This window comes from Oryx dammah, unplaced genomic scaffold, assembly GCF_014754425.2.
Source record: "Oryx dammah isolate SB20612 unplaced genomic scaffold, SCBI_Odam_1.1 HiC_scaffold_3, whole genome shotgun sequence".
Classification (NCBI taxonomy): Eukaryota; Metazoa; Chordata; class Mammalia; order Artiodactyla; family Bovidae; genus Oryx; species Oryx dammah.
The window spans coordinates 22030004-22174182 of NW_024070187.1; the positions used below are offsets into that span (position 1 = coordinate 22030004).

At 39.8% G+C, this 144179-nt stretch overlaps 1 protein-coding gene across 2 annotated transcripts; it reads left to right on the top strand.

Moving 5' to 3' along the window:
- Positions 1-30707: 30707 nt before the first annotated feature.
- On the top strand, positions 30708-108940 carry SLC39A8 (solute carrier family 39 member 8). 2 transcript variants are annotated; one of them, XM_040237764.1, is made up of 9 exons: positions 30708-30939; positions 31375-31847; positions 61660-61822; positions 68263-68432; positions 70620-70742; positions 71223-71390; positions 104827-105034; positions 105966-106150; positions 107488-108940. In XM_040237764.1, the coding sequence occupies exons 2-9, from the start codon at positions 31629-31631 to the stop codon at positions 107635-107637; spliced, it is 1386 nt and encodes a 461-aa protein (XP_040093698.1). In that variant the 5' UTR covers positions 30708-30939; positions 31375-31628; the 3' UTR covers positions 107638-108940. The 2 variants fall into 2 exon arrangements, with proteins under 2 accessions (XP_040093698.1, XP_040093699.1); XM_040237765.1 differs by having other exon boundaries at positions 30785-30954.
- Positions 108941-144179: the final 35239 nt, after the last annotated feature.

Sequence of the window (144179 nt, forward strand, 5' to 3'; positions counted from 1 at the left end):
GAATGTAACAGTGTAATTTTATGTGTGTTAATATCATTCTGCTAGTTATTTCTTTTTATTGTATTTTTTTTTAACTGTTGGTCTGAGCCTGGAAAAATGTTGGTTTTATGCAACTGATATTTTCAGAAGCACCTGTTAAAGGTGTAAGCCAGACATGCTCCATTTTTTGGTGATGAACACCATAAAAATGCCTTTATACTTTTTATATATAATTATATACACATACAACACGACTGAGTGACTTCACTTTGACTTTTCACTTTCATGCATTGGAGAAGGAAATGGCAACCCACTCCATATTCTTGCCTGGAGAATCCCAGGGACGGGGGAGCCTGGTGGGCTGCCGTCTCTGGGGTCACACAGAGTTGGACACGACTGAAGCGACTTAGCAGCAGCAGCATATACACAAACATGTTATACATACATATGTATAACAGGAATGAAAATTCTAAGAAACATTATTTACCTTTACTGTAAATGATTCTGACCTGGATATTTTTATTTACTTCTCTTTTATCTGATTAAAAAAAACTAATATTAACTCATGAAGTAGGATGTTATGGCCAATATGAATACTCTGTCCTAAAGGGTATGATTTAAAGGTATCTTTCCCCAAAACCTCTTACAGATGTTGTATTTCTAGAGCTGGAAATTGAGATTTTGGTTCTCTGTTAAAGCGAACATCTTTGGAGAGGGGATAAGTTTTGCCAATCCTATATCATAGAGTGAATGCTTTATTTTCTGGAAGTTAATTATATTAGAGGGAAGAATAAAGAAAACATGGAAGTCTGAAGTGTGCACCTGGGACCAAAGTTGAGAGAGGTTCTGAGAAAGAAAACTTACTTTACCATTTTACCTAGAGGTTACTACAATAAGTACAAAGTAAAATTAATGTTTACTGCTACGATAAGACCTGAGCAGCACATTCTCTGAAAGAAGAAGAAAGAATTTGGAAAGGAGGTTAACCTGGGATTGGCAAACAGGACAGTAACACATCATTCTTAGCAATGTAGATAAGATATTAACTAGTATATCTGGAAGGCAGAAGACCAGAAAGGGGGAGGTTTGGGATTATCAGAATAGGAAAGGTGGGAGAGTATGGGGTTTACCTTTTTTTAAAGCAAGATGTGTCAATGCTATAATAAAAGTGGCTCTGGTCCTCGGGTTTAGGCAAGATGCCTAGTCTGGGTCCTCTGTCTTTTTTTGCCAAAACTCAGTCCCACTAGAATTATCTGTTGGAACAAATCAATGCAGAGGGAATTAAGAAAGCCAGCTCAAAGATCATCAGTGATTTTGTTAGGAGTACAGAGGAGTCAAGCAACTGGTGTTTTCCTGGTGGTTCTGAAGACTGAAAAAAAAAAAATCATATCAGGAAAGTGACTTAGGGCATAAGCCTACATTAGTGGGTATGGAGAAGGAAGGACTTGTTCTAGTTTGCTGTGAGAGTCCCAGATTGCCAGCTGGAATTTTGCTGTGTTGGTATGTTCTGTACTTCCGTGAGTTGTCTGGGCTGAGGCTCATTTATTAACACTGCAGGGTTATTATGTACCAGGTCAGTTTGTCAGTATGTAGAATATGGCCATTTTACCCTCAAATCTGAGATGTTAACTAAGCAGAGACAGTAGTCAGTGAGTGAAGTCAAATAATTTAAATAGAACACAATGGGTGCATTAGACTATATCATAGCCCATCTGATCTCTTTTATCAGTTGCATGACGCTCCCTGTCTTTGAAAGGATGCCTAAAGCAAAGATCAGTTTTCTCTTGCTTCATAGAGGCATTAAGTATTACCTGCAACTTGATCCTCACAATTTGTAACTGAACGTTCTCTTTAATCTGGAGTAAATTCTGTGGAACTGGAATGACCAGATGAGGTCATCCATTTTCTTTTTGTCAATCTACAGAGAAGGAGTCAGATGAATGGATATGGCCACACTGCTGTCTTCCCAGAATAACAATCAAGTGCTGAGGAGAAGCCCAACTCCGTGACTGTTGTGAGTGTGAGAGGAAGAATGTGGATTTGTCCTCACTGCCTTGAGATTGAAGAAGAGGGGAAGGCTGTGTGTGAGTTTGCCATTAAAGCCTCGCATAATTCCAGAAGTCCACACTTGCCTTGGGTGGCACCAGTGGTAAAGAATCTGCCTGCTAGTGCAGGAAACACAAGAGATGCAGGTTCAATCCCTAGGTTGGGCTGATCCTCTGGCGTGGAAATGGCAACCCATTCCAGTATTCTTGCCTGGTAAGTATCATGGACAGAGGAGCCTGGCTCTATAGCCCATGGATATGGGCTATAGTCCATGTAGTCGCCAAAGAGTCGGACACAACTGAGCACGTGTGCATACTCGCCACTTGCCTGACTCTAGTAGCAAAAGAATTTAGCTGGATGGTGGGATCAGAAATATCCCTGCACGTTGTGCCCTGAAGAAAACTTTGTCATTTCCTATAATTGTATAAAATGACTCATAACTAACAGGTGGGTGTGACTCCTGTCCCTCAATGCAGATGCTGCTCACGCACTACTCCCTGTCTGAGATAGAGGTAAATTCTAGCTAAATCACACCTTGTGATGCGCTGGCCTGGGCCGGAGCTGAGAGCTTGTGGAAGAAGTAGTGGACCATAGGGCTGGATCTGAAAGTTCTGAGCCTCTTCTTGTCGAGGAGCAGTGAGTACATACTTGAGGTCGCTGGTGAGTAAAACACCTGCCTCCTCTGGCACTGTGTGATCATCACTTCATTGATTCTGCAGTGAACCATAGTCTAAAGGTTTTATCAGAAGATTTCTTCTGTGAAGATACACTTTTTGTTCTGTTTCACAGGCAAAGATGTGAGAACTTTGAGGACAAGAACAAATCAAATGACCACTAATTCACTGTCTGTAAGACATTAGCATTTGAACATTTTGCATGATTTCACAATCATGATGAATGAGAAAGAAGAGTGGAAAACATGCAACCAGCCAACTGCTCAATAATAACTGACTTCAGGAGATGGAGTCTCCATCCCGAGCAAGTCCAGACTGAAGAGTCTTGATTTTTGCACCATATTCCTCTCCATTCCTGGATTGTAGTTGGATAAAATGTTGGGTCATATACCAAGGATTCCCAACCCATGTGGGTCAGGTGTTCACAAGGGCACAGTGAAATTAGAGAAGTCACAAAATGGAGTGGGTTTTTCATAAGGCCAAATTTATTGCATTTAATGGAATTTTTCTTAGTTTAAGAAAAATTGCATTCTGAGTGATAAAACATCCTTCCCTTGTAAGGGATATTATGGAAAGAGTGAGTATGTGTGTATTTCATATACACATGTAGATTTAATGTGTTTATTTGGCGAAGGAAAGTGGAAAACAGTTTGTCTCTTCCTGACTCTTTTCGGGGAATTTTACAGGTCTCTGAAGTTCCAAGATCTGGGAACCATTATTTTATATAGGGTTTTGTACACTGGAAGGTCAAAATGAAGTTCATTATAGACTATATCTTTAAAAAATAGCTTACAGAAAAATTAGAGATTTCCATAATTCCCCTCCCATTCCCCCAGTTTTCTCTATCCTTAAAGTGGGGTGCATTTGTTACAATGATAAGTCAATATTGGTTCCTTAGTATTAACTAAAATCCACAGGTTGCATAAAGGTTAACTACTTGTGTTGCAAATTCTATGGGTTTTGACAGCATGTAATGACGTGTTTGGGCTTCCCTGGTGGCTCAGACAGTAAAGCAGTAAAGCGTCTGTCTGCAATGCAGGAGATCCGGGTTCGATCCTTGGGTTGGGGAGATCCTCTGGAGAAGGAGGGGACCCACTCCAGTACTCTTGCCTGGAAAACTCCATGGATGGAGGAGACTGGTTGGCTACAGTCCATGGGGTCAAAGAGTTGGACATGATTAAGCAACTTCACTTTCACTTTTCAATGACATGTATCCACCCTTAGAGGTATCATACAATACAATTTCATTGCCCTAAAAATCCTCTGTGTTCTGCCTATTCATCTTTCCTTCTACCTGAGTCACTGGTAACCACTGATCTTTTTACTGTCTCTAGACTATTTTACCCTTTCCAGAATATCATATAATTGGAATCATAAAATATGTAGCCTTTTCAGATTAGGGCCTCTTTCATATATCAGTATGTATTTAAGTTTCATCTATGACTTCTATTGCTTGATAGATCATTCCTTTTTATTACTGAATAGTATTCCATTGTATAGATCGACCACAGTTTGTTTATACACTCATGTACTGAAGGGCATCTTGGTTGCCTCCAACTTTTAACAATTACGAATTAAGTTTCATCTTGATCTATATTTTTGCATTTAAAAATATTTATTATATTCATTTGCTACTATTAAAAGAGTATTCATTATGAGATTTTAGAAAATATCAGAAATATAAAAAATAAATATTATTAGTAATTTCATGCCAAAGATAACACTAGTAACTGTTAGTGTATATTTATACTTTATAAAAACCTAATCTGTATCTAGCTACATCTAGAAGCTATATCTATGTCTATATATGCCTATATTAATTATTTAAAAACTTTGGTATTTATATATATATATATAGTGTATACAGTTTTGTATCTTAGTTTTTTCTCCACTTACCATTATGTCTATATATTTTCAAATCTGTAAAATTTTATTTTTGGGGAAGATGATATTTAATAACTATACCATGACTCATTAATGAGTGTTTTTAAAAATGAATTCTATGTGTTATTTCATTCTTCTTCTAGTAAAATATGAACTCTGAGAAAGTAAGGATTTTGGTCTTTTTTTTTTTAAACAGGCAGTCCTTCAGTACATAGAAAAGTGCCTGGCAGGCACAAAAAAGGCACTCTTAAAAAACTTCTGTTGAATAAATGAAAGAATTGTATTTTTGAAATTTGTATGATATCATTAACTACCCCTTAGAATCAACTCTGCACTTAGTTTTGGTGACTAAATTATTGCCTGCTAAATTGAGGATCAAAATAATTGAGCAGTCTCAAATATAGTGTTTTTAAGAAATGGATTACTATAGCAGTTTTTTCAAATAGTGATGGCAGTATATGTACAACTGAGGGTTTTTCAGTGGTACCCTGTCTCTCTCTTGAGAGAAACTAAGCATTTTTGTTAAGAGGCTGACGAGAAATAAAGCTTTGTCTCTGGCAGAGAACTTTAGCTGGATTATGTGGCTGCAATGATGCCCTGATAATAGGGTACCTGCTAGGAAGGGCTTTTTGATCCTTCTGGATGGGAACCACTTACCCAGAGTGACTGGTAGTTGCCAAGAAAACTGCCTCTCCATTTTAGCTGACTGGAAATTCCTACTCATGGTTTCAAGTGCTGGCATTTTTTTTTGTCCAGCAAGGCCAAGAGACGGGGAGTGGTGATGATTATATCATGTTTAGAAGGTTGATAGCTGGAAAGGGCAGTTCACCAGGACATCCTGCCAAGATTCTTACATTCACCAAGGGACAGAGTAGTGGACAGACACAGAAGGCTACTGATTTTAGAGCAAGGACTTGAGGTGGAAGCATCAAGAGAATAAGTCATGGAGTCCAAGGCCTGAAACAGATTTTACTTCTTTCTCAGCTTTACTGTGGAGAAGGCAATGGCAACCCACTCCAGTACTCTTGCCTGGAAAATCCCATGGACAGAGGAGCCTGGTAGGTTGCAGTCCATGGGGTCGCTAAGAGTTGAGGACAACTAAGTGACTTCACTTTCACATTTCACTTTCACTCATTGGAGAAGGAAATGACAATCCACTCCAGTATTCTTGCCTGGAGAATCCCAGGGACAGAGGAGCCTAGTTGGCTGCCGTCTCTGGGGTCACACAGAGTCGGACACGACTGAAGTGACTTAGCAGCAGCAGCAGCTTTACTGAAAGGCTAGTCCTGTTCAGCACCTTATTGTTTCATTGGGTGAGGTCATAAATTAAAGCCGTGTCATTTAAAGTTATTTAAAGATTCACTAATCTGGGGGTTTGATTTAAATTTTCATTTGAAAATGCCTGCTTTGTATTACAAATTTTTCTTTTTTTTTTAATTAGCAAGGAATAAGCCCGACATAGCTGAAAATTATGTGTTAGATTTTTTAGAATAGTTAAAGTGAAAGTGAAGTCATTCAGTCGTGTTCCACTCTTTGCGACCCCATGGACTGTAGCCTACCAGGCTCCATGATCCATGGGATTTTCCAGGCAAGAATACTGGAGTGGGCTGCCATTTCCTTCTCCTACAAACTTTTCAAATTGCTTTCTAAGTAATAGATTAAAAGAATCTGAGTAGGCATGTATCCACAGTTACAGCAATAATGGTGTCAAAGATTTCTGAAGATAGAACTTTTGTCCTAGATTTTTATAGAGTTTCTATTTATTAATCTTCCTTCTGGTTTGCTTCAACCCTTTCTGTATGATCTGAAAACTTGTTTGCCATTTTTTTTAAAATTTAAAATATTTTATAACATTATTTAACAATGTTACTTGTGTTTATTAATTAATTTATTTTACCAGTATTTATTGAATACCTAAAATATGTGATGTACTTCATACCCAGGGGGAAAAAAGCCCTCAAATAGTGTAACTGAGTGTATGATCTGAATATATAAACAGGCAATGAAAATATAGCATAACATATTTTAAAAACACATAAGAGAGGCAACTCACCAAAAAAAATAAACATCAGCTGTTTTCAAGAGTAAATACTGACTAAACTAGGAAGGGTAAAGATGAGTGATAGTGGTATGAGGAGTGGAGAAGGACATTTCAAGAGGCAGGAGCAGAGTATGCAAAGGCCCTGAGGTGACAGATCACATGGCTAGTTAGAGATCTAACAATAGCTTAATCAGACTAACTTAAGTGAGAAATGAGAGATGAGACTAGGGATGAAAACTAAGTCTAAAAGATCTTGCAAATCATGTTAAGTACATTATGTTAGAGATTATGGGAAATGTTTGAAGGTTTTTATGAGTAAGTAGGAACAGATAGTCCATTTAGAAATCACACACTGACTTTCCCCTGGAGAACCATTTGGTGAGGGGTGATTCACAAGGCAAGGAGGTTAGTTAGAAGACTGTAGCATTGTCCAGGTCATAGCTGATGATGGCCCGAACCCAGAATAAAGACAATGGGCTTTTATTCTGAGAGAGTAGATGGACCTGAAAGCCATGGTAGAATCACCAGAATTTAATAATTGGTGGCCAGATAAAATGGATAAAGGAGAGATCTAAGAAAATGACATTGACAATCTTAGTGTCAGTTCCTCTACACACAAGTCTGAGACAAGGACTGGGGTTCAGGAAGTTTAATTTAGAGGAGATCCTAGAAAGTAAGAGTGAGGAAATGGAGAGACTGAGTCAGGAAAGGAGAAAAGCTGATTCTAGGAAGGAGGAAAATCAATCAAGTGTGCACCACTGAGCTCTTCATTGCTGCAGAAACTGGAGCACAGTCTTGTAGGTGGATCCTCTGAGGAACCATACTGAAATCTCGCAGCAGAGTCTCTCTGGAAAACTGGAGACTGGGCCTTTAGTCCCCAACTCTCCTATCTCTTTAGTTTGTTGACTCCAGGGACATTAACTCATAGCTGCTGAACAAGTTCTTAGAACTTTGGATAAAACCCTGAGGCAGAAAATCTGAGAGAACTGCTTGAGGTGAAACTGGAGTTAGAGGTGGGATCAGCAGATTTGACTTGGCGCTCAAGTAGAGTCTACTACAGTGAAGATGTTTCATGTTCAGGCAACTAGATGCAACAGCATATAGTTCTTGAAATATTTTTGAGACATCTGTGTGGCGAGACTCAGTAGGCAGTAGGATATAATTTGGTGGTTAGACCTGATACCACAGTAATGGGAATCTTCCTGTGCCAGGGATCAAAGCCGGGTCTCCTGCATTGCAGGCAGATTCTTTACCATCTGAGTCACCAAGAAAGCCCAGTGAATTTAGGAGCTGTAGGCCAATTCACAGGTCTTGTATTAGTTTGCTAAGCTGCCAAAGCCAGATTCTAAAGACTGAGGGGCTGAAACAACAGAATTCTCATAGGTCTGGAAATTAGAAGTCCAAGACCACAGTGTCAACAGAGATGATTTCTTGTGTGGCTTCTCTCTTTGACCATCCTCTCCCTGCATCTTCACATGGTCTTTCCTTTGTGTCTATCTGTGCCAGAGTCTCCTCTTCTTATAAGAACATCAGTTATGTTGGTTTCTGTCCACCCCTGTGATCTCATTTGAATTACCTTTTTCTTTTTGTAAATTAATTTATTTTATTGGAGGCTAATTACTTTACAATGTTGTATGGTTTTTGCCATACACTGACATGAATCAGCCATGGGTGTACCTGTGTCCCCCATCCTGAACTCCCTTCTCACCTCCCTCCCCATCCCATCCCTCAGGGTCATCCCAGTGCACCAGCCCTGAGTGCACTGTCTCATGCATTGAACCTGGACTGGTGATCTGCTTCACATATGATAATATACATGATTCAATGCTATTCTCTCAAATTATCCCACCCTCACTTTCTCCCACAGAGTTTGAGTTTCATTCTTTTACAAGTGGTTGACCAGTTTCCCCAGGACCACTTATTAAAGAGATTGTCTTTTCTCCATTGTATATTCTTGCCTCTTTTGTCGAAAATAAGGTGCCCATAGGTGTGTGGATTTATCTCTGGGCTTTCTCTTTTATTCCATTAATCTATATTTCTGTCTTTGTGCCAGTACCATACTGTCTTGATGACTGTAGCTTTATAGTATAGTCTGAAGTCAGGCAGGTTGATTCCTCCAGTTCCATTCCTCTTTCTCAAGATTACTTTGGCTACTTGAGGTTTTTTTGTATTTCTATACAAATTGTGAAATTATTTGTTCTAGTTCTCTGAAAAATACCATCTTTTCAGAGGTAGGTTGATACAGATTGCATTGAATCTATAGATTGCTTTGGGTAGTATACTCATTTTCAGTATATTGATTCTTCCAATCCGTGAACATGGCGTATTTCTCCATCTATTTGTGTCATCTTTGAATTCTTTTATCAGTGTTTTATTTATTTATTTATTTATTTATTTATTTAATCAGTTTTCTATATATAGGTCTTTAGTTTCTTTAGGTAGATATATTCCTAAGTATTTTATTCTTTTTGTTGCAATGGTGAATGGAATTGTTTCCTTAATTTCTCTTTCTGTTTCCTGAATTATGTTTTTAAAGACCCTATGTATTCGCCACATGTAGTCTTATTCTGAGGTACTGGGGTTAGGACTTCAGCATATGAATTTTGACAGGACACAATTCATCCCATACAATAGGTAGTAATAGACAGGAAGGGAACAGATAAGCTTGTTTAAGAAGCAGGAATAAGAAGGAAAGGTTCTTGAACAGGATTTGAAGGGATACTATCATTTAACAGGATTAACACAAGCACAAACAGGACTAACCTTTAATACTAACAAAACAGACTGATAAGGAGTTTAGAAAAGTAGGAGGAGACCAGGAGAGTGTGGCTTCATGCAAGAAGGGGGTTGGATTGTTTCCAGAAAAGAGTAAGCAGCCAGTGCTAAAGGCTGCTCAGAGACACAGCAAAAGAGAGAAGCTATGAGGTCCCTGAGCCCATGAGTTGATCATTGAAGAGAAGTTGCAAAACTATGGCTGAGAGAAGAGTGAAATAGTGCAGTAGCTCCAGTGGAGCATGGCATAAATGGATGGGTTTCAGTGCTACTGTGAAGAACCAACAAGGAAGACGAGCTGGGGGTAGAGGAGAGAGAGGAGGTGATAGGTGAGCAATGACTGAGGTGGAGGAAGAGGAAAGGATTCATAATTCATGTACAGGACTGGCCTTAGATAAGTGCAGAGACAGCGCTTCCATTTGTCCAGGATGTGGGGAAGAAGTGGTGGGAAAAATGATTGGAAAGTAAGGAGGAGTGTTGGGAAAGCAGAGTTTGGGGGGAGAGAAGATAGTTTGGGGGGAGAGAAGATAGTTTGAGTTAAACAAAGGGTTGAAATAAGATTCCATAAAACAGCAGGTAGATGTATTTTTATAAATATTTTTATGTTCAATCTAGTATCATTTTTGGTCTTGAAATTTCTGGAATCCATTTTCTTCTTGAAATCAGAACACTGACATATTTGTCAAGGAGTTTATTTCATAGATAAAACAGTTTTCATATAATTTTTGTTATTGTGTCCATTCACGGATGATTAAATAATATTGTTATGTTACTCTATTCCTAAAAATAGCTTGAGTAAAATACATAGTGCTCTTCTTCTATGGAGGACTTGACAAGAAGTGAAACAATGTAGGCCCAATATCAGCAGTTAGCAAAGTTTCAATGTGTTTAATATGCTGCCTTATCTGGCTGTTGAGCTACTGTTTACTGATAAGGAGAGCAATGGAAAAATGGAAAGACAAGATTATGTGGCTATAGATGGTTTATTACTGTGTACTGTCACATCATGGACCAATGTGATCATAGTCTTGTTCATGTTTAGATAATGCATTCTATAAGCACATTTAATAGTGCTGCCTAATTTTCTCTTTTAACTCAATTCATTGTGTAAAACTTCTGCTGCTCCTCAGAGTCTTGAACTAAGCAAGGAATATTCATTCATTGTATTATTTGCATAATATCTCTGATTTAATATTCCTCATCTGTAAATTGCCTTTATATCCAGCAGGAAGTTATTTTTTCATTGAATATATTAAGATAATAATCATAAATGTCAATAAAATTATAAGATAGAGTTGGTGATACAAGAATTAAACTTATGCGATAGTGAAAAGCTTTTACCAAGGTTTGCATTTTATCATTTACCCACTTAGATATCACAGGAAGGACTTTTGGTTTTCAGATCATTTAGTTTCTAAAGGTGCAAGATAAAAGTAAAAAAAAAAAAACAAAACCCTTTCCTTAATACATAGGCTGAATATGAAGATTATTATCTTCTGATAGCTTTGGAAAGTATAAAATAAAATAAAGACATAATAGTTTACCTTGGGATAAACATTAGGATAAAACATTAAAAATTATGTTTTGTATGCTTACAAAACATAAAAGACTTTTTTACTGATAATCTTTAAATACTTGAAAAGTTTTAACAAAATACTTGTAAAATTTATAGCATCCATAAATAGAGTGCTTATATCCAAACAGAAATTTTATGTATCACATGTAATTAATAATCTAAAAGCAAGTGAACTGCATGGTTCCACAAAATTTCATTAAGAACCTGTCAAGTGACAGGACTTGCACTGTAGTGAAAAATACACTGTAGTGAAAAAGCACTGTAGTGAAAAAAATACATCAATTCTTTGTCTTTTTGGAACTTAGATTTCAGTGAGGAAGATGGGAAGTAGCAAAATTAAGAAATAAACATTATTTGTTTCGAAGAAAAATAAGGTACAATAAGTTACTTTGAAAAAAGTGGTTTTGGGGACTGGTGGTAGGGGTGAGGGTCCTGACCAGAATATGACCATTAGAGAAAGGGGGAGTGGGGTAAGTGATGACAACAATTAAAAGTAACTCTTAAAAGATATTTGCTATAAAAATGAAGCAAAGGAATAGAGTGCTAGCTTTAGGGTCAAGGCAATTGTTAAGTGATAAGAGATAATATTTTCTGCTCATTAGGAATAACTTAGTGCAATGTGCAAATGATGTATTAGTTTCTAAGGCTGCCGTAATGAAGTACCACAAATTGGGTGGCTGAGACAACAAACATTTATTGTCTCACATGCAGTTCTGGAAGCTAGAAGTCTGAAAACAAGTCATTGGTGGGCTACACTCCCTCTGAAACCTTGAGGGGGAACTGTCCTTTCATCTTCCCAGCTTCTGGTGGTTTGCTGATAATCTTTGACATTCTTCGGGTTGCTGCTGCATGTCTCCACTATCAGCCTTCATTGTCCCATGATGTTTTTCTCTGTGTCTTCACATGTCCATCTTCAAGGAAGGAGGCCAATCATATCAGATTGGGACCCACCCGTCTCCAGCTAAATTACATCTGCAATGACCTTATTTTCAAACAAGATCACATCCTGAGTTACTGAGAATAAAGAGGACTTCAACATACCTTTTTCTGAGGAATATGATACAACCTATACAAAATATACTGATTTCCTGAGAAATACATAGTAGGAAAGGATCTTTTCAGACATTAGAAATAATGTTTTCTGTTCTTGGGAATGCTGTAGCACAGAGAAAAACTGATGGCATTGTAGGAGAGAGAAGGTATAATTGTGTGAACAAAGACCTTGAGTAAGCAAGAGAGGATGGGAACCATTGTACCAGTGGAGGCTGGTCTTGGAAAAAAAGGATGAAAAGTTCATTTGCTCTAACAGGAGAGAAGAGTTTAGGAATTCAGGTGAGGGTGGACTACAGATTTGATGGCAGGAAAAGAAATTTCTTTTGAGTATTTGTATTTTCTCAGTGAAAAAAGAAACAAATGTTTCTGACTTGAACTTCGAATCAATATAATAATCACAATTAGTGTTGTTTTAGGGAATTGTAGTCCATGTGAGAAGGCAATGGCAACCCACTCCATACTTTTGCCTGGAAAATCCCATGGACAGAGGAGCCTGGTAGGCTGCAGTTCACGGGGTCGCTAGGAGTCAGACACGACTGAGCGACTTCCCTTTCACTCTTCACTTTCCTGCATTGGAGAAGGAAATGGCAACCCACTCCAGTGTTCTTGCCTGGAGAATCCCAGGGATGGGGGAGCCTGGTGGGCTGCCATCTCTGGGGTCGCACAGACTCGGACACTACTGAAGCGACTTAGCAGCAGCAGTCCATGTGAAAGTAATGTGGTGCTTGAAACACACACGTGCACCCAAACATATTCCTATGTCTTTATGCTAGGTACTTTACATATATCATTTATTTTAATCTTCATAACATTTGACAAAGAAATTTTCTGGCAAAAGAATTTCTTTTTCTACATACCATAAAGGTTTAAAGTATTAAAGGACCACATTGTCAATAGGTCCTTTGAATGCTGCAATGCAATCAGTACAAAGCTGAGAAGAATAGTTTAAAAAATTTTAATAGATTAAGATATAGATTTTTGAATAGATTAAAATATAGAGTATAGATTAAAGATCAATTAGTGAATATTTACCTAAACTAAGTGATTTAAGTAATACCACTGTTTATCAATAATCAGTTTTGTGTTAGCAATAACAGGACAAAGAGATCTAAGACCAAACCAAACAAAATCTTTTTATTGTCATTTAAAACTTTTAGGGCACTCCATACTGCTTCTTTGTCATATATATATATATATATATATTTAATAATAATTAGCTATTAAGAAGAATCTAGGATGATAAAAGGAATGCCAACCCTCCCAAATAGGTAACAAATAAATAAATCAAACCCATGTTAACAGCTATAAGAGTTGTAAGTAGAAATGCGCTGTGAACAAGCACACTTGGGTTCCTCATAACTGACTTTATGTGCTGATCAAACACTGCAGTTTCTTGACCAGAAGCCCAGTCCAGGAGGCATTGTCTTTATGTTTTAGTTTCTCAAATATAAATCAATTTGTTAGTAGGTAGTAGTCTTTACCATCCTTGTAAGTATTTATATCAAAAGAAGATTACAAATTTAAAATGTATAATATTTTTTATTTTAATGTTACTTTTGTTACAAATGAGTCAATATTAAAATAACTGGTTTACTTTTCTGTATTTAACCTACCTTTGATTTATCTTCACTTCTATAATATTTAAGAATATAAACTGTATGTAAAACTTTCTTGTCTGATTAAGGCAATGAGTTAATGTTCCAAATGTTCACCTGCTAGAATTAAAATGTCAGATAGTAAAGGTTATATGAAGAAAATAACATCTGTAAGAAAATGATGGCATTTAGACAACTACATATTAATCTAGATGATAAAGCAAGAATGCTGTTATCTTTGTTGTAGGCTTTCCCCAGACCTACCCTATAGACCAAATTGTTCCCAGAGAGATCCTGTTTTTATAGTCAGTGTGGAATAGAGAGAGTAATTGCACATATTATTTTTGTCAATGGCACTGGACGTTCAGTTATAAATATTGAATCCAATAGTGTCAGCAGAGTGTTAGATTTAAAAAAATGACAGTAATATAAATGTTCTCTAACTTAACTTTTATGGTGAGTACATCATGAGAAACGCTGGACTGGAGGAAGCACAAGCTGGAATCAAGATTGCCAGGAGAAATATCAATAACCTCAGATATGCAGATGACACCACCCTTATGGCAGAAAGTGAAGAAGAACTAAACAGCCTCTTGATGAAAGTGAAAGAAGAGAGTGAAAAATCTGGCTTAAAGCTTAACATTCAGAAAACTAAGATCATGGCATCTGTTCCCATAACTTCTTGGCAAATAGATGGGGAAACAGTGTCAGACTTTATTTTTCTGGGCTCCAAAATCACTGCAGATAGTGATTGCAGCCATGAAATTAAAAGTCGCTTGCTCCTTGGAAGGAAAGTTATGACCAACCTAGACAACCTATTAAAAAGCAAAGACATTACTTTGCCAACAAAGGTCCGTCTAGTCAAGGCTACGGTTTTTCCAGTGGTCATGTATGGATGTGAGAGTTGGACTGTGAAGAAGGCTGAGTGCGGAAGAATTGATGCTTTTGAACTGTGGTGTTGGAGAAGACTCTTGAGAGTCCCTAGGACTGCAAGGAGATCCAACCAGTCCATCCTAAAGGAGATCAGTCCTTGGTGCTCATTGGAGGGACTGATGTTGAAGCTGAAACTCCAATACTTTGGCCACCTGATGTGGAGAGCTGACTCATTTGAAAAGACCCTGATGCTGGGAAAGATGGAGAGCAGGAGGAGAAGGGGACGACAGAGGATGAGATGGTTGGATGGCATCACCAACACAATGGACATGGGTTTGGGTGGACTCTGGGAGATGGTGATGGACAGGGAGGCCTGGCATACTGTGGTTCATGGGGTTGCAAAGAGTTGGACATGACTGAGTGACTGAACTGAATTGAACAGAATAATCTTGAAAGCCAGGTATCTTTGAACCTACTCTAGAAGCAGTTTTGATTTGATCTGATCTTTGATGACCCCCTACCCCATTCTTTATTTCTTAAATCTGTGGCACAACCAGGTGCAGGGCATGAGGATGGTAACGTTACACACACACCTTCTTTTCTAATCCCAGTCATTTTGCTAATCAAACTCTCCAGCGTTGGCCAGTACAGAGCATTAAGAACCTCTCTCAAGATAAAGGAGTAGAAAGGACACTAGAGTTTATATGAGCTACAACTTTCTGTCTGAATTGTCTGGGTGATAAATTTATCTTGGCTCCAAGTTTGTCCTAAGAGTTTTCCAAGCCTTCTTTAAAATTTCATTTCCTAGAATCAAAAAATGTTGACGAATAAAATAGGCAGGAACCTAATAGAAATAATTCTAAATTGAAAGATTAAAAACTTACACATAATATTGACCAAAACTTGCATTGTATTAACTTTCAATGGATTAACTAGGGAGAAATAACTGAGAGAAGTTACTTGTTCCTATTTTGGGTATCTTAGATAATTTTCTTTTAGCTTAAATTTTTAGTTTTATTTAGGTGCTTTAGTAATAAGTAATATTTTAGATTCAGTTCAGTTCAGTTCAGTTGCTCAGTCGTGTCTGACTCTTTGTGACTCCATGAATTGCAGCACGCCAGTCCTCCCTGTCCATCACCACTCCCGGAGTTTACCCAAACTCATGTCCATCGAGTCGGTGATGCCATCCAGCCATCTCATCCTCTGTAGTCCTGTCTTCTTCTCCTCCTGTCCCCAGTCCTTCCCAGCATCAGAGTCTTTTCCAATGAGTCAACTCTTCACATGAGGTGGCCAAAGTACTGGAGTTTCAGCTTTAGCATCAGTCCTTCCAATGAACACCCAGGGCTGATCTCCTTTAGGATGGACCGGTTGGATCTCCTTGCAGTCCAAGGGACTCTCAAGAGTCTTCTCCAACACCACAGTTCAAAAGCATCAATTCTTCAGCTCTCAGCTTTCTTCACAGTCCAACTCTCACATCCATACATGACTACTGGAAAAACCATAGCCTTGACTAGACAGACCTTTGTTGGCAAGGTAATGTCTCTACTTTTTAATATGCTATCTAGGTTGATTATAACGTTCCTTCCAAGGAGTAAGCGTCTTTTAATTTCATGGCTGAAATCACCATCTGCAGTGATTTTGAAGCCCCCAAACATAAAGTCTGACACTGTTTCCTCTGTTTCCCCATCTATTTCCCATAAAGTGATGGGACCAGATGCCATGATCTTCGTTTTCTGAATGTTGAGCTTTAAGCCAACTTTTTCACTCTCCTCTTTCACTTTCATCAAGAGGCTTTTTAGTTCCTCTTCACTTTCTGCCATAAGGGTGGTGTCATCTGCATATCTGAGGTGATTGATATTTATCCCAGCAATCTTGATTCCAGCTTGTGTTTCTTCCAGTCCAGCGTTTCTCATGATGTACCCTGCATATAAGTTAAATAAGCAGGGTGACAATATGCAGCCTTGATGTACTCCTTTTCCTGTTTGGAACCAGTCTGTTGTTCCATGTCCAGTTCTAACTGTTGCTTCCTGACCTGCATATAGGTTTCTCAAGAGGCAGGTCAGATGGTCTGGTATTCCCATCTCTTTCAGAATTTTCCACAGTTTATTGTAATCCACACAGTCAAAGGCTTTGGTATAGTCAATAAAGCAGAAATAGATGTTTTTCTGGAACTCTCTTGCTTTTTCCATGTTGGATGTTGGCAATTTGATCTCTGGTTCCTCTGCCTTTTCTAAAACCAGCTTGAACATCTGGAAGTTCACAGGTCACGTATTGCTGAAGCCTGGCTTGGAGAATTTTGAGCATTACTTTACTAGCGTGTGAGATGAGTGCAATTGTGCAGTAGTTTGAGCATTCTTTGGCATTGTCTTTCTTTGGGATTGGAATGAAAACTGACCTTTTCCATTCCTGTGGCCACTGCTGAGTTTTCCAAATTTGCTGGCATATCTAATATTTTAAATTAAAATCTTCTAAAATAATTATTAATCCTATGCAATGTTTTAGATAAAAACTTGCAAAGTGGTTGCTACCCAGCATGTTTTTCACTATTTACTGTATTTTAATCATTTGTATTTTAAGATTTTAAGCTGCCTTTTATGTAGGAGGGTATAATTGCACTTGGAAAGTTTCATGGAGCATAAAAATTCTGGCCTTGGGGGACTTTTTTTCCCCTACTAGATACTGAGCTTGCTGACTTAATTCTTGTTCTTACTGTTACTCTGTAATTAACCATAGAGACTAGGAAAAAGCAAGGTTCTGTCTTCAAATTAAAGAAAATCCCACAAGCATGAAATTGAGAGCAAGAAAGTCTCACCACACTTTACCACTGGTTTTCAATGAAAAGCTGTTTGTATCTTCATTCTACTTAGCGTTCTAACTTAATTTTGTTGTCATTGTTGTTTTAAAATTAATAGTAAAAACTTGATTGTGAAATCATTTTTCAGAAGATTTAGAAAATATAAAACATTATAAAAATTTCACTTTTCAATCATCCAGAGATTATCAAGCTGATTTTGTCCATTAACTCTTTTCTTTATGCATTATCATTATTATTTAGTTTCTTACAAAAATGAATTTAACCTCATTTAAAAAAATTATGATGTTATCAGCAACATTTTTTTCATGACATTTAAACCAATGAAAACTGTATTTAAGGAAAAACTACAGTAAGAGGGTGAGAGCTCAGATATATAATAAATCCTCAAGTTAGTTTGGAAATTACAGTTTGGAGTTGGAATTTCATTTTAAAGGATAAAACTAATGGGAAATGTCAAAGAAAATATGAACTTATTCCAGTATGCTGCTGCTGCTCAGTGAAGTCTGACTCTTTGTGACCCCATTACCTGCCAACTCCTGTGTCCATGGAATTTTCCAGGCAAGAATCCTGGAGTGGGTTGCCATTTCCTCCTCCAGGGGATCTTCCTGACCCAGGGATTGAACCTGTGTCTCCTGCATTGCAGGCAGATTCTTTACCACTGAGCCACTGCTGCTGCTAAGTCACTTCAGTCGTGTCTGACTCTGTGCGACCCCAGAGACAGCAGCCCACCAAGCTCCCCCATCCCTAGGATTCTCCAGGCAAGAACATTGGAGTGGGTTGCCATTTCCTTCTCCAATGCATGAAAGTGAAAAGTGAAAGTGAAGTTGTTCAGTCGTGTCCGACTCCTAGCAACTCCATGGACTGCATTCTACCAGGCTCCTCCATCCATGGGACCCTCCAGGCAAGAGTACTGGAGTGGGGTGCCATTGCCTTCTCCAACCACTGAGCCACAAGGAAGCCTAATTTAGTATGTGACACATCAAATTCATACCACTATAGAGCATTTCCTTCTATCCTTCTTCTCTCTTTTTACTTCCCTCAAGTTTGGAAATGACAGATAATAAAAAAAATAAATTAAAGAAAATTCGTCTGAATGCTGTATTTTCCTGGAATTAACTCCATTATAGCAATTCTTTCTCTTTTTTTTTAGATGACAGAAACCTAGGCAATCATCCTGGAACTTTGGAATAAAGCACCTACTTATTCCTGCTTATATCAACTGTAAAAAGACTCATAGTGTTTTTGCCTGGGTAAATACTTAAGCTTCTTTTAATGTGAATTTTTTTCATATCTAATTTAGTTCCCAAACTGCAGTGGAAAGTACATTTTTCACTTGTAAGAAAGTACCAACATGTTTTGGGTAACTTGGATTAAGAAGTAGGTTGGGTTCCTAGAAGACACCCAAGGTTTATTACACCAAGGTTGTCCATAGACTTTAAGAAATACACAGGTACCAGATGAGGCATTTCTAGAGCTTGTGCATGGAACGTAAAAAAACATGGACATTAGTAAATCCATCATTTTCTCAGTGGCATCAGACTTTATGTCTGAGGAATATTTCTTCCTTCACAAATATTGATGTTATGGCAGATGTTACAGAAAAACTCGAATATTTTGGCCAACCCAAATCAAGTTGAACAGTTCTCTACAATTTCCAGGGTATTAGAATATGTTGTTTTCAAATCAGTATCTTTACTTGTAACATCTATCCTGCTTTTACTTTATATTTGTGTCCATTTTTATTCCAAGTACTTTTTTGTACTTTAAGACTTTCCCATAAGAATGGATCATATTAAGTATAAAGCCACAGATACCAAAGCTTGATTTTTCATTGAGTGCCAAGAGTAATTTTCCTCCTTCTGAAACATACCAAGAAAAGCATCTGAATAAGAAATCACACTGAAAAAATTAAAGTTTCTATGATTAAATGACAAATTCCATCCAAGTTTTTAAAAATGGGCTCTCTGGACCATGTCCTACAGACAAGTAATTTTCCAGTCTATAGAAGATGAGCTACCTGGCCTGTCTGATACTGTCACCTGTGTCAGACAAACAAGTGGTTGTCATAGTGCCGTCAACTGTGCTCAAAATGACGTCTCAGTCTGGTTTGGCTGGTTTGAAATTTTAGTTTTCCTTGGCTTTGTTGATTATAAACTGCTTTAATGTTTATCTCGGTGAACTATCAAAACACCCCAGTAAAGTACCAGAAGAACTAAGGGACTTAAGCTACCCAGATGACAAAGTTGTTCCCATGGTTTCAATTAAAATGAGAACTCAAGTTTTCTGATTCTTATTTCATTGTTCATCGCTCAGTACTGAGCTGCCAAGAGACCCTGGGTGAGTTAGCTTATGATGCACCCCTAAGAGACCATACAACTCTGATAGGGACAGAGTAAAGAGACAAAGTAAGTGACTAAACAGTTAATTCCACTGGTCGGGGAGGGGGGCTTCCCAGATGGCACTAGTGGTGAAGAATCTACCTGCCATTGCAGGAGGTATAAGAGAGGCAGTTTTGATTCCTGGGCAGGGACGATCCCCTGGAGGAGGGCATGGCAACCCATTCCAGTATTCTTGCCTGGAAAATCCCATGGACAGAGGAGCCTGGTGGGCTATGGTTCATAGGGTCTGAAATAGTCAGATACAACCGAAGTGACTTAGCATACCAACTAGGGGATTGTAAGTAGGAACCACATGGGAGACCCCTGTAAGTTAATGATTACTTAAGAGAGCAGGTTTGTTTAACCACAAAACCAAGCAGGTTGCTTAGCAACAAAAACTTGCAACAGAAGCATGAGACATGCCCCTAAACCATAAAACAATGGAGGAATGCGACCCACATACTGCCCAGTGAGCTGAGTAAGTCAGTGATCCCAGGACATGCTTCTGCACACATAAAAAACAAAAGACAATGATTTGTAGATCTAGCCTGACCTTATAAAGACAAGAAAACCCCCCTTCTCAACTTGGAGGAGGAACTGATAATGGAGACATAATATCTACTCAAGAAAGACAAAGAAGGTCTTCTTCACCTTCCCACTTTTCCTTTGATTGTTGGCAAACCACTCCAGTATTCTTGCCTGGAGAATCCGCATGGACAGAGGAGCTCCTCATAGATGAATGCTTCCTATAGTGAGAGTACTTCTGCAGCAAGAATGTGGTCTGAATGAGCCTTGGGGAAAAGACTAGAAGTGAAACTGGTCAACAGGATTCTTAGGTAGATTTAAACTCCTCATAATGCACACATTGGGCTTCCATGTGGTGCTACTACTACTACTACTACTAAGTCGCTTCAGTCGTGTCCGACTCTGTGCGACCCCATAGACGGCAGCCCACCAGGCTCCCCCGTCCCTGGGATTCTCCAGGCAAGAACACTGGAGTGGGTTGTCATTTCCTTCTCCAATGCATGAAAGTAAAGAGTGAAACTGAAGTCGCTCAGTCGTGTCTGACTCTCAGCGACCCCATGGACTGCAGCCTACCAGGCCCCTCCGTCCATGGGATTTCCCAGGCAAGAGTACTGGAGTGGGCTGCCATTGCAGGTGGTGCTAGTGGGAAAGAACCTGCCTGCCACTATAGGAGACAAAAAGACATGGGTTCAGTCCCTGGATCAGAAAGATTCTCTGTAGGAGGGCATGGCAACCCACTCCAGTATTCTTGCCTGGAGAATCCCATGGACAGATGAGCCTGGCAGGCTACATTCCATAGGACTGCAAAGAGTCGGATATGATTGAAGCGGCTTAGCACAGTGCCCACATACACTGAAGAGAGAACACTTGCTCTGTTTCCTTTTTAACTTCCAATAGTCTCTTCTGAACTCTTAAGTTAAAAATGCTTTGTGAACCAGGTAAGCCAGTGATACCATTGGCATACAAAATTTTGCAAATAATACTTGGGTCAGCTATCACTTTTTAATTCTTAATCTTTGATGTTTTAATTTGAACAGAGATATTTAATGTGAGTGGAAAACAGAATATCTGAAGGAAGGGAGGGCAAGGGAAGAGGATGGGAGTCCAGTTATTAAGAGATTGGGAACTCAGAGGTCCTTTTCAAAGTTTCATTCCAAAAATTTGCCTGAGGCTAGACTTTGTACTAAGATCTTATCTTGAAAACAAAATTCATAACTGTTTTCACATGATTCTACTTCTTACAGCTCCATTTCACTCCAGCATTGGGCCTCTGACCCTCAAGTGTTGGGAGAATTAAGATATGGGAAGCTCTGGGTCCAAGGAGAATTATTCGTGCCTGATGTTCAGCTGACTCCATTACCCATCAAATACCCCGATGGATGCCTTTCAGGGCTATTGTTATAAACCCACGCTATTTTTGTTAGCTTTCTGTGATGATGAAGCATGCCAACCCCACAGCAGGACATCTGCACGTCTGCCACTCAGGATTCTCCTCCCTGGGCTCACAGAGGCATATTGGTTCTAACTTCCCAAGTCCCTACATTAGAGGCTGCCTAAAGTTCTACCACCATCTACATGTTGACAGTTTTTATTCTTTTAATTATAAGAGTGAAGCACAACTTTTGAAAAATTCAAACTCTATAGAAGTGTACAGAGAAAAAGATAAACACTGTATATTAACACAGGCACATGGAATCTAGAAAAACGGTACAGATGAATGCATCTACAGGGCAAGACTAGAGAGGCAGACATAGAAAAATGGATGGGTGGACATGGGCAGGGACAGGGGAAGAAATGAACGGGGAGACTGGGACTGAGGTACGTACACTGCCGTGTGTGAAACAGGTAGCTAGGAGGAAGCTGCTGTCGAGTGCAGGAAGCTCAGCTTGGTGCTCTGGTGACCTGAATGAGAGGGGGTGGGGGGCAAGGGGGAGGGAGGTCCAGAAAGGAAGGTATGTATGTATACATGGAGCAGATTCATTTTGTTGGACAGCAGAAACCAACATAACACTGTAAGGCAATTTTAATTCAATAAAAAAAGAGGTAAAAACTAGAGCAAACCCAATAATACTGCAAAAAAGAAAAGAAAAATAAAAAGATACATTTCTCTTGTTCTTCCCTCCAGAGAAAGGTGTTACTCTTCCTTCAGAATCCCCTGCTTCTCAAACCTACTCTTGAAGAGGAAGACGTTGTAAACAGCTTGGTGCATAAACCTGCAGATGTTTGATGTTGTAAGTGCAAACACACACACCTGCACACATAAACACACACACACTATTGTTCATATTGTTTTATAGCGCATTCTGCTCTTAACTTTTTTTTATTAATTTACTCAGCATCTTTCTGTGAGTGTGCATACACATTTTCCAAAAAGTCTAGGAATATCTTAAAAAAATTGTATGGAATTAATTATAAAGCACACAAACCATGGTGAGGTCACGGTAAATGCACTAAGCTAAATGGGAGCAAAAGGCCCAGGGATATTGGTCCATTAGAAGGAAGCAGAGCTGGGAAGAACATAGGCCGATATAATTTCCAGTTTCATTTGCTTATTCAAATTAAAGTCACATGGGTAACGCTCTCCAAACATTGCCTGGTGTTTGCTTTTGGTGGTAAAATGAAAATAGGCAGGCTTAGGCTGATTGTTATAATACTTAACCATGTCCCTCAACTCTCCTGAGGTTTTCTTTCTCCACTCGAAAATGACTAGATTAGAGTCAACGATACCTATGATTCTTTCCATTTCTGATTAGCACTTTACTTTCCTTGGGGGAAAAAAAAAACCTTAAGAATTTAGTTAGGTATAATGTAGTCTTTGTTTCAAGGCTCACAGTTGTTTTTGTCCATTTCCCAAAAGCAGTTCACTAGGCTGGTTACACAGGTCATATTACCTTACCATTTTAAAAAGCTTATAATAACACCAACATTCTAAGTATATAAAGGGTTTTCACACACCTTACCATATCTGATTTTCACATTCACTGACATAGATTGAGTAGATATTAATTCTCATTTTATAGACTAAGATTTAAGTTCAGAGAAAACTTGCAGAAACCTGACTACTGCCTACATTTCCTGTGGCATTGATGGTTGAATAGTCAATCTGGACGGAGTCATTATCTTGCTCCCATTTGAGAATTTTATGTGTGGCATGTTTGTAATAATAAGGAAGGAATAATATTTGATGCTCATAATACAGGAAATAGGTTTAAATTCACTGAGGAGGACTCTCACCATGGATGACCATAAGGAATCTTTAGGAGCATCACTAAAGACATCTCTGATCCCCTGGAACTCTGAGTTCCTACTCTAGACTCTTCAGGTCCAAAGGCCCTCTTTCAGTTCTCCTTGCTCTTCAGGTTTCTTGGAGCTTTTTACTTTGCATTTCTTCATCCTGGAATGTGCTTCCACTCCCTGTCTGTCAAACCTCTACTGATCTTTCAAGCTCAAGTGTTCCTTGCTCTGTGAATTATTTGCTCAGTATCAGTCCTCCAATCTCTCTGCTCTGCAACCTTTAACATCTCCATAACACTAACCATCTCCTTTCTGTCTAACCTTAACTACAGGCTTCTTCTTCTTTTTTTTTTTTTTAAGCACAGCATAGCACAGAAAAGTGAAAGTGAAGTCCCTCAGTCATGTCGGACTCTTTGCAACTCCATGGACTGTAGCCTATCAGACTCCTCTGTCCATGGACTTTTCTGGGCAAGAGAACTGAAATGGGCTGCCATTTCCTTCTCCAGGGGATCTTCTCATTCCAGGGATCAAAGCTGGGTCTTCTGCATTGCAGACAGACGCTTTACCATCTGAGCCACCAGGGAAGCCTCAGGCTTCTTAAAAATAAAACAAAATGCATGTTTTCACTTTTCTTTTCCCAGATATTAGGGACTGTGATGCAGAGGCTAGAAATATGTATTGAGTAAATTTGTTAATTTTATGGGATATTACCAAGTTGGGATTTTATCAAATTTTACTATTAATTTCTGTGTAATTTGTTGCAGGAATGTTCTCCTTTCCTTACTCATACTTATTATTTTATCATTATTATTTTTAACAATTTGATACAATAACAAGCTTAAAGAAAAGTTGCAAGTACAGTACAGAGATTCCTCTCCTCCACCCATCCATTTGAGTGTGTGTTGCTGCGCCCATGTTCCATTCTTTTGGAGTATTTCCTACATTTTGGGACCATTTTCTTGTTCTCAGGCATAGCAAAAGATTCTAGGTTTATCTTGGTCTTGGCCTGCTCAGTCCTGAAACCAACTCCTTTTCCTAAGGAGCTCTGATTCCTACTGGTGGGCATAGTTTTTAGAAGCGAAGCTCAGGGCCTTGGGTCTGCTTATTGTTATTAGGGCATCACCATTTCCAGCCCCTCCTGATGGACAGAGCTAGGGATTATTTACAACAATATCTGTTTTGATTTGTTTATATACTGAAAACCACAAATTAACGCTGACATCTCCAACACCTCATCATGGGCTCATCCTAGTTTTCTCCATCTTGATGTTTGCAAGTTCCTTCTCTGATAGTGAGAAAACTGGTTGCTATTATCTTTAATATATTTATTTAATGGATTTCTTTTTACATAACTAATCTATTTGAGATGCTATCTCTTTCTCCCCTGAATCCCTCCTTCTTGGATTCTCCTTCCACAATTCTGAAATTCCAAATTTCAAAATGGGAGGTGGGTTTCCACATGTACCCAGTTCATTCTCAGACACCACTGTGTCCTCCAATTCAATTCCATGCTAACACTATCTACCTAGAGAGAGTGTCAGAACCCACAGTTTAAGGCTCAGTCTTACAAGACAAGACAGTCACCCCACCCATGTCAATCACAAAGTTCAGGTTGTCACCTGTACTTCTGATAAACTGGTTATAGATCAGAGGTTCTAATGAGTCATAGAACTCAAGAGAACATTTTGCCTACCTCATCCCCAGTTTCTGGAGAAGGAAATGGTAACCCACTCCAGTATTCTTGCCTGGAAAATTCCATGGACAGAGGAGGCTGGCAGGCTACAGTCCATGGGGTTGCAAAAGGTTGGCTAACAACTGACACTTAACACATCCCCCATTTATTACAAAAAGTAACTCAGGAACAGCCTGATGGAAGAGATGCATGGGATAAGGTCTGTGGAAAGTGGGTGGAGCTTCTTCCCTCTCTGAATGCACCACTCTTCGTCAATCTTCTCGTGTTTAACAACCTGCAGTCTCTCTCAATCCAATCCTTTGGATTTTTACAAAGGCTTCTTTACATAGGCATGATTGATTTAACCACTTATTATTAGTGACTGAGTCAACCTCCAGCTGCTCTCCTCTCCCAAGAAGTTAAGTGGGTGAAATTGAAATTTCAAACCCTCTCATCACATGGCTGGTTTTCCTCATCCTTAGGTGGGGTCCAAAAGTCACCTTTTTAACATTTGCATCACCTAGGAAATTCCAAGGGTTTTAGGAGCTTGGTGCCAAAAACAGAAATGAAGACAAATATGTTTTTCTTATTATACATCATGTCAAGGCTGTATATTATCACCTTGCTTATTTACTTATATGCAGAGTACATCATGCAAAATGCCAGGCTGGAAGAAGCACAAGCTGGAATCTAGATTGCAGGGAGAAATATTAATAACCTCAGACAGATGTGCAGATGACACCACCCTTATGGCAGAAAGCAAAGAGGAACTAAAGAGCCTCTTGATGAAAGTGAAAGAGGAGAGTGAAAAAGCTGGCTTAAAACTCAACATTCAAAAATCTAAGATCATGGCATCTGGTCCCATCACTTCATGGCAAATAGATGGGGAAACAATGGAAACAGTGATAGACTTTCTTTTCTTGGGCTCCAAAATCACTGCAGATGTTGATTGCAGCCATGAAATTAAAAGACGCTTGGTCCTTGGAAGAAAAGCTATAACCAGCCTAGACAGCATATTAAAAAGCATAGACATTACTTTACCAACAAAAGTCTGTCTAGTCAAAGCTATGGCTTTTCCAGTGATCATGTATTGATGTGAGAGTTGGACTATAAAGAAAGCTGAGCACCAAAGAATTGATGCTTTTGAATGGTGGTGCTGGAGAAGACTCTTGTGAGTCCCTTGGACTGCAAAGAGATCAAACCAGTCAATCGTAAAGGAAATCAGTCCTGAGTATTCAATGGATGGTCTGATGCTGAAGCTGAAGCTCCAACACTTTGGCCACCTGATGCGAAGAACTGACTCACTGGAAAAGACCAATGAGGAAAGATAGAAGGCAGGAGGAGAAGGGGACAACAGAGTATAAGATGGTTGGATGGCATCACCAACTCAATGGACATGAGTTTGGGCAAGCTCTGGGAGTTGGTGATGGACAGGGAAGCCTGGTGTGCTGCAGTCCATGGTGTCTTAAAGAGTTGCACATGACTGAGTGACTGAACTGAGTATAATCACACTATCACGTCTCCCACGTCAGGCTGCCCTCTTCACTGCACAGACCCTGGTACCCTGGTGCGGCTGCTTGGCAGGTCTCCCTCCTCACCCTTGTCCACCTCAGCCATTCTGTGCAGGAATGCCCTCCTCACGCACCCAGGCTCTGACTCTACACTCGGCAGCTTCTCTTTCTCTGACTCTGACCAAGGGTGCTGTCTAACTCTTGCTCTGATCTTGATACCTCACACCATGCCACTGCGTTTTGTCAAAGCCCTCCTTTCCAGCTTGGACTCTGATGAGTCATACTGGAAAGGATGCTGCACTCATCATATTTGGGTGCTGACATACTGTGTGGGGGTACTTGAATGTGCTCTTACCACCTTAGGAAGGCATCCTCTGATTTCGAGTTTCCTTCCCCAATCCTGACACCTTGTCACCCTGCTTGGGCTCTGAATGCACACGCTGAATTTCCCTCCCACTTGGTTGCCCTTCTTCCCTTGTTTGAGTTCCAACACTCTTCTTTGGGCCACTGTGACTCCCCTCCATACAGATATTATTTATTGTGCTATGCTCCTGAGGATGACTTCTTTAGGACTGGAAGAGAGAAGAAGAGAAAGTGAAAGTGAAGTTGCTCAGTCCGTGTCCGACTCTTTGCGACCCTCCGTCCATGAGATTTCCCAGGCAGAAGTACTTGAGTGGGTTGCCAATTCCTTCTCCAGAAGAACAGAAAGGAGGGGAAAGAAAGAAAAGGACATACCATTTCCCAGGTTTGCTCATTAGTCCTTCTAGAGGGAAATGAATGCATGGAAAAGTTTAAAAGTGGTCAATGTGCTTCTTCGGCAATAGTCACAAAAGATTTGGACTAAGAAAAATTTAGTAAGATTTTAAGTTAGATGCCCTTTTCATTGGAGAATGGAACTTTTATTTCTCTTCTAGGTGTTTCATGTCCCCTCTGATAGATGACTTCTAAATTAGACATTTAGAAATGAAAAAGCTGGAGTGAGTATTTGTGCTTCTAGCCCAATTTTAGTGTTTCATAGATGAGGGAACTGAGACCCGGTGAGGTCAAATGGGGCTTCCCTGGTCGCTCAGATGGTAAAAAATCTGCCTACAATGCCAGAGACTTGGGTTTGATCCCTGGGTTAGGAAGATCCTCTGGAGCAGGAAATGGCAACCGACTCTTGTATTCTTGCCTGGAGAATTCCATGGACTGAAGAGCGTCAAATGACTCTCCCAGGTTTCGCAGACAATTTTCTACATCCTGGCCAGTGTTCTTGGCACTCTCTCTTCATTATTATCATTTAAAATTATTTGAGCTTTACAGCACATTTCTGAGAAAAATTAGTTTTTACATTATACTTTATATTTTAAGGAAGTTTTTTTCTTCAATAATGATATTGTTGATATAATGCTATATTTTAGGCCCTAAAACATTAAGTAGTATTTTGGTGACTTTATTTCATTAGATCTAGAAATTAGCCTCACCAATTTGATTGTTAGTAACATTTTTTGAATACTCTCTTTTATAGCATGCTTACATTATGTTAACTGTTTTTGATAAAGATGCCAAGCAGGTTGATTATTTATTTTACTATTTATCATCATGTAAGACTGATGGTCTAGCAAAATGTATATCAGTTCAGTTCAGTTCAGTTGCTCAGTTGTGTCCAACTCTTTGTGACCCCATGGACCACAGCATGCCAGACTTCTCTGTCCATCACCAACTCCTGGAGTTTACTCAAACTTGGTGATGCCATCCAACCATCTCATCCTCTGTTGTCCCCTTCTCCTCCCACCTTCAATCTTTCCCAGCATCAGAGTCTTTTCCAATGAGTCAGTTCTTCGCATCAGGTGGCCAGAGTATTGGAGTTCCAGCTTCAACGTCAGTTCTTCCAATGTATATTCAGGACTGATTTCTTTTAGGATGGACTGGTTGGATCTTCTTGCAGTCCAAGGGACTCTTAAGAGTCTTCTCCAACATCACAGTTCAAAAGCATCAATTCTTCCGCGCTCAGCTTTCTTCACAGTCCAGCTCTCACATCCATACATGACTACTGGAAAAACCATAGCCTTGACCAGACAGACCTTTGTTGGCAAAGTAATGTCTCTGCTTTTTAATGTTGTCTCGGTTGGTCATAACTTTTCTTCCAAGGAGCAAGCGTCTTTTAATTTCATGGCTGCAGTCACCATATGCAGCGATTTTGGAGCCCCCCAAAATAAAGTCTGCCACTGTTTCCATTGTTTCCCCATCTATTTGCCATGAAATGATGGGAGCAGATGCCATGATCTTAGTTTTCTGGACATTGAGTTTTAAGCCAACTTTTTCACTCTCCTCTTTCACTTCCATCAAGAGGCTCTTTAGTTCTTCTTTGCTTTCTGCTATAAGGTGGTGTCATCTGCATAGGTGGGGTTATTGATATTTCTCCCGGCAATCTTGATTCTAGATTGTGCGTCATCCAGCCCCATCCAAGCAAAATGTATATATATATATATATATATATATATATATAGAGAGAGAGAGAGAGAGAGAGAGAGCCAAATAGCTGATGAATAAAAATTTATTTTAAAAATTCACAATATAAAATTTGTATTACTTGAAACCCATTCACATTTGTGGAAAGTTCAACATCTTATCAATGTTGCAGTTCGAGTAGGAATGAACAACTTGCTGGGTTTAGGTGAATCATTTAGAACATTCACTGATTTCCAAGAATCACCTTGAGTTATTGGGGTCAAAAGGAAAAACGGGCAACAAACTATATGTAAGGATCCAAGAAAAATCTTGAAGTGTCCCCATCAGTTGTGTAATTTAAGAACTTAAGTGTAATATGAACCTACTTCAGGCCTTGGTGAAATATTTGGCCTTTGGCACCAATGTAATTCTGTAAATTAGTAACAGCAAACACACAGGTTTCACAATTGGAAGGGACACACCATAAAGATCATTTGGTTGCTATTCCTCCAAGGAAGGAATCCTACTACATACCCATGAGTTTGAATCACTTTCAATCATGCGGAAATCACTACCTCCCAAAGCAGTTGTGCCTTATTTTCTGCAGAAATCTTCCTCTTGGTAACTTTTTCCTCTTACTGCTGCCTTCCCGTGCTCTGTGGTTAGAACACAGGCAGACCTTCTTCGTGGGCTTCCCTGGTGGCTCAGTGGTAAAGAATATGCTTGCAAAGCAGGAGATGCAGTTCTGGTCCCTGGGGAAGATCCCCTGGAACAGGCAATGGCAACCTATTCAGTACTCTTGCCTGGGAAGCCCAGGGATAGAGGAGCCTGGTGGGCTACAGTCCATGGGGTCACAAAAGAGTTGGACACAACTTTAGTGACTAAACAACAACAAAATTTTCTCCATAGGGACAGTCCTGCAGATATGTCCCCCTAGATCCTCATCCTTCTGGAATTTTCTCTCCATGTCTCTTTCTTCCACCATCTAAGTTCCTCGTGGGAAATGAGATTGCCTGCCCCTTGTCTGGATTTAGTGCCTCTTTTAAAATGTGCAGTTTTAGGAAGCCGTGCACTCTCCCCCGTGAAATACAAGAACAGCACTCTGAATTCCTCTTTCCGTCTTTCTGTCACAGTGAATCGTGGTTTCAGTTTATTTCTGGACAGTGGTAGCTACCAGAAACAACCTTTGCCCTCAAACATCGCGTTCACTTTGCACAAACTTGTTGACCTTACACCTAAGTCGGGTTTTCTTGAACTCTCATCTGAACAAACAAACAATTCACTCTGATCTGCGGATATCCCGTGCGGCGTCAGGAAGGGCCGGGTAGAGCAGTGCCGGCTCTGAGCTCGCCACCGCCGCTCCAGATTGGGTTTCCTTTTTCTCTTGACTTTAAGAAGTAAGACAAAAAAGCAATTCCGGCTAATCTCTTAGAAAATGCTGAGGGTTCCAGGCTCCATTTCAGGAAGCTGGTTTCAACAAGGTAACAAAGAGACCACCAAGGTCAGAAAGGAGGCGAGAGAGATCGACCAGGAGGTGGCATTCAGGTAACTCCCCGAGGGTGAGGGTGGGGAGCCGGCGCCGCTGCGGGTAGGAGCGCGCCCCGCCCGCCAAGAGGCGAGGGCAGCCGCTGTGCGCCCCAGCGTGGACGCGCGCGGGAGTCCAGGCCGGCGACCGTGTCACCACGTGCTGCGGGGAGGCGGGGACAGGGCCCTCCTCCTCCGGTTATTTGTAAAGAGCGCGGGGCCGGAGCTCAGAGTTTTTACATCGGACTCGCCTGGGATAGTCTTGAGAGAGGGGGAGGGAGGGTGTGGAGGAAAGAAAGGAGAGAGAGAGAGACTGACTTACGTGGACAAAAACAGACGCCGAAATACGCAGGCGAGGTGAGAGGTTAGCAGGTCAGCTCACCTACTTCTCTGCTTGCCAAGGAAGATCTGGGAGATCTGGGAGAGGGAGGGTCCCGTTTAGACGGTCAAACCCCAGGACTCCGAAGGGGCCATTTCCTGCAGCTGCCTGGGGACTGCACGCCTCACCCCTTCTAAGTTTGCAGATGGAATTAATCAGAAAGAAAGGAAGGGAAGGTGGGGTTCTGTCGCCACAGTAGTTTTCTTCCTAAAAAGTGACGGGCTTTAGATCCGGAAGGAGCATGTGTCATCACACTGCAAGCTAATCCTGACGTCTGCAAACTCCGCTCCGGAGCAGTTGGCCCCAAGCCCGGCGGGGCGTCCGAGGGCTCCGGCCTCGCAGTGCTCCCGAGGCCGACCGGCGGGTAGCCAGGTGGCCTTTATCTCTGTCCCCCTTTGTCCTTTTTATCTCAGGCTCTCCAGGAGGCCCGGGGGCCCGTCTGTCTATCGCTCCCACCCCCCGGGCTGCACCGCCACTTCAATGCCCGGCAGGTCGCGGGCTGCTGCTATTTCGAAGGCGCCGGAGGACCAGGTGCGCCCCGCGCCGCCGCTGACCCGGACCGGCGCCGACGCCTGACTGGCGTCCTTGGGCACCGACGCGGCTGCGCCCGGCACGTCCCTGTGCGCTCCAGTCCGTTTTGGGCCCTTGAGGGGCAACCGCGGCCAGGATGGCCCCGGGTCGAGCGGTGGCTGGGCTCCTGCTGTTGGCGGCCGCTGGCCTCGGAGGGGAGGCGGAGGTGCCCGGGCTCGCCTTCAGCGAGGATGTGCTGAGCTTGTTCGGCGCCAACCGGAGCCTGTCGGCGGCGCAGCTCGGGCGCCTGTTGGAGCGTCTGGGAACCGCCCCCGTGGAGGGCGCCCCCGAGCCGGGACAGCTGCACTTCAACCAGGTAGGGCCGGGCCGGGCCGCCCTTCCCCAAACGCCGGGGTGTCCGGAGACGTCCACTGGTACTTGAACGTTGATTAAAGGGGACAAGCGCAGGAGAAAGAACTTGGTTTTGTCTCTCAAGTGTGAGGCGGGTCCTGTTTTTTAACTGGATCTGACTTTCTCGCCGAGGTTAAAGGGCTGGCGGTGACAAGGCAACCAGAAACTGCAGTTTTATGCCCGATGAGTTGAGCCGTCGGATGCTTGTGGTTATAAGATTTTATGCAAAAGTTTATTAAGTAGTTGAGTGCGGGAAGCACCTTGAGAGATGCGTTTGAGATAGGAATGGAGTACTGAAGTCTTCCTGGCAGAGATAGTGGCTTACAGGCACCCCCGTTAACAGCTGCTTGGTGGGTAACTGCTGCTAGCAAGGTATAATGTAGTTCTGTCTTTCTCCTGTAAGTTACAGGAGGTACTTAGGGCTGAAGGGCTTATTTGTATAGAGACCAGGAAGCTGAGGGGGCCCTGAGACCAAGATCACACATCAACTGGTGATGAAACTGGGTTTAAAGCCATAGTTTTTATTCATCTATCAGGTCAAAGGTTTGGTTCTAATATTCATTCATTCATTCATTCATTCATTCAAACAAAAAGAAAAAAACCAAAACCTATCTTAGTACAGATACACAGCATTATTTAGGCGTTTGGTAATTCCTAAGATTTAAGGATCACCCTAAGTTACCTAGGCGCAGTTAAGACCATACCTTGTCAGTAAACTTCAAAAAGGGTATTAGAGATTCTTCGTTATTTCCATAATAAATAGCTTATGATTATTTCTTAAAATTGTGAAATAAGCAAAGTGTGCTTTTAGCATCATTCCCAAAAATCCCCTCTCCTTTTTAAAACCCTGTTAACTCAGTGCTTTGATTGTCCACCCCCCACCCCCCGCCACCCTTCTGCTGTGGTTCCAGTGATAACTGATGATGAATGGCAGTATTCAGTACTTTCCGTATTGTTTGTCACTTCTGGGTGATGTTAGTTTGTGTTACAAAAAGTTTTGTGGTCCAAAATGTTTGGGAATGTTAAAAAATGTTTGGGAATGTTATACTGTTACTCTACTCTTGATAATCTAGTTTCCCAATGTATCTGGCCTTCGATTACAATTAGGGAAATTTTAATCAGATAGTGAAGTGAAAGTCGCTCAGTCGTGTCTTTGTGACCCCATGGACTATACAGTTCATGGAATTCTCCAGGCCAGAATACTGGAGTGGGTGGTGGTGGTGGTTTAGTTGCTAAGTCGTGTCCGACTCTTGTGACCCTATGGACTGTAGCCCAGCAGGCTTCTCTGTCCATGGGATTCTCCAGGCAAGAATAAATACAGGAGTGGGTAGCCCTTCCCTTCTCCAGGGGATCTTCCCACTCAGGGATCGAACCTAGGTCTCCCACATTGCTGGCAGATTCTTTACCACCAGGGAGGCCCCTTTAACCAGATACATTTTTTGTTGATAACCTTATAGTTTGGCATTCATTTTGTTAGAAATATCTTACCTCAATTAAAACGTGCAGTACATAAGAAGTATAAGATTCTAATGCCATGAGGTAACAGAGTGCGAGGGTTTTATGGTCCTTTTATACAAGTTCTTTAGTAAACTGTCTTTCCGATTCTTGCATGGCATTACATGCCAGAATGTAATGGCTAAGAAATGATACATTGGAAAAGCTGAAATGACTTCATATTATATTGATGTTTTAGGAAATAAGGCAAACAATTAACTTCATAAGTATTTTCCATCTAGTTGCAGCCTCTTCAATCAAGGGAAACAGCTGAGCTGACTAAAGCATTTCTAGATAGGAGCTGGAGTGGTCGGTCATCTGCTTGGAAAGACGCCTGGGGACTTGACTTGCAGCTGCATATCTGTAGGCTACACATTGTTTTGACTTAAATTATCTCCTTATCTTGCAGTGTTTGAAGGTGCTGATGAATTATAAAGGTACAAAAGACCCCTGAGCCACACCCTGGCAAAGACAGTGGAAAATATACCTAAATAATTTAGGAAGTTGCTTAAGTTTGTTAGCAATATGATTCCCAGTTTATGAGTAAGTAGGTACCTCAATAGGTAAATTATAATATAGGTAAATTATACAACAACATTATGTATGTTGACACCTTGTATTTCATTCTTCTGTTTGCATATTTAACTACCCTCATTATGGCTTCTGTGGACATCAAAAAGAGATGAGAAATAGCCCCTAATTACTTTGGAAACAAAGGGAAGCCAAGGAAAATTTATCACTTGATCAGACCTAGCAAACATCTGTTTGATGTTCTAAAAAAGTTCTACTGATAACAACCATCATCAGTTAATGATCAGTTAAATGAAATGCCATTCCAGAAGAATCTGTTAATTTGCTGTCATTTACATCTGCTCCAGCAGGAGAATATCCAGTTTGGAGCAAAATTTAGGGCTGTTAATATCTCCATACCGTAAAGAAGGTAACTTCAGTTTCCTCACCTGCAACAAAGTAGAATAATAATATATGTGGAAAACATGATTTTCTGACTTTGAAGACAGTTGAAAAGATATAATTTATTTCTTTGGACCAGGGATTTATTGAATCTTGTATGAGATCTATTTACAAATGACATTGTTTCTTTGGATGAGAGCTTAAGCCAGTTTTTCCGCAGAGTGCTAAATATTTAAACAGTTCTGGAAGGTTTTCTAATATTTTTTCAGTATCCCTAAATACTATTAGGAGGAGAAAATGGCACCCTACTCCAGTACTCTTGCCTGGAAAATCCCATGGATGGAGGAGAGTGGTAGGCTACAGTCCACAGGGTCTCGAAGTCAGACACGACTGAGCGACTTCACTTTCACGTTTCACTTTCATGCATTGGAGAAGGAACTGGTAACCCCACTCCATTGTTTTTGCCTGGAGAATCCCAAGGACATCGGAGCCTGGCGGGCTGCCGTCTATGGGGTTGCACAGAGTCGGACACAACTAAAGTGACTTAGCAGCAGCAGCAGCAAGTACTATTAAATTAGCTTGTCGCTTTGGGAGATCAAAGTGACCTGAGTTCAAACTGGAGACAATAGAATGATTGAGTTTACTGTTTTGCTTCTTATGGTTTCTGAGGGTACAAAGAGCAGGTAGAAGAAGTAGGCCAAACTATTGAGAGGAAGGAGCTCTTTTATCTAAATGGGTCTCTGGGGCCTAAGACAAAGTGTAGGTCTGCTCTATCTGAGGGAGTTTCTAGAATACAAAGGGATCGCTTCTTGGCCTTTTGGTTAAGAAGTGTAGAATACAAAGGGAAGCCCCAACTGAGTGAATACCCTGGGTGATTAATTGAGGGGATTTAAGAATGGGCTCAGTGCCACCTTTTGTTTGTTCTGATAGTCCTTTCTCATTCTCCAAGTGGTCTTTCTCTTCATTTCTCCTTCAAAACCCCTCATTTCTAAATTATCACACTCAGCTGCAGGAAATGTTTCTATTTAAATCAGTCTCCTGGGAAGGGTTAGTGGGGGTGATGGGGGTGTGGGTGTGGGTGTGGCAGGTTGGCCTTTGAGGCAGCCTTTGTTTCCCACCATCTCTCAGCCTTTGACTTTTGCTTCTCTCTCCTAACCAGTTTTTCATTTGATACAAATCTTGCAGCATAGCTCCTGCATCCTTTTTTTTTTCATTCACAGGTTGTTTTAAAACATCTTTCAATTCATAGTCAATCTTCATAAAGCAATACCTGGAGTATGCCTCTCTTCTTTCAGTTCTCCTCCATGAATTCTCTTGGCTGGTGAAGTCTAAATCTGGAGTCTGGCATTTGAGGCTCTGCACAGCAAGGTTAACCCTGAGATACCAACCTAACCTGCCCAGACCTAGCACTCACTACATTAAACTAGTTACTCTTCTACAACTTCACCGTATATTTTTATTCAAGCACTTTTTACCTCATTATCTTCCTTGCACCCTTTCCTGTTCCCAGCTGGGTTGTCCTTCATTTCCTTGAATTACCCTCTCAAAATCTTACACTTTTAAAAACCCAGCTACACTCTTCCATAAAATATTTCTAGGACTTCACAGCCACTGCTGATTTGCCGATTTCTCTTTTTGTGAATTCTTGAAATTTTTTCATGATGCTGATGAGACAGCTATTCATGTGTTCTGGAAATATTTTGAATAACTACTATACTCTAATTAGAGTGGTCTTTTAAAAGTACAGACCTAACCCTACTGCTCAGTTAAATACCTTCAAGACAAACTTTGAACACTTAAAAGTGGCTTAAGTCTTTTTATGATCTGGTTCCTGTATATTTCCCAAGTCTTATCCTTTGCTACCTCTCCAGTCTTCATAGACTGCTAGTAGTTCCTGGTTCTGCATTCACATTTGCTTATGCTTTAGGTATCAGTTTAGATATCACTTCTTCCAAGAAGCCTTTCGTAGCCTGTTCAGGGGTTTAGTAGAAGCCCCTATATTAACTGGTGCCTCTGCAATCATAACATATATTGAAATTGTAGTATAATATGTAAATAATTTTTATATATTTTAATTTTCTGTTCACATGGTTGAATGTCCTCCCCTCCTCTGATATGATTTTGAATAAATTAAAGGGAATGATCTGACTCATCTCTTCAGGGGCTGGTGTAATGCCTGGTACACAATACATATTCATTATATGTGTATGTATATATATATATAATATATATATGTATATTATATATATATACACATTTCTTTTTTAGCTGAGCCAGGTGGGGTCTTAGTTCCCTGACCAGGGATTGAACCTGGGCCCTCAGCAGTGAAAGTTCCATGTCCTAAACACTGGACCGCCATGGAATTTCCTGTTATATATATTTTTGAATGAATGAGTGAAGGTTGCTTAATATGAGTAAGGCAGTTTGAGCCCGCCAGAGAAGGCAATGGCACCCCACTCGTACTCTTGCCTGGGGAAAATCCCATGGACGGAGGAGCCTGGTGGGCTGCAGTCCATGGGGTCGCTAAGAGTCGGGCACGATTGAGCGACTTCCCTTTCACTTTTCACTTTCATGCACTGGAGAAGGAAATGGCAACCCACTCCAGTGTTCTTGCCTGGAGAATCCCAGGGACGGGGGAGCCTGGTGAGCTGCCGTCTATGGGGTCGCACAGAGTTGGACACTACTGAAGCGACTTAGCAGCAGCAGCAGCAGCAGCAGTTTGAGCCCGCACATGACTTTAGTTTCTAGATAGATGTATGACATAATGCACGTATGACTATAATGTATAATAGAATGATATATTTGATTAAAGAATTTTAAACAAAAGTGGAATGGGATCGGACTTGTGTTTTTAGAAAATTCTTCTGCATGAATATGTGGAATGTGTCAGAGTGGGTCAAGACAGGAGCTAAGGAGGAAATTGCAGTGGTTTGTAGGAGCTGTAATGATCGCTTGAACCTGGAGAGGCCGTCAGGAGGTAGCATAAAGGCTCTGCCTTCTCTTAGGAGAGCAACCATAACTGAGGAGTAGGAAAAAAGTCCCAAAGACAGGTATTTTCTACTGCAGCCTTTTGTCTGTACTGGTCATGCAACTGTTATTAGACCTTTCCTTTCATTAATTTATGGCCCAAGGATGCCAGAGGAAGAGACAGGGAGGTAACTGTTGGCTTATTTCAGTGGGGTCAGGCTGGTGGTTTGTAGCAAACACAGGAGTGTGTGTGTGTGGTTATTACATGCAATTTGTATGCATGGCTTGTTGTCGTTTATTGTACTTTTTCCTGGTATGCGAGCGGGTAACAGTGCATTAGATGAAGGACATGCTGAGAAGCACCGATTGTAGATGGATGAGAGAAAGCATCTGTTGTTGCCCTCTTTGTTTTTTGTTTGTTTGTTTTGTTTATGTTCTGAAAAATGATGGGATCAATGTCCTAGGAATGACTTTCAGGTGAAAAACTGTCTGGAATGGCAAGATGGAAGGGTGTGGTTGTGCTTACGTCTTTGGTGTCTTTTCCTTCAAGACAATGGGCTTACTCTGATTTATTATATCATTCTATTTAACTTGACTGTGTACAGTGTGATCATTGTTTCCAAAAGGTTTTGAGAAAGTGAGAGACATTCATAGCTCACTTGACCATGATGTCAAGAGCTTTAGTTTGCTCCCTTGCCAGGGATGATGGTAATCTATATGAGGAAATATCCTTCATTCTTTCCATATCTAACTCCCAAATTTGCATGTTCACCCACTACCCTAGGAGTCACATAGACCCTTGTGTATATAACATAAATAATTATATCTAAGGATTTATTGTTTTTTTTCTTTTTCTGTATGACATACTCTTAACCAATTTATTTGTATTAACACATTTCAAAATCACAACAATCCTATGATAATGATACCATTATTAACTTTACACAGGAGAAATATGTGGTTCCGAGAGATTATGTAACTCAACGAAAATCAAACAGTAAGTGGTAGAACCGCAGACAATCCTAAATCCTTTCGACTAAAAAAGATGTACAACTTGAGAGCTGCGAGTTAAGTTTTATTTGGAGCAAAATGAGGACTGCAACCGAGAAGACAACACCTCAGTTAGTTCTGGGAGACTGCTCCAAAGAGGCAGTGTGGGAAGGTCATTAGATAATATTTTGGTGAAGGAGGAGTTCAATGCAATTAAGCACTCGTTTTACAAAAGGTTTTCTGCTAGTTATTAGGAGCCGATGTCATCATGAAGGGATTTAGTACTTTTCTAGATAGGAGGTGATGCAAAGATTGGCTTATGAAATCAGTTCCTGAAAATATCTGACTATATTCCAGCAGAGTACCTGGAGCACAGAGTGCCTCATTCCAGCCTGAGCTTCCTCAGGGGGTGCTGAAGGTCAGCAGCTGCAGCAGCACAGAGTTCAACCTCTGCAGATGCAGACGGCAAATGTCCTCGTTGTTCAGCCGCTGGCAGTGCTCTTGGCAAGTGCCAGTTTGTAGTTGACAATACATAAAATAGTGACTTTTTTGAATTTTACTTTAGAAAATCATACTGTCTCTAGCCAGGGCAACTGTTACCTCAGATTTTGGTCTAACCATCAATTACTTATCTAGCTACATTGCTTAGTCACTTTAAGGGCAAAAAAATGATAATGATGATCGGTCCTTGTCCTCAGAGAGCTTTTAATCTAAGAAATAGATGGGAAGTTGTGGGAAATATGTAAGGCAAAAGTGCAGTAGTTAAATAATCACTGAAAGAAATATTACCAGACATATCACAAGACTGTGTGTGATTAATTGCCAAATGAACACTTTTGGTAGCATGCTGTAATTGTTGAAAAGAGTCAGGGAGCCTTTTGGGAAACACCTCATGAAGGAGTTACTAGTCAGTCAGTTCTCTTTTTTTTTTTTTTGGAGAATTTTGCTTGTTTGGTTTGGCTTTTAAAATACTTATTTGATGAACATCCGCTAGTACAAAAAGTCTGTGCTATTAATCACAAGATGGATTTTCCAGTGGGTTCCATGAATTCTCTAATAGAAGGAAAATTTATTTTATTTCTTTCTTATATGTTGAATTTTTCTTGGAGAAAATATTTTGGCAATAATAGTTCTCCTACTTCTGAGTCTCAAAGTTTTCCCGGAGAACAGCATATTAATCAACTTCTTTCTTCTGTGCATAGACTGTGGGTATGTCTAGTGTTAAATTTTTCAGTCTTGTTCTCACTTTTACTCCAGAAGAATTCTACCAATGAATTTACTCTCTCTTCTGGCAGTTTAGAGTATACGTCCTTCTTTTTTTAAAAAAATTGTGCCATATTCTCTCTGGCAGATAGTTCTTTTTTATGCTTATTAATTAATCATCTTTTTTCTTTTTTTATTGATGTACAGTGCTATATGTTACTGGTGTTCAATATAGTGATTCACAGCTTTTAAAAATTATACTTCATTTATAGTTATAAAATATCGGTTATGTTCCATACATTGTACAATACATCCTTATAACATATTATACATTGCAGTTTGCTCCTCTTAATCCTGGAAGTCCTCCTTTTTCGTGCCTGTGAAGCAGCTGCATTGCTGACTGCATAATACTGGAGAAAGAGGATTGTGTGTCAGTGCTAGGGAATGCGTTGAAGCAATGAGGGAAGAGCAGAATATTTTAACAGAATTCCTAACTCTTGGACTCTCGTTGCCACTAAGATGAGAGTTTGAACTCTAACAGTTATGAAGAGAGGGCGTAGTAAACTTTCCCCCTTAATTGAGGTAGATCTTCATCTCCCTTTAGAGATGTTCAAAGTGGAGTAGCTGGGTGGGAGATTTTGAGTTTTTGTGCTTTCCATGGTTCACACCATATTTCTGTTTCTTGAGGATGCCCACCTTGGGAGATGTTGAGGGGCAAAGTCTTCATTTTCCCATCATAAAAACCCATGGCTTTTCAACTATGACTGCAGCTTAAGAATTTTTTCTTTACATTCAGTATACATTTGAATCCTCGAGATTCTATTTCTTTTGCTGGTAGTAGGGGCTTGAGGAAGAAGACTCTTAAAAGAGTCCCTTGGACAACAAGGAGATCAAACCAGTCAATACTAAAGGAAATCAACCCTGAATATTCATTGGAAGGACTGATGCTGAAGCTGAAACTCCAATACTTTGGCCACCTGATGCGAAGAGCTGACTCATTGGAAAAGACCCTGCTGCCAGAAAAGATTGAGGGCAGGAGAAGGGGACAACAGAGGATGAGATGGTTGGATGGCATCACTGACTCAATGGATATGAATTTGAGCAAACTCCAGAAGATTGTGAAGAACAGGAAAGGCTGGCATGCTGTAATCCATGGGGTCGCAAAGAGTCAGACACGAGTAAGCGACTGAACAACAGCAACCAGTGGGGTTGGGGGAGAAAATAGGAATATAAATAGGCATGGGAAATAGGCCTGAAGTTGAGAAGGATTGACATTTCTCAGGGAAAAGCAAAGCAACTTGCAGTGAGGGTTAGTCTAATGCAGTTGGTAATAAGAGTTTGCCAGTTACTTGGATTCAGAGTGGCATTTCCTCAAGGGACTGTCCATATTACTAAGTGCGCACGGTTAATATTAAGATCATTTACAATGCAATTTGTTAAAAAAAAAGATTGTTACTAAACTCTGTAAAACCTAAGAAACTTGTAGGTTTCAGAGACTGTTCCCATTTCCAGCTCCAGGTGATGGTAGATTCTTGTTTGTAATTGAATATTGAAACTAATTTATTCTCCATCTGTTCCAGTGTCTGTCTCAGGAGCCAAATGGATTTGCCGAGTCTTGAGATTTATTTTATAAAGACATGAAACTATCACTGAATTACCTTTGTGATGATGGAATTTCGGAACATAGAAAATCTTCAGAATGGAGCCTTGTTTAATTTGGTTTCCATATCCTTCCAAAGATCCTCTGTTGTTTTTCTTGGCCTGAGGTTTAAGGAGAACAAAAACAAAAATCTGTGAATTCTAGATCAAAGGTGTTAACCTGAAAAGTAGTAGTATGCTTTCCAAGTCCAAATATTTAGTACCTTACTTTATTTATACTTAACTGAATAGAGTAAAAAAACTCAGGCAAGCCTTGATAAGGCCTCTAAGGCTTTATTTCTGTGAACCTAGTTCAAAAATAATACACTTGTCATTGATACGTTCAGTGGGTTTCTTAGGTCTCTAACTGTAGAAGAGAGTACGACAACATGGTTAACAATTTAGTCTTGGTGGTTAAGCCAGGCCTGGGCTGAAATTCTAATTCTGTCACTTATTAGCTGGGGACTCACAGCCAAGTGACTTAACCTCCTTAATCCTCAGTTTTCACATCCGTGAACTGAAAGAATGAAACTTATCATAGGGTAGTTGTGAACTATGACATACGAACAATAATAATAATTACTGAGCATTCATTACATTTTAGGCACTTCTGTAGTTAGTGAATTATGTGTACTAAATCAAATAACGAAGCTGTATTTTCCCGTATTACTTCAAATAGCAAGTAAAAAGACAACGCATGTGAAATACTTAGCCTGGCTCAAATTATGTGCTCAATGTATAGTTATTTTCATTATAATATTACGTTAGTTGATATACTATGTTACTCTGTTAGGCTTTTTAATAGCTTAATGATGATGCTGTGAAAGTGCTGCACTCAATATGCCAGAAAACTTGGAAAACTCAGCAGTGGCCACAGGACTGGAAAAGGTCAGTTTTCATTCCAACCCCAAAGAAAGGCAATGCCAAAGAATGCTCAAATGACTGCACAATTGCACTCATCTCACACACTAGTAAAGTAATGCTCAAACTTCTCCAAACTAGGCTTCAGCAATATGTGACCTGTGAACTTCCAGATGTTCAAGCTGGTTTTAGAAAAGGCAGAGGAACCAGAGATCTAATTGCCAACATCCGCTGGATCATGGAAAAAGCAACAGAGTTCCAGAAAAACATCTATTTCTGCTTTATTGACTATGCCAAAGCCTTTGACTATGTGGATCACAATAAACTGTGGAAAATTCTGAAAGAGATGGGAATACCAGACCATCTGACCTGCCTCTTGAGAAACCTATATGCAGGTCAGGAAGCAACAGTTAGAACTGGACATGGAACAAGACTGGTTGCAAGTAGGAGAAAGAGTACGTCAAGGCTGTATATTGTCACCCTGCTTATTTAACTTCTATGCAGAGCACATCATGAGAAACACTAGGCTGGAAGAAGCACAAGCTGGAATCAAGATTGCTGGGAGAAATATCAATCACCTCAGATATGCAGATGACACCACCCTTATGGCAGAAAGTGAAGAGGAACTAAAAAGCCTCTTGATGAAAGTGAAAGAGGAGAGTGAAAAGGTTGGCTTAAAGCTCAACATTCAGAAAATGAAGATCATGGCATCTGGTCCCATCACTTCATGGGAAATAGATGGGGAAATAGTAGAAACAGTGTCAGAGTTTATTTTTGGGGGCTCCAAAATCACTGCAGATGGTGACTGCAGCCATGAAATTAAAAGATGCTTACTCCTTGGAAGGAAAGTTATGACCAACCTAGACAGCATATTAAAAAGCAGAGATATTACTTTGCCAACAAAGGTCCATCTAGTCAAGGCTATGGTTTTTCTAGTGGTCATGTATGGATGTGAGAGTTGGACTGTGAAGAAAGCTGAGCACCGAAGAATTGATGCTTTTGAACTGTGGTGTTGGAGAAGACTCTTGAGAGTCCCTTGGACTGCAAGGAGATCCAACCAGTCCATTCTGAAGGAGATTAGTCCTGGGTGTTCTTTGGAAGGAAAGATGCTAAAGCTGAAACTCCAATACTTTGGCCACTTCATGTGAAGAGTTGACTCATTGGAAAAGACTCTGATGCTGGGAAGGATTGGGGGCAGGAGGAGAAGGGGATGACAGAGGATGAGATGGCTGGATGGCATCACGGACTCGATGGACGTGAGTCTGAGTGAACTCCGGGAGATGGTGATGGACAGGGAGGCCTGGCGTGCTGTGATTCATGGGGTTGCAAAGAGTCAGACACGACTGAGCGACTGAACTGAACTGAACTGAACTGACTATCTTTAACAAAATTGTCTTTCACTGGAGGCCAGGGCACCTTAGGGTCAGTCAAGTTAGAAGAAAGCACTGCTATAAAAAGAGGGCAGGGATTAATGAAGTAAAAAGTTCAGTGAGAACTACATCAGTCCAGTGAATTTGGTGTTAGTTTCCATGGTGATTCTCCTCTTGAGAAAGACTTTACTATTTGCCTCTTCTTCCTTTTCATCAAACAGTGGTAATAAACTCCTGAAAATTTAAACATTAGAGACTAATGAAATAATTTGAGTGTTTCAATAGACATTGAAATTGTAAACATTCCCTTTTTTCCAGAGGGCTTCAGAGGCTTTATTTAGGGGTTTTATAATTTATTTTTGTAATTTTTGTTTTATAATTTTTGTCCAAAGTTTACATCAATACTGAAATGTGAATGATTGGAAGTCCACATTATACTTGTAGAAATGGATCTAATTGTGTTTTTAAGTTCAAGACTTCTATATGGGTTTTGCAAGCCAGAAGTATCCGGGGTTCTCCAGACTCAGTGGACCTTTTCAGCTGGAAAGTAGGGAAGAGAACAGGAGCCACTGTGGTCTCACAGTGATAAGTGAGGGGCATTTCTCTTCAGGGATAGGGAAAGAGAAGTTAGGCCAAACTTCAAAGGAGAGGTAAAATTAGGAGTGTGATTCTGATTTGGGTCACACACCCTGCTGTAAATGACTATTGAACATATATGCTAGAAAACACATGGACCCTTCTAGTAAGGGAGGCATCCTATTGATGGTATCAGGTACTTGAGTCTGAGTAGCGAATCATGATGCTGTGCAGTTTTCTTTAGGAACAGGGATCTCAGAATTCAGGTATATCCTTTGGTTACTTTTCTTATACATATTAGTGAGAAAGGCTAGACACTGAATTAGAAAGTCTCTAATCTTGGGATGAATGCCATTTAAGTAAATGTTCAGTTAGGACCTTCAGTCTAGCAGAGGAAGCAAGTCCTGGTAGTAGAGGTAGTTAACACTTACGGAGTACTTGGCATGTGCCAGGCATTATACCTTCTTATGTACTGTCCCAATAAGCCTCTTAATCTCACCAGGTAAGTACTGTAGGTATTCCATAAAGAAACCCAGTCTCGCTGAGACTTCCCTCAGCCTCATAGTTCAGAAATGGCAGAGTGAGGATTCCACTCCAGAGTGACTCGACTTCAAAACCCATGCTCTCTCCACTGTTGCTTCTCATACGGAAGAATATAATCCTGGTTTGTTTTCCAAAATCCTTAGTGCCTCATATATTATCCAAGTACCTAGGTGTCAAGGTAGAACTGATGCCGGTTTTTTGAAGCCACTGGAAACAGTGCGATTTTTTTTTTTCAGTAAAGCAAGAAAAATATTGTTATTATTGTTTTCCCCTGCTGAACTGCTTGCAGTAGTCAGGTCTAGTGCTAAAACATGACTGTTAATTCCTTCACAAGCTATTTTTCAACCTGACAATATTATTTCGTGATCATTGACATTTGATATTCCAAGCCGTATTGTCAAAGAATTAGAACATAGCAGTTTCCCCAGAAATTGAGGCACAAATAAGTCATCTGGCAGACATTGCCACGTGCCCAGATTTGTCTGGGAGAACAGAGGTACCAATTTTGAATCCTCAGTTCTTCTCCACTGTTCTGGTTTTAGGCAGGTGTTGCTTTAGTGTGGCTCTTGTGCTATAAATCCCCTGAATATCCCATGGTCCTCATGCCTTAGTTTCTATATATAACTTGGGCAGTGGTAATATATGGAGCCTACTCCATTTTCTTACCTTCCAGACACTCCTCAGCACATTGTAGGCTGCTTCCCCAACACTTGCTTAAAATTGCTTTAAAGGGTGTCACCCAGAATGTCTTATTACTAAATACAATGGGAGGGTCTCAGGCTTTACCTCTATTAATTTTGATGATGTTGAACACTTCCTCCTTGAAACCCACACTCTCCTTGCCCGCAGCTGTGCCTGCCTTGGTTTGAATTTTTTTACCTTTTTGGCTGTTTCTTTTCAATTTATGTCATTTGCTCATCCTTTAAATATTGATGTTCCTCAGGGCTCTGTCTCAAGGCCTCTTCCTTTTGATTTTGCACACTCCTCTGGGCAACCTCAGTCACTCCTCTGGCTGCAGTTATCACCTCTCTGTGGATGCTTTTTGCATAGGTTGGCTTGGTCCACATTTCTCTCTTGATGTTCAGCTTGCACATCCTGTTGCCAATTAATGGCTAACTCTCTCCCCTCCCCAACTCAGCAGGTCTAAACCTGTCCCAGATGGAACTCATCAACTCCACCCTTTTTCCACCCACACCTTCTGGTAATCCGTCTCAGTGATCAGCATCACCGTCCACTCCACTGACTAAGATGAAAAACTGGATGTTATTTTTGATGCCTCTCTCTCCCTACTTCCCATGTCAAATGCACATAAGTCCTGTCACAGTAACTTAAACATTGCTTTAATATCTCTAAATTCCAGTGTTCTCTTTTGTGTAAGGAGAAGAGTTTTACCTGCTTTATGGGATTGTCATGAGATTAAATTAGATACTGTATCTTGCATTGTGTTTGTGCCTGGCAGGCTGCTGCCCACTGCATTCCGTGCTGCGCCATGTCCTATCTTTCACATTGCTGCCGGATTTATATCTCAAGTATGCAGATTGGATCATTTCACCATCCTCAGATGGCTTACAATTACTGTAAGAATAAATCTAAGCTCCTTGCCTGATATTTAAGGCCCTATAGTACCTACACTTACCTCTTGTATGTCTCCAACCTTATTTCTTCTTTTTTCTTCACATCTCATCTTAAATGTTGTTTTCTCCAGGAAGACTTGGACAGTCCTGTTACTTTAGGGGAGGTTAGTTATTCTGTCTCCTTCTCATAAATAGATCTACCTTAACACTTATCAGGCCATACTGTAATAACTTATTATTATTTTTTAAAATCTGAACCTGTACTAGTTTTTGAGATCTATTGTGAGGCTGGGGACTGGGTTTATCTCAGTCATTTTCTTTTTTTAAAAGATTTTTTTGTTGTTGTTGATGTGGACCAATTTTAAAGTCTTTATCGAATTCGTTGCAACACTGCTTCTTCTTTATGTCTTTTTTTTTTTTTTTTTTTGGCTGCAAGGCATGTGGGGTCTTAGCTCCTCCCATTGACTGGCCCTGCACCCCCTGCATTGGAAGGTGAAGTCTTAACCATTTGTCTGCCAGGGAAGTCCTTCAGTTACTTTCTGTATTCCTGTAATTAGCATCAGTTCAGTTCAGTTCAGTCACTCATTCATGTCCAACTCTTTGCGACCCCCCGGACTGTAACATGCCAGGCTTCCCTGCCCATCACCGACTCCCAGAGCTTGCTCAAACTCATGTCCATAGTCGGTGATGCCATCCAACCACCTCATCCTCTGTCGTCCCCTTCTGGGACCCTTCAATCTTTCCCAGCATCAGGGTCTTTTCCAGTGAGTCAGTTCTTTGCATCAGGTGGTCAAAGCATTGGAGCTTCAGCTTCAGCATCAGTCCTTCCAATGAATATTCAGGACTGATTTCCTTTAGGATGGACCGGTTTGATCTTCTTGCAGCCCAAGGGACTCTCAAGAGTCTTTTCCAGTACCACAGTTCAAAAGCATCAGTTCTTCAGCGCTCAGCTTTCTTCACAGTCCAACTCTCACATCCATACATGACCACTGGAAAAACCATAGCCTTGACTAGACAGACCTTTGTTGGCAAGTAATGTCTCTGCTTTTTAATATGCTGTCTAGGTTGGCCATAACTTTTCTTCCAAGGAGCAAGCTTCTTTTAATTTCATGGCTGCAGTCACCATCTGCAGTGAGTTTGGAGCCCAGGAAAATACAGTCTATCACTGTTTCCATTGTTTCCCCATCTATTTGCCAAGAAGTGATGGGACCGGATGCCATGATTTTAGTTTTTGAAGGTTGAGTTTTAAGCTAGCTTTTTCACTGTCTTTCACTTTCATCAAGAGGCTCTTCAGTTCCTCTTCACTTTCTGCCATATGGGTAGTGTCATCTGTGTATATGAGGTTATTGATATCTAACCTAGTTACTAGCATAACCTGGAACTACCATAATGTCTAGCATATAGTTGGTATTCAGGTAATATTTATTAAATGAATGAATAACTTCAGCTTTTTACAATAAATTTTCTGCCAATATAGTTTTTAAAATTATTTCAGTCAACCTAGATGTCTCATTTAGTTAAACATAAACCAGCAATCCATTTATTTGATGCAGACAAATTGATAAAAAATAGTAGAAAAGAAACTAGGTTAAAATTCACTCAAGTGCCATATCAGTAGAAGGCAATAATAAAGTCTTTATTCCTTCCAATTTTCAAAATTTCTAGAGTTTTTTGGTCATAATTTAGACTCAGATTTTCTCCATAGCCCATAGCTGTAATTTAGGACAACCTGTAAACTCTGGTGTCAATATTAGTTTACTTGTGGTTATCAAGTCCCTACTGAGATGATGCTGGGAAAGTTTCAAAGAATGAGCAAAGCAACTTATGTCTAGAAAAATCTAAATCTTCAGAATTCCTGGTAAATGTCTCAGGTTATCACTTTGTATTTCTCAGAATTAATATTCAGACACTATGTATTAGTCTCTGATCTTTCATTCACTTCACTTCCTTAATCTATCATGTCAGTGATTGTTACAAGTTGAGTGTCTTCTGTGTCTGAAGCTTTGCTAGAAGTTGAGGAAGATAAGAAATAACACATCCTTCCTCTCTAGATGTTCATGATCTTATTAAAGAGATACTCATTTTCATGAACAGATGGTAATACAAGGAAGCACACAATAAGCACTGAATGTGTAAATTCTATGAGTGGAGGAGTCTGGAGAGCATAGAGATATTAAGCAGAGGCAGTGGGGCCCGAATGTAGGACAGATAGAAGCTGGATACTTTGAGAGGAGGTATCTCAGAATTCTAAGTAGGGATCTTAGGGCAGGCAAAATCACAGTGAAAGTAAGACACATGACATTAGAACTGCTTGGTTAAAATAGAGAGTTTAAGTATGCTTTTGGAGGAGGGCAAAGGGAGCAAGGAAGGTTGGAGACAGACAGTTCTTCAGTCTTAGGTCTTTAGACTCTTGGCAGAAGGAAAAGTGTTTGCTTGGTTGGTTTTGGTGTGTATGAAGGGGCTTAGTTTGAGCAGAAGAGTGATAATGCCAACATTTCAGTAGAGATAGTCTTGTGTGTGGGAGAGGGGTAAAGATAAACAGGATAAGAGATTGATAGAATAAGATTGGTTTGAAATTCCCGACTTGTCAGTTAAGTGGCATGTAAAGGCCTGTCTGTTGTTCTTATGCCCAAGACCAAAACGTTTGGTCTCAGGATCCTTTATGGTCTTAAAAATTCATGAAGACACCAATATACTAAAGTATGTGTAGTTTATAGCTATTGATATTTGCCATCATAGAAGTTAATGTTAAGAAAAATTAAATATTTATTTAATATATCAAGATTGAGGGGAGAAATATCAATAACCTCACATATGCAGATTACACCACCCTTATAGCAGAAAGTGAAGGAGAACTAAAGAGCCTCTTGATGAAAGTCAAAGAAGAGAGTGAAAAAGTTGGCTTAAAGCTCAGCATTCAGAAAACTAAGATGATGGTATCTGGTCCCATCACTTCATGGCAAATAGATGGGGAAACAGTGGCTGACTTTATTTTGGGGGGCTCCAAAATCACTGCAGATGGTGACTGCAGCCATGAAATTAAAAGATGCTTGCTCTTTGGAAGAAAAGTTATGACCAACCTAGACAGCATATTAAAAAGCAGAGACATTAATTACTTTGCCAACAAAGCTCCGTCTAGTCAAAGCTATGGTTTTTCCAGTGGTCATGTATGGATGTGAGAGTTGAGTGCTGAAGAATTGATCCTTTTGAACTGTGGTGTTGGAGAAGACTCTTGAGAGTCCCTTGGGCTGCAAGAAGATCAAACCAGTTCATCCTAAAGGAAATCAGTTCTGAATATTCATTGGAAGGACTGATGCTGAAGCTGAAACTCTAATACTTTGGCCACTTCATGCAAAGAGAAGAGTCACTGGAAAAGACCCTGATGCAGGGAAAGATTGAAGGTGGGAGGAGAAGGGGATGACAGAGGATGAGATGGTTGGATGGCATCACTGACTCAGTGGACATGAGTTTGAGTAAACTCCGGGAGTTGGTGATGGACAGGGAGGCCTGGCATGCAATAGTCCAGGGGGTCGCAAAGAGTTGGACATGACTCAGCAACTGAACTGAACTGAAAAGACCTTTTGTTCCTAACAACAAACAGGAGGAGGCCTAGGGAACCACCTCCTTACCCCTGGAGGCAGGTCAGGATCAGGAAGTCAAGAATCCAGGTTATCTGTGCTCTGACACTACACTGGGCTTTTAGGTGAGAGAACCTTGAGAAACTCCATGGAGAGTGGGGCATGGCTGAGAAACTTTTAGGTAGCCGTGGTCAAGTCAGAAAATTTTGTAAGCCTCTTTTAAAGAGTGTATCAAAGCTTTTAAAATTTCTTTTGCTTTAGTAAAAATTAAAAGAAAAAAAGGAAAAAATATCAGCATGTCTTAACTGTATTTGGAGGAATCTGGAAAAAGATTAAAAAACCCCAATGATTTGACTTTATTTTCCTCATTGAAATTGGAATATGTGCATGTTGTCTAAAACGTTGGCAAACATAGAGAAGCAGAAAGGAAAAACAAAAAAATTGCCCATAATTTCAGCACCCAGAGATAAAAAATGTTAACATTTTGAGGCATGTATTTCTGGATTTTATTTAACTTGGTTTATAGCGGTGGTATTACTATTATTATTATTATTTTTTTTGCAGTGGTATCATTTTATACACATTGTTTCTTAGTAATCTGTTTTTTCCCCTTAAAGTGAAACGTGAAAGTGTTAGTCACTCAATCGTGTCTGACTCTTTGCTACTCCATGGACTGTAGCCCGCCAGGCTGCTCTGTCCATGGGGTTCTCCAGGCAAGAGTGCTGGAATGGATTGCCATTTCATTCTCCAGGGGATCTTCCCCAGGGATTGAACCTGCATTGAACCATCCCCAGGGTATCCTGCATTGAAGGCAGATTCTTTACTGCCTCTTTCTCCTTTAAATAATATATCCAGGAAAGGGTCTTTTTGTCTTAAGGAAGAGCTTTAGAGTGCCGCTGAGCATGCTCCCACGTGTGTACATCATGGGAGGGAGTGCTCCAGTACCATCATGGCTTCAGTAGGGAAACCAACAGGGAAAACAGAAGAGCAAATTTCGGGGAAACAGAGTTGGGATCGCTTGATTAGCCACTTCTTAGCACCTTAGAAGATCATCCTTCTAGAACGTTCTCTTCTCAAACTGGACAACTCTTTTATCATGGTGAAATAATCATGACTCAACTTTAAAGAGGAAATTAAGAGGGGGAAAAAGTTCAAGAGAAGATTGGTGGAGGGTGACTGAGCACATACACACGTTGGGCAATAGCACGGCGGCTTGGAAGTGATACGGAGCTCCTTGTAGCCGCGGTTGGGCAGATCGAGGGCTGCGTCATAAGCAAGCCTGGAAGTGACGCTGGCAGCTGCTCCCACTTTAAGGCTTCCCCTACCAGCAGGGAGCATTTGAATCAACGGTTCCCGGCTCTTGTGCGGTCACCTCTGAAGCGGAAAGTTACTTGAACCGTACACTGTTTTCAAGGTCAGAAATGGCCTCCCAATTGTTAAACTCAAATCACCTTTTTAAACTTTACATATTTACATTGTCCTCTTGGGATCTTTGGCCAGTTGCCATAATATTCGAAGCATTCTTGTGTGTACTTCATCTTCTACACTTCTTTTGCTTTTTGTATAATTTTGTTTAAGTAACTATGAAAAACCAGTTTGGCAATTGGTTTTAAAAACTGCTGTGGAGACAGGTGAGGGGTTAATTCATTCATTTACTACATTTAATCAACAAGTATTTGCTGATCCTTGCTGTGTGTCAGTCACACAGTATTAATATTGTTGGTAATAGCAATAGTTAATACAGTACTAAGATAGATATGTGCTCAAGGATTCTAGAGGTTTCTTTCCCATTAAATATTTATTTTAGACCTTCATCTTTTCTTCTTCCTGATACATTCCTAACAGTCTGAGACCAGTGTTCCTGGTCTTGCCATCTTATGTTCATACGATGGTAGCTTAGGTGGGTGAATCAATAAGCTGGCTTCTCTGCTTGAACTGTAAGAATACTGGGTTTAAAGCAGTGATAGGGAAGCAAAGCAAAGAATATCCACTTCTGGATATTCTAGGTTTGATGATCGTGTTGCAGGGGTGTGTCATGGCTGCATGAGCAGCCGCGGGCATGTGGTGGAGGGTGCTGTGCCCTGGCAGGGCTGTCTGCCTCTTCAGTGTGGCTGCTGCACCTGCCCAGCCACACTGGGTGTTTGGGGTGATGAGCTTCTTGGAGGCTGATGGACAATAAGGAAGGCTTATTGGAAGGGCAAAAGTCATGACCCGCTCCCATTTCCCTCTTAATTCTCATCATGGTAAGAAAACTTGACTAATGTTTGAATTTGGCTGATGTTTATTTTTGAGGTCTCTCTTTGGATAGGATGCTAAATATGGTCTAAGAGTAATTTAGCTTGATGATTCAAGTCACTATAAGTCACATTTATACACTATTGATAAGTGTATAAATACATTCCTTGATGCGTCTAAATAGTTCTTTCTTTCATTGTTTGTGTTTTTATTCTCAGTGTTCAGCCCACCTAAACATAAGAGACACAGGAAAGCGTTGGCTTGAATTTTAATTTGTTTAATCTTGGACAGTTTACCTTTCTAAGACATGATTTCTGTATCCCAGATTTCTCTTAAAATCTACTTTAGTGTGGTAGTTGATGTGGGGATTAAAATAGATTATACATTTATCTTAAGCATATAGCTTTTATGTACTGGCCAAAATTCCTATAATAACTATTCTTTATAAAATTTATTTGTCAAGTAATCACATAGTTACTTACATTACTGAGTTCTGCTTTAGGTGAATATTTTTTGGCCCAGGTCTTATCTTCCAGCCATCAGAAGCATTGAACTAACATTTCAGATACAGCACATGTATCTCCTCCTTCAAGAAGTCTTCCCTGACCTCTTCCCTCACAAGACTTTGCATGTGTCTTTATTATTATATCAATTTAGAGCAATTAATTGTTATAGTTATCTGTGAAAGTGAAAGTGTTAGTCACTCAGTCGTCTCCGACTTTTTGCGATCCCATGGACTGTAGCCTGTCAGGCTCCTCTGTCTATGGAATTCTCCAGGCAAGAATATTGGAGTGGGTTGCCATTCCCTTCTCCAGGGGATCTTCCCAACCTAAGGATCGAACACAGCTCTCCTACACTGCAGGCATATTCTTTACTGTCTGAACCACCAGGGAAGCCCATAGTTATCCATATCTATGTTTTGTTTACTGAATGGTGAGCTTATTGAAGATGGAACCATGTCTTATTCTCAGCACCTACCAGAATGCTTGGCCCAGAGGAGTTTGATCAACCTGTGACTGATGAATGAATATATGAAAGTGAGGGAGAAGTGGAAGTGGCTTTTATGATAGCAGAATAGATTCAGAGTTTGCATGGATTCTTATTCAGCCTCTTACCTGTGGCATCTCTTCAAAGGACAAGAGACCTGTCATTCATCTGGGGAATGGGGAGAGAGATTACATGACTTTCCTTTCAGCTGTATACATGGCAAATTCCAGAAGGCTAGCTGTAGTTCTTACTGAAAAACAACAGCTGTCGCAGAGCAGGGCAAAGTGGAAAAGTTGCTAAGAGAAAAGAAGGTGGATAGGGCTCTTTTAGACTTGAATTCTAACCCCAGTTCTACCTCTCGGTCCCTTTGGGACTTTGTAATGAAATTTAAAGTTTGTGTGGCTCAGTTACTTGACAGCCTGGAATAACTGACTGAACTTGATGCTGCATTCAAGTTTTGATCATCACTGAGTCTAAATGTGTTAGGAGGCCCTTACTCTCCTTGATTAGAGAGCTCAGCTGCGCCTATAGCAGGGTTCTTGTTCAGAATGTGAGCTGCTCAGCTTCCACAGAATCACAGTCTGTGCAAAAACAGAATCTGAACCACCTCTGGGGTGACTCCTGAATGGGATGATGTTTCATTTTTGGTGTAGTGTGAAAGCCTAGGCTTAATGTGTGTAGGATCAGATGACCCTGTTGCTTTGTATTATTTAGTGGATGCCGTTTGACTAAACAGCCAAGTAGAGAAGAGAACCCATGTGTTGGGAAAAGGAAGAAGGATGGAGAAGCTTGTTATTATTATTATTTGCTTTCAGTCAGGTTCTGATATACCAGGAGTTTTCCTTTGCTAGCTTTAAAAGTATCTTTTTTTTTAATTTTTTTTTTTGTTCCTCATGGATTTTTTTTTGCATTGATTTTTATCTATTTTTTTTTGGCCACATCCTGAAGTACATGGGATCTTAGTTCCCCAATCAGGGATCAAACCTGTGCCCCCTGCAGTGGAAGTTCAGAGTCTTAACAGCTGGACCGCCAGGGAAGTCCCCAAAGTGTCTTTTAAATAATTACTTTGAGTATCAATTAGGAGTCTTTCATTTGTAAGTAAAAGAAACTTAAGTGAAATTAGCTTAAGTCAAAAAAGAAATTCTTTGACTTAGGTAACCAAGGAGTCAAGGGGGGCAGAACCAGCTTTAGGCGCAGATGTATCCAGGAGACTAGTGCTCATATTGGATACCTATCTTTCTCTGTGATTGGAAAGTGGCCAAAGGGACCCATAGGCAGTCTGTGGGTCCCTTTGGCCACTTTGCCACCATAGCAATCCTAGTGGAAGAAAATTTCTTCAGTGGCTCCACCAGAGAGTGGACAAGTCTGGGTCCTATGTTTCCTGGTCAGTCACAGCTACATCACGTAGAGGGAGGCTCCCATCCCAGGCAGGTGAGCTGTTCCTGGATAATGGAGAAGGGATCTCAGACAGGCAGAAGCAATTCACTGGCCTTAATTATTTCTTGTGTTTTGGGCTTATCTTGCTCTGTTTTCCACTTCCACTGTTTCCACTGTGGGAACAGTGAAAAAACAGTGACAGGCTTTACTGTTTTGGGCTCCAAAATCACTGCAGATGGTGACTGCAGCCATGAAATTAAAAGATGCTTGCTCCTTGGAAGAAAAGTTATGACCAACCTAGACAGCATATTAAAAAGCAGAGACATTACTTTGCCAACAAAGGTCCAGCTAGTCAAAACTATGGTTTTTCCTGTGGTCATGTATGGATGTGAGAGTTGGACTATAAAGAAAGATGAGCACCAAAGAATTGATGCTTTTGAACTGTGGTGTTGGAGAAGACTCTTGAGAGTCCCTTGGACTGCAAGGAGATCCAACCAGTCCATCCTAAAGAAATCAGTCCTGAATAATCATTAGAAGGACTGATGCTGAAGCTGAAACTCCAATACTTTGGCCACCCGATGTGAAGAACAGACTCATTTGAAAAGACCCTGATGCGGGGAAAGATTGAAGGCAGGAGAAGAAGGGGACTACAGAGAATGGATGGTTGGATGGCATCACTTACTCAGAGGACATGAGTTTGAGTAAACTCCAGGAGTCGGTGATGAACAGGGAGGCCTGGTATGCTGCAGTCCCTGGGGTTGCAAAGAGTTGGACACGACTGAGTAAGTGAACTGAACTGAACTGCTCTATCTTATTCACGGACTTCCTTTCCTGCTTTTGCACAAATCATATATGTATTCTCAAAGCTTTTCTCTCCTTTCTGTACTCTCTCTGTGATGATCTCTAGTCCCACTTAGCTGTTACCTCTTTACAGAAGACAGTCACATCTTGACCTCTGGCCTCTACCTTTCCCAGAGAGAGCTCATTCATCATGTCCATGTGGTGTCCCACAAACAGGCATTGCAACTTTAAATGTCTAAAACGAAACTTGCCACCACCCTTCTGATACCTTTCTTTTCCTAGGTTCTCTAATCCCACAAGTAGCAACATTCTATTTTTACTTCCTGGAGTTCTGACCTCAGAGTTGTTTTTGACTATTTCCTCTGCATATTATTTCTGCTTTGTATGAACTCTCATAGTTCTTTATCATTAATCATTTTCTCTCTGGTTTTAGAGATACTGGTGTATCTGAATTATTGCTGCTGAAATTATTTAGGTTTCCTGATGGAAAGTATGATGACTTATTTTTCTTTGTACCATTTCTTTCTTGTCACCCTCCAGTGTCGCTCCACCTTCAGCTTCTCCCATCACTGTAATACCCAGAATTTATGAAGCAATAAATGCTTGTTGGTTGAAGGAAAGAATTTCTGTGATATGTAGTACAGTTATTATACATAGTTTGGTATTGTTAAAAAAAAAAGTCTGATAGTAAGGTAATAAAAACACATTTTATTCAAGAACTATTGCAGTAGGGGAAAAGTACCTTGGTATAGAATAGTATTCTTCTCAGTTCTGAATACATCATAGACAAGTGGGGATTTATAGCCAAGGAGCAGCATGGGGATCAATGGATGGGAAACTACTGAGAGGAAACATCAGAGGCAGAGAGGGATTTTGACTAGACAGACCCAATAGGGTCTCTGCTGAAGCCAGGTTAATCAGATATTAGGGTGAGGAAGGAGGAATTTCACCAGATATTGAGGATATTCAGATAATGTCACATGGTAAGGACAGGGGCTTCTCTGTAAACATATTTAGCAGCATTTTTGCTAAAACTGGGCAGTGCCAGCCATACAAGGATGAATGCAAAGCTGCAGCCTAGAGGACTTAGACTGGGCGGACTGTGTGAGTCGCTCAGTCGTGTCCAACTCTCTGCCATCCCACAGATTGTAGCCCGCCTGGCTTCTCTGTCCATGGAATTTTCTAGGCAAGAATACTGGAGTAGATTGCCATTCCCTTCTCCAGAGGAACTTCCCAATGCTGGTCTCCTGCCTCACAGGCAGATTCTTTACCATTTGAGCTACAGGGAAGTCCAGAGAACTTAGAAGAACCTGACGAAGTTTAGTCAAGGAGGAGTCTGTTTATTTATCTGAGCTGTGTAATCTCAAGTCTTGCCTAACTCCTTGGCACCTTCGTATAAGCAGATTTCCACTGTGTGAAATGTTGAGAGAGGAACTTGCCCTAATCATTCAACCTTCTCCTGTCCTGTCTTTGGACCGGTCCCCAGAATCCCTACAAAGATAGGTCTGGAAGAGAAACAAAACAACTTCTCACTAGTCAGCACTGGTGGAAGATGGAGTGGAGGAAGCAGAAGAAGAAATGTATGGAACTATCTGCTAAAATGATTTTGAATATAATTTGGGGTCTCATTAAGGAGATGCATCTGAGTCCCTTGACCTCTACCATGTATTTTGTGCTTTGTGTGTATAAGACCTCTTTGAGATCATCTGAACGCAGGTAGGAGTTTAACTCCACATGTAGAAAACGCCTTTAGGGAAAAGTCAGCTCAGCCCACTGTGCCTTAGCATGGCTGCTGGTTGCAGTCTGCAGCTTTTTTTGCACAAAGCTCAAAGGGCCACAGCAGACCCCAGAGTGGCAGTCTTGAGAATAAGCAGTGTTGTAAGAGCAAATGGGTGGAAAGAACAGCCAGTACGGAAATGTGAAGGAGCCGTGAAAGCACACGGAAGCAGATACTCTTCAGGTTAATCACCCTGAGCTGTTTTCTGAGGAGCCCCTGTTGGTCACACCAGTTTTATAGTTCATTCATTGTTTGTTTTGGAGGAGAAGGGGTGTGTTTGAGAGGATGTTTGAACTTCCTCAGTGGTTCTGCCGGTTCTGTTGTCACTCTGTTCTGCCCAGGCCCTGGGCGCTCATCCTGTTTATCTCTCCTCTGGAAAGCACTGCCTTTCTTAGACAACTGCTTTCTTTGTGTCAGGTTCAACTTTGTTATTTCAAAGCACCATAAAAATCAGTATTGTTTAAAACCAAATAAGGTGCAGTATAAAGCGGTTTGCATTCCACTTGCTGGTAGCTATTAGGTTGGTGCAAACATAATTGTGGTTTTGGACTGTGAATTTTAAATCGCTGTAACGAGTCTCAAACACATCTTTATTAATCAAAATAAGAATCATTCAACCAACACATTTTTGCCAATGAGAAATAAGTTTGTTTATTCCTGTATCATAAAAATCCATGCTCTGGGATTTGACCGACTATGGGAAAACATATTCTGCCTCTTGCTGTTTGTGGAAGCATTTTCTCTGCAAAAAGTTGTAGAGATGCTGGAAGAAGTGGTAGTCGGTTGGCCAGAGGTCAGGTGAATACGGTAGATGAGGCAAAACTTCGTAGCCCAATTCGTTCAACTTTTGAAGCGTTGGTTGCACAATGTACAGTCAGATGTTGTCATGGAGAAGAATTGGGCCCTTTCTGTTGATCAGTGCTGGCTGCATGCATTACATTTTTTGGTGCATCTCATTTATTTGCTGAGCATACTTCGCAGATGTAATGGTTTCACCAGCATTCAGAAAGCTGTGGTAGATCAGATGGGTAGCAGACCACCACAGTGACCGTGACCTTCTTTTGGTGCAAGTTTGGCTTTGGGAAGCGCTTTGGAACTTCTTCCTGTCCAGCCACTGAGCTGGTGGTCACTGGTTATCACACACAATCCACTTTTCATTGCATGTCACAGTCTGATCGAGAAATGGTTTGCTGTTGTTGCATAGAATATGAGAAGATGACACTTCAAAATGATGATTTTTTTGATTTTCAGACAGCTTGTGAGGCATCCACTTATCGAGCTTTTTCATCTTTCCAGTTTGCTTCAAATGTCAAACGACTATAGAATGGTCAACATTGAGTTCTTTGGCAGCTTCTTGTATAGTTGTGAGAGGATCAGCTTTAATGATTGCTTTCAGTTGGTGGTTGTCAACTTCTGACGACCAGCTGCTGTGGTCCTCATCTTCCAGGCTCTCATCTCGTTTGCAAAACTTTTGAACCACCACTGCACTGTCTGTTCATTAGCAGTCCTTGGGCCAAATGCTTTGGTAATGTTGTGAGTTGTCTCTGCTGCTTTATTACCCATTTCTGAACTCGAATAAGAAAATGACCTGAATTTGTTTTTTGTCTAACATCATTTCCATAGTCTAAAATAAATACAAAATAAACAGCAAGCCATAAGTCATTGGCAAAAAAACATAAAGTGAGAAATGTGCATTAAAATGTTATATAACGTAACCATATTTATTTAAGAATGTATTCCAGTATCAAATGTCAAATTTCAACAGTGCAAAAACTGCAATTACTTTTGCACCAACCTAATAAACTAAATCAATTAATTTTCACTCATAACTCCTTTATTTTTATTTTTAAAATTAAAATATAGTCAACATACAATATTATGTTAGTTTTAGTTGATTATATTATGTTAGATTATATTAGATTATGTTAGTTTTGGTGATTAGAAATTTGCAGGCATTATGAAGTGCTAAGTAGTAACCATCTATCCCCACATAAAATTATGACAATATTATTGACCACATTCCTTATGCTGTATATTACAACTCTATGGCTTATTTATTTTATAACTGGAGGTTTGTATCTCTTAATCCCTTACACCTACTCCCCGCCCCCCGCTTTTCTGACAGTCACTGTTTTCTGAAATAGATAGCCCTTTAAATGAAGCAGGCCTGCCATTAATTCAGTTTTGTCACACTGTTAGTAGTCCTCATTCTAAAATCATAAAGCAAAGCTTGAGTTTTGTTGTCACAATACCTTTTTGTTCTTTTAGCACAGATCATCAAGACTCTCAGCTGTCTTACAATATTGATTTATATTCTTGACTGCATTTTTTAAAAAAACTGTATGTAGGAGAGTGTCTTTAATGATTTACAATGGACAGTCTGGCATCCATAACGATAGTGACTTTAAAACTCTTGACTGCCATTTATAGTAAGAAATGAACTTTATATTGTGGTCCAGTATCCATGTGTCTGGTATGTAGAAAGTGTAACTGAAGCGAAAGTTTGACTAAGCAATACTTATTCTTGTTTTATGTGATACACTCCACAGTTTCTATGATATTGTTTTTTCTTACTTACAAAATGCTGACTCTGATGTTGTAAGTGGATTTCCTGATCCATGAATGCATCACAGTTGAGTCTAAAAGGAACTGTTTAGCAGTCATCAAGTTTTAGGAAGTCTTAGATTGTGAATTCTGAGAAGACTTTGCACATTATCTATGCACAACTTCCCCCTTTCCTCCTATTTTGGAGGCATTTCCTTGCAGGGAAACAATGCAGCTTTGTGTTTCTACTTCTACACCTATTTATTTCTGGAATCATGCAATGGGGCAACTGAGCCACATGGACTCTGTATTTTTTTTTTTGGCCACGCCTTGTAGCTTGCCAAATCTTAGTTCCCTAAAGAGGGATTGAAACCAGGCCCTAGGAAATTAAAAGTGTGGAATCCTAACCACAGGCCTGCCAGGGAGTTCCCTGGACTCTGTAATGTTTGAGCCTTGCAATTATACTGCTAGTTGTCTTCATGGTAATGAATAAACTATACCCGCTTTCTCTCCCCCGGTTGGTCACCAAGCTATTTTTCTCCCTCCATTAGTTCATTATCCCCTATTCTTGACCTTAGGAAAGACTATTAACAGAGCATTGAGTGTTTTGTCACCTCTTCTAGGGATGGCACACCTTTCTCACTATTATGAACCCAAAGGAGAGTTTGGCTTGAATAAAGAACAACTTTAGGCACATATTTCAGCATTAAAAGTTGTCTGAATGTGCATTTTCTTTAAGGCAATTGGAGTCTTAGTGTTTGGCAACCTCATACATTTTGTAGAGGGTTAGGACTTCAGCAGGGCTTCCCCAGCGGCTCAGTGGTGATGAATTCACCTGCATTGCAGGAGACCCTGAGAGACTGGTTTGATCCTTGGGTCGGGAAGAACCCCACTCCAGTAATTTTGCCTGGAAAATCCCATGGATAGAGGAGCCTGGTGGGTTGCAGTCCATAGGGTTGCAAAAAGTCGGACACAGCTAAGCGACTAAACAACAACGAAGGGCTTCAATGTATATATTTGGGGAGGACACAATCCAGTCCAGAGAACTAAGCTAAAATCTTAGTGGGGCTTAAATATTGGCAGAAGTATGTGAAGAAATTTTCTTTGCACTTATTAGAGATACAATGTTTTATCTGAGTTAATGGTTATTTTTAGTGCTCTGTAATTCTTACAACATTTATTACCAGTAGTAACACATTTAATTTCTTTCATATTCATCTTAATAATGCAAGTATATAGAAGAAAGTTTAGAGTTAAAATATACCTGAGTAAACTGATTCTTTAAAAAGTGATTTCTGAAAAGAATTTTTTTCTAAGGCAGATTTTGTTCCTTATTAATAGTTAAATGAATTTCCTCACACCATTTTCAAAACTTTCTATGATATAGAAAAGCTATCCACAGCACTGAGAATAATAGATATTTTAGCAAACAATGATTTGTTCTAAAGACATGTTTTAAAACAACTTTTACATACTAAGATTCTTATTATTTTAGTCTAGGATGGATGAATTTCTTAATCATGAAATTATAAGGGAACCAGGTATGTTTGTCTATAAGAAATGCTATACTGAGCCACTTCAGTAGCCTCCATGAAATATCTATTTGAACTAAAGAAAAACAGAGATGGAAGACTGAGGATATAAAGTTGTTTCAGAGCTCTTTGTGTGAATTGGTTCACTGTTAATATTTTTTAAATCCTGGAAATCCCCAAACTTCTTATATTTTGGCTGCTATAGATAGACTGTTGACCAAGAAAAAAATTTTTGGCCATTTTTCTAGTTTCTAGCATTAAAGAGGTGTGATTTGTTTCACAATTATAGAGGTCTATACATTTTTACAGTAGGCTTGTTTTGAACTGTGGTGTTGGAGAAGACTCTTGAGAGTCCCTTGGACTGCAAGGAGATCCAATCAGTCCATTCTAAAGGAGATCAGCCCTGGGATTTCTTTGGAAGGAATGATGCTAAAGCTGAAACTCCAGTACTTTGGCCACCTCATGTGAAGAGTTGACTCATTGGAAAAGACTTTGGTGCTGGGAGGGATTCGGGGCAGGAGGAGAAGGGGACAACAGAGGATGAGATGGCTGGATGGCACCACTGACTGAATGGACGTGAGTCTGGGTGAACTCCGGGAGTTGGTGATGGACAGGGAGGCCTGGCATGCTGCGATTCATGGGGTCGCAAAGAGTCGGACATGGGGACACGACTGAGCGGCTGAACTGAACTGAACTGAACTGTGTATAGAAAGTAATGTTGAGTGTGGAGAAGATACTTTGTGTCTCTTTACGGTGTTTTTGCTTGCAGACTTGGCTGTGTTGACACGTATATGTGTACTTTGTTTCTTCTGTTTCAGTGTTTATCTGCTGAAGAGATCTTTACCCTTCATGGCTTTTCAAATGCTACACAGATCACCAGCTCAAACTTCTCTGTCATCTGTCCAGCAGTCTTACAGCAACTGAACTTTCACCCTTGCAAGGAAAGGCTCAAACACAAAACAAAACCAAGTCTTTCAGAGGGTATGTTGGAAGTTTTTTTTTTTTCTCATTTGTTGGAAAAATCTGTAGGCTGGTCTGAAATGAAATCAAGATACTTCTGCTTTATTGCTCTGAATCAATCTGCACAGAATCCCTTGGTTAAAAAAAAAAAAAACCAACAAACAAAAACCAATTTATATTCTGGAAATCTTTCAGAGTAAGCATAGCTAGAACTCATTTATGCCTCAAAAGTTATGCTCTTCTATTTATGGAGTCAAAGTTTTACTTGGTACCAGTTGAAAATTTTATAAAATTTGGTCTAGTTTTAAACAATGGACGTTTTATTCTGTGTACATTGGATGGCACGTTACACTATTTGCATTCACTGTTTGGGTCGTAACTGGTCCTTTTCCATTACCTTGTGCTTATCATATTATTTTAAAACCTGTCAATTTATCTATCACTGTCAGTAAAGGGAAAAGGGAGCTAGTATGATTCTAAATTAAATCTTAAGGTACTGAGTTATTGCTGCTTTGATTTTCAAAAATGAAAGAAAATGCCACTGACTATTTTAAGTGCCTGTAGTAGTGTTGCCATAGATTATTGCATTAAAAAACAATTGTAAAGAAAATTTAAAATATAAGCGAGTATATTCTTACTATATAGTTCACATACTTAATTAAATGTGTGGAAGAATTCTTTCATGAGTGAGATAAACCAACTGTTGAGGGGCTGTTTGCCAACTCTACAATTTCATGGTATTCTCCGATTGTTACCTGCCCCACGTGAGTATTTTAATTCTCTTTTGTTTTGTTCCTTTATTTTCTGTTTATTAAGGATTACTGAGGGGAGGGAGAGGGCCATGGCTAGATCTTCTCTGTGGGGCAGAATTCTTGGTCCAGGGAATACCAGCATAAGCTTGGGGATGATCTTGGCATGTGCTTATACATCAGTGAGAAATCAAGCATGTCTGGGCACAGTGAGTGGGAAGCGGAGTAGAAGGAGATGGTAGCCAGGGGCCAGATAGGGAGGGCTTGTAGGGTGTGGTAAACTGAATTTTGTTCTGAATGTAGTATGAAGACACTGTAGGGTTCTAAACAAGGGGGTGATATGATTTTATTTGGATTTGTAAAAGATTATTCTACTTGCAGTTTGAAGAATAAGCTGTTATAGGGCAAGAGTAGAAGCAAGGAAATGGATCAGGGGTGGGGGGCTTAGCCTGATGAGGGCTCGGTCTAAGGTGGGAGAGGAGAAGTGAGGAGATATGGTCAGATTCAGGATGGATTTCAGTGAGGCTTCCCCAATGCCTCGATGGCTCGGCAGTAAAGAATTGGCCTGCAATGCAGGGATGCAGGAGACGTGGGTTCGATCCCTAGGTCGTCAAGCTCCCCTGGAGGAGGAAATGGCAGCCCACTCCAGTATTCTCACCAGGAAAACATCCCAGTCCCTGAGGTCACAAAGAGTCAGATGACTGGTCGTCAAATATATGGGCACTCGGGGTGGACTTTGGAGACGGTTCTAATGTGGTTTGCCCTCTGTACTGGATGTGTGAGAGGGAAAGATGAATGAAATTTGAGCCAGAGAAACTGTATAAATGGTTGCACCTGTATCCTGGGGTGGACAAGACTGGGGAGGAGCATTTTGTTGTGGAGGAAGCGAGTGGCGAGTGTATTTTTGATGTGATAGTGTGGGCTGTTGATGTAGACCCACAAGGAACGATGTCCAGTAGACAGTGGATACACACATCCAGAGACTAGGTTGAGGCTGGAGATGTCATCCTAGTGGTCTTTGGAGCCACTGGTCTGAGTGAGCACATCTAATGTGGATATAGGTAGAGAACACAAAGAAATAGGGAACATAGAGTAAAAATGGAGAAGAAAAGGGAAGCCTCAACAAAGGAAGTGCCTATTTTTACCAACTTTTGGATTCCTTTGTGTATATATGAGTAACAGGGATAACAATGAAGGCAAAAATAATGGTCATAGCCAACTTTTATGTAGTGCTTACCATAACAGCTACTTTTCCAAATTCTTTTATATGTTAACTCAATTCATCTTTGGACAACTAAATGATGAAGGAACAGCTATTCCCATTCTACAGCCTAGGAAACGGAGACACAGTTCAGAATCATTTGCTCAAGATTACACAGCCTGTCTCTGTGCTTCATCTGTAAAATGGAGATAGTAATAGCACTTTCCTTGTAGAATTGTTAGAAATAGTGAATGAGTTAACATATGCAAGTACCCAGAACAGTGCCTGGCCGAAAGCAGGAAGAATGTGCCTTCGCTCTTCTTACACACGTGCTCAGAGGTTGACTCCATTCCTTGGCCCCCATGTAAGACTATTCTTTTCTAACAAAGAAATGACTTTTTAAATATTGAAATGCCCTAACAGTTAACTTAATACAGAGACAATTTTGAGCTCATTCAAGGGAATGAAAAACCAAAATAAAAGCAAGCCAAAGAGTCATGACTCATTTTTAAAGACCCTGATGCTGGGAAAGATTGAAGGTGGGAGGAGAAGGGGACGCAAGAGGATGAGAAGGTTGGATGGCATCACTGACTCTATGGACATGAGTTTGAGTGAACTCCAGGAGTTGGTGATGGACAGAGAAGCCTGATGTGTTGCAGTCCATGGGTTTTCAGAGAGTTGGACACGACTGAGCGACTGAACTGAACTGAACTGAACTGAAAGAGTCATGATACCAGGATTTTATGAGTACATTTACTCTGATATTTCAGTAAGCAGATAAAAGAGTTTCATGTAATCTGAGACCTCATATTTTGTGATTTTGCAGTTGCCTTTCATGTGCTTTATAAACTCATATTGATGAGTGCAATAAACTGATGGTGAATTAAATTCTCTAGATTAATTACATTTTAGCAGTAAGTTAATGGTCCAAAGTTGCCTCATTTTTTCTTTTTTTAGTTACAGAATGCCATTCAATTCAAATAACAGATAAGAATAATAGTATTTTACCCTTAATAGTATCCCTGAAAATCACATTGTCCAACTCTGTAATACAATTGATGACATAAGTCTGTGCTCCAGTGGGGTTAAATGACTTTCTTCAGGTACAATACCTAAGGTGGGATGAGAGCCCAGGGCTCCTGACTCCTGTTTTGTTGTATAACAGTGAGCCAGATGAACTAAAATTTATATAATGTCTACTTACTAAATTAAAAAAAAAAAACTACATTTATTTAAGACATTAGGGACTGGGTTAAATGGTTTAATTTTATCCTTTTAAAAACTCTATGAAATACAAGAATTAAATGAGTTTGAAAAGGTGACTGTCTTAGAATAGTCTTAACACATCGTGGGCATTCATTAAATGTTAGCTGTTGTTACTAATATTCCTTGAAAATGTATTAATAATCCTTCAGAGCTCACTGAGAAGCAGAGAGAAAGGATTTTCTCTGAAATAGATCATTAAAGGGAGTCCCATGTGTAGATGGCGAGGTTCAAGGAATATTTTGATATTAATTCTTTCTTTGGTGCTCAAGTTGGGTGGATGAACGGATCTTTTTTCCCCTTGAGTAATGCCCTAACAACGTGAAGGGAAAGCTATGCTGTGTGCCTGGAGTGTAATGGTTCACACTCTCACCGTTCCCCAGGTGGTTCCAATAAATGTGCACAGTGATAGTGAGGAAGGTTAGAAACACTGGACCAGCAAATGAACTGGTATTTTTTTGACAGAGTTCTAGGCTGTGCCTTGAAAATATGGCATTGATTAATTCATCAAGGTATGTGTGCTATCTGCTGGGCAACATTCTAGGCTCTGAGGATGAATAAAACATAGCCCCTGTCCTTGAAAATCTTATAATTGGTAGACAAATATGCGTACATGTATGCTAAGTTGCTTCAGTCGTGTCTGACTGTTTGTGACCCCATGGACTGTAGTCCTCCACGCTTCTCTGTCCGTGGGATTCTCCAGGCAAGGATACTGGAGTGGGTTGCCATGCCCTCCTCCAGGGGCTCTTCCTGACCCAGGGATCGATCCTGTGTCTCTTAGGTCTCCTGCATTGGCAGGTGGGTTCTTTACCACTAGTGCCACCTGGGAAGCAGACAAATATATAAGTGATAAAATGATAGTGGCACGCAAGAAATGGCAAGTGACCCAGATATCTTCAAAGAGCTATGGGAAACTTGATGAGCAAGAGATTGCTGCCCAGAGGAGCCAGAAAGGCTTCATGGAGGAGAGGAGGTCTTGTCATTGGTTTGGAGAGCCGTGTGTGAGTTTGTCAGGCAATGAAGACAGAAAGGTGTTTCTAGGTAAAGAACCGCAGTGCAAAGATATTCTGTATATGGAAAACATTGTGTCTGCATGAAAGCCATGTTGATAAAGGGGAAATAAACAAGACTGTCGAGGTTGTGTGGCAGTTTATATGAAGGGCAGTTGCAAATAGGAACACAAGGTGATCAGAATCTGTTTTCAGATAATGAGTTTGGTGGCTGTGTCAAGTAGGGAGAGGAAGACCAGACGGAAGGTTCTCATAAGGCAGCCCATGAAGACTGGGAGATGACAAGAGCCGGAACTCAAGGCACAGGCGATGCGATGGAGAAATGAGTGAAATATCTCAAGCAGAACTGATTGAGTTTGGCTGCTGATTGTGTTTGGAATTGACTGAAGGGGTTAGAAATTGAAATTGATCCTGATGCTTCTGCTGTTTATAGAAACAGTGGACAAGGGTAGTGAAATAGGATCTCTCAGGGGGAAGCTGATGAGTTTAATACGTGTAGTGGCTTTGCCTCTAATTGATACTCAAAAAATTCTTTGCATTTTGATTTTTTGATTTTAGTTTCAATGTGTATATATCTTGTCTACCTGATTAGATTATAAATATTTATTGAAAGAATGAACACATGTAGGTGAGTGATGGGATAGAAGGATGTTTGTGCTAAGGGCTACCCACACAGATTATACTCTGGAGGAAGAGGTGGGGTTGAGAACTTTCTCTAAGTGGAAGTGCTGAGGGGCGTGGGTAGTATTGCATTAGGCGATAAGGTAACAAACGGGAACAAGGTGGATCTTTGGAGTCTGGTGAGATAACTCTGCAGGGATGGTCAGGAGTCTGGGACTGATAGGAAAGTATCTGTAGAAGATAAAGGCATGGTGGGTGCTGTGATGATCTTTGGGGTAACATTGTAGCATTTATTATCTGTCCTTTTCATATGGTGCTCAGCACAAGCTACCTTGTTTTGCTTTGTGTGTATGTGTTCCTGCTAGCCTCCCCAAGCCAATGGTTCAAGCCCCTTGTTGGCAGAAACCACAGTTTGGTCTACATTCTAGGCTCTGTTTGCTAGGACTGTTTATTTGTAGTTAGAGTCATTAGAATAATGGTGAGCAATCCTGTATGCAGGAAGCACAATATAAAATGTTCACTGTTTTGTTGAGTCTCTTGAGCTTTTTAAAAATTAGATCACCTCCAAGGAGTAATAAAGCATATTGCTAAGGAATGTGGGTCCTGGGACTGGACTGGGTTTGAAATCTCATTCTATTCACATGACTCAGGCAATTTAAATAAATTCAAATGAACTCCACGTGCCTTGGTTTTTTCAACTGCATGAAGGAGGTAATAGGACTAACCTCACAGGGATTTGTGAGGATAAAATGATTTAATACAGGTTAGTCAGCACGGTACATGGCGCATGACAAGCACTTGCCAACATGTACCCCAACGATAGTGTCAACAAAAAAAACACCCCAACATTTAAAAATGTTTTCTGGACATTTTAAAGAAGTGACAATTCAGAGGCAGCTTTCTAATCTTTCACACTGTCCTTTGCATGCCAGGAGTGAGGCCATGGGCAAAGCCAGTGTCAGACACTTCCAGGGGCTAACTTCTATCTCAGCTTGTCCTACCCTGGCACCTGCACAGTTCACAAGGCTGTTCCTCACATTCCCATTTTGTCTTCCATCTCCTCTAAGATAACCGAGAAGATATTGAGGCCCAAATGTCATGCATACCATTGGCTAAAGGCCTTAGGATGCCATCCAATCATTTCATTCTAAGTAATATTTATTAAGCATCACTAGGGTGTCTTGCCCTGGGGATGGAGATATGAAGAATGCACCCCCATCTACGTGTATAGCACATTTTCACCTTTGTCTGAGCCCAGTAGGGTGAGTTATGCAAGGTATCCACTCTCCCCCGCTGCCATATGCTCCCTTCCTGAGTGCTCACTACATTGGGGCTCCCTGGAGGCCCGGGCGGGGGGCTGAGGTGCCACCTCCCCCGAGGAGGTGCTGTCCACAGGCGCCTGCAGACCAGTGATTATGACCAGCTCAGTGTCAGCGACCATGGTCATCTTGAAGCTAACTACTCCCACCCATCTCCACCCCTATCTTGTACTCATCCCCCCATATCTTCTCCTTGAAAAGCCTTTAAAGAAGAAACACATTTCAGGCTTCATGTACAGTAAGATGTCATTTGCTCCTTTGCACTGATTATTTTCCACTCTTTCCTTCTCACCCACAGTTTGGGGATATGGATTCCTGTCAGTGACAATTATTAATCTGGCATCTCTCCTCGGATTGGTTTTGACTCCGTTGATAAAGAAATCTTATTTCCCTAAGATTCTGACCTATTTTGTGGGGCTGGCCATCGGGACTCTATTTTCAAATGCAATTTTCCAACTTATACCAGAGGTAAGGAGGTTGGGCTGTTTGTTTCTGTGAATAATTGTTGCTTTTAAATGTTTCAGCACTTTGTACATTTTAAGCCTCCATAATTCTTGCAGCAGTTTATGGTCTGGTTTATAGTGTTTTGGATAAGAAAAAGCTGAATCACAGCAAATGGAAAAGCTTGTCCGAAACTCTGGGGAAGTCAGTGTCAGGGAGAAAATTGATCTTCTGAGTGGCTAGCCACCAGGATGTGCTCAGACAGCCCTGGGACACCTTGGAGGGCCTTCACAACTCCATTGTGTCGCACATTCAGCAAATTTGATTTTCTGTGCTTATTATTTATTTATTTCTGGAGGGCACACAGTATCTGATTTACTAAACATATACAACAAAATTCCTTCATATGTTTACGACCGCTGTAGATCAGAGGACATAGAAAAAGGTTGACAAACCTTTTCATCTCTTTTTTTTTTTTGGACTGTGGAAAAAAAATCAATTGAGGGCCGATAAATAAATGGCAGCTTATTTTTTAATGAAAGGTGTTACAGATGCCATTGCCCAGAGGTGACCACGTGGCATATGCGTTTCACTTCAACTCTATAATGTGGTCATACCGGGGGGAGAGGCAGAGGGAGGGGAATGAGTCGAGGAAGAGATATGGGAAGGCGAGAAAGACAGGAATGGGAAGGAGCCACAGAGGAGACTAGAGAATCCATACCCACGTGGATGGTATCACTCCAGCCCATGTGCACACAGAGGTAGAGCTCCCAACAGAGAGAAAATGGCACCACCTTGAGCTCATATCTTGTAGAAAATTACAACTCTATGAAGGTGGGGATGTAACTTCTTAAAGTCATATTATTATTATTATATCTAGAAGGGACCTAGGAGAACATGTACTTCAAACCCTCAATTGCAAAAATTAAAATCCAAAGTTGCAAAAATTAAAGTCCAAGGAGATTAAATCACTTATAATCAGTAACAAAGCCAGGATTAGAGTTCAGACTTTCTGAATAAAAACATTACATGTAATATTATTCATGGGCCATATTTAATGTAACATATATAGTAACTTATCTGATTTGTGGGTCAAATTAAATTAAACTGATATTGTTTGTGAACTGAGGATTGTACCTTTATGATTTTGAAGTTTTCTCTTTTATTGAAAATGTAATAATACATAAAAATGTCTACTAGGAAAATAAGACACTTCTTCAGTAGCACTTAAAGATTTTTTTTTGCCTTTCTGTGATAATTTGGGAATTATGGATAGATGTGCTCAGATAATTATGTAAACACTAAAGAATCTATCTGTTTAATAATAACCCCCATTTACATAATTATTCCTTTTGTGGGAAAATTACTTCCCCTTTGTTATTTTAGTTTCATACCCTCTGTGTTAGGTATATGGAGCAGGTATTTTATGTCATTTTTGCACTGTATAAATAGGTCCAGAGAAGCTACTGAAATGAAAATGTGACATGAGGTGTCTCCCCTGCAGAGACAAATGTAGAACAAGAACCCAGGTGTCTTCGAAGTTTGTAATTCTTATCTACCTAGAACTTCTTGGCTATATAATTTCAAACTCTAGCTCTTGCCCTATGTTCTTTAAATGATGCATTATTTCATTATCATTGTGTGTGTGTATGTGTGTCTGTGTGTGTGCATGTGTGCCTGGTATCTTAAATTTTTTCTTCTTTATTCTGGAGCTCAGTTGTCTCTGTAGGACTTACTAGGATCCTCTACATTCAAGAAGATCTCTTGTGAAAACAGTAATCCAAATGAGCTGCCATATTTGCTTTAAAAATTTGACTCTGGATATGAGGGAAAAATATATTACTTTTAGTAAAAGTGAATAACCAATGTCTCATTTGTCTTTATGACCTATATCTAATGTTATCTTATAAATATAGGAATCAGTACTGCTTTTTCACTACGAAAAGTTTACTTTTTGGGGGCAAATATTTTTGAAGATTTTATAGCTAGGAAACTATAAGGTACTCTGGGGGCTTTATTTAATAGAGATTCCTCTGGATATAAGACTTCGATGCCATCTTTTATAGTTTGATTATTCAAATTTCAGATTTTTGGCAGGTAAATTTTCCAGTATTACTTGGATGTGAAGGATGGACTTAGAACTGTGGTGAAAATTATACAATGAATTAAATTAAATTATTTGATCTTAACCGTAAGCCTTTTTTTCTCCCTTAGGCATTTGGATTCAATCCTAAAGTTAACAACTATGTTGAGAAGGCAGTTGCTGTGTTTGGTGGATTTTACATACTTTTCTTTTTTGAAAGAACACTAAAGATGTTATTGAAGACGTATGGTCAGGTAAATGGACTTTATTTTACATGTTTGATGTTTTACCCTCTAAAGTTACTTTATATAGGCATGTAAAGGCAGGAATTTTATTTACAATTATGTGAACAGTTCAGTTAGTAGACTTGTGAATATGAGTAGAAAGAAAAGAATCAATATATTGATAAGTGTAAGAGGGACACTTGATTCTTATTGTAGAATTTGGAGTAAATACTAACCGTTTAATGTCCAATGACAGATGCGCATAATTTGTTTCCTCTCATATTCATTAACATGAGAAGGTATATGTACTCTAAAACATGAAAAAAAAAAAAAAAAACCCACAACAGAATCTAATAAATGAGGATACATTTAAAGGGAGAGAAATTTTTTTAATCTAAAAAGATTATACTACATTTTTCTCTTATAAATAAAAACCATTAAATTCTCTTGCCTGCACGAGCAATCTTTGTTTCTTCTTATAACAGTTTCCTCTCTTGTTTTTCCATGTAGAATGATCACACCCACTTTGGAAATAATGACTTTGGCCCTCCTCAAGAAAAAACTCACCAACCTAAAACATTACCTGCCATCAATGGTGTGACATGTTATGCAAATCCAGCTGTCACAGAGCCTAATGGACACATCCATTTCGATAATGTCAGTGTGGTATCTCTACAGGTATTGCCATTCTCTCTACTGTGTCGCTTACACTCTGTGAAGCCTGCAGTGCATGCAGCTACATTAGTATTTTGCCCATTTAAATGTGTCAGGCTTTTTCCTGTATGTGTGGGAAAAGTAGAGTGCAAGTCTGTTACTTTTCCCACTTTCCCTCCATGTATTTACTACAAACACATGAATTAAGCATGAAATTGTGAGTTTCTGGGTCAGAGGCTTTCCTATTCTCTAAGACTGTTTAACTATGTAAGAACTACTTAGATGTACACAATAATGTGTAGCAAAATTAATTCAGAGCATTTCTCTTATTTTGCAATTCTTTCAAGATCCCAAACCAAAGAATCCTTTGGAGTGATTTTGAAATTGAAAGAAGGCTTGTAAGCTAAGAAAATTGTGTTTAGGGACTTCCTTTGTGGTCCAGTGGTTAAGACTCTGCCCTTCCAATGCAGGGGCCACGGGTTCAATCCCTGATCAGAGATCTCAGGTCTCACATGCCACATGGTGCGGCCAAAAAAAAAAAAAAAAAAAAAAAATTTGTGTTTATTAACTAATTGACTTAGGATTTGTATTTCAGTTTTCTAAATAATGTTAATAAGTTTCATTTCTTGAGCAAGAATTATATGCCGGGGAGTAGGCCAGGTGGAGCTAGTAGTAAAGATTTCTGCTGCCAGTGCAGGAGACACGAGAGATGTCGGTTCGATCCCTGGGTTGGGAAGATCCTCTGGAGTAGGCAGTGGCAACCCTTTCCAGAATTCTTGCCTGGAAAATCGCATGGACAGAGGATCTTGGTAGGCTGTGGTCCATAGGGTCTCAAAGAGTCATGCTCTCCCGAGGACACACACATACACAATAGACCAGGCACTTACTTTATCTCATTCATTTTCCTTAATAACTATTAAAAGTAGAATTATTTTCTATGTATTAGGACTGCATGTTGTAACTTGTAGAACTAAAAGGGGAGTTTATTTTCTCTGCATTAGAGCTATTTGGACCTCATACCCAAATGATGTGTGCAAAAAGGAGAATTTATTGGGAAGATAGTGGGGCAGCCAAGCTACATCCCTGGAACCATTAGAATCGTTAGGGCTCCCTCTCCTTCTCCTCTCTCCTTAGAATCATTCTTCTCTTTCACGGCGGATCGGCTCCTTCATAAACGGGAAACATAGCCACTAGCAACTCCTGAGATTTATGTTTTATAATTTCAGCTACTGGATGGAATTGACCTGCCTCTTTCAATCCTAAATACAAAATTTCTGGCAGGTGTCTCCTTGGTCCATCTTGAATTAATGTTCACTTTTAGACTCATTCTCAGTGCTTAGAGGATTGGGCCCTTTGTATGACCCCAAGGGAGTATGAATGCAGCAGACAAGAGGTTATTATAAAAGGAGACTGGGATGCTAGTGTCGTCGGTGTCTATTTCATTTGACAAATTAAGAAAGTAGAGCATTAGATGCTAAATAACCTCTCCAGGGTCTCTCAGTTCATAAATGGCAGATCCACAAGCTATAAAGTTAAACACAATATTAAAAAAGACAATTAAAAATAAAATCAAAAGGAAGTCAGCTGAGAAAAATAAGCAGGAAAAAAGATATTTGGAAGAGGTTTTATTAGTGCAGATGACCTGAATTTCCTTCTGGAAAGAAAGCATGATTGGTTTTATACTTCTTCCCACCTGATTAAGGAAAATCTCAAGTGTGTTTCAAGAGGCAGTTTTGTGTGAACACTAAGCTAAGAGAGGAAATTATTTCATGCAACTTAATGAATGATGCTTTCAGGCAAGACTTTGCAAAGAATATGTAAATGTTCAAATAGATAATTTCTTATAATAATTTAAGCTAACATTTATTAAATGTTCAAGGACTATGCCTAGAACTTTAGATAAATGATCTTATTTGATCCTCATAACAGCCCAGGAAACAAGCACTCTTATAATTAGGAGACAGTGCCTTAGAGAGGTTAAATAAACCCAAGGACACATAACTCCTAATGATGAAGCTTCTATCAGAACTGAGGCCATCTGATGCTGAAGCTTGCACTCTTATATGCCTTGCTGGATTACCTTCATCTTGTCACTGTTCTACTAGAATCAAGATGATAACATTAACTCTTAATAAGTATTAATTTTTGTAGGGGGAAGAAGGTAATTTGGCCCAAGGTCACTGCTTTTTGAGGGGAAATAAAATTGAACTGCTCAAAGTTTTACTTTAGTTTTAAAGTCCTAGGGCTCCTAATTTATAATTCACAATGGTCAGAAGACACGTTTGCGGTCAGTACAAGCGTTGTGACAGGTGTGGTCCTAGACATGATCTTGTTTTACATAACTTAGAAATACCAATCAAAAGTCCATACTTTCTCTACTTCTGGTGCCAATGCTAATATATAGGCTTTCATTCGTTTATCCAATAAATACTGATTAAGTACCTGCTCGCTGTCCTAGGCACTGGGGATTTAGAAGCAGACAAATTCTTGTAAAACTTATATTCAGCAGAAATAGACAATATAGAAAAGAATAAACAAGAAAATATCAAGGGGACTTCCCTGGTGGTGCAGTGGTTAAGAATCCGCCTGCCAATGCAGGAGGCATGCGTTTGATCCCTGGTAGCAAAGATCCCACATGCTGGGGAGCAACTAAGCCCCTGAGCCACAGCTACTGAGCCCATGGTCTAAAAGCTCATGAGCCTCAACTACTGGAGCTCACACACTCTAGAGGCAATGCTCTGCAACAAGAGATGCCACCTCAGTGAAAAGCCAGAGCACAGCAATTAAGAGCAGCCGCTGCTTGCTGCAACTAGAGAAATCCATGCCCAGCAACAAAAATCCAGCACTGCCATAAATAAATAAAAGAAAATATCAGGTAGCACTAACTATTTTGATGAAAATAAAATAGTTTTCATCAAATTTTCATAGATTTGATGAAAATCACGGGTGATGCGGGGGTGGCATGTGGAAGGCTTCTTTGATCAGGAACAGTCCCTTAAGAGGTCAGCAGAGAATTGGACAATGAGAAAGAAGAAACAGCCATGCAAATGTCTGGGAAAAGAATGTTCCAAAAGCTTTGATAAGAACCAAATTGGTCCCATACAAGGGAGCTGGAAGCTGAATGGCGCCGTTTCCCAACATCAATTCTGGAGACCAGTGGCACAGTTCTGTGAATATTCTGAACAGAAACAACTGTGGACTTGTCAACCTGGGTAAGCTACCAGTCTCGTGAGAGAGCAGAATAAATTTGGGTGTCTGGAAATCTACTTCTAGAAATGAAAAGTGCACCTCAAGCAGAGAAGGAACATGCCAGGATGACTGCCATGAACCAGGCCTTGACATGAGCCACATAAAAAGTCCTGATGCTCATTTCCTCTGGGGACTATTTTCTGGCCGTTTTGGTTGTAGGTATAAACTCTAGTGAAGAGAGATTCAAACAAATTGAGCTGCATACTGTTATTTTCAGTTTTCCCTTCACATTGCATTAAAAAAATGGAAAGAAGCAAAATTTAAAAATACTATCAGGGTCCAGATATTGCTTTAAGAGACAACAGATAAAAATATATGAGTCATACTTATTTTGATAATAAAGTTAGGCTATTTTCTAATCTTTTATATGATAATATATTTAACGTAGGTGACCCCATCTCAATGATTGAACATGGCGTGTAAAATTCATCGTTCATTTCGATGTCCAAGTATTGTCCCAAGAATTTTGTTGATGATTCCTGTTTTTACTATTTTGATGGAGTGAAGTTTTTCCAAATTGAAGATAATAAGCACGAGTTAAGAAAAGTAGTTTAATTTGACATTATTATCCAAAGAACACAGATTACGTAACAATCTGGATTATAACAACATGATTCATGTTTTTTATGGAATATAGGAAGAGCAAACGAAATGTTAAAGAATAATGAAAATGCATGACTTAGGGATATCTTTGTCAGTACTCATCTGGACAATTTTGATTCATCACAGAATACTCAGAAATACTATCATGTTTAAGTTTGGTTGGCTTTGCTATTTTTTTCTATCTTCACTCATATGAAAACTATAGCTTTACATGTATTTTTAAAAAATTTTGTTGCCATAGAGACTATTTATCACAGTTGGAGGGTAGAAGATATTTAACAGTTTGATAATAACTTTTAAATATTTAGACAAATGGTGTGAAACTTCCTTAGTACCCTTGCATCAGTCTCAGTAAATGTTAGCTCTGCAGCATGTGTGGTGTGTGTGTGTTTTGCTGTGGGTGTGTAGGAGCGTTTGTGTTCTGGGGGAACTGTAGAGACATAATAAGGAGGCAGTTATGAGGGAAGAAGAGGAGCACCGGTTGCCATTTCTCATTGTTCAGTTACTGCCCCTAAGTACCATTTCCCATTTCACTCCCTGACACTTGCTCTGTTCCTCTCTCTGGCTACTGCACAAACGTGGGTGGGGAGAAGTCACTGCTGTATCTTTACAGCCAGGTGGGTCTTTTCCCCCTGACTCTACAGCTTTGGAAGGATAGTGTTTACCAGATTGCTCAAGCATGTCAGGTACTTAGGGGAGTGTTAGCTCTTCAAGCCACTAGGGGGCCCACCTAGCCCATTCCTACAGTGGTCTGTAATCACTCTTCTAAATGAAACCTCCTGTGCTTTCGTTTAAGAAGAGATGCTATTAAATAGGAGATGCTATTAAATATAAATGCTAGAAGCCATTTATTCTTCCCACAGAAGAAAAATTAATATCAGCCATTTTAAAAAGTTGACTATTGTGAGTTTTATGTTGAAAATTGAAGTGTAATGATGTAGAATTTAGCTGCAAAGTGTAGTGATGTTAGGGACTTTGTCAGTGATGGATAGGACATGATACTCTACAAATACAACATTTTTGAGGTGCTTGGGTCTCCATGAAAATCCAACAGATTTTGATATTGTTCATTCATTCAAGTATTTATTAATGTATACTTGGCCTTATTCTGAGTACTGAGATACATCAGTGGGACAGAACAGACACACTTTCTGCCCTTCCATAACGTAACTGAAATATTCTGTAGTATACAGAAATATTTTACACAAAAGTGGAAAGCATCCTTTTTTAAGTACAAAAATCAGAAGCTCTGTATGTATGTGTGGAGCTTGCTTACTGCTCTTTTTCCTCTAGAGTGGGGGGTGTTTCTTTGTTCTTACCTGGAGATAGAAGGATGGTGTCTATTCCTGGCTGACCAGGAATATTGGGAAGGAGGGTGGGTGAGGAGAGGGGGCTGGGACCCTGTGAATATCTGACCTGATACCCTTGATTCAGTCCCATACTTCACTCCAGCCTTCAGTTTGCTTTGTGTCCTAGAACTGAGGGCTTTTCTGGTTCAGTTTTCCCAGAGGGTAAATCTCTAGTCTTCATTTGAAGTGGTTTCCTTGCTGAATTGACTTGGGAGCAGTCGTCTGATGTTTTAAGTGCTCCCTAAATAAACTAACAACAAATTCCTTTTTTTTAAAATTAATTTTTATTGGAGTATAGTTGCTTTACAATGTTGTGTTTCTGCTGTGCAGCAAAGTGAATTTTACTTATATACCCTCTTTTTTTTTTGGATTTCCTTCCTGTTTAGGTCACCACAGAGCTTTGAGTAGAGTTCCATGAGCTATAAAGTCAGTTCTTATTAGTTATCTATTTTATGCATAGTAGCAATAGTGTATATAGGTCAGTCCCAGTCTCCCAGTGCATCCCATCTTTCCCCTTTGTTTTTACTTCCATCCTTCTTCTGCCGCCTTCAGAGGTGCTTGCTTGGTGCCTCTGTTCCCCAGTGCTTCTGAGGTTTGGGGCCCTGTCTCAATTTGTTTCTTTCGACTTTTCTCCTCTGTAGAGTCAGAACTTGTCCTCCTCTTTTTCATCCTCCAAAATAAATATCTCTGTGCTCTCATCTTCCATTCCTTGTGACTTTATGTCTTTTTTTAGTCTTTAATTTTAGGAAATTTTAAGAGGGACTATTGGAGAAGACAATAGCAACCCACTCCAGTACTCGTGCCTGGCAAATCCCATGGGTGGAGGAGCCTGGTAGGCTGCAGTCCATGAGGTTGCTAGGAGTCGGACACAACTGAGCGACTTCATTTTCACTTTTCACTTTCATGCATTGGAGAAGGAAATGGCAACCCACTCCAGTGTTCTTGCCTGGAGAATCCCAGGGACGGGGGAGCCTGGTGGGCTGCCGGCTCTGGGGTCGCACAGAGTCGGACGCGAGTGAAGCGACTCAGCAGCAGCAGCAGCAGCAGAGAAAAATATGTGTCTAGTTTGCCATACTGCACCAAAGACCTGTTTACTATATTATATCATGTATTTTTGAGCATCATTAAAAACAGAAATCAGTTATTTTCTTTTATGGGGTTATACTAGCAGTTAGTTAAAATTGAAAATGATACGTGTATGAAATTATGTAAGAAGTGGTTCTCGTTGGTCTTGATTGACAGATTCTTATAAAAGAGTTGGTTGAATTAGACGCAAATGATGTCCTTACACAACCGTGAGGACGAATTCTGAGCGCACCTTGGTTGTTCATGGCTTTAGTTTCCTCATTGGGTCCATCTCCATGCTCCCTTGCTCCTTGCAGACTCTTATCAGGCGCTAGCTAGACAGTGTCTTTTCAAAGTCATGAAAATTTGTACCTGAATCGACTCTGAGTGTAGCCCATGTCTGACTAATACTAACTTGCTTTCATTCATCTTTAGGGAACGCTTTCTCACATTTTCAGAAATAACTTTTGCAAAAAAGTTTTCATTACTTCACAGAATTCTCAACCCAAACTTTTCTTCCTTTAATGATCAGACTGTGAAGATTATTTGGAAACTCTGTGAACTTTGCTGTCTCACTTCATCTGTTACTTCCTGGCTCTGTGTCCTCGTCCATATCCTCATACACTCTCCACCTTCCTTTTTGTGTCAGAACTTGTATCCTTTCTCTTTTTTAAGGCTGTGTGCATGCTAAGTTGCTCAGTCATGTCTGACTTTGCGACTCCATGGACTGTAGCCACCAGGCTCCTCTGTCCATGGAATTCTCCAGGCAAGAATACTGCAGTGGGTTTCCATTCCTTTCTCCAAGGGATCTTCCCAACCTGAGGATCAAACCCACATCTCCTGCTTGGCAGGTGGATTCTTTACCGCTGAGCCACCTGGGAAGCCCCCTCAAATATTTGTGTACAATTTACTCCATAATCTCTGAAATTTCTCTCTGGAATGATACAAGTGATTTTTCTAGGCAGCAGACTATATTCTTCACATTCATTCATATCCTCTCTGAAGCATTCCTGTAGTTCAGCATGCATTTGAGTACCCTTTATTGGCTAAATGTTAGGAATAGAAAGGCAGATTTTTCACAGGAACTTATTAATATTTCCTTCCTCTTGGAATTACTCATTAAATGGTTTCTGTGACATGATACTTTTCTTCTTGTCCCATTTTAGCTACTACTTTCTTGATGTTTTCTCAGCATCTCCTTTTCTCTGTAGGACAACTGGGGGGAGGAAGCAAGGGCTTTGGAGTTGCATGAGGCCAGTCTTGTGTGATTTGGGGAAAGTTAGTTAACATCTTGGAGAAGGCAATGGCAACCCACTCCAGTACTCTTGCCTGGAAAATCCCATTGGCGGAGGAGCCTGGTGGGCTGTAGTCTATGGGGTCGCTAAGAGTCGGACTCGACTGAGCGACTTCCCTTTCACTTTTCACTTTCAGGCACTGGAGAAGGAAATGGCAACCCACTCCAGTGTTCTTGCCTGGAGAATCCCAGGGACAGGGGAGCCTGATGGGCTGCTGTCTATGGGGTCGCACAGAGTCGGACACAACTGAAGCGACTTCGCAGCAGCAGCAGCAGCAGCAGTTAACATCTCTGAGTCTGTGTTAACTCATCTGTTAAATGAGGAGCAAAATTCTTCATAAGTTTTTGTGAAAATTATTTATTATGGGCCAACTATGTAACGTGTCTGATGTTACACACACATAATAATCAATATATATTTCTCTCTCTCTTTCATTCACCAAGTTTTTTTTTTCTTCTCTTTCCTTACTTTTTAATCATAATGATCTTATTAAATCTTTTCACTTCAATTTAGATTCCTCTGGGATTAACTTTTGAATCTATGTGCATAATTATTAATATTTACAGATCATTGTTTAGAAGAGGGCTTCTTAAGCTATGAAGGCTTTTGAATCTGTCTGTAGTTTTTTTAGTGGGACAGAGAAGGTAAAAACATATAAAACTCCATGCTTTGTCATCTTGATTATTTAATGTTTTAAAAATTTGAGTGACTTTCCTGGAAATTAAACTTTGACTTTTAAAACTTGAAGGCTTTTTGGTAAGAATGACAGCTTTCTGAATATATGCTATTGACTTCTGTCTGATAGACTAAGAAAACTTGAAACATTCAAGTTTATTTATTCATTCACTGGAATAAAACTTTAAAGTCCAACATAACATGCCACTTGAATCATATTATCAGTTTTTGCACTGCATATTCTTTCAGAGTTGTTCAGCTACACACTCATTTGTCCAGTTGTATCTGTCATACTCTGACACATTCAGTTCATTTGAAAGGACATTAAAATGCACCTTAATTATGTAGGGAAGACATTTGGTTGTCATGTTATTGAAATAGTTGGAGTGCATAAAATCTTTAAAGATTGAATTGAGTTGAAGTTAAGTGCTGTTAACTTTTAAAATCTGATACAGACATTTTATACAGATAAATTCTAAAGATGAAAAATTTAGTGATATAAAATGTAAAAATAGTCATTCAAAAGATAAGATAGAGTGCCAGTGAATAAGGTCACAAGATTAGAGGTAGTACATAGAATCTAAGCTAAATCAGAGCTAAAATAGAGAGGTTTGAAATGTCAACTGAAGCGACTTTCCAGAAAGGCAAACTATCCACGAAGGACCATTCTTGCTCTTCAGATAAAACAGTGTCTCAGATACAAAAATTTGGCAGAAGCATTTTAGTTGATATCCAGTGTGGGGAGGGCCTTAGGGTTATCTGTTGTTCCTTAAATTAGCCAGTCATTTGGCCAGCTAAGACATCCCTGTTCTTACACAGGGAGAGATAGCATCACCATTGACACAGAAAATTCATAAAGAATGAGTTGGTACTACCAACTCCGAGGCCAGCTGGGAGAATCAAATAATAATGTATATGAAAGTGTCTTGAAATGTACCCACAGTGAAAGTATTAGTTGCTCAGTTGTATCGGACTCTGCGACCCCATGAACTATAGCCCACCAGGCTCCTCTGTCCATGGGATTCTCCAGGCAGGAATACTGGAGTGGGTGCTATTCCCTTCTCCGTAGGATCTTCCTAACCCAGGGATAGAACCTGGGTCTCCCACATTGCAGGCAGATTCTGTACTATCTGAGCCACCAGGGAAACCCCAATGTACCCAAATCCACACTGTGTAATCTGTTTGAAGGACAAGCAGTTGCTCAAGGGTCTCAGTCAGGGACTGCTATTATAGTCAAATAAAAAGGGAATGTTTTAGTTAATCATCTGATAAACATTTATATATTAATGGTTAATATTTTTGTAGAGTTTTTAATTTTAATCCATTTGTATGTACTTTCAGGTCCATGCAAACATAATTAAAATGTTTTGATTTCTGGGTATAACTTACAGACTTTTAGGCTTTCTTTTGCCTCTGTAAATAGACACACACAATTTAATTTATGTTGAACAATTCATATTATAAAATAGTTAACATTTTTTTAATCTAAAAAAGGAAAAGAAAGAAAAGACATTAAAAAATAAGACATTCCCAGAGAAGACTTCTCAACTGCCCTAGAAATTGCCAGAGAAATTCTGACTAATTTCTATCCCATATACTTTTTGCCAAAGAATCTTTAGAAATTCACTGAATGAGTGAGGACTACTCATAGTGGACAGAAACCTTTTGTGAGTTATCAGGATAAGATGCCAAAAATTGCTTGGTTTCCAGTTCTATTTATAAAGTGCAGAGCAAAAGAGAAAACAGAAGATCTGTTTGATGTTGATGGGAAGGAAGGAAAGACGTTTGATAAGAGTTCTGGTTAGCGTTGGTCTGTCTTCGCAAGAGTTGGTCTCCTGGGGTTGAAAGATCAAAAGTGAGTGCATAAGCCTGTGCTTCAGGGAAAAATTATAGTGTGATTAACAGAAATGAAACAGTCAGAAAGAACGATGGAGGAAGGAGGGGAGGATGAAAGATGATTCAATTTTCTCTAAATGAAAACATTTTTATTGAGGCAAAACATATATATATATATATATGTGGGAAAGTGTACAGCAAACAAAATAATTTACTATATACTATGGATGCTTTAAAGTACTAGGGCTTATCTCATAGAACTTCTGTGAGAAAGGTTGGACTTGTAAGAAATGGGTCATCGAGTATGTCCATATGTAATTTTACTGAATAACAACAAATCACTCTCCAGACTGTTATACTTATTTACAGCAGCAGCAGAGGAGAATTCACATTTTCTCCACAATTGGAGAATTGTTTTCTTTAGTGATAGTTGGGCATTTCAGATTAATGACTTTGTAAGGGTATCTGTCTGTAATTAGCATTTGCTTATTTCTGATCACTAGCGAAGTTGAGCATCTCTTTAAATTCTTATTGGTCATAAGTTTCCTTTTGTGTTTCTTGTTCATCTGTCTCACACATTTTTAGTTGAGTTGCTTATCATCTTTTCTTATTGATTTGTATTGCAGAAAGATTATTCTCAGACTTGTTAAAATGGCAAGGAATGCTTTAAGATTATAGAAGTAGGGGTCAACTCTGTTGCTATAGAGTAGAGAGGTGGGGCTCAACTTGGAAAATAACAGAGACAGCTGAGGATTTATGTCTAACAGGCAGAGTGAGGCAGTCAGTGGATAGAGAATTGCTAAGTGGAGACATTCAGAGTAGGAGGGATTCTTTTTTCTTTTTTTTGGCTGCACTGAGCTGCAGGAAGAACTTCCCTGACCAGAGATGGAACCCATGTGCCCTATAGTGGAAGCACAGAGTTTTAATCATCGGACCACTGGAGAGTTCCAGGAAGGATCCTTGTTAAACCAATTTGACAGAATCTTGCTAAAGGCAGACCAAGATGATCAGATATCAAGAATACAGGGATTCTTACTAAACTGACTTAGCATGATCCCTGCTACAACTGGACTCTGTACATATGGGCAAAGAAGCCCGAGAGTGAGGTCTAGTTGAGAACTAGACTCAGAGGATCCTGGCTAAAGTTTAGTCAAGGATAGTCTTTGTCATTTAGAGGAGTTTTGTATATATTTTGGTTGCTAATCTTCATTGATTAAATGGATTACAAATATATTCTCAAAGTCTATGACTTCTCTTTTCATGTCATTTAAATTGAATTTTTTCAAGTTTTAACTTTAAGGTAGTAAAATACATCAGTACTTTCATTCAAGATTTTTACTTTCTGTATTTTGTTTAAAACAGGTTCCCTTTGCCAAAGTAAAGAAGATATTCTTCTGTATTTTTTTTCAAAAAGGTTAAAGTTTAATATTCCATGTGGAATTTATTTTTATGTATAAGTAAAGGACCCAGTTTTTTTCTTTCTGTATAGATAAGCAGTTAATCTAGCTTCTGTTATTGAATAGCACATCTTATTGCTGCCATATGTCAAGTTTCTGTATATCAATGTGCTTATATGTAGACTTTGATTTGTCTTTCATTTGTCTATTAACAAATTTCAACCTTATTATCTCAATGCATTATTATAATTTACAGTGAACATTGAATGTCCTAAGACAAGGCTCTTTACCTTGTTGTTTTCAGTGAAAATTATTTTTGTTCTTTCATGTCAATATCATTTTGGGGATTTTTATTGACATTGCATTGGACTTACAGATAAGTTGAGGGACAGCTAACATTTTTGTGAGATTTCAGAATTTCTTTGTTTTGTAATTTTCTGTAGAAATGTCTTTAAAGTGTTCTGGTGGATTTATCCCTAATTACTTTGTAGCTCTGTGAGCATTATAAATGGTATTGTTTCCTACTCTGTTTTCTAATTATTATGTAGAAGTAAATTGAATTCAGTGTATTGATTTTAATCCTGCAGTATTGCTGAAGTCTTCTATAATTCTTTGTGTTTTATTTGTTTGCTCTTTTGGATTTCCTATGTAGATGTCAGTGAGTAAATAAGCAAGTTTTTTCTTTATAATTGTTATAACTCTTTTTCTTGTTACATTGGCAAGGATTCACAGGATACTATTGAGTAGAAGTAGTGATAGCTGGTGTTTTGTCCTGTTTCTAACTTTGATGGGCACATTTTTAAGTTTGGAAGGTGGCTGGCTCTGGTTTTTTTCTTTTAATAGATACCATTAATTAGATCAAGAAAGTTCTCGCATATTCAGAATTTACTAAGTATTTTTCTCAATGTTGAATTTTATTGGAATTCTTTTCTTTTTCTGTACTATAAACAAGTATGGATAATCTATACTTAATTTTTTTTCTTCTAAAATTGAGGAGTCTTAAAGTACAGTGAAAGACTAAATGAGTAGATAATATTTTCTGGCAAAAATGGTGTCATTACAAACTCTACAGTATTATTCACTAGGTATCATTGATTAGTAACATGAAAATTAGAGCAGCTTTGCTTTGTCAAAAGAACTTGAGCCAAAATAATGCCACGTGCAGCAGCATGGATGAACCTGGAGAGTATCATACTAAGGGAAGTAAATCAGAGAGAGAAAGACAAATAGTGTTCAATATCACTTATATGTGAAATCTAAAAAAGTGATGTAAATGAACTTATTTACAAAGCAGAAATAGACTCAGAGACGTAGAAAACAAATTTATGGTTGCCAAAGGAGAGGGATAAATTGGGAGTTTGGGGTTGACAGGTATATACTACTATATATAAAATAGATAAACAGCAAGGACCTACTGTATAACATGGAGGACCATATTCAATATCTTATAATAACCTATAGTGGAAAAGATTCTGAAAAAGAATATCTATATGTATATAATATATAGCTGAATTACTTTGCTATATACCTAAAATGAACACATCACTGTAAATCAACTATATTTTCATAAAAACTTTTAAAGAAAGAACTTGAGCCAGATAGATCTGAGTTGAAATTTTGACTCACCACTAGTCAGGTTACTGTACTTTCCTAAAACTAATTTTCTTTTCATCTTTAAATTGGCCAGTGTCTCTCCCAATAAGGATTATTTTGAGAACTAAATCAAATATTTAAAAAGTAATGAATAAGCGTAGCTGTGAAGTAACATTTTATTACTACCACTACCATACTACCAAACACCACCATCTTGCTGAGAAGGTGTGGGGATGAAATGAGAGCAGCAGCAGCCAACCCTCAAAGCCACAGAGTTCTCTATTTCAATCGCAGAATAATTAGGCAACTTTTGATTTCAAGTAGGAGAGTTGGTATAAAGTTGTGGGCTCTGGTCAGGTTTATAAGCACACATCAGCTGGAAGGAGGAAAACATTTTATGCCGTGGGTTTTCTGTGAAGTTATGGTGGGGTACATTGTGAAGGTTCAAAATTGATGGATTGCTTTAGTATAGGAACAATTTATAGTCAAGAGTTATGTTTATGAAGGTTTCCAGAATAGTTGAGAACAAGGTTTTCATGGATGTTTGCAGAAAACAAAACCAAATAGCAAGTCTGAATAAAGGATATGAAGGCAGTTGAACTCAGAGGTTATTTGTTTTCCCTTTAGACCAAACTTCTCAGTGTCCAGGTACATTAGAAGAGACTCTGGTGCACAAAGTCCCACTTAGTAGGCAATTCTGTCCTCAGGGACACTGCAGAGGAATATAGAAGGAAACAGCCGGGGGCTGGGGTGAGATGGAGCGGTGCTAGGTTTCCAGGTGTAAATAGAAGACGTCTCATAGGTCTTCAGCATATCGTACTCTCCTTGATAAAGTCTTTGTTTGCATTGCCCTAGCACAGAGTAATGACTGAGAATACTTGATAAAGAAAATAAATGCCCAGGGGTGAAAGTAGAGAGTGCTGTAGTAGGTACCTTAACAGCTATTGTGTTTAATCCCTACAACAGTCCTGTGAAATAGGTGTTAAGTCTGTTTACAGATTTAATTAAGACTCAGTTAAATAACTCACATAGATAATAAATGGCAAAGTTATGATGAGATCCCCTCCTGGGGTCTTGATTTGTAACCTCCTGTTCCTTCTGTATACATGCATGACATGACCTTCCTAATGGGAACATTGCTCTAGTATGAACTTACAAGTGAACCTCTGCAGTACAACTTGAGGATTGCCGTCAGAGTGAAACCTCATTAATTTAGATTCTACTTATATATCATAACTAATAACTTATGATTTGTTATATTTTCCTTTTAGACTGGGTTGGAGAGTACTTGAAGGTGAAAGTGAAAGTCACTCAGTTGTGTCTGACTCTTTGGGACCCTATGGACTGACATACAGTCCATGGAATTCTCCAGGCACGAATACTGGAGTGGGTAGTCATTCCCTTCCCCTTAGAGTACTTTGGGTATCCTCTATCAAAATTGCTTTTGAAATAATTTGTTAGGAAGATGCACCTAAAGTTTTCAAGTTCTCTAAAGAAACACCAAGTTGTTATTATGGAATTGAGATGCCATATTAATCTTACCCATACAACATGGTGGGTTTTCTGAAGGCCTTCTGCCACACCTCATGCTGGCTGTGGATTTTGTTAGTGTGAATTCTTGGAAGCAATAGAAATGTACTTATCTAAACGTGTTCCATATTAAATTGCTTTCACTAATCAAGCAGGTCTTATCCTTATTTAGAAGAATTAGTGAAGTTTTACTCAATTAGGCTTGATGTCAAGTTAATTTTTCCCCCATTAGTATAATGAAGAATTGCTGTGTTGCTTTGTCATGTACGCTGATTAAAACATTGAGAATGAATGCCAATACATTTTTCTTTTGAAAAATGAGAAAAAAAAAAAAGAGATTCAAATAAATTATTCTGGGCATCAGAAAAAGTTGCTTAGTTTTATTGTGTCCTTGCTTAATTTTATTATGCAAGGCAGCATAAGCAATGGAAAAAATATAAATATATATTCTATTGCCAGTGTGTCTTTTAATATCAGCTTTTTCAAATGTTTTTAAGGTTGAGTTATAAAAGATGTCCATATCATAAACACTGAACTTGCCAAAATAGGCCTCTTTATATCTCCTGTTTGCTCATTTAAAAATATTCATGTGGTGCTGTGTTCTTTACATGCTACATCTTGCAGTTTGGGAATACTGGATCAAGACCTGGTGAGTAAGTTTTACTCAGTGGATTGCATGATGGAAAATTTGCCAAAGCATGAGAATTTTAGTGTAATAAGTAAAAGTCATGTCCTGAGTAGAAGCTCTTGGGGAGGTAAAATTTATTTTATATTCTATTATTCCATGTTATATTTATTCTGTATATTTCAAAAACAAGAATCTTAAATTAGAAAGATCATAAGGCTGAAGTATCTTGCAAATGAACTGTGGTCTTGCCAAGATGTTTTTTGTTTGATACTGCTACAGTCCATAGCAGAACATCAGCAGATTGTTATACACGTGCACACACACACACACACACACACACACACACACACACATACACACATCCCTTTAGGTATTTATCTGCTTATCTTTTCCTATCCAGTTTTATGTCTGAGGCAAATGTCCTGATCACACAGCACTTTTACAACTATCAATACTTCACTGGTTATCTTAGTGAATAAAAATAATCGAAAGTGTTTAAGACCAAATTAAGTATTTGCTGTTAATAAATGTACCATCAGGTTACAGTCAGATCGTTGATGGGAGGTTAAATTTGATTTTCCTGTGTACTTGATTTTTAGATAGGGGATTTTAGTCCCTTTTTGAGCATTTCAGTGCAATTAGGTTAATAACTCATTTCTGTTAGTTAAGTTGTGACTTTCTCCTATCTAACTTTGCTAGCTATGTTGATCAGTGGCCCAATATACCCAGATCTGTTATAAGTTTGAGTTTTTTTCAATTAAAAGGAGAGACCTTAATGTGTAATCCTCCATTTCTTTCTTTTTTTTAATATTAAAACTTGATTATTCAGTTGGTAATTTTTTTCAAAACTTAACCTTTTTATTTTGTATTGGGGTATCGCTGATTAACAATGTGGTCAGGGGAACAGTGAAGAGACTCAGCCATACATATATATGTATCTGTTCTCCCCCAAACCTTACTCCCATCCAGACTGCTTCACAACACTGAGTAGAGTTTCATGTGCTAAACAGTAGGTCCTTGTTGGTTCTCCATTTTAATATAGCAGAGTGTACATGACCTCATTTTTTAAAAAAATTATTGTTTGCTTTTTATTTCTGACATCAAGTATCAGAGCATTAAAAGTAAAAAAAAAGAACAAACTTTATTGAATCTTCTTCTACTTAAGATTATCAAATTGCTTAATGAGCATGACTTTATTAAAACTTTACAGCAACTCAGTGAAGTCAGATTAAAGAAAAAAAAATTCAATAGCTCAGAAGGCACCAGTAAAGATTACTTTTGAAGTGTTAGTAAACCATGCATCTGGCTTGATGCTTTCTAGTTCATCTACTTTTATTATTAGGTTATAAAATATGTATCAGAAAAACTGAAGTGAGAGATCATCAATAGTTTTCTAGGTTGTAAAAAAAGCAAATCGAGAGATTGTTTTACATCTGGAAAGTAAAATTGCAAAAATTCTTTACTGGGAGGGTGTCATTTTTGCAGAAAATTTCTCTGGATTCTTTGTAGTTTTCGTGACTTTGACCAAACTTTCAGTCACTTAACTTATATCTTAAAATAATAAAGGCAGTCTTAAAATAAGCCTTCTTTTGGGGTAACGTTTCATGTTCTGAATGATATCCTGGTCTATAGGCCAAATCAGTGAGGCTGTGTTAATGGGCAGGAGGATGGTATTCAGTTTTTCATTCTGTCATTCACTCATGTATCCTGTGATCACACGCCCAGTGCCGATCTTTGTTCCATACCCTGGAGATATTGTGGCAAATTAGAAAACGTTTCTGATCTCTGGCACTCTGCGGGCACACAGCCTAACCTTACAGGATTACAGATGCTGTGCAGGGAATTGAAATGTGGTGATGTGATGAGGTCAGCATATCCAGTTTGGGTGGTCAGGGACATATTTAAGCTAAAATACCGACGGACTATAGGAAGCAGCTATGCATGCAAAGATCAGGGAGAAGAAGGTCAGGGCTGTGGAAACAGAAAGTGCAAAATCTCCAGGGTGGGAAAGAGTCTGGTTGGTTTTAGGAATTGAAAGAAGATCAGAAGTGTTACTGTGTTCTATTTAAATAAGTATTGATCATCTCAAATAAGCACCTAGATCTAAAATTACATTTTACTAAATGTAACAATTTCAGGAAGGGACAGTCAGAAAACTGTATTTTTCTCCCCGTCTGTACTTCAGTCTGTAAACAACAGATTATATGGAGTAGATTTGAAAGCTGGAGGATGGTGTTTTATCCCCTCAATGATTGGAGGTATTATTTTAAGTGTGTCTGAAGTGTTAGCAAACCTCAGCACATCAGCTTAGTGTATTCTACTCAGAACCAGAGGTACTTGAATCTGGTACCTTTCGGGATGGAAACTGGCAATAGCAATAAAATAACGCATTATTGTAGCAATAAATTACTGAACTCAAAATTTCTTATCTGGAAAAACTCAGTCCTTCTGAGCAGCCTTTTCTGCCTTCTGTTGTGTGGGCTTAAGAGTCAAATCATCTGGGTTCAGTGGCTTTTCCATCTCCAGTGAGGTGGATTTTGGTCCTGGCCTTACCTCTGCCACCCACGTTACTTCATCTGTGATTGGATGTTAGAGGGACTCATTGCAAGGCATTTAGAAGAGTACCTTTCAAATGGTAAGCACTCAGTGGTGTTAGTTGCTTTTGCTGCTACTATGATTTCCAGGCTCCTTTCCTCCAACATCCTGACCACTCGGGGTACTCAGGGGCCAGCTTGCCTGCCAATGGACCAGACCCAGTGGCTGCAACTGGGACCCTTTTGTCCCTGGTCTCCTCCTGATGCAGACAACTGGCCAGAGTGCCCCGACCGGTAAGGAATAAGAGACTTTATTGACCTCTCTCCCCTTCCCTCTTTCTTTCCTCTCCTTAACCCTTCCTCTCCTTCCCTGTTTTTCTAGTCCCCCAGTCCTGGATGCAGGAATCTGGTCGAAGGGCCCTCAGCCTGAGCTGAGGATTGGAGACTGATCACCTCCTCTTGGCAGAGAACTTGAATTCTGGTTCTGGTCTGGTCTGATTTCTGGTACGGCCGAGTTCCAGTCTTCCCTTCTCTGGAGACCCAGGGAAAAGTCCCATAACACCTGGGTATCTGTAGGTGGCAGGAGACGTCTGTAAGGCCACCCCTTTCGCACCCCCCTCCCCCCTCCTCCCCCTTCTTCTTTCAACCTGGCTTCCTTTCCTCCCTTGAAATCTTGGATGTTAGTACTTGGATCTGAAGTTCTGTGTCTCTATAGGAGGTTTTCTGAGAGACTGTATTCTTGTATTTAAGGGCTTCCCTGGTGGTGCAGAGGTTAAAGCGTCTGCCTGCAATGTGGGAGACCTGGGTTCAATCCCTGGGTTGGGAAGATCCTCTGGAGAAGGAAATGGCAACCCACTCCAGTATTCTTGCCTGGAGAATCCCATGGACGGAGGAGCTTGGTGGGCTACAGTCCACGGGTCGCAAAGAGTTGGACACGACTGAGAAACTTCACTTTTGCTTTCACTTTCCTCCAACAGTCTTCTTAAAACCATGTAACTATCCTTGAATTAGATGCAAAATAGCTGCTAATTAAAGTCTTCAGTCCTTTGGTGGTCACCGGAATGGCTATAGAGGCGCTGACATCTGCTGACAAAAGTGAGATTTTGGCATTCCGTCAGTCCATTCAGTTGAGCAAAAGAAGTCCCCTCTCCGCCTGATTTATTTTTAAAAATTTATTGAACACCTCCATATATATATTCAGTTAATTTTTGGATGCACAGTGCAACAGGCATGTGGGATCTTATCTTAGTTCCTTGACCAGGGATTGAATCCAGGCCCCCTACAGTGGAAGGGCAGAGTCCTACCCATTGGACCACCAGGGAAGTCTCAGCTGTGTTTCATTTGGGACTGAAATGCAGACAAAATCCTTGTCTGCCAGGAGCTTTTGATCTGGCTCCACGACGTTAAAGAATTGGTAAGAAAACAAAGAACAACAAAAACACTTCTGTACTTTCTGAGTTTTTTTTCTTTTTAATGTAGATGAACCAGTTTGGAATTGATTAAGGGACATTTTTCTATGCAAACCCTTTCCACATTGTATAAATGCCCATTATGTTTGCTCTTTGGAGAGACTGGAATAGATGCTGCATAAGACAATGGTCTGTGAATTTGTCATGAGAAAAAAATGTACTTTTACTATTACTTCACCTTCATCTATTCAGACACTAAGCATTCAGAATGCTTGTAGTGCTACCTACTAGATGAACAGGAACGAATAAGAGGAAATAAAACCCCACCTTTCCTGGAGATCATAGCCATAGCTTGTTTGGCATAGAAGTTTAGATACTGTCTCTACTCTTTTCTAGAGGTATGACTCTGAGCATTACTGAATCTCTTTATACTTCACTCTCCTCATTTATAAAGTGGGACCAATAACCTCTTAAGGTTATTGTGATGATTAAATGACTTGTACTACTACTACTGGGCTTCCTTGATAGTTCAGTTGGTAAGGAATGTGCCTGCAATGTAGGAGACCCCAGTTTGATACCCGGGTCAGGAAGATCCGCTGGAGGAGGGATAGGCTGCCCACTCCCGTGTTCTTGGGCTTCCCTGGTGGCTCATCTGGTAAAGAATCCACCTGCAGTGCAGGAGGCCTGGGTTCGATCCCTGAGTTGGGAAGGTCCCCTGGAGAAGGAAAAGGCTACCCACTCCAGTATTCTGGCCTGGAGAATCCCATGGACTGTATAGTCAATGGGGTCGCAAAGAGTTGGACATGACTGAGTGACTTTCACTTTCACTACTACCCCTGGTGGCTTAGACGGTTAAGCGTCTGTCTACAATGCGGGAGACCTGGGTTTGATCCCTGGGTCAGGAAGATCCCCTGGAGAAGGAAATGGCAACCCACTCCAGTACTCTTGCCTGGAGAATCCCATGGAGGGAGGAACCTGGTAGGCTACAGTTCATGGGGTCTCAAAGAGTCGGATACGGCTGAGCGACTTCACTTTCACAATTTCACTATTATAATTATTCCTCTTCTGTGCTCCCTGAGTATACCCTATGTCTTTCATGCTCAGTTCCTCAGTAGGAAATTTCTTTTCTTGACTATAAAGAAATAATTGTATATGGGACTTCCCTAGTGGTCCAGTGGTTAAGATTCTGAGCTTTTAATGGAGTGGGTGCGGGTTTGATCCCACATGCCAAGTGGCACAGCCAGAAAATAAAAAATAAAAACAACGAAACCCAACAACAAAAAGCAAACAAACAAGCGGAAACAAAGCCAAAAAAATCACATCTTTGTTTTTTAAAAAAGAATATATATGTATGTATGACAGAGTCACTTTCCCATACAGCGGAAATTAACACAACATTGTAAATCAACTGTACGTCATTAAATTCTTCTTTTCTTTAACTGGTGAACGAATCCTCAAAGAATCATATTTATATCTTTAAGAGGAAAGGAGGTCCTGGTACCCCATCCCCTGTGTACTGTGTAATTCTCACCCCTCACTCTCCACATACTAAGTGAAGATGCGCCGTTTTACTAAATTATTGAGATATATAGAGACCAGGGACTGGTTGCCGTCTCAGAGGACAAGGTTGACCCTTTGTGGCTCACTTTCTTCACTGCTGGCAGACTGCCTGTTTCTTAACACCTCCAGTACGCTCATCATCACTTCTTCTGTTGCAGTGACTGCAGCTGGCACTTGCTCTCGTCCTTCTTGTCATCTGTCATCCCTGGTCTCTTATCACTGTCCTGAGCTTCTTGCCCTAAGAAACTTGTGCTTCTAGTTCTCTGCAAATCAGACAGCCCACCCTCATCTTTTGCAGGCCTGGGTAGTCAATCACTTGTAGTGCAACGGGTGGGGTCTTCTGTATTTCAGTTCATTTCACATAATTCATGTCAGATGGTAATTACACCACAGGCAGCTGCTGCATGGGAGAGGTTCCCCTACCACATCCCACCCTTCCCATGGGTCCTCATCTGAACTATTCTGTAGGACTTCATACTGAGCAATGTAGGTATCCCTGCCTTTGGGGAACCTCATTTTTCAAGAGCGCAGCAACAAATTTCTCCAACTTACATGAAAACTTAACCAATTTCCTAGTGCCTTCTGAGTCTCTTTAAGACTTCTCAGTAATAATGAGGGTGTGTGTGGGATGGGGAGTACATTATGCAGGCTCTTTATAAGAAATGGTGTTCTGCTTCCCGAATGTATCAGAGCATTAATGCCCTCCTGGTCTGTAGAAACAGTAGGTTTCCTTTCAGAGTGGTGTAAGTGGTCCATTAGGACAACTGTAAATACTTAATTACTATATACTTTAAGTTTCATTGGCAAAATAGGAGCATAATTTCTTGAAAACCCCTCAGATTTCTCTTAAATTATTTTTGTAGGATAGTAAAGTGATATGGTCCCCAACTGAAAATGAGAAACTATTATTTCAACTCCTAAGGAGCTAAACAATGTCAGTCTAATTTCACAGAAGGGGCAGAGGGAAAGGAAACCATTTTCAAGGTTTCTGGAAATTGTTATTTTCTTGTTAATGGTTATTTTCATTGCAAGGAGAGTTTTGAAAATGGTTATGAAGTTTTTTCCTGAAACCAAATGACTAGAGACTAAGTACATTTGAATTATATTTGGTTATAAGCATTAAAGAATAAAAATAATTTCTCCTTTCTCCTGTGAAGTTTGATTTTGGTTTTTGTGAGCTGAGACTGACTTTTTAGGGCTAGAGGAAGGATAAAGGAACCATCAGCTATAAAATCCATTGAAATCACTTGAAAATAAGTTATAAAAACAAAATCTATTGAAATTTTATATTGTATATTGCTTTTAGGGCTTCACGTGGCTCAGTGGTAAAGAATCTGCCTGCAGTGCAGGGGACCCAGGTTCCATCCCTGGGTTGGGAAGATCCCCTGGAGGAGGGCATGGTAACCCTCCCCAGTATTCTTGCCTGGAGAATCCCATGAACAGAGGAGCCTGGTGGTCTACAGTCCATAGGGCCACACGGAGTCTGACATGACTGAAGTGACTAAGCAGCAGCAGCAGAATAGTGCCTTTAACTCTTTATATCTTTGTGTCTATTTAATCCTTTTTGCAAGTTTTTCTGTTGAAATATATTTAATGGTATATACAGAGTCAGGGATTGCTGTATGGGGAATGAGCAGATGAGTTTGAATCAATCATCCTTTCCAGAAGAGATGGCATTTTCAAGGAAACATACAAATTAGAAAGTGGGCAATTTACAAAATTCGGGGCAAGGTGTGGGTTAACCACAGGGGAAAGTGCAGTAAACTTGAAACTTGAAATCGTGGAACTGTTAGCAATCTTATGTCCAAAGGGAAGGGGGAGGAAGAAGTTTACTAGAACTTGGAGGGAACTAGTTTTGTATAGAAAGCCACTGTTCAGTGGAGCAGTGATCTTTCATTAGGGTCATAGCCAGCCTAAGTTACCCCACCAAGGAGGGAGCCTAGGGAATAAATACCCTGGTCCCCCTCTCTTCTTTCTCTCCAAGTTTGTGTTAGAGCACTTTGGGAACCCCCATGAATAGTCTCCATCCCCACTAATCTGACTTCTTTGTGTATGGGCCATTAACTTTGTGTATGGGCCATTGAGATGGCTGATGAAAGATGCCCCAAATGATATTTACAGTCTTCTTGTGCGCTTGTTATTGAGACCATCCTCGGTGGTAGCCTCTTATGAGATTCAACAGAACAGAATGGTCTTCACATTCTGCACCTTTTACAGGTGGTCTGTCTATATATTTTTTCCCAGATCTCTGCCACCAGTTTCCAATTTTGTTTTTTGAGTCTCTGTTCACCTGGCCCGCTCTTTGAGCTCTCCCTCGTGAGTTAGTGTAGACCATTACTTCTACATGAAATCCAGCATCACACTTAAAAGTTCTGCCCACTTGGAGGATTTATCTTTATCTTTATCACTATACTTTAAGTTCATTGTGAGTAAGATTCTATAGCTGGTTGGTGCTGGAACACTATTCACAGTTAACTGGCCATAGGAAACACCCCAGGTAGCCTTACTGTTGTTGAGGAAAGCGAGATGCAGTATTAGGCTTAGGTTATGAGGGTCTGAATCAACTGCCATTGTGATTTGCTTGTATCTTCAAGTCTGGTATGGGCTTGTTTTTGTTTATAAATTTGATAATGGAATGCTGGTGTGGGCAACTGAATTTATGGCTTGTTGGATCAGATAACTTCCAGTTCATGTTGCGTATGATCTCTCATTCACTTGATGTCCCATGGGCACAAGGTAAGTCTCTCCCAGGACGTAGGAGCAAGCAAGTCACAGCTTTTGCGGTAAAAATTGTGTGTGTGCATGCTCAGTTGCTTCAGTTGTGTCCGACTCTTTGTGACTCTGTGAACTGTAGCCCACCAGGCTCCTTGGTCCATGAGGATTCTCCAGACAAGAATACTGAAATGGGTTGCCATGCCCTCCTCCAGGGGATCGTCCCAACCAAAGGATAGAACCTGCATCTCTTATGTCTCCTGCATTGACAGGCGGTTTCCTTACCACTAGTGCCACCTGGGAAGCCTTGAGATAAAGAATGAAAAGAAAGTGAAAGCGAAGTCTCTCAGTCATGTCCGACTCTTTTCAACCCCATGGACTGTAGCCTACCAGGCTCCTCCATCCATGGGATTTTCCAGGCAAGAGTACTGGAGTGGGTTGCCATTTCCTTCTCCAGGGGATCTTCCCAACCCAGGGATCGAACCCAGGTCTCCCGCATTGTAGGCAGACACTTTACCATCTGAGCCACCAGGGATAGATAAAGAATAGTTAATGGCAAAAGAGGGCATGGCTTTACCCTAACATCTTAGGGATCTGTGCTGTGAATTCTCTGACCAGGGCTTGCCAGAAGGTTCTTTTCAGCATCTCTATCTGCTACAGACTTTTCTAATAACACTTAGTCTGCTGGGTTGTAAGAACCAAATGGCAGGAAAACTTACAGCACAGCCTAGATCTTGCAGAGCCCTTCCTTGTCCTGGGTTTCACTTCTACCTGTGGGTAACCACTGTTCCATTTCCCCATACTTTGAATATATGAAAAACCCAATTATATTCCATTTTGAGGCCTGTTTTTTTATGGGCATTTCCAGCACCAGTGATTCTATCAGGATCCAAAAGGAAACAGACCACTCAAAGTAGAATAATTTCAGAAGATTGATTTATAAGGTGTGAGTTGGGTAGAAGAGTAGTGCCTGAACCAGGGACCAGTAATGGCAAAATTATTACCACCCCTGGACCCAAAGGAGGGAGAGGAAGGAGCTTCTGGGAACAGAGTTCTCTTGAGAAGAGCTGTGTTCTCCATTTGAGGGTCATTGACGGCTTGAGTCGACCGCACAAGGGGGTATCAAAGGAATAAAGATCTTGATTTCTCCTTTCTTTCTCCCCCTGAATTCCCTGTAAGACTTCCTAGTTGTCCATCTTAAATGGAAACCAGAGGACAGGAAGCCTGTAGCAGTGGCCCATTCAGGAAAAACAGCTTCAGGACAGACAGCAGGGTGAGAGGGTGGGAAATCATTCTGAAAGGGCTAATGGGAATCTTGGATGTTCCTTTGGGGACTGTGAATTCCAACAACATGCAGGTTCTTTTTATTTATGTTTCAGTTCTCGGTTCTTTGCAGAGTTCCTGCCTGCTCTAAAATAGGTGTTCGGTAAATAATTAAGGACCTTAATCCCAACACCTTCTGTGTGATGTTGAGCAAGTAATTTATGTTCTTGGATTGCCATTCTCCTTGTCTCTAAAATGAGGATACTATATTTGTTCTGTTTTACTCATGAGGATGTTGTAAAGGTCAAAAGAAAACAAAGACACTAATTTATGAAAGCGCTTTGTAAACTGAAATGCTAACTATGCAAGATACTACTTTACATCTTAGAGATTCCTTTCTTCCTATTGGCGGTCAGTTGTCTGATTCAGATAAACTTATTAACTCAGACTGCATACTTTTTACGGTGGATTTTACCTTCTGGCTAATTAACCTCCTGACTCTTAGTAGTTGAAAGTTCAGTAGAGTATATTTATGTCCAAGCTCACGCTTCCTTGTTAACAATTTTTCTTTTTTCCTTTTTTTTTTTTTTTTTTGTTTTAGTATTTATTTGTTTGTCTGTGTTGGGTCTTAGTTGCCATAAGCGAGATCTTTTGTGCACAGGCTCAGTAGCTCCGAGGCGTGTGAGATCTTGGTTCCCTGACCAGAGATTAAACCGGAGTCCCCTGCATTGCAAGGCAGACTCAACCACTGGAGCACTGGGGGAGTCGCTCCTTGTTTCTTTTTAATATGTTGCTTCACCCGCTCACTTTTCCAAAGCTCCTTTTTTGCATAGATTTACTTTTTCTCCCATTTTCTCCAATCATCTTGATCAGTATGCAGGAGACTTTATTTAAGGATCATATGAGAGCAGTTTTTTGTCATGCACACTTTTCTCTTAGGCAGTTTTTGTTTCTCTTCCTTTTAGTAATGCTTTATTCCTCTGTACTTTGTTAGATAAAATGATCTATGTGACAATAATAACCATTTGTGGCCTACTTGGTTTACAGACAGGTCATTTAATCATCACAATAATCCTGTGGAATGGGTAGTATTATTTTCTCTATTCTACAGATAAGGAATCTAAAGTCAATTCCAAGTAATTTTTTTTTTAAGAGCAGTTTTAGGTTCATAGCAAAGTTGAGAGGAAAGTACAGAGATTTCCCATATATTCCCTGTCTCCACACTTGTGTAACCTCCCCCATTATCAATATCCCTCACCAGATCAGTACATTTGTTACAAGTGGTGAACATCCATTGACACATCATAATCACCAAAAGTCCATCGTTTCCATTTCACTCTTGGTAGTCTACATTCCATGGGTTTGAGCAAATGTGTAATGTATCCGTCATTGTAGTATCATATAGAATATGATACTGCCCTAAAATTCTCCATGCTTCACATATCCATCTCTCTTTTCCCGCAACTGGCAACCACTAATCTTTTTATTGTCTCCATATATAGTTTTGCCTTTTTCAGAATGTCATATAGTTACAATCATACACTATGTAGCCTTTTCAAATTTGGCTTCTTGTATTTAGTAATGTGCATTTAAGAGTCATCCATGTCTTTTCATGGCTTGATAACTCATTTGGGGGCTGGGTGACTTTAATAAGATTCTGTTGTCTGGATGTTTCATAGTTTATTTATCCATTCACTTAATTAAGGATATCTTAGTTGCTTCCAAGTTTTTGCAATTAGGAAAAAAAATACTGTAAACATCTGTATACAGGTCTTTATGTGGACATAAGTTTCCAACTTCTCTGGGTAAATATCAAGGAGCATCATTGCTGAATTGTATGGGAAGAATATGTTTAGTTTTGTAAGAAATTGCCAAACTGTCTTCCAAAGTGTCTGTACCATTTTACATTCCCACTGGCAATGAATGAGTGTTCCTGCTGCTCCAAATCCTTGCCTGTATTTGGTGGTGTCAGTGTTACTGAGTTTGGCCATTCTAATAGGTGTGTAGTGTTATCCTGTTTCAATTTGCTTTTCCCTGATGACATATGATATGGAGCATCTTTTCATATCCTTATGTGCCATCTGTAAGTCTTCTTTGATGAAGTGTCTATTAAGGTCTTTGGCTCATTTTTTAATTGACTGTTTTCTTATTGTATATTTTGCTTCAGTCTTTATCAGATATCAGATATTTGTCTTTGGCAAATATTGTCTCACATTCTGTGGCTTGTCTTTTCATTCTATTGGCATTGTCTTTTGCAAGGAGAAGGTTTAAATTTTAATAAAGTCCAGGCTATCAGTTATTTCTTTCATGGATTATGCTTTTGGTGTTGTATCTAAAATGCTATGGCTGTACTCAGGGTCATCTAGGTTTTCTCCTATCTTATCGTCTAGGAGTTTTAGAGTGTGGCATTTATAGTTAGGTCTGTGATCCATTTTGAGTTCATTTTTTTGTGAAGGGTGTCAAGTCTGTGTCTAGACTCTTGTTTTTTTTTTTTTTTTAATATGGATGTCCACTTATTTCAGCACCATTTAAACCTTCTCCTTGCAAAACACAATGCCAACAGAATGAGAAGACAAGCCACAGAATGCGAGAAAAGACTTTCTCCATCGTATTGCTTTTGCTTCTTGGTCCAAGATAAGTAGACCATGTTTATATGTGTCTATTTCTAGGCTCTCTATTCTGTTCCATTGATCTATTTATCTATTATTTCATCAATACTGCACCATCTTGATTACTGTAGCTTCATAGTAAGTCTTGAAGTCAGATAGTGTCAGTTATCTAACTTCTTTCCTATCTTCAATGTTGTGTTAGCTATTCTAGGGATTTTTCATTTTCATATAGATTTAGAATAAAAAAATGTCGACAAAATAACATTCTGAGATTTTGATTGGGATTGCACTGAGTCTGTTGTTCAACTTGGAAAGGATTAACATTTTGACAACTATTCATTGTCTTCTAATGCATGAGTGGAATAATTCTTCTTTGATTTCTTTCATCATAGTTTTGTACCTTTCCTCATATAAGTCTTCCACATATTTTGTTAGATTTATACCTGAATAGTTAATTTTAGGGGGTACTAATATACATGCTATTATGATTTTAATTTCAAATTCTACTTGTTCATTGCTGGCATACTGGAAAGCAACGGATTTTTATATGTTAACCTGCATCCTGAAACCTTGCCAGACTTGCTTATTATGTTTTAGGAGCTTTTTTGTTGATCCTTTAGCATTTTCTACATAGACAGTCATGTCCATTTGCCAACAAAGACAGTTTTATTTATTTCTTCCCAATATGTATATATCTTTTATTTCCTTTTCTTGTCTTACTGCATTAGCTAAGATCCAAGTGACTTTCCAAAGGACATGGATCTATTAAGTAGCAGAGCCATTACTTAAACTCACACCCATTTGGTGCCAAAGCCCATACCCTTGAATCATTAAGCTAGCTTGCATTCAATCCCTCTTCTTTAACTCTCATCTCTCTTTATTTGTGGCCTCTTAAAATAATATTTTATAGTTTTTATGTTACATCAGTTTCTCTTTTATGGGCATAGATTTTATGTTTAGCTTTGCATGTAATTTTCATCTTTTGTTTATTTGTACTTCCTTTTGCCATCTTAATTATGGTTTTTAGGGGGGTTCTACTTTCCTTTTTGACTTGGTGCTTTTTTTTTTTTTAATCAGAATTCTTGCTCTGTAAAATTCTTTCAGCATGGTATATGGAATTTGAAATTTAATTTTAACTGCAGTGGTTGCTTACTTTTACCTTCTTATCAGTAAAATAGAAGATAACAAACCATAAAAAACATTTTTATTAATCATGGCTCACATTGCCTCCCCCAGTGCAGAGTGAATTCTGATAGTGTTCATGCCGATCTTTGCAGCCATTAATTTAACAAAAAAGGATTTCACTTAGTAGGACTATCAGTTCAGTTCAGTTCAGTTCAGTCGCTCAGTCGTATCCCACTCTTTGTGACCCCATGAATCGCAGCATGCCAGGCCTCCCTGTCCATCACCAAATCCCGGAGTTCACTCTGACTCACGTCCATTGAGTCCGTGATGCCATCCAGCCATCTCATCCTCGGTTGTCCCCTTCTCCTCCTGCCCCCAATCCCTCCCAGCATCAGAGTCTTCTCCAGTGAGTCAGCTCTTCTCATGAGGTGGCCAAAGTACTGGAGCTTCAGCTTTAGCATCATTTCTTCCAAAGAAATCCCAGGGTTGATCTCCTTCAGAATGGACTGGCTGGATCTCCTTGCAGTCCAAGGGACTCTCAAGAGTCTTCTCCAACACCACAGTTCAAAAGCATCAATTCTTCAGCACTCAGCCTTCTTCACAGTCCAACTCTCACATCCATGCATGACCACTAGAAAAACCATAGCCTTGACTAGACGGACGTTAGTCGGCAAAGTAATGTCTCTGCTTTTGAATATACTGTCTAGGTTGGTCATAACTTTTCTGCCAAGGAGTAAGCGTCTTTTAATTTCATGGCTGCAGTCACCATCTGCAGTGATTTTGGAGCCCAGAAAAATAAACTCTGACACTGTTTCTACTGTTTCCCCATCTATTTCCCATGAAGTGATGGGACCAGATGCCATGATCTTCGTTTTCTGAATGTTGAGCTTTAAGCCAACTTTTTCGCTCTCCTCTTTCACTTTCATCAAGAGGCTTTTTAGCTCCTCTTCACTTTCTGCCACAAGGGTGGTGTCATCTGCATATCTGAGGTTCTTGATATGTCTCCCGGCAATCTTGATTCCAGCTTGTGCTTCTTCCAGTCCAGCGTTTCTCATGATGTATTCTGCATAGAAATTAAATAAGCAGGGTGACGATATATAGCCTTGACATACTCCTTTTCCTATTTGGAACCAGTCTGTTGTTCCATGTCCAGTGCTAACTGTTGCTTCCTGACCTGCATATAGACTTCTCAGGAGGCAGGTCAGGTGGTCTGGTATTCCCATCTCTCTCAGAATTTTCCACAGTTTCTTGTGATCTACACAGTCAAAGGCTTTGGCATAGTCAATAAAGCAGAAATAGATGTTTTTCTGGAACTCTCTTGCTTTTTCCATGATCCAGCGGATGTTGGCAATTTGATCTCTGGTTCCTCTGCCTTTTCTAAAACCAGCTTGAACCTCAGGAAGTTCATGGTTTACGTATTGCTGAAGCCTTGCTTGGAGAATTTTGAGCATTACTTTACTAGCATGTGAGATGAGTGCAATTGTGCGGTCGTTTGAGCATTCTTTTGCATTGCCCTTCTTTGGGATTGGAATGAAAACTGACCTTTTGCAGTCCTGTGGCCACTGCTGAGTTTTCCAAATTTGCTGGCATATTGAGTCCAGCACTTTCATAGCATCATCTTTCAGGATTTGAAACAGCTCCACTGGAATCCATCACCTCCACTAGCTTTGTTCATAGTGATGCTTTCTAAGGCCCACTTGACTTCACATTCCAAGATGTCTGGCTCTGGATTAGTGATCACATCATCATGATTATCTTGGTCATGAAGATCTTTTTTGTACAGTTCTTCCATGTATTCTTGCCACCTCTTCTTAGTATCTTCTGCTTCTGTTAGGTCCATACCATTTCTGTCCTTTATTGAGCACATCTTTGCATGAAATATTCCCTTGGTATCTCTAATTTTCTTGAAGAGATCTCTAGTCTTCCCTAGTCTGTTGTTTTCCTCTATTTCTTTGCATTGATTGCTGAAGAATTCTTTCTTATCTCTTCTTGCTATTCTTTGGAACTCTGCTTTCAGATGCTTATGTCTTTCCTTTTCTCCTTTGCTTTTTGCCTCTCTTCTTTTCACAGCTATTTGTAAGGGCTCCCCAGACAGCCATTTTGCTTTTTTGCATTTCTTTTCCATGGGGATGGTCTTGATCCCTGTCTCCTGTACAATGTCACGAACCTCAGTCCATAGTTCATCAGGCACTCTATCTATCAGATCTAGGCCCTTAAATCTATTTCTCACTTCCACTGTATAATCATAAGGGATTTGATTTAGGTCATACCTGAATGGTCTAGTGGTTTTCCCTACTTTCTTCAATTTGAGTCTGAATTTGGTAATAAGGAGTTCATGATCTGAGCCAGTCAGCTCCTGGTCTTGTTTTTGTTGACTGTATAGAGCTTCTCCATCTTTGACTGCAAAGAATATAATCAATCTGATTCGGTGTTGACCATTTGGTGATGTCCATGTGTAGAGTCTTCTCTTGTGTTGTTGGAGGAGGGTGTTTGCTATGACCAGTGCATTCTCTTGGCAAAACTCTATTAGTCTTTGCCCTGCTTCATTCCGCATTCCAAGGCCAAATTTTCCTGTTACTCCAGGTGTTTCTTGACTTCCTACTTTTGCATTCCAGTCCCCGATAATGAAAAGGACATCTTTTTTGGGTGTTAGTTCTAAAAGGTCTTGTAGGTCTTCATAAAACCATTCAACTTTAGTTTCTTCAGCGTTACTGGTTGGGGCATAGACTTGGGTAACTGTGATATTGAATGGTTTGCCTTGGAAATGAACAGAGATCATTCTGTCATTTTTGAGACTGCAGCCAAGTACTGCATTTTGGACTCTTTTGTTGACCACGATGGCTACTCCATTTCTTCTGAGGGATTCCTGCCCGCAGTAGTAGATATAATGGTCATCTGGAGGCCTGGTGTGCTGCAATCCATGGGGTCGCAAAAAGTCAGACATGACTGAGCGACTGGACTGAACTGAACTGAACTGAAGTCATTGTTGTTTATTACACTGTGCATTTAAGATATATCAACTATTGAATTAATTAAATAAGGACACAAGCTGAGGTGGCTCAAATGTCCTATGTAAGCAATCCAAAAGCTAAGCCTGTAAATGCCTCAAGGTTATAAAATCAAAACCTAAGGACAGTCAGTTCCTAACATCCAACTAGGCATTGAGCTGTAGTCAACCAATAATTTCCTCGCTTTACTTCCATCTTTTCTCCATTAATGTGTCTCCCTGAGCTTCCCATCCCCGGAGTGCTCCTAACTACCTCTGGTTTGACACTGCTAGCTTGGAATCCATTCTTGCTTGAATAAACTCTTAAGTTATTTAATTTGCCTCAGCTTATGTTTTAACACTGTACAGTGAAAAGACCACATTTTAAAACCAGAAGGAATTATCTTTATGCTGATAAGAACTGCCTTTTAAAGTAAAAGGAGATTAATGTTGCTTCCTGTGTTTTTGAGAGAAGGGGATGTTCCCCTTGCAAATTGCTGGTAGCTCAGTGGTAAAGAATCCACCTGCAATGCAGGAACCACAGGAGACATGGGTTAGATCCCTGGGCCTGGAAACTCCCCTGGAGGAGGGCACGGCAACCCACTCCAGTGTTCTTGCCTGGAGAATCCCATGGACAGAGGAGCCTGGCGGGCTACAGTCCATAGGGTCACGAAGAGTTGGACATGACTGAAGCAACTGAGCATGCACGCATGCACAAACAAAACATCCCTCAAAGATGAAGATTTGCCACTAATGAAACAGTGAAAATTGTGTGGCAAGACTGGAAGCCAACTTTGAAAGAATAGTCCCCAAAGTGTTTTGAGCAGTTAAGTGACATCAGAAAAAAGCACCACCTCTCAGATGATCGCTCTGAAGGAAGCCCTTTTCAGCTGATATATGTTGCACAATATTTAGAGTCAGTCGTGCACTTTACACCTTGTTTCTCCAAGGTAAATAGGCTTCTTGGAGATAGAACCTGTGTTTCCCACTTCTGTGCACTTCCCATAGCATTCAACAGACTGTTGTATAAATTGCAGATGTTCAATAAATATGTTGATTAGCTGCTGAGGTAGAGTTGAGGGGAGGCGAATTAGGAATAAAATGTTCTCCAGTTAATTGCAAATTGCTTCCCTACTTAAAAATGAATTTGCATTTTATTATCTTTTCCCACAGTTTCTGGAATATGCTTCAGTTGGCATCTGTCATTTGATTTTATACAATTTTGTAAATTTTATGGAAATTTAAGTTCTGTTTGAAAAAATTTGTTATGGAAATTAAAATTCTTACAAAGAATCTGCTCTAGAATTTTCTGTTGTTTCATGGTGGAAAGAAGTGTTGTGTAAAGACAAGCCTGTTTTAATCATACTTCATGTAATTTGTTAAGAGAATCATTGAAATTTAGAGCTTGTAGGGACCACGTTATTATAGCCTAAACACCCAGAACTCTACCTGGAACACAGTGGAAACTTACTAAGTCATTGAAAAATAAATGAATAATTTAGTGCATTCTCTTCACTTCACGATTAAAGACACTAAAGCTCAGATTACTTGCTCACAGTTACAGGGTTGGCACAGGATAGATTAGAATACATACTCCTTGATGTTATCATGCTTTAAATGTGGATTTCACATTCAAATTATAACATGGAAAAGAATTTAAATTCAGTCTTTGAAAAACTTCTTTTACTTTAAAGTGTATGAATAAATCAAATTCTTAGGTTAATGTCTATTAATATTACATTTTAGGAAGGGAGTAGGAAGAATTTGTTCATACAAGTCAAAAGGATTGTTTGAAGGGAAACTAGAGTAAAATGTCTTTTAAGTGGTTTGTTCAAGGCCTGTCAGTCTCTTCCTTTCCTTTCTCCAAGTTTTTTGCCTCCATTTTTTATGATTAGTGGTTCCTATGAACTATGAAAGACTTTCTGTTGGAAACATCTGTCTCTCTCAACACATAATACATCTACTTCTCTGTATTGCTTGGACTTTCAAGAAGTGTCGGTTATCCTGGTTATCCTGTGGATTGATTTCCTGTTATTTTACAGGATGGAAAAAAAGAGTCAAGCTCGTGTACTTGTTTAAAGGGGCCGAAGCTCTCAGAAATAGGGACGATCGCCTGGATGATAACGCTCAGTGATGCCCTCCACAATTTCATCGATGGCCTGGCCATCGGGGCCTCCTGCACCTTGTCTCTTCTGCAGGGACTCAGCACCTCCATAGCCATCCTGTGCGAGGAGTTCCCTCATGAGTTAGGTAAGCAGTTCTTCTCACGTCCTACAAGTCCGTTAACTTCTTGGTTTAAGGGGAGGGAGACGTTTTAGATGACACACTCTTAAAACTCCTGCTGATGTCTCGAAGTGAAGGAGCCTTTTTAGACGTTGGTTATTATCTTTTATTTCATCCAAAAAGAGAAAAAAGTATTTAAGTAGAAAACAAATCTACTCAAACTATTTAAGTAGAGAACAAATGTGTGAACACCAGTGATGGGGGAAGAGGTGGGGTGGAATGAATTGGGAGATTTATATATATATATATATATTTTATTGATTGTTGTTGTTCAATAGCTAAGTCATGACTGACTCTTTGCAACCCCATGGCCTGCAGCACACCAGGCTTCCCTCTCCTTCCCTTGGGCAAACTGTCTCCCGAAGTTTGCCCAAGTTCACGTCTGTTGAGTTCAGTTCAGTTCAGTCGCTCAGTCGTGTCCGACTCTTTGAGACCCCATGGACTGCAGCACGCCAGGCATCCCTGTCCATCACCAACTCCCAGAGTTTACCCAAACTCATGGCCATTGAGTCGGTGATGGCATCCAAACATCTCATCGTCCTCTGTCGTCCCCTTCTCCTCCCACCTTCAATCTTTCCCAGCGTCAGGGTATTTTCCAGTGAGTCAGCTCTGGTGATGCCGTCCAACCATCTCATCCTCTGCCACCCTCTTTACCTTTTGCTTTCACTACTATTGACACTGTGTATAAAACAGATAACTAGTGAGAACCTGCTGTGTAGGTCAGCAGGGAACTCTGCTGGTGCTCTGTGGTGACCAAAAAGAGAAGGAAATCTAAAAGAGGGAATACCTGTTTGCTGCACAGTAGAAACTAGCACAACATTGTAAAGCAACTATACTCCAGTAAAAAGTAATTAAAAAAAAGAAAAACTATTGACTTAATATGTTCTTCTTCTTCTAGGGGACTTTGTGATCCTCCTCAATGCAGGAATGAGCACTCGACAAGCCTTGTTATTCAATTTCCTTTCTGCGTGTTCCTGCTATGTTGGGCTAGCTTTTGGCATCTTGGTGGGCAATAATTTTGCTCCAAATATTATCTTTGCCCTTGCTGGAGGCATGTTCCTCTATATTTCTCTGGCAGACATGGTAAGAAGTTTAAAGATTTTGTTGTATTTTAAACTTGGAAATAAACATCTGGGTTATGAATTGACTGCTGCTGCTCTGTTGATTGTTCTGTGCAGACCCTTATAAACAAGGATTTCATCTCTTAGAACCATCACTGCATTTATGTTTTTCTTCATAGAATTTAGTGCCTCATAATGTATTTGTGTTAGGTCATCACTTTTTTCTTTTAAAATATAAGAACAGAATCTATTAGAATTATTCAGTTTAAAGAAATAATATGAATAAATGATGCTATATATACTTACGGCAGCTTTGCTTTTTTCAGAATGGCTTCACATATTTCATCCATTGTATCTTTGTAACAGTTTTCTCAAATCAGGCAAATGGAATGACTGCAGACTCTGGAGGTCTCCTGAATGCTTTGGCACATTGCACCACTGTGTACATAGCAAATCACTTGGAAATGTGTTTTGAAAATATGACATTTACAGATCTCTTCATGAGCCTTTTCAGTAGAAGTTTTGTGCTGAGAAAGAGTGGATTTTAAGTACAGAACTTGGGGTTTAATTGCTTTCACCGCCATGAGATTGTTATAGTCTTCAATTCAAAGACAGTACCATTTATTTAAAAAACCTTATGATTTTGTGAGGGATAGAACAAGCAAGTGGAAACAAATTGAAGAGAACCAGAATTAACTATATAGTGGTTTCTAAAAGCATATTTAATCAGCTATTATCGATTGATATTTTTATCAAATTGGTAAGGCATTGTAGATGGTTGAGGGAACAGAAAAGCACAGTTTTTTGTCTACAAAGAGGGGAACCTGTAATTCAACAAACAAAACCACATACGTGATTACATAAATACAAATAAAAACGGAAATGAACGGAAAAACAGTATATGTGATGCAAGATGATAATAGGGGTGTCTAAGTTAGGAAGGCCTAAGAGAAGCCTTCCTATGAAAGTAAGAAAGCGGAAACCTCAAAGATTTAGCTCGTTGAAAGACGAGGGAAAAGAGGTTTTGGTAGGCGTGAAGATTTTGAGGATGGAAAGAGGCTGGATACATTTGAGGTCTGAATGATGTGGTTGGAGCAGAGAGAGCAAAGAAGAGAGGGAGAGGAGGCATAAAATGAGGTTAATCTCAAGCCACTGATTGACTAACCTGGGGAACACAGTTTTCCTACTCTTGTTGATGTCTGATTACACTGGCTTTTGCTCTTATGCTCTCTGTACTAAAACATTTAAACCACGGACAGAAATGCTCACCCCCTCCCACCCCCACAGGAATCTATAATAACTGTTTTATGTTTGACCACAAGATGGCAACAGTTATCTAACAATATATCTTTCCTCTAGTTTCCAGAGATGAATGATATGCTGAGAGAAAAGGTAACTGGAAGAAAAACCGATTTCACCTTCTTCATGATTCAGAACGCTGGGATGTTAACTGGATTCACAGCCATTCTGCTCATTACTTTGTATGCGGGAGAAATCGAATTGGAGTAATAAGAAGTGAAAGATGGTGGTGTTAATGAAGGCATTTAATAAATAAAAACAGCTCCAGAGGGATTTTTAAGCTGATCCTATTTAGTTAAAAGATAATTTTGTTTTTAGCTGTATGTCAGGAAAACTGATTATTGGTGTCAGGATCTGTGAAACAGACCATCATTTGTTGTTAAAAATGCTTTAAAAAGCTTTTGGTTCCAGTCTGAAAAGCCTGATACATGAGTTCTTTGGTAAATGCTGACTTTTTTTTTTAATGTTTCACGCATATTAAAAAACCATCACAAAGCAAGAAACATACATTCTATAATCATTTTGACACCAAAACCCAGAGGAAAATATAAACTAGGCTGTATAAGCCTTTAAATCTCTATGGTCAGATCAAATGTTCAAGTAGTTTCAGAGTGGTTTCTTTCAATTAATTTGTTCTAGTGCTTTCACAAGCAAGTACATAAAAATGTGGAAGAGAATCAAAATATACAAAACACAGATATAAATGATTCCAAGGCCTTAATGAATCTAGGAGAGAAAGATTGCTCATAGGTTTTGTTTTGTTTTTATGTTACAGATAGGGACTTGTAGGATGGCTTTGAAAACCACCTTGAAATAATATGAAATCAGTAAAATTTTGTTAACTCTACTAATTTCAGACTCAGATTCTTTTTTTTACCCCTCTAAGTGTAATGTAAAGCTGATGACAGCTCATCGGCGGTATCCAATGTATTTCCTTTGTCAAGGTGAAGAAATGTTGGTTTACAGAAAGAAACTGAATGTAATTTTAAGCAATTTACTTTTAAAGATGAACATAACTATTTAGCAGAGGATGTTTTAAGTAAATGCAAAATAACAGCTGAATGGCTGTATGTCAAAGACTAAGATATATGTTTTTTATGGGTGTCCAAGAGACAGAAAATATTTCTTTTGTATTCAGCCTATGTTTTTCCTATATGGTATATTTTGCAAAAAAAAAAAAAAAAAATCCCACACAGCATGATTATTTTTCTACCTTTTATAAAAGATAGAGCCTGTTTATTCATTTAGTAGATATAGAAATTTGGTCTATAATTGAACATCCTGGCCCCAATCTCACTCCCAAATCACTTAAGGGAAGATGATTTAACTGAGAAAAATATTTGACGGAAGCCAACAATGACCTCGGGAATTATACTGTCCCACAGGCTGTAAAATTGTGTCACATAGCAATAATGCAGACGTGATGAGTGTTTAGCATGTATGTTAATGTACATTTTCTTCTGACAATTTAAAAATATTGTTTGACCAAATAGTAAACACCTTTGAAACCTTGTATTGTGTCATTCATTATTCATTTTAATGGATAGTTTTTGAGTGACTTTCATGTACCTGGTATTACGAGGAAGAGAAATAAGTATGTTTATTTCAAAGCTATTCAGCAAATAAATACTATAAAGATTAATCATTGTTCATTGAAATCAGTATACATAGAATCTATTTTTGTCATTTCACGTGTTTGCATTCAACCTTAGGAAATAATCTTTACCTTTTCAAAGCACCGATTGTATGTCTGGGTTGAGAAGCGATTTAAGAAGCTACAACGTGGTAGTATATATGTATCCTGTATGTCTTTGTCTCTATTCCTGCCCTGCCAATAGGTTTATCAGTACTATTTTTCTAGATTTCCATATATATGTGTCAATATGCAATATCTGTTTTTCTTTTTCTGACTTACTTCACTCTGTATGACAGACTCAAGTTCATCCGCATCACCAAAATGACCCAATGGCATTCCTTTTTCTGGCTGAGTAATATTCCACTGTGTGTATGTACCACATCTTCTTTATCCGTTCATCTGTCAGTGGGCATCTAGGTTGCTTCCATGTCCTGGCTATCGTAAGTAATGCTGCAGTGAACCTTGGGGTACATGTGTCTTTTTGAATCATGGTTTTGTCAGGGTATATGCCCACGAGTGGGGTTGCTGGGTCACTGGCTTCCCAGGTGTCTCGGTGGTAAAGAATCCACTTGCCAAGTGGGAGACATGGATCAGGAAGATCTCCTGGAGAAGGAAATGGCAATCCGCCCCAGTATTCTTGCTTTGGAAATCCTACGGACAGAGGAGCCTGGTGGGCTACAGTCCATGGGGTCACAAAGAATTGGACACAACTCAGCAACTAAACAACAAATAACAAAATGGTATCTATACACTGCACGCGTGCGTGCTCAGTTGCTTTAGTTGTGTCCAGCCCTTTGTGACCCCATGGACTGTAGCCCATCAGGTTCCTCTGTCCATGGGACTCTCCAGGCAAGAATACTGGAGTGAGTTGCCATATCCTGTTCCAGGGGATCTTCCTGACCCAGGAATTGAACCTCTGTTCTTGCATCACCTCTGGCAGGTGGGTTCTTTACGACTAGCACTACCCGGGAAGCCCATATATACACTAGCAAGTGTGAAGTAGATAGCTAGTGGGAAGGTGGTGTATATATATATATAGCACAAGGAACTCATCTCAGTGCTCTGTGATAATGTAGAGAGGTGGGATGGTGAGTGGGGAGGGAGGTTTTAGAGGAGGGGTTTTATGTATACGTATGGCTGATTCACGTTATTGTAGAGCAGGAACTAACAACATTGTAAAGCAATTATACTCCAATTAAAAAAGTTTTTTTAAAAGCTGCAACGTGATATTAAAACAAGATAGTTTAACAAACTCATCTGGTGTTGATCAAAATGTATGTGGACTGTTTGGATGCTCTGTTAGTCTCTCTATGTATTGGTCTTTTGGCCATTTTTCTCAAATATTAGGAGAACAGAGGCGATAGGGTATGACAACCCCCAAAATAGAAATTGCTACTTATTAGAGGCTATGGTTCGAGGTAGAAGGGAGGATAGGGGAAAGCATGATTAAATTTAAATTATCCTAGATAACAAAATATAAACCTGTCAGTCAACATACCTTATACTGAGACATTCATTATGCAAATTGAATATTCTATAATTTCAGGCTTTAAAGATGCTATTATGACAAACCAAAAATGATTTCAGTGCATTGTATGGGGGTGTATACTTTTATTTTTATATTATTGAACTTTATAACAATTGATTACTAATTTGGCATTTTTTGAGTCCTGAATCAGCCCCTGTCTTAGTCTGTTTAGACTTGCTATAGCAAATACCACACACTGAATAGGTTATAACCAACCAAAATCTATTTCTTACAGTTCTGGAGGCTGGAAGTCCAAGATCAATGCACAAGCACGTGTGGTGTCTGCTTTATAGATGGCACCTGCTTGCTGTGCCCACAGATGGCGGAGGGCCAAAGTATCTCTCTGGAGCCGCCTTTATGAGTGTGCTATTCCCATCCATGCTCCCCCGACCTTATGATCTAAGTATTTTCCCAAAGCCTTACTTTCCATATCATCATCATTGGGGATTAGATTTCAACATATGGGTTTTGGGGGAAACATATAACATTCAGACCATATTCAGACCTCTGTTACTTACACTGGTAAGGGAAGGAAAATAACATTCTCAGGGAAAGTAGAGGTTCATAGCTACAGCATTGCTCAGCAGAGCCAGCGGGAGACTCCAGTCTCTAGGTTGCATTTCATTAAGTCCTCTAGATGCTTAGTGTTTCCAGCCTGCCAACCCAACATCTAAAGGGGCTTCTTTACCTAAGAGCTTAAGGTCTTTAAAAATGAATAAATTGGGAAGAATCAAAACAGCTCTATGAGTTTACCAGAAAATTAGTGTAGGTGTATTAACAGAACTAATTATTGATGGTCTGTGCCAGCGGAACATTAACTGCAAATCTGTCCTCCAGGCTCTGATTGGCATTGTCTTCCTTTGGGGCTTATGTTGTTTTTTAGCAATAGGTTGGTTTTTTACCATGATTTCCAGATTCCTTTGTATTTATTTAAGGTCCATCACCCAGAGGAGCCTGGTGGGCTACAGTCCATGGGGTCGCAAGAGTCGGACATGACTTAGCAACTAAACCACTCCCACCACGCACAGGACAAGAGGTTCTAGCCGTGATAAATTCCTTAATATCGATGTTGCTACAGCTGCTTTCTCACTGACACTCTGCCTTCCCGCAGTTGTGGGCTGCCATACTCATGTAAGATTGCATTGCCCTTAGCTTGCTTTCTGTGCCGAGTGTGCACAAAGCGTTCTCTCATGGTCAGTCTGTGTACCAAAGGCTCCCAACTTCCGTGTCTCATGATCAGCATCTTCACTAGTAAAATTTCAGGCAGCTGGGCTTCCCAGGTGGTGCTAGAGGTGAAGAACCCACCTGTTAGTGCGGGAGACATAACAGACATGGGTTTGATCCCTGGGTCGGGAAGATCCCCTGGAGGAGGAAGTGGCAACCCACTCCAGCATTCTTCCCTGGAGAATCCCATGGACAGAGGAGCCTGGCAGGCTGCAGTCCACGGGGTCGCAAAGAATCAGACACGACAGAAGCAACTAAGCACGCAAGGCAGTTGGATAAACTGAAAATTCCTAATAACCTATTTCATTAATTCTAAGACAGGCATTGCTTCCTCCCCTCACTCCCGCCCCCCGCCCCCCCCCCCACCCCCGCCTTGTCTGAACACTTCTGAAGGATATGCTGAAATCACTAGCCACCAGGTGCATTGTTAAGGAACTTACAGTTGCGTGAAAAGGAAACATGGGAATCTGTATAGCGCTGGGAACTCAGCTCAGTGCCCTGTGGTGACCTAGATGGGTGGGATGGCTGGGGGGAGGGAGACCCAAGAGGGAGGGGCTATATGTATGCATATAGCTGATTCACTTCCTAGTACAGCAGAGACTAACATCATTGTAAAGCAACTATATCCCAATAGATTAAAAAAATAATCACAAAACAAGGGAAAAAAGAGGAAAATCATCAGTTGGAATCTGGGGTAAGGCCAAGAAAATGCCACCACTGTTGTGTTTAAGATTTGATGGTTTGATGGTGTAGAGTAATGGCTGTGCTAACATGTTAGCTTGACTTTTTTTTTTTTTTTTTCTATATAAACAGTGTGGAAGAAGTGGTGCAGGGCTGGCATGGCTGGTCCATGGTCTTTGGGAACCTGGGCTCCTTCAATTTGTAATCTTTGGCTTCTGACTAAGATTACTTCATGTTTTAAAGTGTTTGCAAGAGAGATCCCACTTTAAAGTCTAAATCCCACATAGCAGAAAGGAGGGAAGGGTAGAAGGCAAAATATCCACACCCAGATCTTTATCTTCCTTAAAGGTGCTTTCTCAGAAGTAATATACAATCATCTCCACTTACATTCATGTACTGGATTTAGTTGCAGGCTGTGCCAACCTGCCCGGGCAGCTGGGAAAGGGTGCTTTTTCAGCTGGGTATACCAACACAGGCTTCTGTTTCTAAGAAGAAGCAAAGAATGAATATTGGGCAGACCAGTGATTGTGTCAGGTAAAGACAGGCTTGCATCTGGTTCACTGGGGGAACTTACTCAAGACGGTTCTAACACAGCCAGTTCAGGGAACTGCTTCTTTTAAGAATTCTCATGACTTCTTTCAGGTTAATTCCTTGACACTTTAACCATTTTAATTATACTAGGCCACCTGACCAATCTTATATATTCTTTTTTCATATGTTTTTCCATTATGGTTTATTATAGGATATTGAATGTAGGCCCTTGTGCTATACAAACATTCTGATACAGCAGTTAAACACTGATATATTTATTTAAAGCATGATTTCTACCTCTTAAATTTAGTATAGTTGATAGGTACTTTTTGGACAGCCCTCCCACCTCTGCCACCTCCCTTGTCAAGATTTGGAGACAACTTCCTATTTGGGATATGCTCAGTTGTGTCCAGCTCTGAGATCCCATGGACTGTAGCCCACCAGGCTCCTCTATCTATCGAATTTTCCAGGCAAGAATAATGGAATGGGGTGTCATTTCCTGTTCCAGGGGATCCCAGTAAGGGGGCAGTAAGTCGCGGGTCAAACCTACGACTCTTGCGTCTTCTGCATTGGCAGGAAACCCTCCTATTTGGGGTAGAGTATAGCAAAATCTCCCTATGTTCCACCAGTAGTGAACAAAAGTTCCATAAAACTTGCAGATAAACTCCAACTCATTGTTTCACTTTGGAATACAAAAACATTGTAGATGTTTAATTTTTGTGTTTAGCACTGATAGTACATCAGAAGTGATGGTTGGTCCTCAGCCGTGACTTGAGGGTCACATCTGATGCTACTGAAATGCTTTGGAGCTGAAGAGGGCCTCAGTCGGTAACCTAACAACCTGGGGTCCGGAACAGATCATGGTGCTGAAATAATATTCTGTGTATAGAACCATGATTTTTAATAGCAAGAGCAGAAGAGCAGAAAGAGTAACTTATATGCCTTGACAAGCCATGCAAAATCAGACTTTTTAGATAACTCCAAGGAAGATGTTTTATGTAGGATATGAATCTAGGCCATACTTCATACACCATGTGTTCACAGAACAATACAGTTTCTTAGCAACCATTACCTGGTTGTCAAGTTATTACTTGATTTTTATAGACACCTGGCTTTTTTAGGCACATGCGTCACTAATACTTAAGCATAATATCCAGGTTAGTGCTGGAATAATTATATTTCACTTTTTTTCCAAATAAAACTTTAAAAATTAAGCATTCAAACTATAACTCCTTTAAAAAAATAAGGCAGACCACTGCAGGGAATGAGAAAAATTCTGAGCTTGTTCTTCTGTGAATGAATGAATTCATTTATTTGTTTAGTACAACATACATGTGAAGCCCAGAAGTTACAAAGATGAATCAACTCATGTCTGCTCTCAGAAGGATCATAAGGGAATAGTCATGTAAAAACCAATGATACCATACTTGTATGTGTTAGGACAGAGGACACAGACAAATATGCAGACAAATAGTAACTGAGCACAAGTGGGAGAATTCTCTTTAGGTTGGAGTGGGAACTGGTCAGACAAATCTTCACAGAGGGGGTTGTGTTTGACTATTTGACTTTGGTTTTAGCGAATAAGTCTAATTCCTTTCTACTTTTAGTGAATAAGTCTAATCCCTTTCTGACTTAACCTTTTCTCCCTTCCCATCACTTGACTCAAGATCTTCCATCTGTGACTTGAGATGGATCAGTTTTGCAATTAGTGTTACTAAATGATGCTTTGGGGATCACCAGGATGATACCCTTGGTATCAATACACTGCTATCATTTACACTGTATCTAGTTAATGGATTTCCCTTGACCCAAGTAAATATGTTTTGGTATTATTTACACCACTGTGGGCTTCACAGGTGGCTCAGTGTAAAGAATCTACCTATCAATGCAGGAGACGTGGGAGTTGTGGGTTTGAATCCTGGGTCAGACAATTCCCTGGAGAAGGAAATGGCCACCCACTCCAGTGTTCCTGCCTGGGAAATTCCTTGGAGAGGGGACCCTGGCAGGGTCCACGGGGTTGCAAAGTGTCAGACACGACTTAGCAACTGAGAAGGCATGCAGTACACCTCTGTACAGTGTGAGTATATTGGAGGTGGGAGGTTTTTAGATAACACGATAGTTAGTAATATAGAGAAAGACCTGCAAACAAGTAAATTAATACTAACTGAAAAAAATCAGGCTACTCAGCAGTATTCCCTCTGTAGTCCCAATTTTTCTTTATGGATGTGTGTATAGCATACACACACATATAGTATATATACACATGTAGTGTATATATATATATATACAGGCTTCCCAGCTGGCACTGGTGGTAAAGAGCTTGCTTACCAATGCAGGAGCTGCAAGGGATAAAACTTTGATCCCTGGGTAAAGAAGATCCCTTGGAGTAGGGAGAAAGCAATCCACTTCAGTATTCTTGCCTGGAAAATTCCATGGACAGAGGAGCCTGGCGGGCTACAGTCTGCAAAGAGTCGGACACGACTGAGTGACTGAACACATAGTATATACAGATGGGAAATATATTTTCCAATGTATTAGTAGCGGGTAACTCTGTGGGATTATGAGCTGTTTTAAATTGGTTCTTGGTAAAATATTAACATTTTCTCAATTTTCTTTGATAAACATGCATATATATATATATATACTAGTGTTTTAGAAGAAGAAATCTCAGCTGGTGGGATATGAATTATTCAAGACATTTTTTTAATACTTTCTCAGTTTTCTTCAGTGAACATTTATTTAAAAAAAAACAGCTAATAAATGTGAGTAGAAAAGAAGGAGAAAAGCTCACAATTTAGAGGACAGAAAATTTTAGGAGAGCATAGTAACTGAGATGCTTGAGATCTTGTGATGTTTCTTCCCTTGTCTATCAGTCAAGTTAGTGGTTGTATTCTCTGAAGCATTTCGCTTCCAAACCCCCATAATTCAACCCCCCTCACCAGTGATTGGTCAGGCGTATGACACTGTTTCTGATACCTGAGTTAGGATAGCATGTGCTGGGAAGTCATAGAAAGAAGAGATACCCTTTACTTCCCTGAGACATTACAGGTAGATGTGATGTCTGCAGCAGCTGTTTTGGCTAGTTACAAGTCGAATTGTGTCCATCCTCTCCTCCAGCAAAAAAAGACACATTGGAGTCTTAATCCCCGGTACCTCAGAAAGTGATCTTATTTTAAAACAGGATCATTGCAAATTAAATTAGTTAAAATGAGGTCATACTGGAGAAGAATGGGTTCCTAATTTAGTATGACTAGTATTCTTATGAAAAGGGGGAATATGGGCACAGATGTACATGCAGGAAGAATGCCATGAAAAGATGAATGCAGAGATTGTGGTGAAGTTTCCACAAGACAAGGAATGCTAAAGATTGTCATCAAACCACCAGAAGCTAGGAAAGAGACATGAAACAGATTTTCCCCACAGCCCTTAGAAAGAACTAATGCTGTGCACACCTAGATCTTGCACTTATAGCCTTGAGAACTGGGAGATACATTTTTATTGTTTCAGCCCCCTAGTGGGTGGTACTTTGTTATGACAGCCCCAGCCAAGTGAAAACATTTACCTTGAGGGGAAATAACATGAAGACAAAGGTGATGTGCTGAGGATACACGGTAGAACGTGGAACCATTATATAGGATAACATTCTCAGCAGCTGAACTAGCAAACCTCCTCCTTAGAGTCCCACTTCCTTGGACTTCCTGATATGCGTAGTAATCACTTTTTCTAGGCATGCAAACTCTTCGAGTTGCTTTTGGTACCAACTCTCCCTGTGTTCCGTTCTGTAATCCAAATACCAGTGTCCAACTCTGCATGAAGGCCACGCTCCTTCACAGTCTCCTGGATGTCTCTCTATATGCCTAAGCTCAAGAGAAATCATGTAGCATTTGTCATCTCTGACAGGATTATTTCACTTAGCAGTGTCCTCCAGAGGTTCATCTAAGGTATCACAGATTGCAGAGTTTCCTTCATTTTTCAATGCTGAATAATATTTCATTGTAAAAATGCAGTGCATTTTCTTTATCCGTTCACTCATTGATGGATATTTAGGCTGCTTTCATATCTTGGCTATTATGAACAATGTTACTAAGAACAAGATCCTGATTTCGGTTCTTTTAGATAAATATCTAGAAGTGGGATTGCTAGATCATAGTAGTTCTATTTTTAATTTTTTTGAAGAAATTTCTTATTGTTTTCCTTACCTTTCCTTCCTTACCGGCACCATTGCATTCCCAACAACAGTGTACAAAAGCCCAAATTTCTCCAAGTGCTTACTGTTTTCTATTTCTGCATGATTTCATTTATCTAAAAGCTTCCCAGGTGGCACAATGGTAAAGAATCCACCTGCCAGTGCAAGAGATGCAAGAAATGCAGTTTCAGTCCCTGGGTCAGGAAGAGCCCCTGGAGAAGGAAATGTTGCAAATGGGAGCACTCCAGTATTCTTGCCTGGAAAATCCCATGGACAGAGGAGCCTGGTGGGCTACAGTCCATAGTATTGCAGGGTCAGACATGACTGAGCAACTGAGTGCACACACACACACACACACGCATTTAATCTAGAAGCATGTAAACAGAGTCAAAATTGTGGAATCAGAGTGGAGTGGTGGTTGCCAGCGCCCAGGGGGAGAGAAGATATGTAGCTCATCAGAGGGCATAAAGTTTCAGTTAAGCAAGAAGAATAAGCTTTAGAAATCTGCCATGCAACATTATATCTACTGTTAACAATATTGTGTCGTACACTTCAATGTTTGTTGAGAGGATGGTGGTCATGATATTCATGGTTCTCACCACACATAACACACACAAAAGGTTCAAGAGAAAAAAAAAGGCGAAGTCACTTTTTCTTCCAAGATTTCCTGCTTCTGTGAAAACCAGAAGGAAGGGTGTCATCCAACTCTTGTCACCATTGAGAGCCCAGTCCAGACATAACTCCTGTCATGGCATTTAAATAGCTAACTTTTATGAGAAAAGCCATACAGATCGGTTGGTTAGTTTTTCATTGCTTTATGATTTTGAGGTATGGTGCTTCAGAGGGTGCCTGATTGTTGCAGGGCAGAAGGAGAAGAAGGTGTTTCCGACTGATGCTCTGGACTTGACTTTTGGGGACTGGAACCTCTAAAGCTGAGGAGATGTTGCCGTTTGCAGTCTCTGCTTTGGAGGGGGAGAAGCTTCCATGAGGCTGAGAAGACAGGAGTAGTTTCTAAGAGGAAGAGAGGAAAGGAAGGTGCTTAATGCCAGTGGGCCTGGAAATGGAAGAAGGTGGGGTTTCCTGGACTTGGAGGTGGGCGGTGGGTGGGAAAGCTGGCCCTCCGGAACTGCTTGTCCTTGGCCAGCCCTGTTTCCCATGCCAGCTGTTTCTGCATCGGCACTGGGTCCCCCTGCCTTCTGCTGATTGGGTTAAGATTCCTGGAACCGCCCCTCCAACTCCACAACCCCCCCTCCAACTCCACAACCCCTCATCCCCACCCACGCTGCACCTTCATGGCGCTTCTCTATATCTTTAAGCTGCTCAACTGACACCTCTACTGGGGAAAGGGATATGGACTTGGGGGAGGAGGATAATTCTTTACACTCACAGAAGCTATCCAGTCCTTGATTTCCAGGTGGAAATCCAAATTGGCTGCACCGCTTCCATTTGCACTGTGGGTCATGGGCTTGTATGAGCCCCTGACAACACCTTGGAGTTTCTGCTCTAGGATGCTGGTATGGAATCTCATTTACTCATTCATCCAAGAAATGATGGTGGGTGGATATTCAGGGAAAGGTATTTTTGAAGGTGGTATTTCTCTGCTGATGGATAGAGAATGGGAAGTGTCTTCCCTGAATGGGTTATTTATTGAACTGAAATGATCTCTGAGTTATCCTCACAGAACTAGTGAAGGTAAAAAACTTTCTTAAAAGGACTCAGAGGGGGCAAAAAAACTAGATCATTCTTCAACCTGGTTTTAAAATATAGAACTTGCCATTGCTATTTCAAGATCAGTATAAAAATAGGTAATGTTGAGCAAGGGGTATTTTATTAAATATAACACGTATTTTTTCAGTGCCAGTCCATTGTCAGTCAATCAATAAATATTAGCCATTAAATGCTTCTGCTATTTTAAATTATAGGTTATATTATTTATTTTACTTACATCGCCACTTACAAAGTGGTACTTCTGTTAAAATGATTTTTCCTTTTGAAGGAAATTTTCCTATGGGTATGGGTATAATTATAAAAAAAACTTTCTGGGATAACTATAGAAATATTTTGTGATGAAAAATTGCTATGAGCTTATTTCCTACTTAAACTTTTAGATTTGATCTTATATCACTAAAAACATTTCTCTATAGTTGTTTTTTAGTTTATCAATTTTTAATTATTTAGTTTTTTTAAATTGTAGAAATAGATGTGTTGAAGGGGAAAGGATTTTGGAATCAGAGAGACCAGACTTTTAATCCTACCTCTAATATCTATTTGCTATGAGAGCTTGGTTATACCTCTCTGAACCTCAGTTTCCTTATCTATAAAACAGGTATAATAATTTCTAGCTCACAGGGTTAAAAGTAGCCTGCATGAAATATGTCAGGTAAGTAGTAGACATTCAACTTGTACCTTTTTACCTCTTTCATTCTCTGAATATCTCCTAGGGATAATGAATAGTTTCTGTTTCATGGTAACAAGACCATAGAGCTATTATTAATAAATAACAATTATTATTAACAAAAAATTTTTTTAATTAATTGAGGGTATTTCTTAGGTTTCTCTATTACAATAGATTTGCTTATTTAGAAAATATATGTATATAGCAGGAATACTACTAATATTATTTTGGAAAATAAATATTTAAGTAATATTTTCAATTAAAATGTTGGTGTTTTGTAATAGGTACTTAAGATCAATGGAATTCCTGCCTGGATTCAGATGGATTCATGAAATGACTTAATTGTCATCTTGACCTTGCCTGACAGAGGACTTTGCTTTGATTTTAATTCTTCTTTGATTATTTCCCATTTCTTTGTAATTTGTGCTGGTTTTCAGACACACATTAGTCAAAATGCTACAGATTGTTTCCTTTCCTATACTGTCTCTGATAGAGGAAGTATGACTCAATGTTAGAATAATAATAATATAGCACTTTTTCTCATCAAAGTTTGAAACAAAGTGTCTTCTCACTTTATTTAACTTTCTCCGTCTCCATGAAATTATGTGAAACAGTTACCTATCCCCGTCTTGAAGGCGTGTCCTTGTGTGGGAACATCCCTGTGCAGTCTGTGTGTGCCAGTGGCTGTGATGGGAGGGCTGGGTGTGAGGAGAGCACAGGTTGTGTCTTCCCATGGGCGTGTGGCAGCTACTGCCTTGGTGGAAGGCACGGCTAGAACTGGCGGGGCTGAGCTTCTTCTCTGCTCAGTGATTGTCACAGCCCGAAGTGGGGCCTCAGGGAGGGAAGCAGGAGCTCTGAGGGAGTGGGGTTGCCCCTGGGTGTGATGGCAATTTGTCTTGGTTTGGGGCATCCCCAGAGCCTGAGGTTTGGGGGCTGCACTTCTGTGCCGATTTCAGTTTTCCCCTCATTTAGAGGCTGGGTTGGAGTCAGGAGGGTTGGCTTCACTCCCTCCCAAATGTGTGCCGCGAGGCACTCACTTGGGATGATAAGCTCCTCCCTGGAGCTGATTTTGCTTCTCTTGACTGTGCACACCAGCAATGGATTCCTCTTTGGTGATCAGAGGCAGAGCTGGGTGTCCCGGTTAGTTCTGCTCTCTCCAAGCATGCAGACTCATTGGCAGTGGCAGCCTCTGCCTCAGTGGAGCTGGAGGGGCCTGTGTGGGTGGGGTGGGGGGTGGGGATGCGGGGGGAGCACTGTGGCAGTCCTGGCAAGCTGTCCAGAGCTCCAGATAGTTCTCACTCTTCTGCCTCTGTGTTGTGACTGGGAGTAGCAAGTCTGTGTGTGCACACTCCAAGAGCAGAGTCTTGACTTCTTACAACTCTCCAGTGAGCTCCACTGGCTTTCAAGCCAGCTAAGTGGACTCATCTTCCCAGTGTCAGACCCCAGGATTGGGGTGACTAATAAGTGGCTCGAATCTCTTGCTTTGGGAGGGTGTCCGAGCCTGTGGTCTCCCTTTTCTCTCCTGGATTCCTTGGTGGGATGTGCGTCTTGACCAGATTGCTTCTCCTCCATTCCTACCAGACTCCATGTGGATCTTTCTTTACAGACTTGGTTGCAGAAGAGCTATTCTGCTGGTCCCCGGGTTGTTTTCAATGATAGTTGTGATATATGCAAATTGTAGTTTTCCCTGTGTTCGTGAGAGAAGGTGAGCCCGGTGTCTTCCTATTGTGCTATCTTGATCTCCACCCTCCTGGGATTCAGTGTTGATATCACCTTTGTATTTGTAAAGATTCTTCTTATTGTGCAAAGTACAGTTGGTTCTTACATGTTTTTAGATCCTGGAATTCTTTGACTCTCTGATAAATGTGAGGGTACCTCTCTCCATAGACAGCAGAAATAATACACACACATTGTCTACAGTTAATCTCCCCTTCCCAACTCAGCTAGTTAAAGAAACTGCAGTTTTAATAGCCCTGCGTGTGGAACACGTTATAGCACATCTGAAAGCAGCCTGGTCTTGCTGACTTACTGTTTTACGTGTAAGTGTGTGTGGATGTGAATACCTGAGACATAAAGCACAAGTCCTCCCCCCAGCAATGCACTCTTGATAATTTCACCACAGAGCAAGAATACAGGCTGATTAATTCATTCAAACTGTGTTCTACGGGAAAAAAAAGGTAATCTACAAAATGTTAACATCTTTTTCTAAGAAGAAAGAATGCTGTGTTCAAAAGGTTTAAGAAATGCTGCGTACGGTAGTCATCCCATGGAGATTCACTTGTGTATATCAAAGACTCTAGCAGTCCTGCAGTAGAGAAGCCAGCGTAACTCTTCTTGCCCCCATTTCTCCTCATATTATCAAACCACGTAGTATTTTTTCATATTTAATAATTCTTATTTGGATCACTTAGAAACACTTTTGGAAATGGTGCCTACTTTCATTCATTTTTTTGTGATTCTTACATCTGTCCCTTATCCCAGTGCCTACTGACAATGCTGTGGCTGTGTTAGCATTTGGGAGGAACTCTTAGGTCCCTCGCTGTTGTCCTTCCTCATGGTCATCTCTTCCACCTAGGCCAGATCTGAGGATCGTTGCCCTCTTTCTCTACTGGTCCAATGTCCAGAGATTGATATGGAGCTCAGTTTTCTGGGTTTTTTTTCTAAAGGCATTTGAAGATAATAGAGTTCAAATGCACCCTTTGTAGTAGTAACCACCTGTTTTTCTTTTTTTGTATTAGTTACCTCCATTTTCAGCAATTTCTATTTTTTAAAAGCTGTCTTGTTCAGTATGCCCATATAGTCAAAGCTATGGTTTTTCTAGTAGTTTTGTGCAGATGTGAGAGTTGAACCATAAAGAAGGCTGAGTGCTGAAGAATCGATGCTTTCAAACTGTGGTGCTGGAGAAGACTCTTTAGAGTCTCTTGGACTGCAAGGAGATCAACCAGTCAATCTTAAAGGAAATCAACTCTGACTATTCATTGGAAGGACTGATGCTGAAGCTGAAGCTCTAATACTTTGGCCACCTAATGTGAAAAGCCGATTCATTGGAAAAGACCCTGATGCTGGGAAAGATTGAAGGCAGGAGGAGAAGGGGATGGTAGAGGATAAGATGGTTAAACAGACTCATCGACTCAATGGACATGAATTTAAGCAAACTTCAGGAGATAGTAGAGGACAGAGGAACCTGGTGTGCTGCAGTCCATGGGATGGCAAAAAGTTGGATATGATTTAGCGAATGAACAACAACAACATTCAATATTTTGGTGACAGTTAAGGCTAGAGCTTGTCTAACTATAATCTCACCTTCCACCATCAGGCAGGTTTGGGAGATAAAAAATGTCATGGATGAGCACCATCATGGATGGCTCTGGGATTAAGAAGCCCAGGTTCAAATCCAGGTCCACAGTGACTAGTTCCAAGAGCGTGTCAATCTGCTAAACTGCACCTATAAAATGGTGAAAATAATGGCCTTACCTCATTGGTGCCATTACCTTGAAGTAGTTAATACAATGGAGTTACAACAAGGCATCTGTTTCTTGTGACCTGTTCATGGCTTGCTACACAGTAAGTTATCATTGCCATTATCATGGTTACTCTTTTGGTAATTTTACTGATTATATTCTCATTGTCTAGACTTGCCTGATTCCAGAATGAAGATAACTTTGATATAAACTGATCATATACCTTTAAATTCTAGTAGCCAGAGTTCCTGTTATGGAATTGATAATGTTATTTTGTTGTTGAATTTTTGATAGCAAGAACCTAGTAAAGAACACACTATTTTCTTTCTTGCTTATTTGAAAGCATTTCTCTGCCAAACTCAACCCAAGGGTAGAAGAGCTATGTGTGTGGGAATGTGTCAGGACGTATCTAACCAAGCTTCAGGAAGGGTGAAGAGGCAATTATGTTAAACCTTCTGGAAATGCCCAATCATCAAGAAAGTCACAGTTAATGGAAAAAGAACCCAGTTTTTATTCCTGTGTTTAGTTTTTCACTCCCAACCATTTCATTACATTTTGCCACAGAAAGAAGAAACAGCTTCAATGTAAGCTTACTCTCACAACCCAATAATGGCTCAGAAAACTGAAAGACAGTCAGGATTATACTTTCTGTTCTATGTGTATTTGCTCCTTCTATATTCTTTCTTGCCTCCCTTGCTGTGGGAATAGTTGCTTAACAGTTTGTTCCCTAGTATTATTTAACTATGTGTTTTAATTTTAGATATTACCAGATCCACAGATTAAAAACTGAAGCTCTCCTAGCTCTCACTTCCTTATTTTTGTAAACAGACTTAAAATAAATATTTCTATCTCTTCTACAACTAGTTTCACACTTTTTCTTATAGAAATTCTAGGCTTAAGTGGAATCACTGCTAATCACTACTGGAGTCACTGCTAATCACTATTGGATCAAGTTTTCCGCCATTTCTAAGTTCTCTACAAGGATGCAATACATAATTTGTTGTTATTTTATCAATTCTATTTCAATATACAGTTTACAATTACAATATACCAGTGATGTATTGTACAACTTCTTTCATACATGAGAAGGCCTGCCTGTCACTTCAATACATAAAAGAATACTTGATTAGATACTGGAATGGGAAAGTCTGTGTGGCAGCTTAACACTGTTATCTCAACCAGGAATTCCCTCTTGAACACTTCTAATGTGTGTGTGTGTGTTTTTTTTCCCATTTCACTACAAGTTTAGCAAGGCTTGAACTATTCATAATTCAGTATGTAGGTCCTTAATCTCTGATTGCTTAACAGTTTTAAGTGCAAAATAGTTTCCATTATTCAAGATGAGTTTCCTCCTGAAAGGAGAAAAGTGAAAGTGAAGTCGCTCATTCGTGTCCGACTCTTTGCAACCCATGGACTGTAGCCCACCAAGCTTCTCTGTCCATGGGATTCTCCAGGCAAGAATACTGGAGTGGGTTGCCATTTCCTTCTCCAGGGGATCTTCCTGACCCAGGGATCGAACCCAGGTCTCCCACACTGCAGGCAGACACTTTAACCTCTGCACCACCAGGGAAGCCCTTAAATACAAGAATCCAAGTACTAACATCAAAGATTTCAAGGGAGGAAAGGAAGCCAGGTTGAAATAAGAAGGGGGAGGAGGTGGGAGGGGAGGCGGGACGAAAGGGATGACCTACAGATGCCCAGTCATTATGGGAGTTTTCCCTGGGCCTCCAGAGAAGGGAGGACTGGAACTCAGCCCTATCAGAAATCAGACCAGACCAGAACCAGAAAGGAGAAAACGCTACTCATACTAATTTAGATTTATTTGCATTGATCATTATTTATTTTCATCAGTCAGAAATACAACCTTTTAGTTATTTATTTTTTTAAAATTATTTATTTATTTATTTTTTACTTACAATATTGTATTGGTTTTGCCATACATCAACATGAATCTGCCATGGGTGTACATGTGTTCCCAATCCTGACCCCCCCCCACCCCCCGACCTCCCTCCCTGTACCATCTCTCTGGGTCATCCCAGTGTACCAGCCCCAAGCATCCTGTATCCGGCATCGAACCTAGACTGGCGATTCATTTCTTATATGATAGTATACATGTTTCAGTGCCATTCTCCCAAATCATCTCACCCTCTCCCTCTCCCACAGAGTCCAAAAGACTGTTCTATACATCAGTGTCTCTTTTGCTGTCTCGCATACAGGGTCATCATTGCCATCTTTATAAATTCCATATATATGTGTTAGTATACTGTATTGGTGTTTTTCTTTCTGGCTTACTTCACTCTGTAAATCGGCTCCAGTTTCATCTACCTCATTAGAACTGATTCAAATGTATTCTTTTTAATTGCTGAGTAATATTCCATTGTGCATATGTACCACAGCTTTCTTATCCATTCATCTGCTGATGGACCTTTTAAAAAATGGAGCAGTTTGATTTGAAAGCAGGTGGGCTGGGGCCTATGGGGAACTGTCTCCTGTCAACAGGCCCCAGAAGAAAGTATGGAGAAGCTGCCTGTGGCTTAAGTGAAGCCCTGCTCCATACTCAGAAGCAATTTTCAGACATTTTTGTAAAACACGAAGGTTAATTTTTACATGAAATATTATTTGGACCCAGATGTGGAAACAAAGGCAATAGAAACCATTGAAGTGTGGGGGCTTGTCTTCTCTTGCCTTCCCTTTCCTCCCAAAATCACCTCTGGAGAACCTGAGAACTGTAAGTTTGCAAAGCACCGACAGGGAGTAAATGGGGCTTTCCTGGTGGCTCAGTGGTTAATAAGCTGCCTGAAATGCAGGAGCCTCAGGAGACATAGGCTGCAGATGCGAGTTCGGTCCGTGGGTTGGGAAGATCCCCTGGAGGAGGGCATGGCAACCCACTCCAGTACTCTTGCCTGGAGAATCCCATGGACAGAGGAGCCTGGCGGGCTACAGTCCATAGGGTCCCGAAGAGTCTGACATGACTTAGCGTGCATTTACTTGTACTTTTAGTGAACGCTTTGGATGTGTGTATTTGCATAGTCAGTTGTGTCTGACTCTGTGACTTCATGAACTGTTAGCCTGCCAGGCTCCTCTTGGGATCTCTGAAGTAAGAATACTGGAGTGGGTTGCCATTTCCTCCTCCAAGAGATCTTCCTGACCCAGGGATCAAACCCACACTTACTGTGTTGGCAGGCAGGTTTTTTACCACTGAGCCACCTCAGAAGACTCTGAACAAATGAGAGATTGACAAATTTTTCTGTACACAGCCAGATAGTATTTTGCACTTTGTGCCTCAAGGTGCAACACTGAGAATATTACATGCTTAGATAACATGAGAAAAAACAAATTTTCAAGAAATTTTTTTTTTACAAAATTCAAAATACAATACTAAAGGTTATTGAGTACATATAACTTTTTGTAATACAAGTTGGCTAATGAGAAAAATTGATTTTTTTCAATAACATTTTGCTTAATTGGAGTTCAAGGTAGTATTCCTTATCACCAAATTAATTGCAAATATTCATATGTGAAAACCAGTCTTAGCTTGTGGGATGTACAGAAATAGATGGTGGGTTAGATTAATTGTGTTGGTCATATTTGTTGATTCCTTCTCTAGAATAAGCTTAATTAAAATAGTAATTAAGAGATTTTAATTAACCTTCAAAGTGCTTTTATTTTATCGTCACAGCAATGAACCACTTTCTCATTCCTATTATATTGGCAATGCCTTTTCTCTTTGAAAATAAAATGACAATATCTAGTGTTGTAGATAGTTTCATAAAAAGTGAATCTTGTGTATCCTCTTGGTAAGAGGATTTTCTGGGAGAGAATTTGTCAAACTGTGTCAAAATATCTAAAAAAGGGCATTTACATTTTCACCCAGTGATTTCACTTCTAGGAATTTAACCCAAGGAGGATTATATTGAAGTATTTATGTGCAACAATAACAGCATTGTTTATCATGGTAAAAATTTGTGCCCATCCTGAATGCTTAGCAATAAAGTGATCAGAGAAAGAAATGATTGTAGAGACACAGAAGAGAATATTGTGAGGTACTGGAAATAGTGTTGTGAAACTTTGTTGACGTGGAAAGATTGTCTTAAGAAAGTAAGCTGCAGGCATTATGTGTAATATGATCTCATTATTGAATAAAAATATGGGAAGTACACACATAGAAAATTAAGCTAAAGAGCACACGCTAAAGCATTGATAGTACTTACTTGTGAGATGGGAATATAGATGATTATTTGTAGCAGTTTAATAATAAGTACTAGTTCTTGAGTACTTAGCAACTGTGAGCACTCAGAATGTTTAATATATATAATTTCATGTAATCTTTAATACTGTGAAATGGGAATGCTTATCTCCTCTGATGCTTATCTCAGGGAGCACTGAGGGTTGGAGAAGGTAAGTAGCTTCCCTGTTCAGTTCAGTTCAGTCGCTCAGTGGTGTCCGACTCTTTGCGACCCCATGAATCGCAGTACGCCAGGCCTCCCTGTCAATCACCAACTACCGGAGTTCACCCAAACTCACGGCCATCGAGTCAGTGATGCCATCCAGCCATCTCATCCTCTGTCGTCCCCTTCTCCTCCTGCCCACAATCCCTCCTAGCATCAGAGTCTTTTCCAATTAGACAACTCTTTGCATGAGGTGGCCAAAGTACTGGAGTTTCAGCTTTAGCATCAGTCCTTCCAAAGAATACCCAGGACTGATTCTTGTAGACCCAACAAAAATGGGGAACCTGGGATTTGTACTCAGATGGATTTCATTCCTGAATTTGCCCTGCTGTCTCACATGCCATACTGGTTCTCTTATTTTCTTCCTGATAATTTATATTGCTAAACTTGCTCTAAAGTATTAGCAGGTAGCTTTAAGAAAGTTGAAGATGAGATTATTAGGTATAATTACATTAAAAACACTGAATTGCCATGTAGAAGACTTAACCAATTCTTGTTCCATTACTGCTGATTCTGGGGACACCCCTTTGCCTGTCTTTTCTTCTGGTCCAGTGGGCTTCCAGGAAGATTTATATTTTTTATTTTTTAAACTGTTGTTTATTTAGTTTCACATGTGTTTTTATTGTAGTGAAAGTCATTTAATGTATAACATACTATTTTAATTATATTTAACTGCACAGTTCAGTAGCACTGAGAACATTCACATTGTGCAACTCTCACCATCATTCATCTCCTGAATTTCTCACCTTCCTAAACTAAAACTCTGTCCTCGTTAAACACTAACTCCTCTTCCCCCTCACCACACTGCCACACCCCCCCGACATCTACCAATGTACTCTCCGATTCTATGAATTTGACTATTCTAGACACTTTATATAAATGGAATCAAACAGTATTTGCCTGCATCTACTATATATTGGAATGCAATTTTAAGGTTAATATATGACCTACAAAGAGACTGTGCCTTCTTCCTCCCCCTCATGATATACAGTAGGTTCTCATTAGTTATCTATTTTATACTTAGTAGTGTAGATATGTTAATCCAAATCTCCCAATTTACCGTACCCTTACTCTCCACCCTTGGTGTCCATACAGTTTTTTTTTTTTTTCTCTATGTCTGTGTCTCTCTTTCTGCTTTACAAATAAGTTCATCTGTACTATTTTCTAGATTACATATATATCCATGAAGATTTAGAAGGGTAGCAGTCATTAGACTACTGCAAAGAATGGGCATTCCAGTTGCCTCTAAGTCTATAACCAAGACAAGAAATACATATTTCTCTCTAAGATGAAGAGTTATTGTTGTTCAGTTGCTAAGTCGTGCCCAACTCTGCAATCCCATGAACTGTAGCACGCCGGGCTCCTCTGTCCTGCACCATTACCTGGAGTTGGCTCGAGGTGAAAATGACAACCCACTCCAGTATTCTTTCCTGGACAAGACAAGAACAGTATGGAAAGATGAAGAATCATCTTCCATACTTTAATGGTAAATTCCTTAACTCTAAGAGACAATCGGGCTCTAAAGGCTGTTTATAATCAGTGCAAAAAGTGGGAGTAGTTATCAGTTGGTGATCAAGAGCCTCTCCCTCCCTTCTCCACTATTCCCTGCCCCCACTCCATACCACATTCCTTCAAAAGTGAACAGGGATAGTATTGGTCCAGAAGGGAAGTGTTAATTTATTCAAATTGAAATTAAGAGCTTATTTAATAATGTGTCCACCAGAAATAAATTATCACCTGGATTTAAGCTTCATATTTTTTTTCTCTGTATGCTAGGCTACAGACACTATAAAAATGATGGCTATTAAACTCTGACATTTTCCATTCACTGAACAAGATGAACTGTTCTTTCTTGCTAAATTACTCTTTAAGATAATCAGTCCTGTCACCAAAGGTCTGTGATCATCTTACCACTTTGGTTTGTGTGATTACTGGGTTACAGAGCACAGTCAATATGATCAATTCTTTTTCTGACCTGTTTTGTCACATCTTTTGTTCCCAGCTCCTTGAAAACAGAATGATGGGTAAATTCATCTTTCTTATGAGTTGTAAAGAACCATTATTTTATTTATTGAATGTACTCAAAATGGCCTATGGTGAAATGATCCCAGATCACATATAGACAGGTAGGGTCATATAAAGTTGTTACAAGAGACCCAAGAAAATTCTTGAAACACTGGTAAATTTAAAGTGATTATAAATCTAGGTACTAAAATAAATAAATAAATAAATAAATAAATAAATCTAGGTACTGAATTGAGGATTTACTGGTCATTATTGACAGAATCATTTTGGAGTGGGTGAAAAATCAAGTACAGTGAACATTAATAAATAGTTAAGTACAGTAATTGGGTATGATGTGAGGCATAAGGGGAACTCTTATCTAATGGTAGCTCTGATTTCCTTTTAGTTCACATTCATTCATCCATTAATTCAGCAGAATATTTATTGAGCACTGTTATGCCCAGAGTCCGAGTCCCCAAAACTGAGAGAATAAGACATCCACAGCAATGCAAAAGCATGAAGGGGTTTTATTTCTAGCTCGAGCTAGGGCTCCCGCCACATCCAATGCAGTGGAGTGGAGCAAGGAGCCCCGAGCCCAGATTTATAGCAGTATTTATAGGTTTAGAACAAAGACAGAGAGTTGGCAAGGGCTGATTGGCTGCAGGAGTTTCCTAGTATTTACTAATTGGCTAATCTTTATTGGCTGCAGGGGTTTCCTGGTATTTACCAATTGGCTATTGGCTGCAGGGGATGTCCTTAACGTCCTGATAAACTCAAACCAGGTTACGGGGAGTATGCTGACCAGACAAGTCCTGGCACCTGTGGGGATGACCTCACTGGGCAATGACTCAGCTTTTCCCGTGAGTCCTACCCTAGTCCCTGAAGCCTATCATGGTGTTTGTTAGGTCCCAACAAGCACTCCAGGCAATGAGGACACAGAGCTAAGCAGGACAGGCCCAATCCTATTCCCACAGAGCCTAGAATTTCCCAGATGGATGCCAAACATCTTGTAGTGCATGTGACTTGGGGTCTTCCACATATCATGAGGATGTATAACTGTCCCACCCCTCACTTACATAGACATAATCATGGTGAATTTGAAAATAAAAGATAGAGGACAGTAGAAAGAGTTGACTTTTCCAGCTGTATAAAATTTAGATTATCCTGTTTAAAAAAGACTCCAATGTGACTGATTAAGACTAAAAGGGAATTTCTAGTCTATATTTTCACAATATTTTTAAACTGGAGTTTTAATTCTCAAGTGAAATGGCTCAAAATGATGGTGAGGTATGGTTGTCAACAGTAAGGTCGTCCTGTCTCTGCTGGTTTTGCAAGACAGCATAGTGAATTATTGTTTGAGTTAAGCATTAATTTTTTTCAGTTCAGTATGTTTATCTTATTATAAAAATAACATTCAATAGAAGGATAATTTTCAAAGATAATGCTTTAAAAAGGAATTAAGAAAAATTTCTTACCTTTCTCACTAACATGAACATTTCCTTTATCAATTCTTCAAGAATCCTGACCTGGAATTATAACATTTTCCCAAGTAATTGGATCTTGACCCTCTTGTAGCCCAGTGTCAAAGTGATCCAGGTTGTCTTTTATCAGTTCTAGTCAATTAATTTCTGCATGAAGAACAATTAACCTCTGATTTCAGAAGCTTTGTCCTCTTATTTTTTGCACAGTCTCAGAGGACAAAAAATAAGGAACTTATTCAGGGCCTGGAGAGTTCAGATTCTTCTGTGGCTATGGCTTCTTGAAGAAGGATGGACCCAGTTGTTTTTACTGGAGCAAAGGAGAGTGAATGACTGTTGAGCAGGCAAGCTATGGTATGTGCCAAAGTTGGTTTTGGCAAGTTGAAGTTATCAATTCTGGTAAAAAATTTTTTTCCTCTTACATCTGTTAAAAATTCTTCTCACTTCATGGTATTCTGATTCTTTGGTTAATTGGTGGATGGATCCTGAAGAGATTTTTTAAGGGCAAATATGGAATAATATTAATTATGAAGCTAGTATATGCTTGGAAATATTTACTTACCATTATAGCTCATAGACCAAGTCTTTTAATCAATTAGTCAGTCGATCAAAGGATCAACAAAAGAGACACAGGCGGTACCTGAAATGGCATCATATTAACGGAGTGGCAAAATGTTTCCATAGAGACATGCTATAATTAGGGGAACTATAAATAGCTATTATCAAATGACTTACATATGTGACTAAAATAGGCCATAAACAAGCCTATTCACTTGAATATAAGCTTGTAAGATATCTTAAAATGTAAAAACAATATGCTTAAGTCTTATAAAATGGGCATTGATATTAACTTCTCTTACCAATTTTACACTTCAAAAAAATTGTAAGAGATACCTGATATATCACTATGGATAAGATGAGGAAGAATTGGTTGCGTCTGTGATGGCAAGTGGTGTACACGAAATCAGTGTGGCTACAAGTCTTGATTTTTTTCTAAATGCCAGCCTATACCTCTCTCAGCTTCCTTGAGTCACTGCCCAGAAACCAATGGATGGATGGGAAATACAGCAAGATGTGAAGCAGAGTGTTAACAGAAGCCATGAATGAAACGCATGATTTGTGAAGAAGCAGGACTGACTATAGGCATTCCTATAATTCATATAATTATATGATTCATATAAAATATCCTGACTGTCTGAGCTGTAAAATCCTTTCTTGGTTAATCTGGGTTTGATTTCTTTTGCCATTAGTACATTATATGAAATATGCCATATGGTTTTGAACTAAAATTAATTCAGCTTTGAGAAATTTTGTTATCATCCTTTCTTTGGTATAAATATCAAAGACTTCAAAAGCTCGAGACTGAGAATGATTTATTTTGATTTGCATTTAGCATAGTTTTGGTAGGAGTAAACTTAGAAAGGAAAGGAAAGGAAAGTGAAGTTGCCCAATTGTGTCCGACTCTTTGCAACCTCATGGACTGTAGCATACGAGGATCCTCCGTCCATGGGATTTTCCAGGCAAGGGTACTGGAGTGGGTTGCCATTTCCTTCTCCAAAGGATCTCCCCAACCCAGGGATCAAACCCGGGTCTCCCACATTGCAGGCAGATGCTTTACCATGTGAGCCACCAAGATGTTAGCCTAAATCACACATCAAAAGATTTTTATACCATAGAATAAAGTATGGAGGCTGGAATGAATGAGGTATTTTAAAAATATACCTCAATGTCTTATAAAGTGAAAGACCAATAGATTTAGCAACAAACCCTTCAAGGTTCACATCTAGCAGGCAGGGGTAATAGTCACATCTAGCAGGCACTGCCGAGAAAAAATGAGAAATACTCAAATTGACTTTTATCAAGATTAAAAGAGAAATTTCTAAAGTGAATTGGAAATCTTTTTATGATGGCTAGTTCAGATTTTTTTTTTATTGGACTCTTAAACTTATACTTTTTCTCAGTATTTAGGCCACAGTGGCTGACTAGCCCCCTTTGCTTTCATCAAGGTGACCCTTATGCCACTGGCAGTCATCATATTTCCCAAGTCCATTTCTTTCTGGGTTCCAGGACCACAGCAAGTTCTCATCCTTCTCCTCAAACTTCCAAAGCCGTTCACCTCCCCCACTTCTTATAGATGAGCTTATTTCCTGTTTCATTGAGAAAAAAAGCAGACAGCAAGGGCTTCCATAAGCTGTTACAACCACATCTACACAGCTATGTGCATCTGCTTTCTCTCCTAATGTTGTATATGAATAATTTGTTATGAAAGAAAAAAAACTTCTAATACCTCCATTACTTTCCTACTAGATCTCACCCCATGTCCTCTATTCAAGGACACTGCTCAGCAACTCTTCCCTCCTGTCCTTTGTAATCAAATTGACCCTTTCTATGCAAATCTTTTCTTAGATTGCAAATATTTCTTTAAAATTTCATATTTTAAAAAAGAAAGGAAGAAAGACTTGGAAAAAGTCACTTTTCAAGATCTTCCATTAGGTAAAGACTTGAATCTTTTATATTGATCCTCTCCAATTCCTCTTTTCCTGTTCTCTCCTGAATTCAGTAAAATCAGGGTTTTAATATTACAAGTACATCTAGCTGCTCTAGGGCATATCATCATTCATATCAACTCCCAGTCCTCATGGTACTGATCTCTGAGCATTTGACATTGCTGATTATTCCCACCTCTTTGAAATGTGTTCATCACTTGGCTTCAAGGATACTTCTACTACCTCATCAGTCACTCCTTCTCAATCCCTTTGATGGTTCCTATTCAGTTCTGATCTTTAAATGTTAAAGCGCACCCGTATTTAGACACCAAACTTCCTTTTTCTATTTACCTTCACTCCTAAGGGAATATCATCTAGCTTGGTAAGTCACACATTTATACCTCCAGCTCAGGTATCTCTTTGGCTTTTCAGATTGTTTGATACAACTCTCTACTTGGCATTGCCCCCTGGATGTCTAGCAGATGATTTAATACTACCATGTCTCAACACCTGCTTCTCTCAGTCTTCCACATCTAGTAAGAGGCAGCTCTATCTTTTCAGTTTCCCAGATAAAGAACCATGATTCTTCTCTTTCTTGAGTCCACATCTGACTCTTCCACAAATCTTTTTGGTTCTGTCTTGAAAAGTTTTCCAGAATCTTACTATTTCTTTTGCCATCACAACTGTCATTCTAGTCTTATTCAGTATCATTTCACTCCTGAGATCCTGGAATGCCTTCTACCTGGTTTCTTTTTTTCTGCCATTGTCTCTTGTACAGTCTGTTCTCAATCAGATGCCAGAATGATCCTTTTAAATCTAAACCAACTCATGTAATTTTTCTGCACAAAATCTTCTGGTAGGATCTTCCCATTTTATTTGGAATAAAAGTCAAAGGTCATGATATGTGCCCCCTCTGCCCGAATGATTATGTCTCATCTCATCTCCTGCTACTCTCTCCATCTTCCACTCCCTTCCAGACACAAGGGACTTGGGGACATTCTTCTGACAGGTTAAGAATGCTTCTGCCTCAGGGCACTTGCACTTGAAATTTCTTCTGCCTTGACTATTTCCCATCAATATGTGTAAGATTTGCTCCCTCATTATGTTCAGATTTTACTCAATTGTCATCTTCTTTTTTAAGGTTTTCTTATAAATCAGTTATTAAAACCTGCAACCATGTCATTCCTTGGAGAAGGCAATGGCACCCCACTCCAATACTCTTGCCTGGAAAATCTCATGGACAGAGGAGCCTGGTAGGCTGCAGTCCATGGAGTCGCTAAAAGTCGGACACGACTGAGTGACTTCAATTTCACTTTGCACTTTCATGCATTGGAGAAGGAAATGGCAACCCACTCCAGTGTTCTTGCCTGGAGACTCCCAGGCACGGGGGAGCCTGGTGGGCTGCCGTCTATGGGGTCGCACAGTCGGACACGACTGAAGCGACTTAGCAGATGTCATTCCTGGCTTTATATTTTTTGGTAGCACTCTTGTCACTATCTGACATGGCAGCTATTTGACTTCACTTTTATTGTCTGTCTTTCTTTCTAGAATGTAAACTCTATGATGGCAGGGATTTTTGACTTCCTTGACTCCAGCACATTGAGCACCACCTTGTACTTAAAAGGTGCTTGGGTAAACATTTGAATTTCTGAATGTATGATACAATTGGATGGGCATCCAAATGTAATTTGCATAGCTTTTCAGAAAGGCTGAATAAATCAATGATTTGAAGCATTAGGTTTCTGTCTTTTAACATAAGAATTCTATCTTATAAAAGTGAAAGATATTCTTTATGCTAATTAGATGGGCATTACTGTAAGGGGTGAGGGGAAATATGGAATGAAATAAAATGAGTGAAACCAAAGGTTACACTTGTTGTGAATTTACAGCCATTTTTTTCCAAAATAGATATTTGTTTCCTTTCAATTCCCTATTTTTTTTTTTTTTTCGGTTTCAAAACTGGATTATCTCTGTAGGTCATCTGTAGAAAAGTAGACTCTGTCCCATTTATAAATGATCTTTTGAATGCCAACATAAACAGCAGAGTGAAGGAAAGTTAGCTCCTTAGATTTTTGAGTAAATCCCAAGATCTGCATGAGTGGTTTCCAAGTGTAGGGTGCAGAATTGTGCCCTGAGGCTGTCATTCAAGACAGCTTCCTTGGCTCCACTCCAGTCTGGCTCTGCTAGAGGGAATCTGTGCTGTGACATTGTCCCCAGGGATCCTGAGGCAGGGTTCCATGGGCTTGGCTTTGAGATGTTACTCTGGTCACTCAAAAGATGTTCAGTATCTTTCCTAGAAATCAAGCAAAGCCTTATGGTAAGAAGAAAAGTGTCATGAATTTCACTCCTAAGAAGACCAATTAATTATCCTGCTATGAATTGTGGCTTGTCTGCTAACTGTCCCTTATCCCCAGGGTGCCACAAGGGCTGTGGCATCCTAGGTGGGGGAATGAGTAATTTAAATTGACCTGTGCTTGATCAATATTAACCTATCACTCTCACTAAAAAAATAATTCTAAGGAAATGTCACATAACTATAGGTGGTTAGAATCACTTCCCAGCTACGTTTGCTGACTTATCATCCACTCTACAAATGGTGACTTTTTTTTTTTTGTCTTAGCACTTTTGTCTCCTTGCTCCTTTCTTTATCTTAAGGGAATTAGGTGATTACAAGGGTCAGAGTATGAAACGCTGTTACCATGGAGACCAGAAGCTACTTAGCTCCTGTTCAGGCTGCTTTTCTCCCCTCTCTGACCAGCTGTTATTGCACCAAAGAATTTTTACCAAGTGGAGATATGAACCTTTGAAATCTTTCCCTTTAGCTTTAGTTTGTATGTGAGAGGAATGCCACCAAATGCTTTTTATTAGTTTGAGACAAAGTGCTAAGAAAACGTTGGGTTTGGAGTGGTGAAAATTCCTGTCACCATGGTGTTTGGTTTTTGGATTTGTAGTTATTTTGCATTGAGCGTTTGGTTAGCATATTATAATCATGAATGGGAAGACATGGAATGCTTTTAATGTACTCACCTCCTCCTATGAGAGGAGATGGAAATGTTGGCAATTGCAAATTGTTTATAAAATTCTATCCACCCTTTTGCGTACCTGCTTTATCCAGACCCTCTTCCAAGTGCTTTACATATATTATTTTATGTCACATTATATTAAACAATGAGATGGATTTTGTTATGTCCATTTTACAGGAAAGAAAATTGAAGCACATTGGGCTTAAATGACTTATACATGCAGACTTTCCAGTGAGGAAACCAGGAGTGGATCCTGGCTCACAGAGCCCGTACTTGGACCATGATCACGGCTCCAGAGAAACTACTGCTGAATCAATTGTGTATGTTGTGACAGTGCTGCTCTGTAACTATAATTAAGATCTGTTCATGTCAGACATGAGGGTGTAAGTCACAAGGCTAACCCAAGAGTTATCTGAGCAAGTTGTAAAATCTCCTAGATTAAGGGAGCAGCTGACACCTCTGGTGCTGCACCGCCATCTCTAGGTGCAGCTCTGATTTCAGCAGCGGCTGTGGTGGGCAGGTTTCTGGAAGTTCAGCCTCTGCTCAATGCAGCCAACCTCCACCTGGAGGCCAGTTTTGGATCTTCCTGTTGTTTCCTCCAGGGTCTTCTCTGACACTCTAGGAGTTTCTTATATTGTGTGCAAAAGCAGCCAGAAATCGTGGGAGAGTTAAACGGCCAGAGGCAACTCTCAGCCAATGAGAGTGGGGGAGGGGGAGTAGAGCATAAATGCTCCAGCCTCGCGTTGTCAGTTGGATGATTCTAGAAGGCATTCAGTATGCTTCTCAGAGGCCCTGGTAGAATCAAGAATCCTTCTTGGAGGAATCCATGTTTTACTCTTTACACTTCTGCTTCTGTTTCCTGGGCTCAGCTCCTAAATAAGCTACCTTCTCCCAAGTCTCTGTTTCAGGTTCTGATATCTGGGGGAACTCAAACTAAGAGATGTTTATATGCCTTCAAAATTGTGATGATGCAATACTGAGAGCACAGCCACCAAGGATGTGATCAAATCTGTGTGGTCAAGACACACTTGCATGTGTTTGGATCCAGGTTCTGTCACTTACATACCTTACAACACTATCAGTTAAATGAATGTTCTGAGCCTCAGTAATGTCAAATGGAAAAATGGGGAAAACACTACTACCTCACAGGATTGCTGTGAGCTTGCCCAGAACCCCAGCCTACCAGCCTCGGTGTGGCTCTGATTCTCCCCCCACCTTTAGGTTCCCCACCCTCCAAGACCAGGTGTTGGTTGATGCTAAATTGTGTAGAGGGAAGACTGACATGGTCGTGAAGACGCGTGTGTGGCAAATGAGAACTTAGAACATCCATTTCTCTTCTGAGAGAACAAGGTGAACTAAATGTTGACTAGAGATGTCTGTTCATAACATATGGCAAAGGATGTATGGAGCAATGTTTTCTCAGAATTCTTAAAAGGAATTTTATAAAAAGTGTCTGCTTTCCTCCATTCACCTTTAGAGGAAAGAACTGTGAGTTTACCGTAACATGTAAAACACTCTGGAGACACACACAAAAAAGCCAAAAACTTCTATTTAAATTATGCCTTCGTTAATCAAAATGCTTCTACTTCATTAAACTTTCTGTCTCCTGCTGTTAATGTTACAGTGAATGGGAACAGGAGGCGGATGAGTGTGGAATGGCTCTAGAGTTGTCACGGAAACAGGTGGTCCAGCCAATCAGTGAAGAGATTTGTGTTCATCCAGGAAGTCTTCAAATTGTCCCTAGGATTGTGTAAGTGAACTGCATAAGCATAGCTGGTAAGGTGGTGCTGTGTCCACTATGCAACCCCAAATCTACCTTGGTCAAAGAAAGGTTGTCTTGCACACACGATCTTTACAACTTCAAAGCTAGTAGCAGGTATGTATTATCTATCAAAAGCTGCTCCCTCCTCTGCTTTTGTAAATAGCAAGAGAGACAGTGGGGATGGCAATCATGACTGACATGTGTATTACTCTTTCCAGATTTCTAAGGAGTGTTATGTTCACTGACCCATTTGATCCTGTTTGACAGGCAGCCTTGGCTTTACTACATCAGTATCACAAAGGAGAACACTGAGGCACAGGAGGATTTGTTCAAGGTCATACAAGTGACAAATAGTTAAAATGAAACTAGACTTGTGAGCCTTCTGTGTAACTTTTTCCTATCTGCTAAGGCCTGGCCCAGAGATAGACTGGAAGAGGATAAAAGACCTCACTGACCTCACTGTCAGTTGCTTTGGAACTTGGAAGAAGTCCTGCTGGTCCTTTTGGAGGTCAGGTTGAAGTGTTATTTGTGGGTCCCACTCTTTTCCATCCTTACTTCCATATTTGCCTTTATCAAAACCAAATTCTTTTTTTGCAGCACAGATTTTTCTCCATTAAACCATTCTGAAGTTAATTTATACTCACATATTAACATATGTGTGTGTGTGTGTACTATATCACTTTAGTCATGTCCAACTCTTTGTGACTCTGGATGGTAGCCCACCAGGCTCCTCTCCATGAGATTCTCCAGGCAAGAATACTGGAGTGGTTTGCTGTGCTCTCCTCCAGGGGATCTTCCTGACCCAGAGATTGAACCTGTGCCTCTTAACATCTCCTGCATTGGCAGGTGGGTTCTTTATCACTAGCTCCACCTAGGAAGCCCATATTAATATATATCTCTCTTCAATGCCCACATTACTGATTCTCAGAGTTAATGAATAAGGTACCATGATGTGATTTTTAAGAAATAATATAGTTGGTCATTGAGGTGACCAACATGTATTTATGATATATATTTGGTCATGGCATTAGGAAGCAATAAACTGGAAAGTAAATAGCAGATACAATCAGTATATGAACACAAACAGATAACTCAGTAAACATTGTAATAAAACATGTGTTTGGGGAGTGGAACAAATTTTAATTATAAAGTAGGGATGAGAAGATTGCATGTATTATTGCTTTTATATTTACAACAAGACTATGAAGCAGATATTATCCTACTTTTCTTAATAGACTGGAAAACTGGGACATAAAATGTCTTTAGTCATCTTTCCAAAATCAAATAGCTCGTCTTATAGAAAGGATTTGAACTCAGTTTTAATTCTAAATCATATTGGCTTAAACAATGCACCAAATTACTTCATCCTTAGGAGTTATAATATAAAATACTTTCCATTTGCTCTTATCTACTGCTTTAAAGTATAAAGTAGGAAGTGGGGTTATTTGATCAAAATGAACAAAATGATCATTATCTAAGTAATTTTTTCAGTTCATATCTGTCTTATGGGCCTAGGTATTAGGAAAAAATTACCTCCTGTAGAATCTTCTGCTGGAAAACACCAACACGTTCTAATCTTAATATTTTCTGTGACCCACATGTGCCAGATTTGTGTTTTAATTGAATGTCAGGTTCACTTTTGGTTGATGAAATATGGCTTATCTTTTAAGTTTCACTTTACTACGACATTTAAGAAACTTTTATTTCTCCCTTTTTATACCCAAAATATTTTATCAACTTTTTATGTATGAAGTAGAATTTTTATACATGACTCTGTTCCCCTCAGACAAGGGTTTATAGAAGACAGTGTCATATTCAGTACATATTTTTACCCTTTATGATGCCTTGCCTGGAGTCTTAGGCATGGTAAGTGTACTATAGACAATTATTGAAATGAGAGCAAATACTTTCTCTTAGTTTAAAACCCTTTTTTAGCTTTGCCTTAAATGGAGAAAATTCTATTCTGAATTTAAGTTTTGCTTTGGCCATTCTCTAAGGAATTGCAGAAAAGAAGCACTCTAAAAGAGAGGGGTAGGAAAAAAAACAAATCTAGATTGATTAGATGATTTAAGCCTCCCAGACTTTTCCAAAGTTTGTGTAATCATCTCTTTTTTTGGCTTTAATAGTAATTTGGGCCAGATATTTATTAAAGTTTTAACATCGTGTCCAGTGTTACTAAGGGCTGTTTGTTATCACCTTGTGAAAGTTAATTGTATTTTATGAAAAATGGATAGAATATCAGGCCCAAAATAGATTGTGTTAACTCACTGGGTTCATTTATTTGCATCTTTAAAACCATTTTGGAGAGAAGATAATCTAATCTGAAGTGCTTGAGAATGACAGATTTTACATATTGTAAATAATGACAAAAATATCAATTTACATAATACTAGTGTGCTAAGAATTAAGAAAAAATTTATTTCCCTTTCACTAAAATTAGACTGAATATTTCTTTGTTTACTTATTCATTAAAATTTTTTCTTTATTTATTCCCTGCCCTTTCTTTTCAAGGGAGCTTTGAATTTCTTCGGTCCCTTCCCTTTCATATTGGTTAGAATCAACTCAATGCTTTAAAAGCCAGTTGGCCTCAGATCTTTTGGTTGGTCATTTCCCTGAAGTCTTTCTTTTGAAGAGGGAGTTAAAATGGCACTCCTTCTGCTCAGAGAAATACTCACTGTTGTGCAGTTACTCTGGTGAGTAACTGCAATAATTTCATAAGTTGAATGATGGTAAATTTGGGCAATTATAATAATAATATAATCCTGTTTTATTTTGTAGTTAAAATTGATAGTATTGTGGTATGTTTTCTTAAAAAAGGCTTGTGGGAGAAGGCAATGGCAACCCACTCCAGTACTCTTGCCTGGAAAGTCCCATGGATGGAGGAGCCTGGTGGGCTGCAGTCCATGGGGTCATGAAGAGTTGGGCACAGCTGAGCGACTTTCCTTTCACTTTTCACTTTTATGCATTGGAGAAGGAAATGGCAACCCACTCCAGTGTTCTTGCCTGGAGAATCCCAGGGATGGTGGAGCCTGGTGGGCTGCCGTCTATGGGGTCGCACAGAGTCGGACACAACTGAAGCGACTTAACAGCAGCAGCAGCAGCACATCTTATAGGATACCCGAGTCCTCTATGTTTTCACCTCTCTTGGTGCTTCTTTTTTTTTTTTTCCTTCAATTTTATTTATTTATTTACAGCAGTGCTAAGTCTTTGTTGTGTGGGCATTTCTCTAGCTGCAGCAAGAAGGTACTGCTCTCTGGCTGCAGCGCACAGGCTTCTCACTGTGGCAGCTTCTCCGGTTGCAGAGCATAGGCTCGAGAGCACAGGCTCAATAGTTGTGGTGCTGGGGCTTAGTTGCTCCACAGCATGTGGGATCTTCCTGAATCGGGGATACAACTCATGTCTCCTGTATTGTCAGTCAGACTCTTTACCACTGAGTCACCAGGGAAATCCTCCAGGTGCTTCTTGCATCTCAAATACAAGGCTCTATTTTGTTGACCCATCAGTTGATGATCCTTTTCACTGCGTGTGCTGTAGAGTCACAGGCATTCTGCTCTGTGAAAAACCATGCATTGTGTGGTGCTTTCTAGCAAGCTCCAAGGAAGGAGGAAGATAAAGTAGAGCTAAGTAAATTTGAGAGAAACCTCTAGCAGGGCCAATGGAGATGAGAGAGTAAAAGAATTTGTAGGTAAGTATGCATGACTTCAGTGGTTCATTGAAAATTAAATACTTATACCTAAGTTCTTATGAGAGAATGTGTAGACTGGTTTCTAACAGTAGGTGAAAGGGAGAAAGAAAAAATTTGGGGGGTTACTGAGAGCACTGAATAGATAGAAAGAAGAAATCAGTTAATTATCATTTAATCCATGCAAATGTTGAAACCTGAGAACAGCATTCTTTTCAAAACAAAATGTGCCCACATTTACCATCTAGAAGTTTGAAAACGTGAATAATTGTATTTGTAGAGAATTCACTGATTGACTTCCTGTCACTCCCCTCCCTTCCCTTCCCTTTGCTGAGGGTGATGGGAAAGGCTGGGAAGAGAGAGCAAGTCCAACAGTGAGCTTCGTGTTTGTTCCCTGTTCAGTCTGATGCTGGGCTTCCTGAGCATCTTAGAGTTCCTTCCAAGGAAACTGGATTAGACCAGATGTGATGTTGAGGATGGGGATTGATGTACTTATCAGCCACACTGATTCTGATGAGTCAGTGAGAGAAGCCAGAGGGCCAAAAAGCTCCCTTCCTAGGTGACAGCTTGAGTTGTCACATGTAAGTAGAGTGACTGCATAAATGGCCCATAGAATTTATTGTCCAAACTGGGACATATATGAGAGTGATAAGAGGAGCTATTAATGATTAAGTCAAGACTACAATTTTAAACCATTCCCAGCAAAACCAGGATACATGATCACCTTACATACAAATCACATTTTTTCTTGTTTGTTCTTTTGTCATTCTATGCCTGGGGCATAAATCTCTTCACTGCCTCTCCAGATTTTTCACTAAATAAGAGCTCACTAGGAAATTGGACATATGAAACAGAAAACATTCATGTATACAATTCAATTGGAACTACCTAGTATGAAGAGTATGACAGTTTAAATAAAGCATTTAACAGAAGGATTGAGTAGCTAAATGGATACAAAGGAAAATAAATGAGAGAGCTGGAAGAGGAGGTGCAGGATCTTACTCAAAAGGCATCAGGAAAAATGGGAATTTGCTGTGTGACTCAGGGAACTCAAACAAGGGGTCTGCAACAACATAGAGGGGTGGGAGCTGGAAGAGGGGATCAAGAGGGAGGGGATGTATGGATCAGCCAGTCAGTCAATTTAATTGCTCAGTCGTGTCTGACATTTGAGACCCCATGGACTGAAGCATGCCAGGCTTCCCTGTCTGTTACCAGCTCTTGGAGCCTATTCAAACCCATGTCCATCCCATCGGTAATGTCATCCAACCATCTCATCCTCTGTCATCCCTTTCTCCTGCCTTCAATCTTCCCCAGCATTAGAGTCTTTTCCAATGATTTGGTTCTTCCCATCAGGTGGCCAAAGTATTGGAGTTTCAGTTTTAGCATCATTCCTTCCAATGAATATTCAGGACTGATTTCCTTTAGGATGGACTGGTTGGATCTCTTTGCAGTCCAAGGGACTCTCAAGAGTCTTCTCCAATACCACAGTTCAAAAGCATCAATTCTTTGGCACTCAGCTTTCTTTATGATCCAACTCTCACATCCATACGTGACTAATGGAAAAACCATAGCTTTGCCAAGATGGACCTTTGTTGGCAAAGTAATGTCCCTGCTTTTTAATATGCTGTCTAGGTTGGTCATAACTTTCCTTCCAAGGAGCAAGCATCTTTTAATTTCATGGCTGAAGTCACCATCTGCAGTGATTTTGGAGCTCCCCAAAATAAAGTCTGTCATTGTTTCCACTGTTGCCCCATCTATTTGCCATGAAGTAATGGCACCAGATGTCATGATCTTAGTTTTCTGAATGTTGAGTTTTAAGTGAACATTTCACTCTCTTCTTTCATTTTCATCAAGAAGCACTTTAGTTCTTCCTTGTTTTCTGCCATAAGGGTGGTTCAGTTCAGTTCAGTTCAGTTCAGTTGCTCAGTCGTATCTGACTCTTTGCGACCCCATGAACTGCAGCACGCCAGCCCTCCCTGTCCATTACCAACTCAGGGAGTTTACCCAAACTCATGTCCATTAGGTAGATGATGCCATCCAACTATCTCATCCTCCCCTTTTCCTCCTGCCTTCAATATTTCCCAGGATCAGGGTGTTTTCAAAAGAGTCAGCTCTTCGCATCAGGTGGCCAAAGTATTGCAGCTGCAACTTCAACATCAGTCCTTCCAATGAATATTCAGGACTGATCTCCTTCAGAATGGACTGGTTGGAACTCCTTGCAGTCCAA

Excerpts from the sequence above, each read along its gene's own strand:
- SLC39A8 (XM_040237764.1), top strand. The coding sequence starts at position 31,629 with ATGGCCCCGGGTCGAGCGGTGGCTGGGCTCCTGCTGTTGGCGGCCGCT. Across the intron at positions 68,433-70,619 it reads TTTTCCAACTTATACCAGAG|GCATTTGGATTCAATCCTAA; the intron begins GTAAGGAGGTTG and ends TTTCTCCCTTAG. Across the intron at positions 106,151-107,487 it reads ATATTTCTCTGGCAGACATG|TTTCCAGAGATGAATGATAT; the intron begins GTAAGAAGTTTA and ends TCTTTCCTCTAG.